This window comes from Cryptotermes secundus, unplaced genomic scaffold, assembly GCF_002891405.2.
Source record: "Cryptotermes secundus unplaced genomic scaffold, Csec_1.0 scaffold559, whole genome shotgun sequence".
NCBI classification, from domain to species: domain Eukaryota; kingdom Metazoa; phylum Arthropoda; class Insecta; order Blattodea; family Kalotermitidae; genus Cryptotermes; species Cryptotermes secundus.
The window spans coordinates 427,215-570,842 of record NW_019718620.1 but is presented as its reverse complement, the minus strand read 5'-3'; the positions used below and the strand labels follow the sequence as shown (position 1 = coordinate 570,842).

Genomic DNA, 143,628 nt, shown 5'->3' with positions numbered 1-143,628 from the left:
TAGATGAGTGTCTGCCGCGAATTCCCAGGCGGATTGTTCATTAGCAAGGATATGATTACATATAATATGATATAATCTATTATAAATTACTTTTTCAGAAATCTTTGAGAATGATGTTAACAAGGAAATAGGTCTATAATTAGATACATCACTCTTATCCCCTCTTTTAGATATACGTCTTACGAAATTTTTAATCTTGCTGGAAAAATACCAGTAGCCAACATTCTGTTGCATATATAAGTTAGAGGAGAAGAAATGTAAGAAATGCTGTATCTTAAAATTTTTGTTGATATTCCATATCATATTGTGACATGTCTAACCGTTGCTGGGCAACAGGAGGTGGAACGAGTTACCACGAAGACAGACCCTTGATAAACGGTCGGTTGCCAAGTTACACAATAGTGGAATCATTTGATTAATAATATATTGACAGCATTTGACTGTGTTAATTATATCTTGCTGTCAAAATGCAATTTTATGGTATCTCAGGAAGAACTTATAATTTAATTAAATCTTATTTACACCGAAGCTATCAAAGTGTATTGGCCGATTTTGATTCAAAAACATATTACTCTGAATGCGAATTGCTTACTGACGGTGTTCCTCAAGGATCCATACTTGGACCTTTGTTGTTTCCGTCATATGTTAACAACTTGCCTAATGCAATATCAGATATATACAATCCAGTTTTGTATGCTGATGATACTAGTTTGATAATTACAAATCCTGAAACACAAATGTTTGAAGAAAATATACACACTGCTATAATGCAAATAAATACATGGTGTTATAGTGATTATTATAGTTATTATTAATTTTGGAAAAAACTTATTTCTTTCAATTTGTAAGTAAAGACTCCAATGTAACAGATCTTCATATACCATATGAGAATAAACAAATTTCTAGTATACATAACATAAAATTTCTAGGATTAACGATTGATAATGATTTATCATGGAATTACAATGTTGAATAAATAATACCTAAATTAAATTATTTAATTAGATTCATGAAATCACTCTTGTCTCTCGAGTCATTAGAGATGGTTTATGTCTCATTAATTCACTCAATTATATTGTATGGTATTAGTCCAAGTCCGAGTCACATTGCGACTGACGGCAAGCAGAAGTCATACAAAACCACGATAATGAACATGTTCGCAGTATAGGACAAGGTGAAGCCAGACACAGAAAATATAGGAGGCTTAAACTTGGTGGTGGTCAAGCTTATGACCATTCAAATGACTAAGTTTTTGTTGTAGCATAAGATCTATAAGTTAGGAATAATCTGCTCTGTAAAGCCTGTACTGACAGAGAACTTGTGAATAAAGCAAAAGGAAGAGTTTTCAATAATATTATATGTACGAAATATACACTAGATGAAAGGTCAAGTGTATACATAAGAGACAGACCCATCGTCTCGTAAGAGAGGATGTTACATAAGGACTATTACTGCAAGAGTTCAGTTGAAAACAAAATCCCTGGTCGTGGTCCTCAAGGGGCTTGATGCCAAGTCGAACTGATTGGCGGTAAACTGCCAGTCGTAAAGTGACTCTGACTCTGACTTGGGACTTGGAAGTAAATACTGACAATGGACTTACTAATATGGACTATGATAAATGACAGACCTGAGCTCCCGTCAGCGAAGGCGCCCCAAATGGACAGGACAGTAATTTTCTTATGGGGGGGGGGGAAACTGGTCATGAGCCCCAGCTGGAGCTCGACACCAAGACAGACTAGTCAGAGTCAGAGTCACTTTACAACTGGCGGTTTACCACGAATCAGTTCATCTTGGCATCAGGCCCCTTGAGGCCCATGACCAGAGATTTTTTTCAACTGAACTCTTGCGGTAATAGCCCTTATGTAACATCCACTCTGACAAAAAGATGGGTCTGTCTCTTATGAATACATTCAACCTTTCATCAAGCGTATATTTCGCACATGTTATCGAAAACTCTTCCTTTTGCTTTACACACAAGTCCTCTGTCAGTAGAGGCTTTACAGAGCAGATCATGCCTAACCTACGGTCAGTCTTCCTCTTATATAACATTTTGTCGGACCATATAGTAAACATGCTGCTGACTTGTTACTCGCCGTTCCTAAGCAATGATACCTAAGCTGTCACTGTAATGTTTGCTTGAATGTGGGCAGTTCCCACACTTACTATTCAACAATATCAATAAAGTTTCATGTTGTAAATAGCACCAATTAAGATCAGTTTACCACCTTTGTTTACATTAAACCCAGAGCCTACCTTTATAATAATAATTGTTATGCAGGGGTTCCCTGAGACTTGAAAATTATTTCAAGGGTTCATCCAAGGTTAAAACTTTGAGAAAGGCCGGTCTAAAGGAAGTCACCAAAACAAGTATACCTGATTCTCATTATATTTTATATCCATCAACCACATTCCATACTCTTATATTAATCCCTTCTATTCAGAGTTATTTACTAGAGATTTCTTTTGTTTGCAAGTTTCCATAAGAACTTTATAACACCCACTACCTGAAAATGGGGGGGGGGACATATATATAAATTGATAAGGAAAAGAGATTCCTTTCAACTCCCATTTTCAAACACCTCAGGGGAGAACTCAACACTTTCAAAGCCATTTATATTATTTGTAACATGCAAACAGTTAAATCAACCAGCAAGCTCTTGTGTGTTTCTAATGAAATATTAAAATTACTTCTTCTCGTTTGCTACACTGTAATTAATAAATACAATTCCACCTAAAGATAATCAAGGCAAAGCTCTAGGCATTCTCAGATCTTGGCAGTAGTTACAGCTTTGTAATGTTCTGTCTTTTCTTTTAATTTACTTTAATTTAATGACATTCTTTCAGTATCGGGACTAAATAGTGCTCGATGGTATGATGACAGATGAAATGCAAAGGGCTTGGAAGGAAGCCGTCACGGCATAACTGCGACATTATCCTGAATTTGCCTTGAAGGGCTGAGGAAAACCACGAAAACCTTCAGTCAGAACAGCCGGTTACTCAGTTGAAATTTCATCTGAGCACCTCCTAAGCGTTAACTATCAACTAACCTGTTACACTGGTGGCAAGGTGCTAGTGGCACCCATTCTACTGCAGGTTTGAACATCAGGGCCATTTTATATAGGACAATGAAGAGAAAACCCTGGCAGTAAACTGTGTCTTAAACACATCAATGTCCCTTCAGTCTAGTGTTTCTCTAACAATCTTGCCTCATCCTTAAAAACATGAAAAATTGTTCTAGAAGGCAAAGCCAAAGAAGTGCTTCTCTAAGGTGTCATGATTTAGGTGAAGAAAATATGCCATGAGAATTGTGTTCAAAATTCAGACTAATTTGATATTTGGGGGGAGGGGCAGATTTTGTTTCATACAAATGGAACAATTACAAAATTTATTAGACATAATTCATGCACAGCAGTGTGACTATCAATCAACCATTATCTCACTGGCAATGTTGCCATATGATGTTACAGTATGCTCAGTAACCATGTCATGATGTTGTTTCATTCACATTATGAAGATTCTCCACTTAACATCACTCGATGAATCATTTAGAATTTTACTCAAAGCATAAATTTCTTTTGTACTGTTCAGTACTCATGTCTACTGTCAATAAGAGACATCTTAAAACGTAACAATTTTACTGATTTGCCAACACAAACTCCATTCTTTCACTTAGTCACAAGTATGTTTTTCTAGCAGAAGCCAGCCTTCTAGTAAAGTTTTTGGTGAGAACTACATATATACACAGAACTCCTTTTCTCTAAAAACACATTTCCTGGCACTCCCAAGCTTCATTCTGACCTCAAGGTTGAAACATACAATGCACCATCAGATGATATACATCAACCGTCTGCTGGTATGAGTGAGTCCCAGCTGAAAAAGCACTGCAGACAGGACTACTAATAAGTATTAAAAGCACTTAAGTATTGCACTTCTGGGTTCCAAAGGATTAGACTTTGGATGATCCAATTACAACACGACATATTTCTTAATATAAAAACAAGACTGACAGTCAAAATAAAAGCAGCATTCAATTGTTTGTAAAGAGAAAAATGATTAATACGAATACAATGGAATACCAAACAGCACTCAATAACATTAACTCAAGTAGTCACATCTCTTTCAACATGGAATATGTAAGCCACAAATAATGTATATAAAATAAATATTATATTATAATATATATAAATATATTATGAAATAAACCAATTTTAATTATAAGAAATAAATAAACTACTGGAATATCAAGAATTATTTTTGCTTACAGGGACATGTACAATTATTCTGGGGCTAATATTTCTAATAACTGTTACATTTCTTAATACAATGGCAAAAACAAAATAATTCCAAGTCTGAAGTTTCTTTGATATATAAATGCTATCCAATAAAACTTATGGCAGAACTTCAAGAACCTCCTCTGGCTGGATATAATACTGTTCCCACCTCTGAACATTGTTAAGACAGACAAGTTGATACTGTTGACAAGTTCAAAAATTCCAAGATGGGTTGTCCTCTAATTGCATGTGTTCACATCATGTTTCATAGAAGTCAGAAAAAATGGACTATATGAACATGCAGCTCACTGATGTGATACCAAAGAATGAACCATAAGAGTTTAAAAATGAGCAAAAGAATATGTTCAGGCAAAGTAAGTGACAAGAAGACGGAAATCATTCTACCAAGTTATTCATTTCAATGTACAGTAGAGGGAAGTGATAATGAAAAATATTTTACATCTCTAGACAATATACAAAATTCATGCTCGATTCAGATAGACATTAGAACAGGGTAGTAACTTGAGGAGGACACTAGAATATCAGTCTGCCCAGGTTCCCTGTAATGACGTGCACGCCTTATGTCATAAAATACATATACAAAAAAATGTATCATACTGACCTCCAATGAGATAAGAAATGCATTGTAACATCTGGTAACTATTGCAAGCAAAAATTATTCCTTCAAACAAATGACTGATTTCTAAGTCAATTTTCAGGGAAGTTAAAGCCACAAGTTTTACTGCTTACTGGTGAAACATGTTCTCAGTATTCAAGAGTGCTACCTCCACAAGACATTCTTTGCTATGCAATGTGGTTGACCTAATTCATCATATTTTTGGACAAGAATAAATTAAGAGCTTCAAGATATGTTCTCCAGCCTACCTGGAAATGTAACCTCCAAAACATGGAGTTGAATAACAATTCTTTTGAGAGAGATACACTTGTTCTGAACTTAGGATAAACATGAAGAACAGGTCAGCCACAAATTCTAAAGAATATTTTTACAACACCAGATGGGTCACTCTGACCTGACTTCTCAGGTTAAGCAACAATGAATTGGATGGTGCTCAGATGGGCTCATGCTTAACTTTACCAGTGCTGTTCTTGAGGTTGGGGATTCCATGATGATGAAAATGTGGGTATTTCTGAACAACTGTTTTAGTCCAGTACAAAATTCCCTGACTGTAATCAAATGCTTATATCCTACATAATCTGCAGTCACGTGCACTTCACTGAAATACATCCTGAAGTACGTCAAGTTTCCATAACTGTTTCAATTATTGTTGGCAATGGATACTTTTATTTTATATACTGACATCTCATAGTACTGAATCATGGGCAACAAGAAATTATGACAGAAAACTGTTATCAGGAGAAATTCACTTCTTAAAGAGAAGTGCAGGATATATCCATTAGGAATGTAAAAGGAACGAAGGAATTATGAACTACAGAATATAAAAACTAAGGGAATGAACAGAACTGAGGAAAAAATGGAAATAATACATTGACAGAACAAACTCTTGACATAATTCTAGAGAAGATCTTAAAGCATGAACAAAACTTAGAACTTTGGAAAGCCTTCTAAAATGAGGGTAGGATTCTGTTTTGTAATATCTAACAGATTTCAATACGCCTAATACTGGAAAGAATGATCTTCTAGGTATGATGAACTCTTAGTAACTCCAATAAATCCTGGCATGTATGAACAGAAGTATCATAATTCAACTAAAGCCTAGAAGCACATTCCAAGATGGTAGGATATGATAAGAATTGTTTGCATATGACACTATTAGTGAGGAATTAAGCAGAGAAAGTAATTCCAATCTGGACACAGCTGCTGGTCTATGCTGATGATGTGGATCTACTGGGTGAAGAAATAGATACCACAAAGAAAAACACAGGATTTAATTGATGCTAGTAAACAGGCTGATCTAGATATAACCACAGAGGAAACTAAGTATATACTGCTGTCTTGTCACCTCAATGCAGGGCAAAATCATGACATAAAGACAGCTAACAGATGAAGAAAGTCGTCTTCTGGGTTTAGGCACCGTGTATTCTTCGTTTTGGCCGACGTTTCGGAGGAACGTAGCGCCTCCATCCTCAGAGCAGTTGAGTGGCTTGGGATGCGGAGAGCAGTAGCTGTGGTGATAGGATGTGAAAGGTGCTGCTTATATACGAAGTAGGCAGGGGGGGTGGTTAGGGAGAACGGACCAATGGGAGCAGTGGGGAGCGATTGAGACCATATATGGTGTGTGTTGATTAAGGGAGGGGGGGAGAAACGGCCAGAGAATCCAGGAACCTTGAGGTCAATAGCACTAGGAAGTGCTGTAGACAAGAAGAACCGGTAGGTTGGGGACATGCTATTGACGTCAATGACATGACGAAGAACTGGTGTGGCTAGTTGGATTCTCTTGAGGGAAGAGATGCTACCATGTCTGTCGAGACTGTTGGGAGCGATAAAGGCCATATGATGTAGCGTGCTAAGTTAGGGGGGGGGGGAACGGCCAGTGAATCCAGGAAACTTGAGGTCAATAGCACTAGGAAGTGCGGTAGACAAGAAGAACCGGTTGGTTGGGGACAGGCTACTGACGTCAATGACATCATGAAGAACTGGGGTGGCTTGTAGGATTTCTCTTGATGGAAGAATACACGGTGCCTAAACCAAGAAGACGACTTTCTTCATTGTCATCGCCATGAAAACCTCAAAACTTACATAGCTAACAGATGTTTTGAAAATCTGCCAGTTCAAATATTTGGGAACAACAGTAACAAATCTAAACTTGTTTCAGGAGGAGATTAAGTGGAGAGTGAATTCCAGTAATGCTTCCTACTATTCACTCCAGAACCTTTTCTCTTCTTGTCTGCTGTGCTGAGGAGAACATTTGGACTGAAGACAGATGAAGTGATGGGAGGTTAGAGAAAACTGCATACTGAGGATCTTCGTAACTTGAACTCCTTGCCAAGCATAATTACAATGATCAAGTCAAGGAGGATGAGATGACAGAGCATGTAGCATGAATGGGGAATACAGGAATGCATATAAGACAGTGGTTCTCAAACTGTGGGGCGCGAAGGGCTTGAAAGGGAGGCGCAGCATACGTTCCTACAGATAAAAATTAAAACTGCACTAAATCAATTAGAAAAGTAACCAAAAATAAAAATACATATAGAAAAACTTCTGATGAGTACAGACTTTAATTATCATGAATTTCAAAATAACTAATAATTATTCTCTTCACCGGCAATTATAAAACGTGTATGTCAGAGACAGCGTTGGTAGTTCGGCAGCGGCCTCATCCTCTGAAGTCTAGACTTTTTAAAATGCTGTGTCAGGAAATGGGTGCCGAACACACTACTCTGTTGTTTTTTAGTGATGCTCGATGGCTTTCAAGAGGCAAGGTTTTAAAGAGAATGTTTAGGCTGAGGCATGAGGTGTTCTGTTTTTTAAATGGGGAAAATCACTCGCTGGCAGACAGTGTCAGCAACAAGGATTTTTTATTGAAAATGGCTTACCTCACAAATATATTTAAGAAACTAAATATCCTCAACACTTCACTTCAAGGGAATGAGGCAACTGTACTTTCTTGGAATGACAAAGTGAAGGCATTCATGAGAAAATTAGAGCTCTGGAGAAACAGTATGGAAAGTGACACGCTAGACATGTTTCCTACTCTAGTGTCAATGGTACAAGACACTGATAATCCAGCGCTTCCAATGGACATAAAAAGCTGCCTACCTGATCATCTCATAATGTTGAAAGTTCATTTCGAAAAATACTTTTGCAGTGGTTTTGATAAATTTAATTGGATTAAAAATCCATTCAAAAATGCTCCTGGGCCATCATCTCTGAATGTAAATGAGCAAGAACAACTCATCGCTCTCACTAGTGATACTTCATTAAAAAGTAAATTTAAGGAATTGTCTTCGTTGGAGTTCTGGATACATATTGGCATGGAATTCCAAACTTTGAGCCATAAGGCATTGAAGATACTGATTCCTTTCGCAACAACTTACTTGTATGAGACAGGCTTTTCTGCTTTGGCAGCTATAAAGTCAAAGTATCATTCAGGGCTAAATATTGCCAAAGAAGTTAGAGTTAGAGATATTACACATTTTGATAAACTTTGTTCTCAAAAGCAGGACCATCCATCACAGTGAACTTTGACATTTAAATGTTTGATTTCCTTTGCAGAAAAAATTAAATACTTGTTAGTTAAATATTGTTTCATTTCAATACATATTTTAGTTAATTGCAAGTGTTAAAACTAATTTCTATTGTAGGCCTAATATTGTGATACTTTAATTTTGAGTAAAAAAACTGCTAAATAGTATGTAGAAAAACACAAAATAAACTGAATAAAACGTCGAACATACCATGACTTCTGTTTTGATAAAAAAAAACAGGCTGGGGGCTGAGAGTATTTTCTCTTGTCAGGAGGGGCTCAGAGGTAAAAAGTTTGAGAACCACTGATATAGGATATTGGTGGGAAAGCCAGGAGATAGACCAGTAGGGAGACCAAGACATAGGAGGGTTTATAATATTAAGATGAACCTTGGAGAAAGAGGATGGGGTGGTCATGGGTTCAATCAATCTGGCTCACAATAGGGACCAGTGAAAGGCTCTTGTGAACACAGTAATGAACCTCTGGGTTCCATAAATTGTTCAGAAGTTCTTGAGTAGCCGCACAATTGGGAGCTTCTCAAGAAGGGCTCAGTTCCATGAAGTTAGTTAGTTAGTTAAATCCAATCTGGATGCAAACATCTGTAATGAGAACGGCAGTGAATATGTACTTAATGACAATATGTTAGTCATACAACTTAGTAATTAGCAAAAGACCATCTGCTTGACACTTTCTGGCCCAATATTAAGAACTGATAGATGATGCTTCACTAACAGTTATGACATGCTTTTGACAGTATAACTATAAACAGTCCCAAGTGTTCCAGACATTTCTATATTATTCCAGTATTCAAATAAGTCAGGCATGTGGAATTAGTATAGGCATTAACCATTTAAAAGACATGAAGCTGAAAGGAATGCTTGGGTGACCAATGGCATGAATTATGAGTCAAAGTTCAATGTTTCAAAGACTTTCTGTTCCCACTATCTGGGAGGGAAGTATCGGGTAAAATCTGTTGTTCATATTTTGATATATTTGCTGAAAGTCACAATAATGGGAGTGAGATGAGGTGTCTGTTGAAAGGCAAGGGCTCGAAAAACCACCAAGGCACAGCTACACAATGGTCGGTAAACAATTATTACAATGTACATCCCAACAGAAGACAAAATTGATGATATAAAGAGCAGTTTCTATGAAGAACTAGAACATGTATTTGATAAATTCCCAAGTACCATATGAAAATTTTGTTAGATTTCAATGTCAAAGTAGGTAGGGAAGATATTTTCAAACCGACTGGGAATGAGAGTTTGCACAAAAAATTATTAAGGATAATGGAGTTACAGTAGTAAACTCTGCCACATCAAAAAATCTTATGGTCAAAAGTACAATGTTCCCACATTGTAACATTCATAAAGGTACTTGGACAACTCCTGATGGGAAGACACAATGAAATTGACCATATTTTGATAGATACAAGACAGCATTCAAGTATACCTGATGTCCAATTATTCAGGACAGCGGAATGTGGTACTGACAACTACCTGGTGGTGGCAAAGGTTAGGGAAAGACTGGCAGTGAGTAAGCAAACAACACACAGTGTTTATATGGAGCGGTTCAATCTCAAAAAATTAAACGAGGTAGAGGGTAAGGAGCAGTATCATGGTGAAATCTAAAATAGGTTCGCAGCTTTGCAAAACTTAAAAGACACTGAGGTGGTTTTTAACAAAGCTTGGGAAACTATATGAGAGAGTGTCAAAATTTTGGCCAAGGAGAGTCTTGGTTATTATGAACTGAAGAAGCATAATCCATGGTTCTACAAACGATGTTCAAAATTACTATACCAAAGGAAACAAGCCAAATTGCAGTGGTTACATGATGAAAGTGAAATACATAGGGATAATTTGAACAATATAAGACGCGAAACCAGCAGGCATTTCAGGAATAAAAAGAGGGAATAACTGAAAGACAAAACTGATGAGCTTGCAATGAACAGTAAGAACAAGAACACTAGAGACCTGTATAGAGGAATAAATTACTTTAAGAGGGGTTACCAACCTAAAAGTAACTTAACAAAGGATGAGAATGGTTATCTGCTGGCAGATTCCCACATTTTGAATAGGTGGAAGAACTACTTATCTCAGTTATTGAACGTACATAAGGTCAGTGATGTTAGGCAGATAGATGTACATACAGCTGAGCTGTTAGTATCTGATCCTATCCCTTTTGAGGTTGAAAGTGCTATTGCAAAATTGAAAAGGTATAAGTCACCAGGTAGTGTTCAAATTCCAGCAGAACTTATTCAAGCAGGAGGTGAAATATTATGTTCTAAGATCCATAAGCTAATTACTTCTATTTAGCATAAGGAAAAATTGCCTGATCAGTGGAAGGAGTCTATTATTGTACCAGTCCGCAAGAAGGGTGATAAAACTGACTGTAATAATTATCGGGGGATATCACTGTTACCAACTTCATACAAAATGTTATCCAATATTCTTCTCTCAAGGTTAAGTCCATACATGAAAAAAAAAATTAAGTCCATACATAGATGAAATTATTGGGGATCATCAGTGTGGGTTTCGATGCAACAGATCAGATTTTTGCAGTTGTCAGATATTGGAGAAAAAATGGGAGTACAATGAGACAGTACATCAGCTATTCATAGACTTCAGGATAGCCCATGATTCAGTTATGAGGGAAGTATTGTACAATATTCTGATGGAGTTTAGGATACCCATGAAACTACTCAGGCTGATTAAAATGTGTTTAAATGAAACATATAGTAAAGTAACAGGGCATGAAGTTGTAGACTGGACAGAATTCAGTGGCTGCCTTTAGTGAACATGACAATGAACAGAGGTTCAATGAATAGTGACTACTCACTTCTCTAGATGCACTCTGCTCCATGGAGTTAGTCAGATGACAATTTATTATTATTGCTGTTTTACTGCTTTTCTGAATAGTGACTAAGAACAGAAAAGCAGATGGGAGGCAGAACTGTGTTTGGTAAGGGTGGAAAAGGGGGGAAATTTCTATCTTATAAAAATATACCTGAGTGTGTAAAGGTAAAAAAGGTAATGTTACAAATATCAGTACACAATTCAGAAATTCTTGGATTAATGCATGATATTCACACACTATATTACAAAATGACTATGCAAGCACTGAAGCATGGTTATGAAACACACAGAGCAATCAAACACATACAAGGTTTATAAGGCATGAAAATACATGAGATCACATGACTCACTGAGCTCAACAAACTATTCTCAAAAAGTTATGTTTTCAGCTACCACAATTTAATCTAACTCTGCTGACCAGTTCTATATGCACATGGTATATATAACTCTATTTTGTACAAGCACAACAAATGAACTATACCATACAAAAAGGAAATGTGGCAGGTGATACAGAATAACTGTTATATATCAAGCATTTTCCTCCTTTGTGGAATTGTAGCTCTGTCCTTTAGTCTTCCCTGATGCCTTCAATTCTGCAGTACTTCTATGTCCATCAGATCATTAATGCTACAGCACAAAGACATGTTTGGGGAAAAATAATATAACTGTGATTTCTCAAAGGGGTATGGAACTCCAGATTAAGGTCTTGTGCGTTGTGATACCATGTTGCCTTGATGTTTAGGAATATTCTGCTTCCATCTTCAGGGTTGAAGTGTGCAGGGTGAAGAATCAGTTTAGCTAACATGTTGCAAGGTGATCACTACCCAGACACCCTAATGTGATCAATCAACACTGTGACAACCTCAAAACTTATACAGGTATGAAAATATTTTCAACTAATAAGGAACTGAATTAACTGTACACAACATACGCATAAAAAGATACTGTCCCTTTGTTGATGGCACTAGGCCATGGAGACATGAGGGCACAGTACAGCTCCAAGCATTTTTCACTACAACACTAGATAGAGATCAGTGGTCAAGCTTCTCGCCCCAGCCACTTTAGCCCTGGGCAAGAAGTTTCAAGTATCTACAGAACAGGATGCTGGGTGTGTCCAGAGCCAATCTGGAATCTGCAGGGAAGAGAAGTGTCTCCTGGCCCTCAGAGCAATCCAACCCCATTCCTAGGCCATCCAGCCCACAGCATTGTTGAACATTCTACACTGAACCGAGCGTCTTACATATATACAAACTGCACTAACGTCTGCAAAGAAGAGAAGTGTTTCTTGGCCCTGACAGCAATCAAACCCCATTCCTCGGTCATCCAGCCCATAGCATGTAGTCCCTATATTGAACTGAGCGTCTTACATATACAGAGTGTTTCATGACTTTAGGGCATAACTGCAGGAGGTGATTTCCTAGGTCTTTGTGATCAAAAAAGTTCATATAAACATGTGTCCGATTTTGGATGGTTATGGAGTTATGACCGTTTTTTCATTCCCGTATTCGCCCTTGTATGAACCGCATATATCATCTGGCAGGTCACTATTTTTAGCCAGCTACAGACAGAGCGCTCTTGTTAACTCAACATTTTAGAGGTACCTAAGGCATGGTGGGTTGGTATGTAAGGCCACGGCTAGTGTGGTGGCTACTGGTGTTCAGAACAGCTCTCATCTCGGTGCGTCTGTTACGTTCATGATGCCATTTACATTTTCATTTGAGGAGTATGCAGATATGATTTATGTGTACAGGTTTTGTGATGGTAACTCAGTTCTTGCCATAGCTGAATATCAGCAACAGTTTCCGAATTGTAGAATACCGAACTGGAGAGTGTTTACTGGAGTTTATCAGGCATTGAGAGATACCGGTAGACTTCCCGGCGTTTGTATTGCAGCCGAGCGTGGTGTTAATGAAGGCGTCAATGAGGAAGGCACTGTTCGTAAGGTACATGGCAGTCCACATAAGAGTATGCGAAGAATTGCCATCCAGGTCTCCGGACTTAAGCCCACTGGATTATTGTGCGTGGGGATGGAAGAAAGAACTGGTTTACAATGTGAAGGTGGCAACGTGAGATGCTTTGCTCGGTCGCATTCTGGACGCCGCTGACCACATAAGAAACAGCCAGCTGAAGCTGCTACATGCTACCCGCGCGGTTCACAACCGAGTGGCACCGTGTTACGGCTGGCAGTGGAATTTTCGAAAATCAGCTTTAAGCACCAATCAATTCAAATTAAAGGTAATTTCACGAAGTTAACTCTACATTCATACTTTAAATGTATCATGTATTATGCTGGTTTATTATTTTGTTCCGTTTATTGTCAGTAATCGTTACCTTCTATTCCGAGTTTAAAACGGTCATAACTCCATAACCGTCCAAAATCGGACACGTGTTTATATGAACTTTTTTGATCACAAAGACCTAGGAAATCACCTTCTGCAGTTATGCCCTAAAGTCATGAAACACCCTGTATACAAACTGAACAAACATCTTGCAACCCATGTTATGTTATATGTAGGGACATGAGTAGGTATTTCTACATGACCTTCATATAGTACGTAATGCTCTGCTCTGGGAATGAATAGAGAATCTTAGAGAAGTCTACCTGAAGCAACTGACTCAAGAACAGATCAATATTCAAAAGATGATTTCTCAAAACGGATTTCGCATGTCTATAAAATTATGAAACAAAAAGTCACTGTCATATGAAGCATTTCTTTGCACCTTCATTCTTTTCGCAGTTGAGTGGTTACCCTTTAAAGCATGAATTTTTTGCAAATTAGTTCCTACCTAACAAGAAACATGCTGCACCTCCATTACAAGAGTTCATTTAGTATGGGGAAACAAATGCAGTTTATCCTGAGAATCATATGAAACACAGAAATGTGCTGCACAGTCAAAATGCAGAGTTTCTAATGTGGTAGATATAGTAACCACTCTGCTTTACATGGTTAATTTTACAACAAACACTTTCATCATTACTGTTACTCACACTCTGTTTCAGTGATTTAAGGAAAATGAGCAAGAATGATTTCAGGTAATTGTAACAAGTTAACATATATCTTCCCAGAGCAAATTAACATACACAGAAAGCAAAAGATAGCAGGGTATTTATATCTCATTTATGAAAGGAAAGCACATAATATTATATCATTCATTTATATGAACATAATTTTTCAGAACCAGGAAAAAAAGGGTAAGGTAATAAGAGAATTAACAAATTATTTACATAATGCCATTCTACAAACTCACCCTCTACTATTCCAGTACACCAATTACACTTAAAATATCAGAGATTATAAACACAGACAATAATGTTACTTATAGTTTTGGCTAATTAATTCGGACTCTACTGCAACAGCATAAATTATGACAACAAAACACAATGATTATTATACTGCACCAATGAGAAATGTCAGAAAAGTCTGGTAACACACTTTGTACATTACTGAAGTACAAATGTTTAGAATTCAATCACCAAAATACAATTTAAATTTTCTCAAAATTCACAGAATTTAAACAAATGACAGAAGATTAGAAAGAAAAACCAATATGGTTCCGCATACATCTGAAATCTAACATTGTTCTTTCCATATGCTTCGTTACAATGGCCTTGTGCTCCAACAAAGAGTGCATACATAAACAACATTTACTAAAGCAATGCAACTCCATTCCTTCACAAAAATGACATGTTTCAATAACTTCCAAATTCATAACTGAGACTTACACTGTCTGCTTGGTTTGGACACAGTTTCTTGTAGACATTTTCAATGAAGTTTCTCCTACAAAGAATCATAAATAAATAATTACTCAATAACATTTACTGATCAAAAGTAATTCATTCAGCATTATCAAATACAGATTGCTAATAAATGATAAAAAAAAATCAGCATTATACACACACAGACACAAAAGAACACAATAATGTACAATATAAGAAGGAACTTTGGGCAATTAAATCAATGATCTGGGAATGACATGCAACTTGGGTGTGTAAGGAAAGAAAGGTATACAGAAAGAATCTTTTACAGGGAAACCCCTTGAACAACAGTCACTTGGAAGACCAAGCATTAGCATAATTAGAAACAGAAGGGCCCATGGGTAATATTTACTTAGGGGATCCACTTTTTCTCCCTCATAGCACAACTTTTGTAGCTCATATTGAAGACCTATTATTAATCTCTTTAATTAAATATGTGGTATGTTCAAAAAGTTCTGGAACTTCTGAAATAGTGCACCAACTTAATGTCTTAGCAATGACCGATAAATTGTGCTGCATAATGGCGTGCATCCTATTTATCATCCTTTCTGCCGTGCCATCATGCTGCGATTAGTCACACTGAGGGCATTGTGCACCATGAATTTTTACATCAAGGGCAAAGCGTGAATTACTCGTATTATCTTGAAGTGCTGAGACATCTAAAAGAGAATGTCATGAGAAAAAGACGTCAATTGTGGAGAAACAACTCCTGGTTCCTCCATCATGACAATGTGTAAGCTCAGGCATCACTACTGAGTCGTGCGAAGTGAACATAACTGTTCTTCCTCATCCATCTTACTTACCTGACCTGGCTCCAGTAGATGCACACGCATTTTGTGTCATGGCTCATTTCTGACACCATATAGGTTGAATATGTTGACTCACTTTCTTGCCTTCCACCATTCCCTTGTACCCACCCTTACAAACATGCATCTATATTCAGTGCAGCTTAGTTCACCCTGTGTCCTGTTCCACTTCCTCCCCTTTCTTCAATCAACTGCATATGCATCTAGGTTCATTACAGTTAAATTCCTCTTCTGCATGATCCTGTTAAGTACCACATCATAAGGCATTCAGGGAATTAGCAGCAAAGCATAAGCTGGAAACAGTTCCTTGGGTTCATGTTCCTGCCAATTTACACCCAGGGAAAGAGCCAGCAGCCTCCAATGGAGAGGAGGGTGGATGAATCAGTGCCTGTCTTACCCTGTCAGAAACTGAATGTCATTCAGTCTATAGTCACTCCCTTAGCAACTGAGTATGTTGAAAAATAGGTGAATTTTAGGGATTCACCTTTAACATGTTCAAAGAAAGCTTATTTTAATCTTAAGGCTTATAACACCATCTCTGGGTAGTGAAAGAACATACATAAGGTAAAGGTAAAATTGTCCCTGCACTGAGGAAGACAAATGGGGGGGGGGTTACAGCTCCACCATTCTTGACCTCAACACTAGATGGAGGTGAATGGTCAGCTTCACATCCCAGGCACTTTAACCTGGAGAAACCACCCCCAGTGTTCACTGGATATGAGGATGGGTGGGCCCAAGAGCCGGTCTGGATGCTGTGGAGTAAAGAAAAATCTCTTGCCCCTGCCAGGAATTGAACCCCAGCTGTCCAGCCCATAGCCTGTTGCTATAACAACTGAGCTATCCTGACTCCTGAAAGCACATACGTTATGACTTTAAATCCACATACAAATCAAAGCCAGAATTATTTTTCTGCACAATACATACTTGGCACTAAGACCTCCACCAGGAGGCAAGCCAGGGATGTCTTCATCTGCCAGCGTTTGAAAGACATGAAGAAACTGCAATCCATCTCCATGTCGAACCAGTTCTGTAACAGTTGTTCATTTTACTAAATGAACTTTCAGATGTCCTTTATTAAATATAAATCACACAAAGTATATTTCATATAAAAATCTTAGAACCCGATAAGACAATCACAAGCAGCTCACCATAGAGGCTTCTCGTGTAGAGACTTCTTACTGTTCCTGTGATTTATAGAATATCAGCTGCTGCCTATGTTTTGAAGCAAGAACTGTCTTTTAGCACAATACTGAATGAGGGTCTGCTCACATTTTAAAATTGTGGCTTGAGAAACATTGTACATAATGCACTCATACGAGGTCGACAAATAAGTTTTGAGATTAATTTCTTAAAAACTTATTGAAGAGCTGCAGATATTAGCAACCTAACATTTTTCAAAGGAATCTCCATAAAATTCTTTACAATGTTCATGACACTCTGGACATGATTCAAAAGAGTTTCTAAAATACTGAACAGGAATGTATGTCGAACATTTTTAATGTCCTCAGTGTTCAAGAAATGCTTTCCTTTCAGCACATTCCTGTGTTTTGAAAGTAGCCAGAAGTCACCTTGAGCCAAGTCAGGACAGTATGGCAGATAATCCAAAGCAGAGATATCTTTTCCTGCTAAAAACTGCGAAACTCAAAAGTGAAGAATGTCCTGGGGCATTGTGTTGAAGAATCAATGAGCATTCTCTCCACAACTCTCCATGTTTGCGGCTTACAGCATCAATAAGCATTTTCAACACCTGAATGTAGAATGTCTGACTAAAAGTGGTCCCTTCTGGTATAAAGTCAAAGTGGATAATAACCCTCATGTCAAAGAAAGCAGATCAACATTGTTTTCATCTTGGACTTCAACATCCATGGCTTTTTTTTGGCCTGGGGGAGTTCTTCAGTCTCCGCTCCATGCAGTGGCATTTGACCTCAGGATCATACTGATGACACCATGTTTTATCACCAGTGATGACATAATCCAAAAAAATTATCATCCTGAAGTTGTACCATAAAGTCCATGCTCAAGGTGCGACAACTGCCCTTTGTTCCTCCATCAGGTTTCAAGGCACGCGCAGTCTTTTGCTCATACCAGGCTCATCAACTATCATCCTGCAAGTCAAATGGTGGTCAAATAGCACAAGTTCCCTGATTTTCACAACATTTTCATCCAAGCACTTCATTATGGGAGCACCTTGCTTTCATCGCTGTTCAAATCTTCTCTGAAACATTTGTGCCATTCAGAAACATTACTCTTGCTCATAGCAGATTCATCATAAACAGTTTGTAACATCTCTAATGCTTCACGTGGCGATTTCTGCAGTTTCAACACAAAATTTCACATGCTCCATTTTCACAGCTGAACAGAGCTGACAATACACAGTGATCTAACCAGCTACTGTTCAATGAATACTGAACGCAACTTATCCACACTTTCCATGTGAGCTCTGTCTTGTTGCATCACCTGACATTAAAAGTAACAGCATTGCCAGATCATCCAGCACAAAATTACAAATGAGGATCCAAATCTAATTTCCCAACCTTGTATAGCAACTACTGAAAAATGTCTTAACATACAGTAGTCAAACACATTTATAGATGATGTAGAATATTCTCTAACGGCAATTTAAGTTTATGTGTGATTTCTGTAACAGCATCCTGGATAATGGTTTCTGAGTCCTACAAATAACATGAAAAGTTCTGTCTTTTGAGATATAATGTGCAGTCCAGTAAAGCCAACTGATGTTCCAGAGGAACACCAGTTGACTTTCTTCAGACTACAAGGCATTATACCCCAGAACACAGAACTCTTCAAAGTCACTGCTGAAAGTACATAAAATTCAACATAAATAGCCTGGAAACTGGACCCGTTAGAGATGCCCAGAAAACGAAGCAGTGTGTGTATAGCACCCCTTGCGACTGCGGCAGATGTTACATTGGTGAAACTAGCAGACCCCTAGAAGTACGCATTAAGGAGCACAAATATAACATAACACAGGGTTTGCTGAAATATAAATTAGCCCAACATGCATACGAGGAAGACGACAAAATTTGTTGGAATGAAGTGAAGGTCTTGCAGATTGAATCCAACACATGTAGGAAATACAAGGAATCAGCCCACATGTTTCTGCTGGACCATCCAATCAGTCAACCCAGTGTGGATATCTCTCCCATCTGGACCCCTGTCATCACACCAGAAGTCAAGAGACTACAGCGCCGTCAACTGTAGCTGGAGAGGGTAACTATTTGTTTCGTGTGTTGGTACCACAAGGAGTATTACTTCTCTCCAGGTATGATTTCATTCAAGATACTGCTCTGGTGCAAGGCCTAATATGTGTGCAGTTTCATTATTTCTTAGCTCTCACAGATGGTTAGTGTCGTGCTTGGATTATGAACCCCTTCTGAAACTGGCAAAGTTGTCCGGAGATAGGGGCTAGCTCTGTCTATTGGACCCAACTCAGTAGGTTTTACCTGAGGATGGGGACAGAATCCAGTCCCGGAAACAGTTTTTAAAAAAAGAAACAGGATGGTTTTTTAAGAATAGATAAGATGCTGGATAATGTTCAACAATATATTAATTGTAACAATTTACCATCATCACAAACTTTTAGATCTTATAAACAGTCTGATTTATTTCTATAAATTTCTATTTCAGGTTTCTACATGAGCACTGCCCATAAGACTTGTTCACTTAACATGTTCCACAGAATATTCAATACATTTCTTGCAGAATGTACTGGCGCAATGTCCTGCTAGAAAAACAAACATCTGCTTTTTCACTTTAAAGAAAGGCCCCTTCTCATCCAAATAGTGTTGACAATGCTGCAAGATTTTTTCTTGTTAGCACATATTCAGATGACTACATTTTTCATCAGCAACACTTTTTATACCTATGCTGGTGTGCATTTTATCCTGTGCCATGGCATAGACTGCTGCTGGTATTTTGCAAGTGGCAGCATTGATAAGAATCGCTGCATCTGTGATAAGCCACTCTGTATTCCATCATATACATTTCTCCATAAAAATTATTCTGACTAAATTAGGTTTAAAGTTAAAAACAAGGCAAAAACTAATGCAAGCTACTGACTAAGAGTTCAATGATCAAAAAATGACTTTAACCCTTCCTAGTCCAACACAAAGGTGGAATGGACAACACAATTTGTTCTACAGGGCCTAATGTGAAGGCAGCCTTAACATTCTGTTCCATAATCACATTAATTATTATGTCAGTTTTTATGCAAGGACTCTTGCAATCTGCTGGCTACATTTTATTCATGAGCACTTCGCATTTGTCGGCAGAAGTCTTTGTATGCTGTCAAACGGAAATCACTCTTGAACAAAACAGTAGTCAGATGCAATTTTTGTACAGTGTCTTTGATAAACTACCAACATAACCAACTTCAACTTTTGTTACAGTAACATCTTGTAAAATCTGTGAGTGGGTTTTTAAATCTCTTTGAGACTCTGTGCAAAGGAGTAACACTGCTTAAATTGTTGCTGTATGAACAGAAGTACTTGGTAGATGGCGTAAAGTTCTGTTACCAAAGCTGTGGAAGTGGTATTTGGAAACTCGGTCTTATACACAAAGTAACATTCAACTGATCCTTCAACAAACAACCAGTCAGTATAAACCATGTATTCCAGATAAGCAAAGGCAAGCAAAGAGCCACTGATACAAGGGCAGATGTTTCACCTCTTCTGTGTCTAACCAGTCAAAAGTTTTTTTTTTTTTTCCATTGGATGTATGACAGACCTTGGTGAGATCTAAAAAATCTACAAGGAATAATATGCAGCAAGTTGATGCCAAGATGCTCAAGAACGTAGTGAGAGCAAACATCCACAGCCCAAGGAATGCTGATATTCACATCATACCTGTTGTTGTGGATGTGGTGAAAGACCTCACTGCATGGTGGGTGATGGGGCTGTGTTGACAGCTTTTCCATGTATCTGTAGAGAAGGAGATTCCTCCACAGGATGAGTGGGGGTTCTCCAGGTCACACATATAGACTCTCCAGAGGGCTAGCATGGAAGGCACCAGTAGTAAGATGAATCCCGATGCTGTGGGCAGGGTTTAGGATAGACAGCTTAGACTTCATTGAAGAGTCGTAAATGAAACTGCCACAGTCCATCTTAGAGAGGATTAAGGTACGTAAAGTCAAAGCATTACTGTCTGGTCTCTGCCCATGACCAACCATTTTTTAAATGTTAAGTGACCATCTGTACTTAATGCAGAGATGTTGCAAGTGTGATTCCATGATAGTCTGCTGTTAAGAAGACATAGTAACATGATAGATGGAGCAAATGGTCGAGAACTGTTGCTGAGGAACAGAGTGGAGGGAGGAAACAAACTCCTCAATCATGTGAAGTGTACACACTGGGTCTTTGCTGCAGAGAATGTAAATCTGCTCTGTAGATTCCAGTGTGACAGACAATTGATGGCAATCTGTAAACCATATTCTACCCTTATCATCCTCTGGGAAATGCTATAGACTGCAAGATCATCAATATAAAAGAGATACTGAGACTGACAAACCAGCAGTGCTGACTCAGAACATGCTGCCAGTGTCACACTTAAAACTGACATTTGTAGCACTCCATTTTCCTGTTAAAAGAGAGAAGGAAAGTCACAGAAGTGATGATCCTGGAGAAGGCCCGAGAGGAATAGTGTCCACCACATTACAGAAATGCAATGAAGTTTGGTGGACAACCATGGAATGTGATACAAGGTGGTACAAAGCAGAGTACTGCTGAAGTACTCCACCATGGAATCGACACATGAAAATTCTAAGACTGTAAAAGTCACAGACTAATGGAAAGCTTCCCAGTCAGCAGACCTGATAATCTAGTTCAGATACTAGGACAACAAGGGACGTTCCGGAAATGTGCAGATTCACAAGGTAGTTACTGCCATACAAATCCATAGGGATGCGACATTTCAAGGTGGACTGCCTACCCTGGTCTACAGAGGGCAAGGTCCTGACTTCAGGATGAGCTGTGTAGCATCACTTGAGTTTAAAAGGAGTTAATCAAAACCAGCATATGCATTGGAAAGTCTTCATCCCTTTCATCAGTAACAACTGATCCCTAAAGTATATGGCAAGAAGCTGCCAAGAAAAATAAATTGTGGAGCCAACAGGGATACAAGGTGCGTTAAAACAAAATATTGAGACTAATTTTGTAGTGAGAGAACTGGGAATACTGCAGCACCAAGACTGTTACGAGACGGTAGCTACAACCCTCCTTTACCTTCAATCCAAGTTTGAACTTACTAGCATGAATATGTCTGGTTATGTCATGGGTCTGTACATGTTCTCTTACAGCCACAAAAATGGAGAATAATAATCTTGAGGAACTTTGTGCAATCAAGTTTTGTGTCAAACTAGGAGAGGGTGCTGACCGCCTCTGTGGTCTAGTGGTCAGAGTTCCTGCCTACAGATCCAGAGGTCCCGGCTTCGATTCCCGGAGCTACCAGAATTCCTGAAAAGTACTGGGTCTGGAACGGGGTCCACTCAGCTTCGTGAGGATAACTGAGGAGGTATTTCAAGGAAATAGTGGCTCCGGTCTAGAAAACCAAGATTAACGGCTGTGGGAATCCACTGTGCTCGCAATGTGACATCCTCTATCCGCAAAGTTGGCACTAACTTCGCCAACAGGCAGTGGTTGCTCGGTCGGTATAGTTTGCTTGTGGACTACAGACCACGGAGTTTCTTGGTTTGGAGGAGGGCGCTACTGATACCTATAAAAAGATTCAGAAAGTGTTTGGTAATGATTCTTTATCACATGCTTAAGTCTTTCAGTGTCATGAAGGCTTCATAAAATGTTGAGAAATGAAGATGAACCACGAGCTGCCTGTGAGAACAAGCATAAATGTCAACCATGTGAGGGCTTTCATTCATCAAGATCAATGTCTGACAATCTGAATGATCACTGATGAACTTAACATTAATGAACATATGGCCCACCAAGTTGTTAAACAAGATTTGAACATGAGAAAACTGTGTGCAAAGATGGTTCCAAAAAATCTGAATGATAAAAAAGCATGTTGAAATGAAGCGCTGACAGAAATGCTTGAACGGCTTGAAACTGAACCAGATTTTCATAATCTGGTCATAACAGGTGGTGATAGCTGTTTTTTTTTTTTCGAATATGACCCTGAAACCAACAGGCACAACACAGAATGGTAAACACCACAGTCTCAAGACAGAAGAAAGCTCACATGAGTAACTAAAAAACCATGACAATGGTCATCAATTTCCTTTTAAATCTCATGGGGTAGGCCACAAAAAATCTGTACCACCTGGTGTCATGGTGAATAAAAAATATCTTGAATTCCTGCACTGCCTGAGAAAGATGGTGATCAAAACTGCAAGCAACAGGATCCTTTGATCTACATCATGACAACACACCCACACACAGCATTGTCAGTTCATGAATTTCTAGCAAAAGAGTTCATTCCTGTGCTTCTGCAGGCTCCTTATTATCCAGATTTGTCACCTTCTGATTTTTACTTGATCAAAAAATTGAAATCAAGAGTCAAGGGCTATCATTTTGAACACTTGACAATGTTCAGAAGGCTGTAACCAATGCCATCAAGACTCTTAACAGAAACTGACTCCAACCCTACTACAAGCCGTGGAAAAATCACTGGGTCAAGTGTGCTGCATCAAAGGGATGTTATTTTGAAGGGGACAATGATGATTTAGAGGAATACCATATTTACGCATGTATAGGCTGCGTGCGTGTATAGGCCGCAGCACAATTTTCAGACAGAAAATATAGAAAAAATAATTTTCTTGGAATATTATTTCAGGAGTATTACACCCTGTATTACTAATTATGAATATATATATATTTTTTTAAATGAAGTGTGATTTCGAATATTTCGAATATAAGCCGCACCCCAGTTTTCCTCTTGAATTTTTGGCAAAAAATGTGCGGCCTATACATGCGTAAATACGGTAATTGAAAAATGATTTTGTAAAAAATTAATCTCATTACTTTAACACACCTCATATTAGGTTAGTCAAGTCTGCTGGAACTATGGGTACTCACAGTGGCAAATATATTGTCACATGTATGAGTGACTATAGACAGGGTTTGGATTGGTGACTCGATTTATTGCACACTTCAACATACGGCTCATGACTACACTTTACAGTTCACTGATCCACCCAAAACACCAGTGTTCTCACTCTGTTACAGTCTCCACTAGTTGCTGCCCGGTAACAGCTTCCAATGGCGGATGTTCCCCTTACTCTGCGTTCCCAAACTATCTCCGTGCCTCAGCTACCAGCTTCTAATAGCAACAGCTCACAAGGAGTGAACTGCAGTTCTCTGAATAACTCACTAACTTACCAATGCATTCTTCAATTCACTCCACTGTACTGCACTTTCACTATATCTACTGTCAGTGTCAAGAGGTCATAATGGTGGGCCCAAATAGTCATAAGTGTTTAATGTATGGAAAATGTGGATGTGAGTTTCCTGGAGACAGATGCTGGCTGGGCCCTAGTGTTAGATTAGATCTGCAAGTCAGGGAAACCTGTACAGAATCTGTCGACATTTCACTTAAGTAGGTCCACAAGGAAGGAACAAAATGAATGCTTTGGGCACCTGAAAAACTATAATGCTTTTATGGGGTATCATTTGTGTATGCTTTCTTCTTGGGGTGCCAGACTACAAACTACAAACAGACTACAAACAGGTATGGACAGAGTCTGAGCACGTGAGCATGTTTCTCCCAATTATCTGATATAAACCAGAAATCAGAAACCTGTCTTGTTAAGAGGGGTTTCCACTGTACAGTCAGCTGGGGTCAACAATCTGCTGTTAGGACACCCATGTTATAAGTTGGTGTTTGATGAAGATCCATCCAAATACCAGAGGGCCAAGAGGATACTCCATTTGTATATATATCTCAGTCCTGGTGGCAACTATTCCATGGAACATGGTGGTGCTTTTTAATTAAGTGGTGTTATGGGGCTCACAGATGTTTTTGCTGCTGCAATGGGGATGTTTTCAATGGATACATATGACTGGCTCCCAGCTTTTGGTTTGCTTCCCTAAAACTTCATCTAAGCACTGACAATGGATTGTCCTTCACCCAAAGTACCTGAATAGCTCTCTCATCTAGGTAAATGGGACATTTCCTGTCACCAGACACACATGCTCCAGCACAGTTAACACAGTGTGGTGGGAATTGGAGTCTCACCATGTCCACTTTCAGCACAGTTGCCACATATTCAGCTGGAGGCAAATCACTGTTATTTGTCCAGACCAGTGAACCACAAACACTGCACAGGGTGCATAATGTATGCGAAGACTGACACCTATTCATACCCAAGTTCTACTGTGCTAGACAGGGCTGGACTTCAAAGAGGGAATGGTCTGCAAACCCTGTTCTTGAATGACTGGAATGTGTTTTAAACAAACTGCTTTGAGAACTGGCTCTCTTCCTCTGACATGCCATCAAGGGGGGTCAGTTGTCACAACTTCATGGGATAAGCTGAGAGGCCCGGGAGATTTGCCTTAAGGACGGTCTAAACCTTTTGTTGTTGAAGACTTCAACTAAAGTGTACTGTTCTTCAAACATGCTACATTCATAACCCATTCAGCAATGTTTTCAGGGGGTTCTTTTAGAAGTAAAACAGATTTATGTCTCGTATGCTTTTCTTTGGGTCCTTCAGTTTAAATGAAATGAATTGCAGCATCAGCATCTTGACCCTAACAGTTACAGCACAGGCTTCCATATTTACACCAGATTTCCCCTGTAACAAGTTTATTGGATGCTTAGAAGCTACAACCAAAAGGGCCCTCCCCCCTCTGGAACTGTCAATAAAAGTCTGCACTGGGTGGAAAGAGGATATAGACACCTAAATCTTCCGGTCTGTGCCAGAGTGGGGACCTCCACCATAACCCAATCTTAAAAAATATCTCAGAGGAGTCACTCCTCTAGGACATCTCTAAAAATTCCAAACCTAACAGCAAGTCCTACACCATCAGCACACTGTGACTTCATGCTGTTACCATGGAAATAATAGCCCATGGCTCCCAACTCCAAACCACATAGACTTTTATACATATATACATATGCACATACACAGGCTACAGGGGAACTGTGATTGATTACATCACAGCTCCCAGTCAGTGGTAACATATCAGAATGGCATGGTCAAACCAAAGGTTGCATAACTGTTAAAGAGTGTCTATGTAATCTGAGCCCCATATGTGTCACTATGTAAGTGCACATGACTCATGTTCTGGGCTCCATGCCTGGTCTTGCATAATGTGGCAGCAAGAAGAGTCCACTCAATCTTCACCTCAAGTTCCCAGCAGGTACAGCAAAGTTGGAAAACATTCCAAACCAGTGGGAAATACCAGACACAGAAAACATCCCTGCCAGTGGGACAAAAGTTTATAACTGCAGGGGTACAATAAGACCAAGAAATAAGTAACCTTAGAAGAGGAAAAAATTAAAACTCTTGTGACACACGAGTGTGCATGCACGTGCACACGCATGGCAAAACTGATAAGAAGCTGCGATGATAAATATGGAGATGCTGTGGTGGACATTCAGCACTGAAAGGGACCTTCATTGCATAAAGTGAAGCATTTGAAGGAAAGTAAGCATCATAATTTCTTTCCAGAGCTTAAATGTCTGACAACTCTAGAATTATTATTACCTGTTATTCTCCTCTCTATCGTGGCTTCGAGTTCAGCTTCTTGTTGAATGGCTTCTGAAGAAGGCTGTGGAACTCCTGGGAAGGTGACTAGCACAATACTCATATTATCTCTGCTGCCCTAAAAATAAAATGGGAATTATTACTTTCATAACGAAATTCCTTGAAAACTCACAACAAATCTGCAGGTATATCAACTAACCTTATAAAGACAGGTGTCTATAACTTGATTTGCAATGTTCTCAAGATCGTTTGTAAGGGCAAGTCGGGATCGCACGAAATCGCAAAGGTCCTCATTGGACATGACATCCCACACACCATCACATGCCAGCACCAGGAACTCGTCCCGGTCTTCATCTCTGTCCATGACGGACACTTCAGGCTCAGGTGAGACCAGCTGCTCACAGGGACCACATCCTACCACATTCTTATACTCGTAGTCACCGAGTGCACGAGATACAGCCAGTGATCCATTCACACGCTGGATCATCACATTCCCTCCTGCACGAATGATACGTTCCTTTTCGCTTGGGAGGACAGGCTTGTGGTCTCGTGTGGCAAAAACTGGCTGGCCAGAACGGCACAGCACAGCACGGGAATCTCCACAGTTAGCCACGTATACCTGGCGTGGGGACACCAGCGCACACACAGCCGTTGAGCCTGACTTATCCTCTCCACTGGCCAATTCTGGAAGTTCTCGCATGCGGTCATCCAGGTGAAGGAACCCTGACCGAATACCCTTGATGACATCATTGTGACGAAACTCCTCTGTTTGTACAATGCATTCCAGCAAGTGGTCTGCACAGTGAGCAGAAACTCTGGCTCCAGCATGACCATCAAACACAGCGAAGAATGACCACTGTTGCAGCTCTTCACCTAGCCCTGTGACAGCACAGTGTGCATCTTCCATCTCCACTCGCCATCCTTGCATGCTTGCAACTCCATAACGTAAACCATTGCCACAACCATGTTCATTGTGTTTATCTGTCTTTGGCTTGTCCAGAAACGCACCCATCCTGTTCTTTTATGTTAAAAGCATCTTCATCTGAAACACAATAGCCATACCAACTACAGACATGAAGCACTGCCAACTAAAAGCATATTTTCAGTATTACACGATAATTTACCATTTCAAGTTTGCTTTCCTTATTTCACAAGAAGTGGTCGCTTTCCATCACAATCATATTTGTGTCTCTCCTCCCCCAAAATGTTACGAGCCCGTGAACAAATTTTCATGAAGGCACACATAAATGTGCCATAAAGACAATCCCATCTTTGAAACTTTCAACTTCACTGATTATACATGTGAACTTCCAAAATTGAAGAAATATTAGTGACACACAATGCGGGCTACTGAAATGAGTGGAAACATATGCAAAGTAGATACACCTTGTGCTTTTCATTTTATGACACGTAAGAAAATATCTTGGAAATCAGAAGAAATCTGCATTTTGCCCCTGGTTTGATGGCATAACAGTACTGAAACACTGAAGATTATTGCCCTCTGGGATGTAATGCTAAGAAGTTGACAGGTACCAACTTTCTAGAAGAATACACTGCCTCCTGCCCTGAACATGTAGCAGCCAGTTCCTCTGAAATGTTGGTACTACCTATTCACACTACATGACATCACAGTCCAGAAGGCAGTAGTCTTCATAGTCACCACCACCTCAAATCTTGCACAAACACATAGTGAAGGTACAGACAAGGTATTTCATATGCAGATCATATACATTCTGCATGAACCAGGCTGTATGTTAATAAATATCCTGATGGTGTATAACTCTGAGGTTACATCTTTAAAATTTAATGATGCTGGAGCCTATTTCAATGGAATTATGTACAGAAATGAATCACTAACAGAATAATTAGTAATTTATAGTAGGGCTGGACAGACTTTTGCATGAAAAGTACTACATCTCAATTGTCCAGAACTCTGCAGTCTACTCAATTCAAAACGTTTTCTTAGTAGATAAGAAAAAACTAACCTCACAAACTTCTATAAAAATTATAATAAACAAATATGTCACTATTTTACCATGGTCCTACAGGAGACTGCAACCAACGTCTTTCTTGTCCTGACATAATTCTTGCTAGCTAGCTACTGAAGCACCTGAAATAAGTAGTGGCAATACTGAGAGATATGAAGCAATGTGCTGCTTTGGTCATGACAGAGCAAAACAGTGAATAAGTGTTGTTACAAAGTGTTCTAANAAAGACGGGTGGGGGGGGGGGGGGGCTTTAATAAGCTTCAGATAACATGGAATAAAATTGCATGCCAAGAGCATGGTGCATTTCATCAGACATGTCGGATTGATGTTCTGCCATATTGGGTACAATCCTTAAAAACTGGAAGAGACAATGGAAGAAGCAGCAGAAAACTGAGTGGCATGAATCAGCGGCAAATCAACACCACATTGCTCACATAAGGAACTGCTGCAGATGACAGTTGATATTCATACCAGGAACTTGCAATATATGCTGGCATTAGTGCCCAATAGTACTGCACATCCTCCATGATAAAATGGGGATAAGGAAAACTGCAGCATCATGGGTCCTATGCACTTTGCAGAGATCCAGATGTAGGAGCACATGGCAACAGCCCATGTTCATCTTGAACAGAATGCAAACAAAGCTGACACATTCTTGGACAGACTCGTTTCCTTGGATGAAACATGGGAACATTTATATGAAGTGAAGATGAAACATCAATCAACGAAAATGTTACACCCATCTTTCTCATGTCCCAAATTAAAACAGTGGCAGAGAGTAATCAAGGCAATGCTCATCATGGTTTATGATCATAAGGAATATTATTGTTTGTCACAACATACCACACAGACAGATTGTGAATGTGAAATATAACGCTTACTTCCTGGAACATTACACAAGGTTAACACTTCGTTGGATGCACACTGGGTTACTGGCCCTTGGGCTGATGTTCCTGCACAACTATGTCCAGTATCATATGGTGCAGATCACCGAAGACCTATCGCAGTGCTGGAACTTGAAGGTATTGGATCAGTCTCCACTCTCTAGAGAAATGCACCCATGAGATTACAACCTATTTCTAACAAAGAAGGAAACCCTACAAGGATAAAGATTATGGTTGCACGTAGACATTTCACATGCTATTGAGCAAACTGTAAGAGCGCTCAAGAGAATATATACTGCCAATAAAAACTGCATCTGCCATAGATGAACTGAACCCAGTCATTAATAAAAACAGGTTATTTTGTATCACTGTGTTGCCACTACTTAATTAATTACATTCATATAAGCATGCAATGGGAACACCCATCCTTTGCCTGGGCTGAGAAATCTGAGTCTCACCCATCTTGGGGAAGATCATGACACTTTAATCTTCACATCAATGGAGCATTTACATTGGAATTCAAGGATGCAGCCATCACCATCAATGCGCAGAACTACTGTGGAACCCTCCAAGATCTTCATACTGCCATTAAGAAAAATTGTCCCAGCACGCTCACAATATGTGTCACCATGTGGCTTGCACTGTCCAGTACTACATGCACCAGGTGTTTGATCATCTCACATACAGCCTGGATCTGCCATCATGTGACTTCCATGCATCTGGCTCTCTCGAAAAAGCATCAAAGGGCTGCACATTCACTTCAGACAAAGATGTCAAAACGGCAATGGTGGAGTGCTTCCAGAAGCAACTCAGGAAACTTTGGGGGGTGGGATCCACTGGCTGATGCAAGAATAGGATGCCTGTCTCAGTGTCCATGTACCAATTTTCAACGGTCACTATTCCTTCACCAAGAACAATCTGTGAATTGGTTTCATCCAAAAAAGCCTCAAACATTCACACTGGTCACCACTTAGAGGACAACTCTATACTCAATCTTCTGAATTGAGAAGTGTGATTACTGCATACTGTTTTACCAAGATTCTTTCTTTACAGGTGCAATAACCTTAAAACCTGCTTACTTCATAGAAATTCTGCTACTAAGACTAATAACATTACACCCACAGACAATTCCAAACACAGCGTAAGTAGATTTATTAAGCTAATACATATAATGTTTTATCTTAAAGCTAAAAGGATATTCTTAATTCCATTTGTATTCAACAATTAATTACACTGTTTCAGCAGCGGTTTGCTAAGATGTGAGAATAATGGTGAATGGGTGAACTGGATGAAAGTGGTCTCATCCTATTTCAAAGCACCATCATGGCATCTGTTTGGAGAAACTAAAGAAAACCATAAAATACAAAGTCTAGATAGACATGAACCAAAACAAGATTTTAACTAAGTGTACTGTAGGATATTGGTGGGAAAGCCAGAAAGGAGGAGACCACTGGGAAGACCAAGGTGTAGGTGGGTGGACAATATTAAAATGGATCTTAGAGAGGTAGGATGGGATAGATTGGATTGATCTTGCTCAGGATAGGGACCAGTGGAGGGCATTGGTATCTAGTAAGAAAAAAATATTGCACAGTACATACCCCACATATTTATAATCAAAATCACAGGCCAAAAATTCATGCTACATCAGCATACTACACACTTAATAGGGACACACGGCAGTGTAGTCAGTTGAGGCACTATACTACAAACTGGAAGACTGCGGTTTCAATTTCCGATGTCATTGGATTCTTCAACTGACCTAATCCTTCCATCTGCACTATGGCCCTGGGTTTCACTCAGCCTCTAACAGAAATGAGAGCCAGGAATTCATGGGGGTAAAGGGTGGCTGGTGTGTAAGGTTGACCACTTCACCAACATCTCTGAGCAGACTGTTTAGAAAATGTGGTAGTCTCAATGTCTCACAACCCTATTGGCCTCCATGGCCTGTTACAGAGATAACTTTACCTTTTACACGGTTAATAAAAAGTACATACCACATATTTTCAGTTTTATTTCTGGTAGTACATTAAACTATTCTGCATATACAAACTGGGTCTTAATTGTACACCTTATATGTAGGCATCATGATCTACACATAGGCAACCAGTAACGTTCATACATGTTTTGGCTGCAATTACTCAGTTAATGAAATATGGCAATAGGAAGCAAGCAAGAAGACTAGATGAATAACACAGTTGTGGTTGAAGAGTTTATTGGCTGTGAACAAAAAAAAACATCTGGCAAGTCAGTAATGGTTTATTAAATATGTTGAAATGGTCCACCATTACAGCCAATGCATATATGAGCCTCTTGCTCCAAGATTTCCTGGTTCACTGAAAGACTTCAAGCATGTTCCATACTGTCAACCCTGCTGTTTCAACAGCATTCCACACCTCATCCTGTCACATCACCGGGCATAAACTATGTTCTAGTTCTTCCGATAACCCTACACGCAGAAGCTGACAAGAGTCAGAATGGGTACTCATGGAAGTCACACAATTAGCACTTTTCATCCTATCCATCAACCTGTGTAGTGGCTGTCCATTACATCACAAGAAGAACAGGCAGAAGTCTCACAATGCACTTCCCAAGCTGTAAGCCGCACTGCCAATGATATGTTGTCCGGTAGTTGTGATAACTATTCAGAAAGTGAAACTGGAACCCCTGATTGTTGTGGCAGCAGCTCTTAAGCAGCTAATCGCCAATTATTCCTGCCCAAACATTTTCTGCCAACTGCTACTGGATTAGTGTTTCTTGAAAGGAATGTGAATTTTCATCATCCCATGCATGGTGGTTACAGTTATTCAAAATTCTATTCTGTGTGAATCATGTTTCATCCATGTGCAACACTCAGGTGACAAAGGTTGGAGATGTTGCATCCTGCTGCTGTAGCAGTTCACAGAACACTTCTCAATGCTCTTAACCCAGTGCTGGCTACAGACTCTGAACATGCTGTACAAGGAAGAGATAAAATTGCTGACCATGAAACATATCACCACTGTTTGCTAGGGTATTTGGTGACAGATCACCTGTCTGGTACTACTACTATGGGATACATAGCATCTTCTGTATCGGTGCTCCTGCAACTTCATGGTCTACCAGTACTTGTCATATTGGACTGTGTATGAAATGTTTCTCACAGAAAACATTCCAGAAAAATGAATATCCTGCAATTTGGATCCTGTTGTAGCAGATACTTCTCAGGGTGCAGATGTTCGGTAGCTACACTATTACACTTCTGTTCTGTGTACATTAACACTGTCATGTGTTAGTAACTAGACATGGGGTTTGGATTGGTAATTGGTGTTAGTCAACACTTATGACTTGTAAATACATGTAACTATAACTCACTAATCTGCACATTCTACAGAACACTATAGCACATATTAAGTCTTCTCAGTCTGTCATCTTCACCTGTCATTACTAGGTAATGGCTTCTAACATGAAGATTCCTGTGCTTCAGATTTCACAGCCAACAACCAACTGGGACTGCTGACTCACAAATAACTAACCACGAACTCTGACCTTAAACTACTGACTTGTCCTCTTAGTCCTCATTAGCCTTGGCACAGACTGCATAGAAAACACTGCTCCCAATATTTCTTCTATTGGTGCATGCATATATGTTGCTGTAGGACCATGTTTAATGGACCGCTGCCTAGCAATGGCCACCTCTTCTGGCTCTGCTATTCTGCCTTTCAGATGTCATTTCATAATATCATACGTCAATTTGAAGAATGAATGCTGCACATTCTAAGCCAATCTTTGACACTCAATGTGTCTACCACAGTGATCCCAAGAGTAGTGATGTCATATGAGTCCATTCACTAAATTTTGCCTGAAAATGTGCAAATCCATCAAAATCTTGATATGAATCTTTTCAACATCACAATACTTCCTCTGGGTTGTGATGCCATGTAGTCAGATAAATCTTCAGTGATGTCCCGGAGGAATGCACTGCTCCAGCTTCAGGGTAGAAGAGCAATTCTTCTACCCTGGAGATGCAGACAGCACAATCCTCCAAAGGACTGCTAAAAATCTACTCAGCATCACATCCCAGAAAAGAAATAATCTTCACAGTCCCTGATGTGAGAACCTCAAATCTCATGTAAAAATTGCTTTCTCTGCACCAATAAATACTAAAAGTTTGTATGCTCCAATTATACATCAATTCCTGCCATCCAGAAAATCAATGGCTAGAACATCTCTTTATCTAACGACTCATATATGGTGTATTTATTGTCAACTAAACACTGATATAGTTATATGAAGAATTCAAATTATATTTTATGTGCTAAGATGAATCTAATTTGTGGGATTCTAATGTCACCTAAAGGTTCAACACTACCTTCACACAGCTCAAGAGTTCTTCGTGTTTTCTTCCGGTTCTCCTGGCAAGAACCAGGACAATACCTCTAACAGGTCATAACAGCTTCCTTCTGAATTGTCTCCGATCCATCAATCAATGCATGCAGTCCAGATAAAGAAAGCATGATAAGAGGACCCACAAAATCAATTCTATCAAAGAATACTTTCTTTTGGGATGTTATGCAGTGAAGTTTTGTAGACTGTTACCAACATTCTGAAGAAACCTGTCGACTACATCTTGAGAATCTGTTACTATGAAGATGTTCCTCCAACACACTTACAAGCAATCTATCCGCTACACAGTGCTAACATATTCACAACCACTGCTTTGCGAACCTAAAATCTTACAAGAAATCTGATAAATTACTTGGCCCAATAATGCAGTTAGGCTACATGTTAGACAATAAAGGTGTGATATCAACACATTACTAGATCTACTGCTTATGTTAAGTTATTCAACTGCATCTTCTACAATGCTCCAGGGTTTACACACACACAAAAAAATGTAAAATAAAGTGCCAAATCAGTGTTAATGCTTCTTATAAACAACATCCTAAGGGATTTCATAACCTAAAATGATCATTTTCATAATTCACAAACATGGCACAAATGATCTGTTCATACAATAGCTTTGAAATACTACATGGCACATCTTTACTACTGAGTAGCACATAATAATCACTGCTGTCTGGATCCTGAGAACTTCCCTTGAACGTTAACATAACTACATCAAATTAACAATTGTTTCCAATTCTCATTGTGGAATCTAGAACATCAAACTGGAGGCGCAAGGTACCAGCAAATACAAGTTCCTGCCCATGAATCCTAGAAGAATCAAGAATCAATTACAAACTTAAATGTATTCTAACAGCACCATTAGTTCGAAGTACATATATAACCTTACTTCGTTCAGATGCCACGAATTGGTTATGCATACGAAATTTATTCGACTGAACGTTTTTCAGATCAACTTCATTCAGATTATTCCTAATAACTGTATGAAAATTTGTACGATGCACAAATATTCGTTACAAACTGGCACTGTCCCAACTCAGTATTCGCCTGTACGAAATCTATGTTCATGCCAAAGATTTCATACCCCATGTGCAAACAAAAAATATTCTATATGCAAACACTATTGTTTTAAAAAAATCAGTTGGCTGCAGTGCAAGCAGAAATTCGAGGGCACGAATGATAAAACTCTCACATGCGTCTGACCAGAATTTCATAACCTCTAATCTATTATCTCACAGGCACGTAACATACATCACACATTTTTCATTATATACCTTAAAATTACAGCGTTCCTAGCATCTTCACAGAAAATTATTCTCTTGTTTGAACATATAACCTAGTTACATCGCAAGTTTTGCATTTCAACAACAACAAAATCAACTGCTCTGTATGGCGGATATTTATTTCATATATATTGCGCATGCCCTCTTTCTAAAAATAGTATTCACTGATGATGTCATACCGTTCCAATCACAGCTGATAGCAGAATCATTTCCCGGCTGTTGACAATTATTTCGTTACCTATCTGGACCACAAAAAATACAAATAAAACATAAAATTGTAGACTATGTAAATTTATACTTAAATATGTGTTAACAGAAGTGGCTCGTCCATATGTACTTGGCCTTCGTTTTTCATGCACTTTGAAATTCTTCAGACCCCTTGCTCACTCCAGCAATCAACCTAGTTTCACGTCCCTCTTCCATATCACTAAATGTAAATTTCACAGATGTATAAAGGGGCTTTCAGATCGTTCAGGTTAATTCCATACAACCTATTCCTCTGTAATAGATAATAAACATTGTTTCATGTACCTAGAGCAGTGTTTCTCTCTCACCAAAATCATGACATAGCAGGAAACATGTTTTGAAAATGTGGCACAGTTCAGATACTTGGGAACGACGACGATAACAAATAAAAACCTGATTCAGGAGGAAATTAAGAGGAGATTGAGCTCTGGTAATGCTTGCTACCAGTCAGTCCAAAACCTTTTGTAGTCTCGTCTGCTGTTCAAAAACATAAAAATTAGAATATACAGAACTATAATTTTGCCTGTGGTTCTGTATGGGTGTGAAACTTGGTCTCTTAAATTAAGGGAGGAACATATACTGAGGGTATTTGAGAACAGGGTGTTGAGGAGAATATTTGGACTGGAGAGGGATGAAGTGACATCTTGGAGAAAACTGCATAACGTGTATTCTTCTCCAAGTAGAATTAGAATGATCAAGTCAAGGAAGATGAGGTGGGCAGGGCATGTAGCACGAATGGGGGAGATGAGGAATGTATATAGGATATTGGTGGGAAAGCCAGAAGGAAAGAGACCACTGGGAAGACCAAAGCGTAGGCCGGTGAACAATATTAAAATGGATCTTAAGAGATATAGGATGGGATTGATCTGGCTCAGAATAGGGACTAGTGGAGGGCTCTTGTGAACACGGTAATGAACCTTTGGGTTCCATAAAAAGCTGGGAAATTCTTGAGTAGCTGCAGATTTGGCTTCTCCTCAAGAAGGGCTCAGCTCCATAAGAGCAGTGTTTTCCAACCGCCAGGCTGCGGTCCAGTATCAGACCCTGGCATCAATTATACTGGGTTGTCTTATAGAAAAAATAATTTACCAGGCCACTGAACTAGAGAACCTAGAGTCGGTGCATCACATCTTTCACGCGTGTTGCTTTTGACTAGCAGTAACTTGGGGAGAATTGGTTGTGAAACTAAATGATAAAGGATACTGGGGTCTACCCATTTACATGCAACTCAATTTTTTGTAAGCATGCACGTCCCCAACTAGAACTTCTTTGGTGGTGTTTGTATGTCTGGATGAAAACTGAATGTCAACCTTGAAAAGTAGAGGATGGCCATTTGTATTTATAATTGTGATACGTTAATACCTTTCAGATTTCTTTATAAACTCCTAAACAATGTTCTATTCCCATATGCATATATTCTGTTGATAATATTGTTATCTGGAAATGTAACTCTTTAATCTTGCAGTGTTATGTTCACAAACTGAATGTTATTAAGAAAAATCAATTCTGCAGTAATATATTTGGCTATGAATTGTTCCTTACGAAGGATCAGCCAAACTTTTATACGTGAGGACCAGACAATGAAGAAGTTATATCTCATGTTGCGGACCAAAAGGTTCCAGTAGAATATCCAATGGTAGGATGCAAGTAGGTAGGACCTCCAGTAGGCAAAATAAAGCCACCATCACGAGAAGCAAGGATTTGTTATGGCAGAAGTAATTTCAAATAGATAAAAGTGCATTTTATTTGAACAACTAAGTAATCAGTCCTTTAATAAGAATGATGATATAAATAACATATTTAAGATATTAGGGGAATAAAAGGGAAAATAAATGAGTTAATGATATCTTTATAAAATGAGGAACCCAGTGTAATTTGTCTGACAGAACAATATATAACGGACTATGAAATGGATGCTTCACATATTCCTAAATATAAATTAGGTGCAAGATATTGTAGGAAGAAGTTAATAAATGGTGGTGTCTGCATATTCATTCAAGATGATCTAAATTTTACTACTATACTTCTATAAAAATATTGTAAGGAACGAGACATGGAAATTGCAGCCATTTAATTAAAACTTAATGAGAAAAGGCAATTATTCTCTGTATATACAGAGATCCAGCTTGCAAATGCTTTTAATAAACACTTTCTATCTATAGCTGATTATATTATATCGGATAATAATAAATATACAAGCTCCAATTCATCCAGTTACTTAGTAAATACGTTTAGTAGACCTTTACTAAAATGAATTTGCAGTATGGCTCCACTTATGAAATTGAAAAAAATTATTAAAACATAAAAGACTAAAAAATCAAGTGGATACGATGAAATTTCAAACAGAATAATAAAATTAAGTTCATCATTTATAATTTATCCACTTACTCATACTTCTAACTCAATACTTAATACTGGTATTTTTCCTGATAAATTAAAATTTGCCATAGTTAAACCACTATTTAAAAAAGGGAAAATTCATAATATATCCACCTATAGACCTATATCATTGTTGACTTCTTTTTCTAAGATCATTGGAAAACTCATATATGCGAGACTTATTATTCATATTGAAGCAAATAATCTCTTGGTACATGAACAATACGGTTTTAGGACACACTCCTTGACTGAGAAGGCAGCTTTCACATTCATAGATAATATTTTAACTGTGATGAATAAGTTAATGATGGGAGGCATTTTTTTTTTATTTACAAAAGGTGTCTGATTGTGTTAACCATAAAACATTATTGGCTAAATTGGAATTGAAGGAAAATTCAAAACACTTATTGGATCTTACTCAACAGGTAAATATCAAAGTCATATTGGGTAATAGAATTGACAGAAACATCTCATCCAAATGGGAAACAATTAAACACGGTGTTCCACAGGGCTCGATTCTTGGTCCCTTGTTGTTTTCTGCTTTATATTAATGATTTACCTAAAATAATAAATAGAAATAATAATATGGTATTATTGGCAGATGACACTAGTATTATAGTAACTGACACTAATGAGTTAAACTTTAAAATAAATCTTAATCAGACTTTCAAAGATATAAATACATGGTTTAATGCTAATTTGCTCCCTTGAATTTTAATAAGACTCAATATGTCGAGTTTCGACCTATGAATTATTGTTATATCACTACTAAAATTAACTATGATCAGATAAATTTATGTGACTGATACTCTTTCATGAAAACAACATACTGATTATGTTATTAATAAAATTTCCACTGCATGTTACACATTGAGAAATATAAAATATATTGTCCCTTTAGATGCATTAAAGCTAATTTATTTTGCTCACATAGATTCTATCATAAGTTATGGTATAATTTTTGGAGTGGCTCTTCTTGTGTTAACAAAATTTTTATATTGTAAAAGGAAGTTACTAGAATTATAACGAATTCTAGACCCAGAGATTCTTGTAGGGACATTTTTAAGAATTTGGAAATAATGACGTTCTACTCTCGGTACATATATTCGTTACTTTTATACACAATTAATAATAAAGATTTATTTAATTTTAACAATGAGATTCACAAATACAGAACTAGAGCCCTCAATAATTTATATTTACCTGCAGTTAACCTAACAAAATACAATAAAGGTGCATACATATCAGGTATTAAAGTTTTTAATAATTTTCCTCAAACAATAAAAATGTTGTCAACTGATGTGAGAAGTTTTAAATCTGCATTGAAGAGGTTTTTATATCATCATTCTTTTTATTCCATGAATGAATATTATCAACATAATTGGTCATAAGTGTGTAAATTTGTAATGTATTTAATTCAGTTAATATAGGTAATTTAAATAAAATTGCATTAATTCAAGTTTTATAGTAAGTTCTTTTTTAATTATCCCATTAAATTTATTGCTTTATATTATTATTTACATTAATTGATTAGTGTAAGTGATTTTGATTATGTGACTCATGTAATTTTGTTTATGTATCTTGATATATCTATTTTCAAAGGGACCATTTCCACATCCTAGGTTTGTCACCTGTATGGATATATGGAAAATAATGGAAATGAATGAATGAATGGACTATCATGAGAACTGTTTGACACACGGAAGGGCCACATGTTTTCCCTAGTTAAAATAAAAAATATATTTTTACTATAATTCAAGAAGTTTCTCAACTAATGGGTCATACACATACATACACAAAACAAAACAAGCTGTAGTACCTGAGACAAGAAAACAAGTTAAGCTTCTCTCTGATAAAGAGCTGATGGATTTCAGCTCCAATGGAAAATAAATGACATGACACAAGATAACCTGTTGGACAAGACCTTCAAAGGAAATCATTATTAGTGCTATTTTTGTAATGTACATTTAACCATTTAATAACCGAACAAGGGGTTGGTGACATTGGGCACCCTTGTTATAAACCCTGTGTTACAGCATTCATCTGATAAATTTTACCTCATTTTTATTCAGCATTTTCTGTTTCTATATATCACCATGACTCATGGAGCTGAACGCTTCTTGAGAAGCCGCCAATTGTACAGCGTCTCAAGAACTTCCTGGCATTTAATTTTAACCTGAAGATTCATTATCACATTCACAAGAGCCCTCCACTGGTCCTTATCCTGAGCCAAATTGATCCAGTCCATACCATCCCATTCTATCTCTCTAAGATCCATTTTAATATTGTCCACCCACCTATGTCTTGCTCTTCTTAGTGGCATCTTCCCTTCTGGCTTTCCCATGAATATCCTGTATGCATTCCTCTTCTCCCCCCTTTGTGCTACATGCCCTGCTCATCTCATCCACCTTGACTTGATAATTCTAATACTTGGCGAATAATACAAGTAATGAAGCTCCTCATTATGTAGTTTTCTCCAAACTCCTGTCACCTCATCCCTTTATGATCCAAATATTCTTATCAACACTCAGTTCTCAAACACTCTCAGTCCATGTTCCTCCGTTAATGTCAGAGACCAAGTTTCTGGCGATGACATAGCAACATATACTTATTTTACTCTGCATTTAGTTCTAGAACAACCTCATTACTGGCATCAGTTGAAGTCTCTGTATTTTTCTTTATGGTATCTATGTTATCACCAAGTATATTCACATCATCAGCATAGATCAGCAGATGATGTATCCCATTTAATTTCAGTGGGGGTGCTTAAGAATTAACAAAAAAGAACAGAAAAGGTGTTGTAAGATGTCCCATTGTGTTGAAACATCAACGAGTTAGGAGAAATTGTAGGTATAACCACTTCACAGTATATAAAAAATTAAATATTTTAAGATGCTTACAAAAACAGCTATTTGTACATCTTGTAAATGATATTTAAATAAATATTTTTGTGTCTGTTGTAAAACAGAAAAGGAGAGTTATATATAACATGAGCGTACACACAGATGAGCAGAACATACATGTACATATTGGAGTTCACGAGGTACCATGTATCAGATCTTACTGGTTTTGATGGATCAAAAATTATACTGGAGCGTGCAGACCTGTTACTAGGCAATGACCGCGAAACAAACGGGTTCCCATGGCAAAAATAGGGGAACTGTTGGAAACTGTGTTTTCTACACAGTCCGTGCTAAGGGGATATATAATGAAGTCGGCTGTCAGTCAGTCTGTGAAGAGAATGGTAGGAGGTGGGAGTGAGATGGCAGCCAGCCTGAGGGTTAGTCAACTGGAGCAATAGTTCAGTGTATGAGACGGTAGCCAGCCGCCAATGGCATGAGTGGGGAGGTTTAAGAATCTCCACTGTTAGAAACTGTTACAAGAGAATGACTAATAAAGACACTGCAGGCTGGAAAAGACTTAGCTGGCTCTAGTGATTTGTAAAGTGTGGGGATTAGCGATGGCATTATAATTACTTGTTTCAATTTCCAATACAAACGCCATCTACAGTCACTCATATATGTGACAATATCAAAACCAGAATGCTGACAGCATCTTATCTTAGTGAATTCAGTGAAGTCAGCATTTATCTTCTCAGCTATCATGCGCATCTGTTTTGAAACATGATGTAATTCATATGCATTTCAGTAATTTGTAACAGGGATGTTGGTTTCACTATTCATTATTAATACACACATCACACACAAAGTTTATACAACTCAAACCACATTACAAATGTAAAGAACATTATACTTTAAAACTTAGATTTATATTAATGAAATCAACTGCATTTCATACACACACGTGATATATTAACATTATCATGGAGAATCAGCAAAGTACTTCCCAGGATTTCTATGCTTTCGTATGGTGCCATCAAACACATCTTCTTTATCAAGCAATGCTCTGAAAAGACAACATCATATTAGATGACTTTGATACAGCTGTCTTAAACAAATAAAACAGAACATATCTCTGTAGCCTTCATGCATTCCTCGCAAAAAGTGCAAAAAATAAATGCACAATTATCCATCCATATAAGTAAATACCTGATTATCCATTATCCAAGCATCCAGAATTCACAACTGGCAAATGCTTCAAAGAAAATCCCTAACATTTTCATGAAGTTCATCAAAAATAAGTTTGTAATAAGCATATGTTCACCTGCTACATGGTAGTTCTCCCAGCTGACACTATCAGTGTGACCTGTTATCCTCCCTCATGCGGGCACCTTTACAGACAGTACAGGCTAGGTGAATTCATGATCATACACGTATTACAGAAATAAATGATATAAACTCCGTCTCAAGTGCAACCAATATATTTTGTGTCTTTGATCTTGCTCCCTACATTACATGTTTCCCACACAAACAGACATCATAATACCTAACAGTTCGTGCCATCCATTCGAGCACAAATTGTCGGGTATTAATTACCTAATAAATAGACTCAACACATACCCAATAACGGAAAAAGGAAAACAAATAGAGAAGAACATTATTAAAAACATACTACAGAACAACGGATACGACACAAACATAATCAAAAGATTAAATCAGACAACACGAAAACAAAAATCAAACACACATGACAACGAACAACATAAAACAAAGTGGGCCATATTTACATATAGTACAAAAGAAGTGAGAAAAATTACAAAACTTTTCAAAGACACACAAATAAAAGTAGCATTCCGCACACGAAACACAATAGAAAATATACTCAAACAAAAACCACAATTAGATAAATACAATAAAAGTGGCATATACCAAATGAAATGTGTAGATTGCCCATTGAAATACATTGGGCAAACGGGCAGAACATTTAACACTAGATATAAAGAACATATACATGATATTAGGAATAATGATAGCAATTCCGGGTACTCAAACCACATACTAAATACAGGACATGCATACGGAACAATAACAGAGGTAATGGAAGTTGTAACAACGGGAAAGAAGGGCAGACATTTGAATACATTAGAGAAATACCATATATATAAAATAAGTAAGAAAGGCCTACACATGAATGATACACACATAGAAACACACAATCCCATATTTCAAACGATACACGAAATCTATACAGACTAACGGTACCTTCCTCTCCCCACTACCCATTCCCCCCTACACTCACAAACATAAAACTCAGCACACAGTACATCAGACAGCACACGTAGTAAAGAATAGCAGCGGCACGCACACAGAAAGACTACACAGGGTAAGTACAAATAACAATATACACACATAAGAAAACACCACATACATAAGATGGTAATACAAATATATTTGTATATTACAGATAACACCTATACAGTGTGGAAACAAGAACTAGCCGCTGCAGCACTTCAAACACAGGGTGAATAACACTAACAATTTTAAAATTTTAAAATTTGGAGAAGAATTTAAGGGTTAAAATTAGAAATAAAGATTTTATTATGGTGCTATTACAATAAAGTCAAAATTAACGTGTGTGAAGTAATCTATGGGTGGACAGCTATCAACGAAGTAGAAGTTGATAATGACAGGTAGAGTGTTTTAGATGTTACATTTTGAACTGGGTGCAGTGTGACAGCGACGTGAGTGTTATACACCTGATGATGGCCGTCTGAGGCCGAAACATGTAGTGTAGGGAGCAAGATCAAAGACACAAAATATATTGGTTGCACTTGAGACGGAGTTTATATCATTTATCATATGGAGTGCAACAGGATGCTTAAATATAATATTGTATTACAGAAAGATGTGCCCAAAATCCTTCACCCATCAATCTGGTGTTTCATGCACAAAGACTCCCAGGCAAGAACTAAAGCAAAAATGCGAGCTTTCGACTTTGTATTTGGTTTCTACGAGAGTATTCCTCATGCAACTGGCAGTCCCCATTCCCCACACATGCCAGATAACAGGGAATGTACTGTGCCCCCCTCCCATACACACGCACACTCATATTTTCCTGATGTGTTTGCTGGTACTCTCATACTCAGTTCTGTCCTCAAGGTAAACGTACAATTCATCAGCAACTGTGTGTCTCTCAACAAGATTCCTGGTATGCATACCTGCATATACCACCTGCAAAAAGCGCTGTACAGTATTCCAAAAAGTAAGAAATGTAGTTTCACAAAAGTTGATATTTGGAGGTTCAATTTTTTAAACCTTATTGTATAAAAGAACGGTAAATGACATATTTCTAAACATTTTTCACATCTCTTCACTTCTTACTTTACTTCTCAACATGAATCCTAATATGGACCTCAGAAACTTCACATGGGCTGTAACCCATTTGGAAGATAAGGCTGAAAAACGTTTAAAAAACTCTAACCTAAAGATAGCTTTTAAAACAATTTCCACCATTGGTGAATTATTAAATGAGAAGCAAGAAATGAACTCATATGAACAAAGTGAGATATACAAAATAACCTGCCAAAGCTGTCACAGAGTATACATTGGTCAAACAGGTAGAAACCTAACAACAAGATATAAAGAACACATAAGAAACATAAGATTTAACAAAGATGATTCGGCCTTTGCCCAACACATACTAAATAAACGTCACCAGCACGGACGTATGACAGAAATTATGGAATATCATGAATATAAAAGAAAATTTTCACATTTATCACTTCAATAAATTTAATAGATAGAAGAGCAAAAACATACAAAGGAGAACGATAATCAGAACAGTATGTTCGACATCATAATAAAACATCAGTACACGCCCACATAAACATCATGAGTCGTAAGGGGTATACATACACGACACAACACACGTTAGTACAGTATAACAACACAGCGTAGCCTGTATAACTGGACCACCATATACATACATGACACGACACATGTTAGAACAGTATAACAACACAGTGTAGCCTGTATAACTGGACCACCATATACATAAACAACACAACACATGTTAGAACAATATAACAACACTGTGTAGCCTGTATAACTGGACCCCCATACATACACGACATAACACACATTAGAACAGTGTAACAACACAGCGTAGCCTGTATAACTGGACCACCATATACATACACGACATAACACATGTTAGAACAGTGTAACAACACAGCGTAGCCTGTATAAGTGGACCACCATATACATACACGACATAACACATGTTAGAACAGTGTAACAACACAGCGTAGCCTGTATAAGTGGACCACCATATACATACACGACATAACACATGTTAGAACAGTGTAACAACACAGCGCAGCCTGTATAACTGGACCACCATATACAGATACGACACAACACATGTTAGAAGAGTATAACAACACAGTGTAGCCTGTATAACTGGACCACCATACATACACGTTAGAACAGTGTAACAACACAGTGCAGCCTGTATAACTGGACCACCATATACATACACGACATAACACATGTTAGAACAGTATAACAACACAGCGTAGCCTGTAAAACTGGACCACCATACCAAAGGTAGGATTAAAAATAAAATGTCATTTTGAATAAAATCTGAATTACAGGAACACTACACTATACCCATAATACAACTGCAGAGCTTTGATCATCAGACAACAAAACCAGGCTATGGAACATACTCATCTTCCATTAAGGAGAAGAAGTGTAACAACACAAACCAAATTGGTTCTAAATTAGAACAAATATTGTACATTACTTTGTAAACAGACTATTGTAATAATTTTCAGATGTTTTGACAAAAAAATGTACAGCTTAGCATTAGTTGAAAGATATAATATTTATATCTATGACATGGTAATAGTAGTTCACATTAAATAAAACTCATTTAAATTGAAACTTGTCGTGTTAATAATATGTGATTAGACTGAAGTCACCATTGAGTGGGGCTGCTTGATATCTCACATTGAGACCAAGAGGTATGTCAACCAAAAAAAGTCTAAGAACCACTGCTCTAGATAATTTTCAGTTGGAAATAGCTGACATGCTAAGTGATGGAAGCGAAAGTTCAATACTGAAGCGTGTCAGTTTTCTTGGCTTCAATTTGAAATGTAGCATTTACAAAGACTCTGGAAAGAGAATGTTATAATGTTTTGCCTGACACTTGTAAGGGATGACCCCAAGTCAAAATACAAGCCTTAAATCACTAGTATCTACATTTTGGATGACTCAAATATGCAACTTCTACTCCAATATTGTTATTAAATCTTTAAATTCATTCAAAGTTTTTGGGCAAAAGACAAATTTCATGGCCATTTTCTAAATCAGCATTAAAAATTCTACAAGATTTATCCATTTCTGAACATTGTGCATTTTTTCTTTTACCAACCAGTAACATAAATACCACAAAATTTGCTTAGTGAAACTGAATTGCATTAGGTTATATTCTGATAAACTCACTTCTTTCTGCCATACCACGACTGATACTTCTTACATAATTTTCTCAGTCAAAGTGGTTCCACTTACCGTGGCTTTTTAGAGCTTTCTTCTTCTGGATCTCTATTTTCATCACCAACACTTTCACTACTGCTATCAGAAAATAATGCCTTTGAATTCTGAAAAGAATACAATATAAAACAGACTTAAGAAACTCTGTTTTATGGAACTAAAGCATGTTACAATAACGCATATTCAGTTCCATCACATACTATATTCTTATATCAATTTTAGTATTACATTCCCATCTACAGCTATGTACCCCAAGAGGTCTCTTCCCTTGAGGTTTCCCAACAAAATTGTGTGTGTACTCTCATCTCTCCCATGGAACAACAGAATATTTTATAGTAGGTAACACAGTTATTACAAACTTGCCTTACAAAAGTCATTAACAGACAGGTACAGCAGGTTAAGTTGGCCTTGAGATATGCAGTAGCTTCACTGCTGGAACAGACGTTCAGGGATAAGTGGAGCTGAGTCTCTTAAGTGCTGTGATTGAGTTAACGTGTGTTGAGTTCCTTTTCAATATCATTGGCCCATTTATAATTAGGCCTTTCATTTTCATTCTTGTTTTTACTGAACATGATCAGATTGCAAGGTGAGAACAGAGGTGTAAAGTGATGCAAAGGAAAAGTAAAGAAATTGTTATAAGTATTTACAGTTTCATGAAGAAAGAAGCTGAGAGTGACAAAGTGATTAATGTTAATCATGTATGAAGTCACTGATGTGTCCTTATGTACAATGAAAGGTATTTTAAAAGAGTATGAACATAGTACACAGGTGGGGAAAGAATTCAGCATATCTCACACAAAATGACCAAGAAAATGAAAACTTATGCAGATCATTCTGAAAAGAATGTAATTTGAAGACGGATTAATGAATTTCACACAACAGAAAGTGACTGTCTTACTTAAATACGGTTAGCAGTACTCAAAAGACAGATTAACTGCATTCTATTATTAATTTTGTGAAGTGTGTCCTTCATTGCTTGTGTAGTTTTTTGTGCTGTGTTTTGTTTGAATGTGGTGTGTAATTTTGTGTGATGTGTGTTATTTGTGTGTTGTCTTATTGTAATATCACTGCCACCGGGTAAAAACCTATTTGCAGTTTAAATAAAATAATATAATATAATTCCAAATGTTTTGTTAATGTTTAAATTGCAGACAAAATCTGGAGACCATCATCAAAAAATTCATTTTTATAACTGTGAAATAACTGTGAAAGATGGCTGAAGATGAAGTTAATCCCAAACCTTCCACCAGATTGATATTAATGATGGATCGGTTAAAGAATATGTCGCCAGAAAAAAGAAGCTCCAGAAGATTACAGGGAATTCAGTTGAAGCTTTGTAAAATGTTCACCAGCCAATGGAGGTAATTCAATCTGTACTTATATTTTCATATTTAGTATTTTCTGTTTGCACCAGTACCACTAGTGAACACTGTTGTTACCCTCTCTCTTGCGCATCTGAGCTCATGTCCTACAAACTTGTAATATAAATGAGCTATTTCTTGTTGTCCATGAATGTCATGCGATATAATGACCATAGACAAAATTTTGATTGTTAATCGGATTTACTGAAGTCTTACAACTTGTAACCACAAGGATTATGCCCTCACTGTTCAACACAATTCACAAATCACCACGGGACATACTAGGTCTTCTTAGTCTGTACCAGTCTTCACTAGTGGTTGCTTGGTGGCGGCAGCAGCGAAAGTTCCCTCTCCCCTGGGTTCCCGAACTGTTCCCAGGCCTCAGCTACCAGCTTCTCTCAACAAGCATCAGCTCATAACAACTGAACCCCAGCGGTTATCTAACTCACCACCTCAACTAACTCAACTCCTCCATAACTGTTCTGTTTCTAACATCTCAGCACGGACTGCACAGAAAACACAGTTCCTCTCATGCTGTTTATGGGCAATTGCCTAATAAAGGCCAGTCTAGGTATTTGTTTTGCGGTCATTGCCTAGCAACAGGTGCATGCCACACTGCTCCTAGCCTACAGGCATACTGCCATTACTTCTTTTCCGTGGGCCGTGCCTGTGATATGTGATTGGCCTCGCCTTCCTTTCCTGCGGCTCAGTTCTCACAGCAATTGCTTGCCATCTGCTCCCTCCTTAACCAGTTAAGTGGTATGTTTTGTTTTTATCTTTCCAGCGGTGGGACATTAAAATCTGTTACAGCAGCATTTAGTTTTATAATTCTTGGTCCTTTTTCAAAATTCAATATCTCAACCATATGTCATTACAGAATTATGAAACAAAAAGTCTCTGAAAGACCAATTATCATAGTTCATATATATATACACACACACACACACACACACACACACATTTTTATGGCCGTTAAATTTAACTTATATTTTTTAGTATAATTCCATACTTTTAGCTTTATTCTCAAAAAGCAGGCAAATGTTGCCACTGACATGCATTTGAGTTACCAATACATGATCACAAAGGCATGTCTGAATCATGCACATTCAGTATATGCAGTCCAGACTGGCATCTGGTGTTTAGAGATAAAACCCAATCATAAAAGCTGAATGACAAAACCACCTTCAGCCTAACACACATTCACGTTTGATTTCTGAGATATTTCACTGTGACTTGTTACAGCTCTGGCAGCCAGATTGATAACAGACATTTCTTATTGCCATGTGGGTTGAATTTGTACTTCTTTTGCAAGCTCAAGACTGCCGTGGATGAATGAACTGTGCAACAGAAGCTGTTGCAAAAGCGTTATCTTGCACAGACTATGAAATCATCAACAAAACAATTATACCACTGAAAACATTGCTGTAACTCCAGTGGCACATACTGTGAAGATTTTTATAATTATGTTCTGGTATTCAATAACAGCCCATATCACACTTTCTAGCCACTAAAACTTTACACTCAAACATTTCTTAGCCACTTGCTGAACCTTGATTCCTATTCACGCCTTCAGAAGTCGGCCGCCATATGGTAACATTAGAAACAGTGCAGCACACAGGGCCTCCCTGCAGTTTTCACAGTTGTACCTCGTTTCATGAAGAAACTTATGTGTGTTACAGTGAACTGTAAAATGTAACCACGTGCTGTATCAAAGAGTTCAATTAATCCGATCTTCAATCAAAAATCCATCTAGGGTCACACTCATACACGTGACAGCTGGTGTCCGAAGTGGGATTGACCAGAATAATTGCATTGGATAGGACTGATTCAATCGAACTGAGGCAAGACGGATGCCTGACTAGAAGAAATGTTTTCATAATATTATATTGTAGCATCCTGTGCACTTTTCACTTAGCGTTTATTTATTTGCATTCTTACAGGAAACACCATGTCCAGTAAGACTTATTAACTTTAAAGGTTAAAAGGTCACTACATGTATTGGACAATATGGTCTTCATCAGGTGTTATAATCTTTTAGATGAAGAAAGTGCTGTCTTCTGTTGTTAATATATATAGATATGAAGGCACCTTCAATGTGCTTATGTGTTGTGTTTCTCCTTACTGCATGTTTTGCTGCATGTCTTGTCCCTGAATCAAGCCATATATTAAAGATGTAAATTCAGTATTAGTTTTAAGGCTATTTTTTCAGCCTTCTGTCTCAAAACTATATCTTGAACAGGTACATAACATGAATTTCTGGCTAAACAACTCTAGGAGTATTGATACAATCTTCTCATATTTGGAAGTTTTTAAATTCTTCTATCTGTAGCAGTTACACATTGCTGAAATATCCTTCTCTCATTTGCCACAGTATTACTTACTTAGCACTGATATCAGTGTGCTAAGTTATTCCTCTCAATGATCACTTTCTCATAAAGTGACAACAACTTACACTTCACGTTTGTTTTTGTATCCATGCATGTAGCTGTATATAATAATCAAGCCAGTTATGTTTCATGTTTCAGACCTTACACTGTTCAGATTATCCTATTAATTTCACGTCCAAAATATTACAACTTAGTCTGTTCCCTTTCATCTAACAATTTTGAGCAATTCATCAAACTGTGGCTTGCGCAGCTTTAAACCATAATATAGACTCTCTGAGTGATATACTATCCTGATAGTTTTAGACTCCCTGTTGATGTATACAATGGTATTCAACTATTCCAAAACTGCAAACGTTTTGAGATCTCTACCTAATACTGGTAAGTTAGCGCGGCCTCCGTAGTCTAGAGGTAACGTTCCCACCTCATGACTCGTAGTACGCGGATTCAAATACCCGGCGGAGGTTGTCGAATTTTTAAGGGCGGAAAAAGTCAGGGAACAAGTCCTCCGGGAGGGACTTTAAGCCGTGGGTCCTGTGTCGTAGCTTTACAGCACGTAAAAGAACTTCATATTTTCAAAGGAGGTCACTGAGCCAAATTACGGACGTTTCCCGCCCAACAGCAGTCTCTAATACCTCTGGTAGATGGGGGAAGCATTATAGATACCTCTCAGCTAGTAGAGCCGGTCTCATGTTCCTTTGACACACTGGTGTCAACCTACAAGACTACAGTGTTACAACCCTGAAGGCCATGAGATGAACATTCACCTCAAAACTTGACTTCATGAACGCTGTGATATGAAAATATCATACTTCTGAAAATTACTTTTTGGATATGGCACAGTTTACAACTTTAACCTCCATCATTATTATCAGCTTCATATAAGTCTTGTTCCCAACTTTCTGATTCAAAATATCCTCTCTCCCTACTTCTGCATGGAAATTTCCAAACAACATTTTCATGTGGTACTTTAGGAACTGATCAAGTACACACCTTAGTTGGCAAAGATGTATTTTATATCATCACTTTTATCCCATTCAGTCATCTACTGGTTCACTTCCACTCTTGTCTTCCTGTACTCCCAATAACTGTACTTCTTACTCTGCTTATTCCCTTGCTACTGTTTCCAGTGACCTTACCCAATAACTCCTGACATTCCAATTTCCAAATCTCATACCCATTTTCCTTTGCTTAGGCTGTTCCAAGTCTCGGAACCCATTTAATGTTTCATATTTCTTTACAGTGAAGAATTAAGAGTCCTTCACGGTCTCAAACCTGAATAAACACTTATTCAATATACTTACAGCTACTGTCCATACCTGTAGGCACTCTCCTCCATACATAAGCTGATGATTTGACATGCCATGGAGATAGGGCACCCACTTACTATAGTAGTCACACATAAGAGAAAAATGAATTTGATCAACTTATAAAATCACCTGGTCTTGGTTGTGACAAGTGGAGTGGTCACATCTGCAGACTTTTGAGCACCTTAAGCCAATCTTCCTGCACCCACAGAGTTTGTTTTTACACACACCCTTACACATGCACCTGACCTGACCATCGCAGTTTCTCTTCACGGCGTGCTCCTGCTCAGGGTGCGCAGAAAATCTGTGACTCTGCAAAGGGGAAGCAAGCAATAGACATAGCCACAAAAATGTTATAACTACTCATCTACTTCCTGAACGAAACATAAGGGAAGGATGGATGCCCACAGTGGTCAATTTTATATTCCTTACTTTCAATATCCAGTTGAAGGTTTCTGACACAAGTTACTCATTTATTAGAAATAATGATTATATCTGTTCCTTTAACATACAGTAAAACTTGGTTATAGCAACTTCGGTTTCTACGACACCTTGTCTATTGCGTCAATATTCAACGGTACGAACTAATTCCTCATAAAGCAACTGTTTTTATACCTTGCTTAGTACGACATGCACAAATGCATCAACCTCGTATGTAACGTCATTTTCATCCCTGAATTTCTCTGATATGGACATTGAACGTAATTTAGAAAGTGTGTGTTGGGCAAGTAACAGGAAACAGATGAAGATAACTGATTACTGTACTCATATCTAGGTACAGTAAGGCACAACAATTGATGTAATCTACTGTAATTTGGTGAGTAGGCCTACCTTTAATATACAGTATTAGTGCGGTGTGTATTGTCAGTGAAAAGCGCTGTAATATGTCTTTGATATTATACATTTGGGCAATTCCACGTTAATGTTAGGTTAGTCTGTACTTAACTACGTATTTCACTAAAAAATGCAACATTTTAACTCGGTTTTTGGTAGATTTTTACGTGACTAACATAAGGCTACTGTGGAAGTGCCCATTTCGGTTACAACGACATTCGTTTATAACGACACTATTTTTAGGTCCCTTTGATGACGTTATAACCAAGTTCTACTGTATATGAAAATTACATTAAGTTCTATGACAGCATATTACTAAATAAACTGGACATCCCAAAAACAACAAAATACATTTTAATCTAGCTTTCTTTCATTCCGTTGGCCTACCCTCACAAACATTTCACAATAAACAAGGAAATTGATTAACACTAAGCATGTGCAAGTGTGACTTTTTCAGTTTGGGACAAGATTTAGGAACAAATTTGAACATCAAAATGAGAAGATCTTTTTATAATAGATCAATTTCTTCCCTGTAACACTTGCAATTTATATCAAGAGCACTTTTCCAATATGCTACTGCATTTACGCACATACAAGATGATTCTGAATATTCGACGATGCTGTACTAGGAAATGTGGCAGTATAAGAAAGACAACTTCATTAATTAACCATGCGAAAAAAATTAATAATTAAAAAAAGATACACAGGAGCCAGGGTAGCATAGTCAGTACAGTGACTGGCTAAGAGCTGGATGATTTAGGGGTCAAAGTTTGAGGCCTGGTAGAGTCAAGCATTTTCTCTGCTCCAAATCGTCCAGATCACCTCTGGGGTCCATCCAACCTCCTATCCAATGGGTACCCAGGGCTCTTTCCCTGGGCATAAAGCGGCCGGGGCGTCAAACTGATCACTCACCTCCAGATAGTACCAAGGTCAAGAAAATGTGGATCTATACATCCACTAGCCCATACGTCTTCATGACATAGCGCTTAATTCCTTCAGCACAGGGACAACTTTACCTTTTTTTTTTTTTTATACATGTCGGGTATTGGGTTTGTTTCCTTCTTGAAGTCAAAAGCCTTTATTCAGATTCATCAGCCTCACCGTATTCACCATTCACATCATATATCTCAATTTAAGTGTCTTCACAATTCCCATCTTGTCTCGCATTCACTGCTCACATTCCCAACTTCTTCAACCCCCTCCATTCCATCCATTTCGTCAGATAAACAGTACTATATAAATCCTTTGACCATCACTTCTGGAGAGACCTGTTTCGATGATCCTGAGCCACTCATAAAGCAGATTTTCACTGGAGCTCTTTATTTTCCTGCTAGTGTCAGAATATGATCTCCTATCATGAGCCATTTGGAATACAATTCTTTCTAATGCTCATTAAAAGGCATACTTCTTAGAAGGTGTACTTATGAAGTCATCCCTGTATCTTGATGGCATGGATCACAGATCTCGCATCCATTGCCTGATGACTGTCGAATTCATCCAGCACACGTATTTGTCATTTCTCAGTTTTACTCTTTGTTTCCTCCTCAGACAGCTTGCAGCAAGTCCCACATCAGTTTGTTTGTTTGTTTACAAAGCTACACCTTCGGCAGTTTTGGGCTCAGTATCACATGTGGTGGTAGTTTTATGCTGTCTGCCAAATTTGTCAACATTACAGTCATGCGAATCTTTTCATGACCTCACACATTTATGACATTGGATTTTCAACCTAGATCACCAATGGTGTAATTGTATTGCATATTGAAATACACTGGCATTGCCTCAGTGCGCAATGCAACTTCCTTATATTTTTGCAAAATGAAGAACTTCACTTAACTGGTGGGGATGGACTGTTCCTCCACATCAATTGCACTCACCACCTGAGTTGGATTTAAAATTTAAGGCTCTTGCTGGGTAACAAACTTGCATGAAATTGACATTTCATTCTGTCTTTGAATCCATAAAAATGACAATATTCATATAGATCTGGCATAAGTTTGAGTATTTGTTATTTCCACTTTTTGAAAAACTCCAAGGAGACATAGTATACTCATTCCATTTCAGTCGTTCGTTTGCTCTGCATGTTTAATCACCTTAATCTGAAAGTATAAATTATAACTGCCAGTGCATCATAGTTTTCGACAATTCACAACTAGCTTCTTGATATGGTCAGCCATTTTTATGTTAAATGGCCCTTGAATTAGCAGAGAATCAAATGCTATCATAAAGTATTAGTTATTGCTTTTGTTTTGTAACTTTGATCATTTTTATTGCTAGTGGGGTGGGACTAAGTCCCTTGTACTGCGGCCACTTCTGGCCTATTGTACCAGCCCCAGATGATAGGTGAGGGTGATTGTGGAGCAATTGGTGAAATGAAGATTGGCAGGGGAAACTGAAGTACTTGGAGAAAACCTGCCCCAGTGCCACTTTGCCCACCCCAAATCCCACTTGACCAGACACAGGATCGAACCCAGGCAGCCGCGGTGGGAAGCCAGTGACTAATCGCTTGAGCTATGGCACGGCCCTGACTTTGATCATACTTCAGGCAACTTCATGGCAGCTTTTGGGTTCTGATCTTGAAACAATTTCTCTCTCTTTCTATCAGTTCTTACTCTAAGAGCTGCTTGGAAGACACATAAGGGATGCTTCACAAAGAGAAAGTTAATAAAAACCACGTGAAGAGTTACAAATGAAAAATGGGGTTGGGGTAGGAGAAAAAGGAGAAGACAGAAAGTCACTCATTCAGATGTGGCCTAAACAGTTCTTTGGAGAAAACTGTCTCTTTTACAGACAAGTCAAGTAGACAGTGTAATTTCCAAAATGAAAACATTTTCATACTTCCTTTTATAAATCATGCAGCCACAAGTTTTTGATCACACAATTTTGCAGAAGACATGCATGATTTATGTGGTGAAATAAAGCAAATGTGAGAAAATGCCACAATAGGCACAATGTAATGAGGCTTCACTGTAGATTAAGATATTTTATGAAGATTTGTGTGGCAACATAAAAACTGGCATGCCTCAGTCAGCCATTTACTGTGCATGCGAAGGCATGTTTGGGGTACTCCTCAGTGTTGCTGCAGGCTATGTGTATGTAAGTGGCAAGCACCCAGCTCACTGAACACTTCCACATCTATATTACAACTGAGTCCTAGTGTTATTACATAAGAAACTAAAAAAATGAAGCATACATTCTGGATATAACCTTTACAGTTAGTTAAGCGCCACACTATGAAGACATAAAGGGGAAGGTAACTATAGCTTCACACATTTTAAACCACTTTGCTATTAGATGGAGGTGAGTGGTCAGTTTCACCCTCCACAGCTCCCAGTGCCCACTGGATAGGATTCAGGGAAGTCCTCAGAGCAAGTGTGGTAGAGGAACTCTCTTTTTCTGCCAGGTATCAAACCCTGGTTTGTTCAGTCTGCAGTCAGTTATTACAGTAATGAGCTATCCCAGCTCCCTTTTTGTTTTTCTTTATGATACAAGGACAAATAAAAATTTTTCTTCCATTAACTTACTTTAGACATGTCTTCATTTCAACCTGAACCATGAATGTGGCAACATAAAGTCCTGATCTGGCCCCATCGCCTGTTCGGGTCATGCGGAAAAAAAGTCTTGCTGGCTGCCGATTCATATCAGATTTTGAGGTAATGGAAGAAATTAGGGTATAACTCCAGGCAAAGTGGACACAGCTCTTCAAAAATGGCATCAATAATTGCATGCATTGTAGAAATGTCTTAAACGTCGGGACAATTATGTGGAAAAATGACTTTAATGTGGACCACAATCCTGATTGTGTACTATACAGAATTTATGTATGATGTGACAGAAATAAATTTATGAAAGTAATTCCCTGACTTGCCTTCATATACATATATGTCTTCATCATACCAATTAACAATAGTTCTGGCAATGAACTACGGACCCCTCAGGTGTTATCTGCCTGAAGCAGAGGCATGAATGAATCCACTCATGGAGAAGGCACACACAACTATCTTTAGCTGTAGAGCAATGGCTGCAAGGGATGAGCACATAATTACATCAAAAGAACCACATTCTAACTTGATTCACAACAGTCCACTGCGGAAAAGGCACAATATATGAAGAGCACAAATTTCTTTACTTACAACAAAACAACATGAAGAGAAAATAAACAAGTTACCTTCAACTTCTGAATTCGTTTGAAGATTGGTGTTTTCTGCCAGTCAGGGTCTAAATCAACATTATCATCTTCACCATCAAGTTCATCATCCAATATATCTTCTGTATCATGGTAAGACTGAAGATCCTTGTTTGAAAACTTTTTGACTGAAATGGTGACAGTCTGAAAGAAATTTGATAGACAGAAACCTAGGTAACAATACTTCTTTGAAAGTGCAGGTGGAACACAAACACAATTAAAACGAACACTGTTGTTATGTCATACTTTTTGCTGTGAAACATACAGAAGTCAAGGTGAACAAACAGGTCGGAAAATCAGATCTTGCAAGCCTTGCAAGTCAGTGAAAGATCATCATTTCATGGTTCAGTACTTAGTAGCATATTTCTTCCATCCTATTCATAGTATTAGATGTCGAGAGAGACCATTTCCCATGAGGTCTCACAAATAATGGCCAAAATTTTTACACAGCAACTATGAAATCTGGTAAGTAGGTACGAGGTCTATCAGAAGGTTCCCGGACTAGGTAAAAAAAGAAATGTTGGCTTAACTTACTCAATTTTGGCTGCTATCTCCTTCAAAATAGTTTCTTTGGGAACGTATACAGCAATCCCATCTTTTTTTTCATGCCTCAAATGCACTGTGAAAGTCATCTTCCTTAATGCTATCGAGTACAGTTTATGATTCCCTTTGGATGTGAGACACTGTTTCAAAACATAATCCCTTCCGTTTCATTTTCAATTTGGGAAAAAAAGCGAAATCACAGGGGCTAACTCCGGTGAGTAGGAAGGATGGGACACAACAAACATGTTGTTAGTGATAAACTCTGTGGTTTTCAGGGATGTGTGGGTGGGCAACACAAGTCATTTATCACTACGCACTTTTGACAACGGTAGGAAACAATGCTCTGCTGGCACAACCCGAAGCCATAGAATAATATATGTACACAGAGACAATAGATACAAAATTACATAAGTGTCCCCCCCCCTTGCAAGATTTCCGATTGAAGTTACTTAAAACAACAGCAAGAGGGAAATTTATACTCAATCTGAAAGAATAATTGAGGAACTGAGTAGAAAGCACTGATGTATATCTCAGGAACATTTAACATTGTTCTTACGGAATCAAGGATAGCGTATGTTCAGACTTTCACATACATCAAGGAACATAAAATCCAGGGTTCACTGTAATATAGGGAGATCGAGAAGTTGCGCACATCACACTAAGCAATTATATTTTGCTAGTTTAATGCACAAACTACAAGACATACAGCACTAACTATTAATGTTTATAACCTTACATCTTAGAAATGCACAATCAAATCATGTCTTTACAACATATGCTCGAAAAGGCTTCCCTGTTCAGCAATGCATGCGTCAGCTCTTTTTACCATGTTTGAGGTCACTTTGTGGAGCGCCTGTAAACTGATGCTGTTAATCACCATCATAATTTTCCTCTTGAGGTCATCCAGTGTATGCGGATTGTTTTTATAGACAATTCCTTTGAGGTACCCCAAAGGAAAAAATCTGCAGGTGACAAATCGGGCGAACGTGGGGGCCACAATCCTTTTGAAATGAGACGGTCACCGAAAAACTCGTGCAAGAACTGCATGGTTTCAGTAGATGTGTGACATGTGGCACCATCTTGCTACAACCAACATTCACGTTCATCAACATTAAGAAGCACAATAAACTGTGTGATGATGTCTTGGTACACTGGACTGTTCACTGTTGTTTCAAAGAAAATTGGGCCCACTACTCGATGACATGATACAGCACATCACACTACAGTTTTCTGACAGTGCAAGGGCTTTTCATGTAACCCATGTGGATTTTCAGATGACCAAATCCTATTGTTTCGACCGTTCACATAGCCACTAAGGTGAAACAACGCTTCGTCAGTGAAGAAAACCTGATCAAACTCTTCAATTCCATGGTTGCCAACAAATGTCCAAAATCATCTACAGTACACTAAGAGTTTTCCTTTATCCAGGTCCTTCAGTTCCTGCACACAGCGAACACAATATGCACGAAGGTGTAACTACTTCATCGCTTTCTGAGCACTTCCATATGAAATCCCTGATTGTGCTGATAGTCTCCTCAGGCTTTTTGCAGGGGAACACTGCAACATTTTCTCCACATCAGCCAGTTTAGCCTCAGTCAAAATGGCCGGCCTCCCAGATCTCTTCCTATCTGAAATTGATCCACATTCCCGAAATCGGTTGATTATTCTTGTTATTGACGAATTGTTAGGAACTGCAGAATCCAGATATTCCCGACGATACTTGTCTGCGACATGTGCAAAAGAACGACTGGCGAAATAATGTTCCACAATGAAAACTTGTTGTTCTTGGGAAAACGATATGTCTTGTTACGCAATAAACAAAGCTAAACTGCAGATGTAGTATGATCGACACACGGCGGATGGCGTTTCTAGTCATTGTTAGTACTCCTATAGTACAACTTTTAGGTCAATGTGCATGACTTTTCGATCTCCCTGTAGTTAACTGTAGTCTTGGCTTCTTATTAGTCTATTAAATTTATAAAATTCCTGACTAATTTTAAGCCTGTCATGGGAGAATTACTTCACTACAAGAAAAATAGCATTTTTCTTCACTAATTTTGGCATAAGCATACCTGATTCATTTTCTTTTCTTTGGCTGTTAACCGACACTTCAGTTTGTCTAATTCATCAGTCTTATCTGCTAGTTCTTTCCTCAAAATTTCCATCTTTTCTAGTTCCTGGTTTTGTATGTGAAGACGCTGAGCTAGGCCAGTCTCTCCAGTTTCACAGTTTACAGGTATTGGAAGCTGACGCAGCAAAAGAAGAACCTGAAAAGACAAACACAAATTAATCACACTTATCTGTAAGTGTCCCAGTCTAGAAAATCGAAATTAAAGGCCATGGGGATTCGTTGAGCTGACCACATGACACCCTCTATCCGCAAAAGCTGGCACTAATTTCGCCGACAAGCAGCAGTCACTCAGTCGGTATAGTTTGCTTGCAACACTGCCCGAACTGAACTAACATCAACTCTGTTTAATTAAGTTTAAATTACATTACAGTAACTAACGATGTGCATGTAAAGTTAAAACCTGTAGTATACTAAAGACTGTAGAGTTTAATGGTTCTCTTACTGGTCAGTAAGTAGTGGGAGTTCAGTGTGGTAGACGGCATTAATAAAGAGTACCTTGCAAGATGCACAATCTGATGCAAATCATTGTAAACAATCATTAATATTTTACTGAAATAGGTCTAATTGCAAGCAGGAAGTAAAGTGAATAACCAAAAATCTGCTCTAAACATAAAATGCTAAGTAGTTTCTGGACCACCATGAACTAAACTGTGGGTAGGCAGAAGTCTACAGACTTAGTTCAACATCATACTAGGAACTTCATTCAATCCCATCAAGAATCAGGAGGTAATAACAGATTGGAGTACCGATTCACTTTGTTTTACAGATGAGAGATCTGAATTTATTTATGGATGGGAAGGAAAAATCCATATGAGGATATGAAATTAAATATGGCACAATACCTTTTCCTGGTGCTCCCTTTCAATGCTGATGATCTCCTGTTGATGATTTTCAGATTCTTCTTTCAACTGCTGTTCATACTGTGCCAATTTACTAAGCACTTTATGGTGCGTAGACTGTAAAAAACACAAAATATCAGTATCATCCCCTCCAGTGATGGGCCTGTTTGAGACTGTCACAAAGCTAGTCAAGATGCTTAAAGGTAGTAATTCCACCACATGACTGTTACACTGGTTAAAAACAAACTGGCAGGACTTCATTGCCTTCATACAAAGTACAAAAATATACAAGGAAGACAAAGAAAGGACATGAATGTGAATGGAGGAGCTTTAACAAATGGCCACTTGTAAGAGCAAGGAAATGGGAAGATAATATGAAAACAAATTTTATGAGGATAGGAGGTGGATGGAAATGATTCATGACTGTGTCCAATAGTGCACTTAGATATCAGGGGTGCTGATTCAGATTCTACCACAATGTTTGTCATATTTCCTAAGATTATATCTTATAGTAACCAAAAAAGAAAAAAAAAAGTGTACCCTTATTTGAAGCTGCTTTAAGGAGTAGTGGATTTCAATTCCTACACTACAGAAATTTTTTGATTGGGAACTCACATGTGAATTCTATTGTATATTCATTGAGAAAAACAAAACACAGCTTATGTGTTCTGAATACATTTAAAAAATGGCTGATAAGGACAGGCCAAATGCAAGACAATAATTTAAACTAAGTTCAAGAACAATGGAAAATTATGAGAATTAATGTACTTCTGGCTTATTTTGGACTTCATCCATCGTCTGGTATGTAAAAGACAAAAGACCACGACGTTTCGGAGACTGGATCTGTCTCCGTCTTCAGGTGGGTAGGGAAGGATAAACCTACTCAGTTAGGCCAGTTAGAAAGAGCTAGTCTCAATCACTGGTCCAACTGAGTAGGTTTATCCTTCCCTACCCACCTGAAGACAGAGTCAGATCCAGTCTCCGAAACATCGTGGTCTTCTGTCTTTTACATACTAGACGATGGATGAAGTCCAAAATAAGCCAGAAGAAGTACAGTATACGCCATAGTCAGAATCCTTTCAAGTCTATATGAGAATTAATGTATACAAAATTGCTAGTAGATGAACTCCAATGGACAAAAAATTTTCAAAGTGAAGAGTGACTGGGTAAAGGCAGGTGAGGTTTGAAATAGGTAAAATGGTACAAGCAAGTTCAACTTCCCTTCCAATGCTAAAACATATGAAAACCTCATATACCTGTACATGTGGTGCACGCTTTCTTCTCATGGCACAGTAAACTCCCAGTTATCTGGTATCCAAGAAACCAAAATTCTAACGCAACCAGCAAATTTCCAAATAAAATTTACCATTTTATGAAGTTACTTCAAGAACCAAGACGTAATGCCATCACGTTCATCCGCCATGCAGTAATTCTCCCAGCTACCAATGGGAGCATATTCCATTCTTCTCTTTCACCCAGGTGATGTTACATTGAAAGTGATGCATGGTTACAATAGAAGTAGGATGAATCTGTGATCACATCATGTCCAAAAATCTCTCTCCTAAGTAGAACTCAAACATGAACTAAAGCAAAAATAAGTTGTTTTGACTTTGAAACAGAAATGGGAAAAAATATCACATGCATAGAAAGGGGCAAAAATTGCAAGAGAATTGGGTTCTGTAAGTTTTCCTTATACAATTGACAGATACATGTATCTGTCCCACCCTATTCCCCGCATATGGTGCTATGAAATTTCCAGTTAAGATCTCTCTGCTTGTCTGAACGCTTTAAATTGATGTATACCTTGAGCACAAGAAATTTGATACTGAGATAATGGGGCTTGGCCCATACAAATTAAATACTAAATATGGGAAACCACTTAACTGATAATAAATTTAATGGGGGTAGTGTACAGAGTACTATAACAAATGTTTCCCTTATATTACAAGATGTGCAGCCACAGCATTCACATTTAACCTCTAGCTTACCAGAAGTTCCTCATATTTGGATTCTTTGTTAGAAGCATCTCTCTTCATTCCAGAAGCCAACTCAAACAGATGTTTAAACGCACATTTTGCATCTGCCATAGACTGTATGGTATCCCATCGGGTCTTTGCTTTATTTTCTGTAACAGATGCCATTATCATGCTATATTATAAGTTATCTTGTTAATGATCCTGAATCAAATCCTGTCCCTAAGCTTTATCACATAACAGCCTCCTGAAAAAATACTGCCAGGTGAGTGAGGGATGGGGTGTATGTGCATGCCTCTCTCTTTTGAGAAACACCAAGGGCTTCCTCCCTATCTTTAGGATGGATGTAGAACCTGGAGCAGGCCAAGATTGGCTGTGAGAGCTTTCTAGAATGATTTTATGAGCTAATAAGTAGTATATAGTGGTCAGGTATAGAGAAGGAGACATGAAACAGTATGTACAGTGGGGTGAAGTGTAATCGTAGTGGACAAAAACAAGGTGACATCAAAATCTGAAGCAGTTGTTGGTAGTGAGATAATGCCTGTTCCAAAACATGACAAATATTACAGTACAGTTAAAATTAAATTAATGCCACACTAGTACCTTATTCAAGATGCATGCTTTTCCCAGACTGGCCTTCTTCTGCAATCTTGGTCTGGCATGTTTACCAGGGATGTCATACTTTGGAAATGATCCTGATAGGTTTCCAGTTACACCTATGATTATTGGTATCACCTTCACTTTCACATTCCACATGTGCTGTACTTCAATCACTTCTATTGTTTACATATATTAAAATGTACAAAATGTGCCAAACCTATCATGAGGTTCTACATAACCTTCCTTAGCTAGAGAGGGAGATTCTGCTATTAAGTGTTCTATCAACCTATCAAGAACACTACATTTACTATTATAACAGTTCTCATAAATTTGTAGCATAATATTTGATATTTGGTGCAACAATTATCTCAGTTTCAGGTTCTCCTTTTGTTTAAAGAGAGAGAGAGAGAGAGACCTTTTTTTTTGAAGGCCCAAGCATCCAGATTTTATGTGCCTCATCCATGAATCGTTTTATTATCTCATCTACTTTTTAGAGTAAAATGTACTTAAGACATTTCCACACAGAATGTTTTCCTATGAACATCAATACTGAGTTGTGTAATGCAGCCCATAAGGTCGCGATTCAGCAGGGCTTTAAGGCTGCAAGATTAAGCACTCACAAATTTTAATTACCAGGAAATGTCCATTATGCGACTGATAAATTCTCTGGACCAGTAGCTTGTTTTGTTGTATACTGAAAGCTGTTCTCCACATTAGAACTTCCAGCCTCACTAGCTTGTTCAGTAATTTTCTACCATCCTTCCTGTACGTCATCATCTCTACTACCTTCCATCTTTGACGTTCAGTCATGTCTTCTTCCCCACCAAACTGATCCTTACATCATTTGTGCAGCCAAGTATATCCCACTGTGTAAACCATGCCTTGTCCTCTTTTCCTTATGTCTCAACAACCAACACTCTTAAATTACTGTTTGGTATGTTTGTTTGTGATGGCATGTGATGCCATTCTGTATCGGAAATTAAGTTTCGTTCTGGGATCTCTTGGGAGTTGCTGCGATCAGACAGAGAGCTCCTGTTGTGTGGATACAATGGAAAACTGTGTAATTTTATCAAGCATACAACAAGAAAGTGCATTCATTTGGTTTGTGGTAAAGTAAGTCTTCTTAATTTCAAAACCAATGTGCTTCATTTCAGATAATGCAAGTTCTTACTGTGTTTGTTCTTTTATTCTAAATAAAAGGGTTTTTGTGTGAAATGGGCCCTTTAATAAGTTTATGGTCAGTAGGTTATTTACAAATTGATGCTCACTGAGCAAACAGTTGTACATGACGAAGTTATCTTCACCTGTTTCACTAAGTAATGTTTTCAGTTGTAAGCTTTTGTTTGCTCTAGAATATGTAGACTATGCACCGCATGATGCTGCTGACCTTGGGTAAGTTTTGTTCCTGAGCCTGGAGGCTGTGGAACTCAAGTTAGACATACTATGAGTCAGTTCTGCTGGGAACATGTTTAACCTCAGAAAGTTAGGCAACACGTGGCAAGCCTTGGTTAGCAGAGTTGTATAACAGACATGGCTCTATACAAATGTCTGTGACAAATGAATTTTCAGGCATCATCTATGTCCAGATGTGAATAAGTCATTCTCATTTGTTGATTTAGTCTGGCAGGTCTGATTAGTGTCAGTGATGTAAGAGCCCTAGCTGCACTGTTTGTAAAAATGGTAGATGGATCCCACTATAGTTGTGCTTAGGAAGAGCGAACCAATTTGAATTTAATTTCCATTGCTCCATATTACCAGGACACTCTTCAAGTGCTTATACAGGGTATACACAAAAGAATGGTGTGGTTTCAAAAGTTAATAAGAAATGTATTTCTCAACTTACACAGGCACAACATACACCATCAGCTGCGGCAATTGTCCAAGTTTCTCATGCGTTAATTACAAACCTTCAATGTGTGCACCCTGGGTCACACAGCACACATCCACATGGTAATCAAATTCATCCCAGACCCAGTTTAGCATGTCCTGCGTTATCCAATCAAGAAGTTCATGGCTGGATGTGGGCAATGGTGGTATATAAATACTGTCTTTAAAGAACACCCAAAGAAAGAAATCGCATGGTGTAAGAGCTGGAGAATGGGGTGGCCAAGGGAGAAGGCTGTTGTCTCCATTTGCAGCAGCACGTCTGATCCAGGGCTGCGGAAGAACATGATTGAGAAACACTCATACATTCCTGTGAAAATGGGGGGGGGNTGGGGGGGGGGGAGCGCCATACAGTTGTAGACTGTAATCATCATGATCAGTATTCAGTTGGAGTAACAACCAGCTTTCCAACATGTCCAAAAATGAATCGCGAGTCACAGTTGCTTCAGTGAAGAAAAATTGGTTGTGCACTTTCTCGTGGGACACTGCACAGAAAACGCTGACTTTTGGAGAGTCACGCTGGTGCTCTATCTGTGCATGTGGTTGCTTGGTTCCCCAGATATGGACATTGTGTTTGTCCACCTTGCCACTGATGTGGAATGTGGCTTTATCGGAGAAGATCAGTCTTTCTACGAACTCCATTTTCAACTGCATCTCCTCACAAAAGTCACACATTTTCACTTTGTCTGCTGGTTTAAGGGCCTGCACCAATCACATCTTGTATGGTTTAAAACATAGCTGCTTAAGCAACACCTTCCATACTGTCATTTTTGGCAAGCCTAATTCCCTGCTTTCTCTAGCCACTAACTTATGGGAACTTCGCTGAAATGCCTCACACACTCTTTCAATGTTGTCATCAGACACAAGAGGTCAACCAGGACTCTTGCCTTTACACAAGCATCCAGTTTCTACAAACTGTCGGTCGATACCATCTGTTTATGTTATTCTTGTGTGGTGCGTCTTTATGAAAACGTGCACAAAACTCATGTTGTAATCACAGAACTGAACACCTCAAAACGGAGCACACAGAAAGCCTTCTCCTGCTGCAACACCATCTTTGAAACTGGCCCTACAGCCAAGCAGTAAGCATGAGAAGCGAACTGCTGGTAGCACATGAGAAACTTGGACAGTTGTCACCACTGACAGTGTATGTTGTGCCCATGTAAGGTGAGAAATAAATTTTCTTTATTGACTTTTGAAGCCACACCCTTCTTTTATGCATACCTTGTACCTTGTACCTTGTACTGATACTGACTGTTAAATATACTGTCAGAATTTAGGGACTGGGCACAGGGTTTGGATTCATATAACCAAATTTATTGAACAATTATAAATTGTAACTAGACATAACTATAACAGTTTCATGGATCCACACACTTAGCAAATCACTATAGCAAAAGCTAAGTCTTCTCAGCTTGTCTTCACCAGCTATTGCTTGGTTACTATCTTCAAAATGCATCACTAGATCATGGCTGCTAATCATGGAGATTCTTCACAGCCAACCACACACTCACAGCTTGCATCTGGGACATTAATCTGGCGATCTGTGAGTAGGCAGATGTATACATTCATTCTCTCTACCTTCTATTAAGACACCATGGCCATCTCTGCAGTATTATACCACCAGTGGAATCAAATATGAGGGGTTGAAGGATGCTAAAAATTATTAGACCAAATGAAACAAGCTAAATTGCAGCATCACAGGACCCTAGAAAATAAATGGGAATAATCTGAACAACATAAGATGCAAAACCAGCAGGCATTTCAGGAATAAAAACAGGAAATATCTGAAAGATAAATATGATGAGCTTCCAACAAACAGTAAGAACAAGAACATTAGAAACCTGTGAAGAGGAATAAATTACTTTAAGAGGGGTTACCAACCTAGCAGTAACTTAGTGAAGGATGAGAATGGTGATCTGCTTGCAGATTCACAGATATTTTGACTAGGTGGAAGAACTACTTCTCTCAGTGATTGAATGTACTTAGGGTCAGTGATGTTATGCAGCTAAGCCATTAGTACCTGATCCTAATCTTTTTGAGGCTGAAACTACTATTGCAAAGTCAAAAAGGTATAGACCACCAGGTAGTGATCAAATTCTGGCAGAACTTGTTCAAGCAGGAGGTGAACTATTACGTTCTAAGGATCCATAAGCTAATTAATTCTATTTGGAATAAGAGAGGATTTCCTGATCAGTGGAAGGAGTCCATTACTGTACCAGTTCACAAGAAGGGTGATAAACGACAATAGCAATTACTGGAAGATATCACTGCTATCAACTTCATATAAAATTTTATCCAATATTCATCTCTCAAGGTTAAGTCCATATAAGATGAAATTATTGGGGATCATCAGTGTGGGTTTCAACATAACAGATCAACTATTGATCAGATCTTTTGCATTCATCAGATACTGGAGAAAAATGGGAGTACAATGTCACAACAATCAGCATTTCATAGACTTCAAAAAAAGCCTATGATTCAATTAGGAGGGAAGTATTGTACAATATTCTGATAGAGTTTGGAGTACCCATGAAACTAGTCAGGCTGATTGAAATATTGTAACGTGTTTGCGTTACAGAAGACGCCGTAGGGATGGTTAATTGATTTATTTAACAATCTTCAAATAACGGCTACACTTAATTATCACAATATTACGGGTTTCCACAGTTTACAAACCCTACAACAAAATCTCTTAACACTATCTTCAAGAGTCTTCACGTATTAATAACGCGGGAGCTATACAAGTCTCCCTGAATTACACACTCCGAGTATAACTGTACTACAGCACTCACTATGTCTGGAAAGCACACGAAAAGTCTTCCGCTCGCTGACTTCTTAAGTATCGCACACTCGCAGTCTGCTATGTTTCAACTCGGCGACTGTTACTTTATAACTGACTCGAAGCCACTGTGCAGCTCACTTATATAGCTGCAGTGCTTGCTTGTTGCGTAATGAGTGCCACGTCATCCTGTTACGTCACCGCTGTTGATTCGCCTTGCATAGTTACCCGGTTACGGGGCTCGGCTATCTTCGGCTCCGCTCGGCTCTCTTCGGCTCCGCTCGTGACGTCACCGCGCATAGCTGCCAGGATGCGGGGTGATTACTCGCCTATTACGCGAGCGTTACGTTACCGCTGAGGGGTGGGAGGGGAGCGCTGACTCACCCGCCGCGTCACTGCTAGTGTGGGGGGGGGGCTCGGCTTTGCGCAACATGTCACAATATGTTTAAAAGAAACATATAGTAAAGTCCATACAGGTATACATTTGTTTGATAATTTTCCTATCCAGAATGGTCTAAAACAAGGAGATGAATTGCCACCACTCCTTTCCAACTTTGCTTTAGAATATGCCATTAGGGAGGTCCAGGAAAACCAGCTGGGACTGAAATTAAATGGGGTACATAAGCTTTTGGTCTATGCTGATGACGTGAATCTACTGGGTGATAATATAGATACCATAAAGAAAAAAACACAAAACTTTATCTGATGCTGGTCTAGAAGTAAACACAGAGAAAACTACGTATTTGTTGCTGGCTCATCACCAAAATGCAGGGCAAAATCATGACATAAAGATAGTTAACAGATGTTTTGAAAATGTGACACAGTTCAAATATTTGGGAACTTTAAAAAATCAAAACCTGATTCAGGAGGAAATTAATATGACTTCAGGTAATGCCTGCTACCATTCAGTCCAGAACCTTCTATTTATTTTATTTATACTTTTGAGTTGCAGCAATATTTTTAAAAATACAACTTAGATAATGAATGTGCTTGAAAAATTGTAATTTATAAAACTGAAAATACAAAGAAGAAGCAATTACAAGAATAAGCTATTGAAGTTATATCCTTCTCTATATTTTACCTACATACTTCTGTACTCTGTACATTTTAAACCCATTTTCAACAGCAAAAAAAGCATTTTCTTACTTTTACAGTCTTCCCATGGATTATGAGTTTTTACCAACAGTGAATGGTAAAACTCTGAAATAAGATGCAAATAGTTGCTTTTCATGCCTTTACCAGCACAGCCTACATTCAATGCATAATTTCTAGGTTTTACCAAAATTTGGGCTTTTATGGTAATATATACAGCAAACATAAAATCAAGAGTCTGTGGTATTTTGTTGATAAAATTTTTCTTTTTAATTACAGAAATATGACAAGGAATTGGATACATTTTTTTTCTCAGTGTTTTGAAATGAAGATCTGTGTAAGTACCATATTATCAATTAGATGAGAAAAGTAAATGCAAGTTCTAACTTCCATTATCTGAATTACGTGCTATAAGAGGAAAAATGAATTTTGGTTTGATCATTTTACTACAACAAAACGAAACTTGCTTCACTATGCATGAAAAACATTTTAAGATACCATACATTAAGAGGAAGCCTGAAAATAACTCACCCTGATCAGAATCAATAATCTTCTGCTGCAAGTCTGCTATCTGAGCATTCCTCAGGTCTATGTCTTCATTCAGCTGTCTTATATCTTCCTCTATGCCAAACAGGTCTTCACCACTAACTTCACTCTGTTGCAATTGAGTCTAGATAATATACAGAAGAACATATGACAAGTAATTCTTTGTCAGAAAATAATCTCGTTCCACACAATTATACTAACAAACTAACATAAGAAAAGAATTACAAAAAGCCTTATTCATGGTTACAGATCTGACTTGCAGTATCCGTTTCTTCTAATTGAGGAAAAAGAGCACTGCATACACATCATAAATGTAAAGATAAATATGTTGGTACAAAGCTCTAAATATGCGTATACACTGTCACATGACCAAAGCTTGGGGAGGGAGCATAGAGTCGTATGCCTCTCTTTCTTGATACTTCTCAACTTCGCCGTTCCTCACTGGCTTCCAGATTCTTCACAAACTGCCTTGCCACATGTGACAGGTGGGTGACCCTGGGAAGTTTCCACAATGACTTTGCCTGCACAAAAGTGATGCAGAGTTCTTGATAGGGGTAGCTGAGCTCAGCCTAATTGTGAGCTTAGTAGCATTCAGTGGGTACGTGTAGAAAAACAAATGTAAAACTATGCATACACAATGGGAAGTTAGTTCAGTGCTAACAGTGCAAGTGAAATGTAGAAGGCAGTGTACTGCCATACAGTAAAGTGGTGGCAGACAAGACAGACTGATGTCAGGATTGTAAGTGGCTACTGTTTCAAAACAAGATTAATATAACTGATGCTGAAAGTTGTATTGCAGATGGATCCAGCACAGCACACACTTTTGGAGCTGTTAATAAAAAGCTAACAAGACATAAGCATGGCTAGGAAGAACTTAGAAAGGAGATAAGTGTTGGGCTTAACAAGGATTAAGTGCCAGCCAAGATAAATTTCCAGTCTGTCAACAACTTAAAAGGTCATGAGAGGCTACCAAGAACTATACAGCAAAATAGGTGACTGTCCACAGCAAATTCAAGGAAACAATAAGACAAAGTAGACATGCAGTTAAAGAGCATCATGGCAGTGGTTCAGCAGCAGGTCTAAGTCTTTGAGAGGGAAATGTGAACTAAAAACAACATGACTCGATGGTACCTCAAAGCAACATGTCAGGAATTCAAGACACAGCTGGTGACCATGGAAGCCTGGACTAGACATGGAGGCACCAGTGCTCCTGTGGTGAAGCAGCCAAAGTCTGATGGATTCATACTTTGGACAGCCCAGCAGAGGGCAACACAACTACTACTAGCCATTCAGCAGGAGCAGGCTGCAAAATCATAGTGTTCCAGCCGGAGCGACATATGAGGATACTGCTGAGTGCTGAAGGGCTGTAATGGAGACCATGAGGTTGTAGCAGCCTACTGGTCAAAACCAAAAGCTACGACCCAGCTAAGCCACAGGTCACTGCAAGGGTTCACAGTACTCATAGACATTGAGCAGTTTGACCACCAGACCCTTGCTGGGTTATCCAAGGCTTCATCCAGACGGAGGCAGCCAGTGCATTTATTAATGGAGTGAAGGGAAAGGACATGAAATGGCATCTCCTCATGGGTGATGAGAGATCCCTCAACTAACCCCTTAACCAGATCCCAAAAGTACAGGCTGTGAAGGCAGCAGCTGGACCACCAATGAAGCTGTAGAAAGTAAGGGCTGTGTCCCTGTGGGCACCTCACAAGAGGCTTTACATGAAAATATGACGAGAAGGATGACAAGGGCTCAGGAAACAAGAGCTGGTTGCCAGCATGATCACCCTAATCTCCTCATATCAAACTCAATATAAGAGTAGCCAAGAGGAGTGATGACAGTCTATTTGCCATACCATTTGACCATGCTTGGGCATCTGGGACCATTGCTAGGCCTGACATCACCACAGGACTGCCGAAGCGGAAGTCGAGTTGGCCATGTTCTGCAGATGGCATTCAAGGTGATTGTGCTATGAATCAGAAGTTCGTTCAGTGCAGGCAAATAGAAGATGAGAGAAGAGGTCAGTGCAGTGACTAAGCAGTGGTGTTACAGTGTAATAATGGCTGGGGAAAGAACTGACATCCAGGTTATAAGTGGCTACTGATGTTGGGACAATGACAGCACCAAATAAAGATAAACATGACAGTAAAATGCATGTATCTCGTGTAACTTATAATGCAGTGGCCTAAAATTATTAGAAGAGTCTACTTAATATTCATGATTTAATAGAAAAAGGAAGGAATTTAGATTACTTAAAAACATATTAATCAAAATTCTGAGAAAAGAAAATTCAAAACCAAAATAGCATACACAAAATCATTTACGCTTACATAAATCTGCCTGGTCTTCAATGCTCCTCATTGTTGTAGTTCAATTGTTTTGGTGGGAACATGTTTGTTTGTAAAGCTACTACTCAGAAACAGTGGCTGTATGTTTGCTTATCTTGCAATCATTGCACAACAGTGGGCATTTTTTATAGTCATTACTTAGGAATTGGTCTACATGTTACAATATTCTCCTCAGCACCCTGTTTTCAAACACGTTCAATCTATGTTCCTCCCTTAGTGTCACAAACCCATACAGTTTCACACCCATACAGAAGCACAGGCAAAATTATAGTTTTGTATATTCTAATTGTTGTGTTTTTTAGACAGCAGATGAGAAGACAAAGGTTCTAGACTGAATGGTAGCAAGCAGTACCCAAATACCCAAATTATAATCCTTTATCAGATAGGGTCTTACATTTAAGGGTGATTGTGTGAAGGAAGAGACATGTTATAAAGTAACATTACCTTCAACTGGTCTAGCTGTCCATGAAGAACAGCTCTGTCTTCCATTAACTGTTCCAGTGTCCTCTCAGCATCTATGGTGCTCACTAGTACTTCCAGCTCTTGATCAATCCACAGCTGAACCTTAGCTGCTGTCCCATGCTGCTGCAGTCGTCTTTCCTGAGCACTTTTCTGAACAGCTAAAGCATCCTGCAAACAGTGAAAACTTCACAGCTGCATGTGTATCTAATATCTTCTGTTGCCATGACCAAGTGTACTCAATTTAGTCAGTGGTTGTACTTTGCTGAAGTTGAGATGACTTGATTTCATTTTGTATACCTATTACATAAACTGCATTTCTGCAGTATTTTTCTGAACTTATAAATGAATTCAGATGCTTCTGCCATCTCTCAAGAGCAGTTGGTAATATATTTTGACCACACTGTACTATATAAATAAATATTTGCAACTAGGGTAAGTTTCAAACCTCTTTACATTTGGCAAGAACCGATAACGAGTTGCTGCGGTGTTGCCAACTTGACATTCTGCACATGCATTAGGAAACTAATATTGGAATAGACTACACATATATGGATCTGAACTATTTCATAAGTGAATAAAATATTAACTGAACATTTATACCCAATTTCTTCCCTAAAGTATTGTTTTTCAACAGTAGGGAATTTGCCTTTGCCACATTATTTGAAACAAGTTCTGCATATAACATAATTTTGGAAGTCATGTAGGTTTGTTGCTCTTTTTGGAAGGTTTATGTGTGCTCTAGGTGACAGAAATACCTTCTTGGCACAGTAGCTTTTCCCCTTCTTTTTCACCTGCATACATGCAAAACTGTCACCTTGCTTACAAAACACACTTCAGCTGTCAGCTCCTGGCATTTGAGAAATCCAGTCTGCTTCAGTTTTTCAGACACATATTTGTTAAAATATATTACACACACTAAAAGCTATTTTGGGAACATTGCTACTGCAACCATTGGAACAATTACCATCTCTTGTATTTGGTTTCCTGAGCAACATGTTCCATTCAGGACCTTGAATCAGAAACTACATACAAAATTGATGTTTATATTGTTACACATTTAAGCCTACATAAGCACTAAAAGTTATAACACAAAAACTAACAGTACTCGTACAGAGCTTAAACGAAAATGACACGGCTAGAACGTGCCATTTGTATCACAGGTGTAGGACAAACTAATCAATTATATCCTTCCTGACCAGCTGGTATGATGTGAAATAATACACAGTTCCAAGGAATGTGGAAGAGGTAAATGAGACAAAAAGAAAGAATGAGGCAATGCCCACATCATCTGAGATAGAATGCAGGCACATTTTAAGATGACTCAGATTTCATAGAAAGCTACAAACAAGCGGCTGAGCCAAAATCCTGAATATTCTGCCCAAGAAGTGGTATCAAAATCACAACTGTCTCGAAAAATATAAGCACTAATTACAGGAATATTTTAAAAGGCCCTAAAATGATAACCGATTGGGCTAGAAGTGAGAGTTACTGCTACATATATTCAGAAAAATTATGCCCTTCACCTAAGTATGTGCTTCTTCTGAGCTCACAGAAAGTTTGTCCAAGAGCAAGATATCTGATTTTAAACTCACAGCAGTGAACTTGAACTGGGCAACAGAGCACTTCTCATACTGGCCAGTAAGGTAACAGTGGCCACACCTCATACGTCATGAGATTTGAATCTTGCTATATCATCTGTTTCCATCAATAATTCAGCACTGTGGCAACCACCAATGCACTTATTAATTGTAGAAGTAAATTTGAGAACAAGGTGCCAAGAATATTTGGACCTAAGAACAAATAAAATAAAGCAGGATGATCAAATCAAGGATGAGGTTGAGAGGTATTTAGAATTCACAGCAGAGAAAAGAAGTGCATACAGAATGTTAGCTAAAATCTGAAGGTAAAGGACTACTTGAAAGAGCTAAACATAGATGAGAGGGAAACATTTACAGGGACCTTAAAAAACATGGCATGATAGTGTGGACAGGATAGGGTCCAGTGATAGGCTTTTGAACTCAGGTTCTCTACTAGCTGAGCTACTATCAGTTTCTCAAGAAAGACTCTATTCATTGAGTTTGTTTAGTTTTAATCCATTCTTAATAATCACATTATCCCATTATCTTTGACAAATCATGTTATGATTTGTCTAAAACATTTTGCAGTCTAGTAATATTCCTACAAACATATTTAGATTATAAAATAAAATGGCATTCTATCTTGTCCAAATTTCAAACGAAACTACATTTTATCAATAAATCTTGGTACAGATAAGACTTAGCACATTCAGTCACAGAGTGTTAGTCAGAGTGATGTCATCACAGATGCACATATGGGTGAACACCGCAGATATTATATCAAGTTCTAACACAATAAAAATGTAAAAAGTTATAATACCAAGTGTGAGAATATAGATTGTACATATTTTTATATACTCACTTTTAGACGTTTATTGACAGCAACTGCTTCCTCCACCTTTCGCTTCAGAACATTCTGCTGTTTTGTGTGAAGACGTTCCATACGTGCCATCTCATTTTGGCGCCGTCTGTCTTGAACACGCAATTTTATCAATTCTTTCTCTCTCTCCTGTTTCCATGAACGAAAACGCTCGTTTTCTGATCTCATCTGACGTATAAGTTTCACTTTTACCTGCTTCATGCCCTGAAAGTATAAATGTATCATACAGTTCTCTGCTCTAAATATTGTAACAGGATGCCTGAAGGGCATAATAGCAGAGCCAGAGGAGAGGGTTGTGGCTAGGTAATGGCACGGTAAACACATTCCTGTAGAAAAATACACCCACAGCAACAGAAGAACCACAGGAAGCTCGTTTTCTGTATGGTGTATGCTGAGACTATATAATGAGGTCCAGTGAGACAAGTGAGTTACTTGTGAGTCAGCAGTCACAGTTTGTGGTTGGCCATGAGCACAGAAGCAGGAGATTCTCCATTCTTCTAAGCCACTACCAAGCAATGAATGGTGAAGAACAACCTGAGAAGACTTAGTGTGTTACAGTGCTCTGCAAAGTGTGTCGATTAGCTAAAGTGTTATAATTATCTGTAGTTGTGAGTTGTGAGTGTTCAATAAATCAAATTATCAATGCAAACCCCATGTCTAATCACTAACACATGAAAATTGGTGTCAGGCCCTCCAGTCCAAAGTCACAAATGGACAGCCCTGCAGCCAGCAGAGTCTGGTGTCTTCAAGGATGCTAGCAGCGCAACAAACGAGCCTTGAGAAAAACTAAAAAGCCATTTGGGAGTAGGTAGAACAAGCCATGAACAAAAGATGAACAGAAATATATTTGGATATTGAACCTATTCCATACAATCAACTGGCAAATTACATGAACCTACTAGGAAGTGGGGTCTCTACAGTCTCAGCAGAGATGGATAGTCAGCAACGTATAGTGAATATGCACATGCCTCCAACTGGTGCATCCTACATGACGAGACCAAATGAAGAAACAAAACTGCAGCAAGGTGGCGCCTGGACCAGAATCTCCTTGATGATTTTGTCAGTTATGTTTAAAATCTCTGTATATCAGAACTGACTGAAACGCAGCAATGACGATTAAGAGGGCTGGTGTTTTTAAATTTCAAATTACGTGCAATGTGACAGCTACGTGAATGAAAATACACCTGATGATGGCCAGTTACAGCCAAAACATGTAGTGTAAAAGAAGAAAGACAAAGAACTACAAATAAATTGTTGAATTTACGATGGTATTTATATTATACATATAGTTCTATAGTGTTTGCCTGTCGACTTCTCCCTTCTTCCTTTCCACCCAGTCAATGCCCGGCAACCTGACAAAGGGCATCTGTAGGTATTTCATGTCTTAACATGTAAATTATTCTGCGACCCATTTCAGAAACCTTGACATATGCCTGTTGGAACTGGTAGTATGCAAACTAAGACCAGGCAGTATGAAAAAGTATACATCTTTGTGTACTGCCTGGTCTTTTTTAAGTGGTTTGTATCTTTGTATATATTACATTATTACTTACTGAAATTCAAATTTAAACAAAATTTTTTGCAAACATAAATTAATAAACTTCTCTGTTTCAACTTGTTTAACAGTAGGAGGTTTATAAATTATGTTATTAAATATGAAATTAATAAAAGTACCCCTCGTTGGTGTCTCCACCTTATCGTGGTGAGGGTGTTTGAGTATGCCAAGGACCCTGAGAGCTATACCAGCGGTAGCGTAGCTACTGGCAGGGCCTCCCTTGCTGGACAGGTCAAAGGGTAGGCATCAGACGAAGAGAGACACCGAAAACTGATGCCGGAAGCAGCGTCATCAGCGGCGACTTGAAGCACAGANGCGACTTGAAGCACAGAGAAAATGATGCTCGAGATGGTTCAAGTTCGTATAGCAACAGGCGTGACCAGAGTGGTTTGAACGGCTGTTGTACTGCGATGTGGAAAGCAAATGGAAAAACTACCACATTATCACTATTCCTGGATAGTCTCTTTCCAAAAACAGAAGATCGCATTAAGTGGAGAAACTGTTTTGGAAGAGGCTGTGGACCTGTCATCTGACAGATTACTGATGAATGAATGAATGAAAAGTATATGAATCATAATGGCTTCCTATCAGATAATCTTGTATATTCCTTTGTATTTACAATAAAATGTATAATTAACAAGTGCGTTATTTGTTCTGATAAGAGCTGTATATGTCTCTGATTTTGAATTTCTAACATTTTCTCAAAGTAGTGGGTTATTTCTAAACAAACCTGAATTTCACCATTAAGCTGAGTGATTCGCTCATCATTTTTCTCCTTCATTTTGATTATTTTCCCCTGCTCAGCTATTTTCTTGCTGAGTGCAGAAATCTTTTGCTCCAATTCCTGAAGTCGTTTCCTTCTCTGTTCAGATATCCTACCAAATAATTCAACACATGTCAAGTTAGTTAGGTGTTAGTTTTATACACTTCATGCAAAGAATTCATAAAAAGTATATTATTTTTAGAGATATCTTAAATATTAACATTTTATAAAGCAGAGCTGAATAATCAGTATTTCCAAAATTTAAACATTAGTAACAAAGTCTAACAGAAAACTCACTTGTTTGAACTGTTGTTCTGTACATTCTGAAGAACATGCATCAATTCATCCTTTTCTTTTTGTAAATCAGAAATCTGTTGCTGCAAGTCTTTCATGCTGTTCTCATAGTCAGTACGTATTGTAGACATGTGGTTCATACTGGCCATCAATTTTGATGCTAATTCTTCCTTTAATGCCAATTTCTTATTCAACTCCTGCAAACAAATGTATTACAGCCAGTATTAATCACCAATGAGAAAACTGGGTCTGTTAGAAACAAGAAAATGTGGGTTTCAAGGTTTGAAATTGCAAAAGATGATGGTAGATTCCATCCCACTTCAGGAGAATCCAAAACCATCACCCTTCATGCCAAAATTTTATTTTTAATTCTCAATTCTCCTTACTTACAAATGAAGATCTCACATAATGCAGACACCACATTAACAAGCTTCACACAATATTAATCTAAGTACCACTTGGTCCATGCTTTCATGTAATTTTAATACAAAGCTTTGACCACACGGTGCCATCATCAGATATATATGATGATCTGCATTTATACTTTATTGTGTTTATGTACAGTATGGGCCAAAAACCACAGTACTGAAACTCGTGCATCTTGAAAGCACATGCGTGTTTGTCGATGGGGCATAGCTCCAGCTGCATGTGTTCCCAGTAGTGGAAAGGAAGTTGTGTTGTGCAGCTGTTGTTGGAAATGGGTCTCTCAACGGAGCAAAAAGTATTCATACTTGAGCATTATTTCCGCTTATACGCAACTGGTTGCCAGACAACTCGCTTCCTTGGTTTTGAGCGGCCAGATGTTATTGTCCAGAAACCGCTACATAGTACAGTGTGACGATATGGTGTGCCGTCTCAGCACACGGTATATTAGGCCCCTATTTTCATCGAGGATGAGGAAGGCAATGTTCTTACTGTCACCCAAGAACGCTACAGGGACATGGTGATCAGACCATTTCTTCATGATTTGGGAAGGTTCTGTCATGCAAGGGGCCTTCACATGAATGGACAGTGGTATCAATAGGACGTCTTTTCATTTCAGTACTGTATTTTGGTGCATACTGTATATATCAAGTGATCAACTAATGCAATGGGACCCACTGTCCTGGTCAAATTCCCATAACATTAATGTTAAACAACAGATTTCAAGTTTTCCCCAAATTTTTCACTTCATATTTCTAGTCCTGACCATCAAAATTTACCCGATATTATGTTTTGTGGTTCAGTTCTCAAGAGTTTCGTATTCAAGGCAGCTGATTTCCTTTCCTGTTAACAAGCAGTCCCAAATGGTTCAATCTGAAAATATATACAGCCTGATGCACAGATGTGATTCGCATGCACCATGTGTCTTCACATCTCTTTTACATATATAATCAAAATTTCAGAGCACATCCATCTATGCTACAGTTTCTGCTTAGAATCTCTATTGTAACTGTAAAACAAACCTCTGCTTTACATAAATGGAAAGCAAGGCATTGATTCAGAAGTGTACAATATGCGAGTAGAATACAAAAGAAGGGTAGGGGAAGAAAATGCAAACAGGAACCTACTCAAATATACAATCTCTCCGAAAACCATAGTTTGTTTTCCACTACTCCATATACCTGCAGTTCTTTTGTACGCTCTGCCTGTTGCAGAGTGTGAGATTGGTGGCACTCATCAATCTCAAGATGTGTCTCAGGCAGGTTTTCATATAAATCACCATCTTCATTCTGCTCTGGCTCTGCTTGTTTATGTGAAAGACCACTCGAGAGTTCGTGATTCAAGATCTCGTCACTGCTACGCTTCTGCTCAGCCTGCATATTCAAGAAAAATGTACCAGAAACAGTCATTATTTGCAAACCGGCCTCCGTAGTCTAGGGGTAACGTTCCCACCTCATGACTCAAGGTACATGGGTTCAAACCCAGCGGAGGTCGTGGAATTTTTAAGGGTGGGAAAATTCAGGGAACAAGTCCTCTGGGAGGGACTTTAAGCCGTGGGTCCCGTATCGTAGATTTACGGCACATAAAAGATCCTCATGTCTCTAGGAGACCTCTGAGCAAAATTAGGCAACAATTTCCCGCCCAAGTAGTTTCCAATGCCTCTGGTAGATGGGGGAAATATCAGGTACCAACAGCCGACCTCGTTGGCTGAACGGGGCTGATAGCACGCATCAGTACCGGTAGGGTATGGCGATAGTAGAAATTAAAGGGGGACACACAATGGACCAATAACTGGTCTAAGTGCATGGGGAAACCCACCCCCTCAATAATAATAATAATAATAATAATAATAATATTATATGCAATACATAAAATTGCAATTTAAAATAAAACAAATGGGTATATATTAAATAATATAAGGCTTCCCTCAGAATATTACATGAACTTCAGAACAATGCATATTCTTCAGTTCATCAAAGTTTTCATGAACCAATGCATAGAGAATGAAGTCTGTTTCTCCTAACCAGCAAAATCCCTGATACTAGAACTAAAAGCAGCAGGACTGCCAAGAACAAATCACCCATTTATTTTAATTATGAGTGTTTAATCCATTCATATACCCACAAAGACTTTACTCCAAGACTCATTTTAATATCATCTTCTCTTCCTTTCACCATCCAAAATGTTGCATGTATTTCTTGTTTCTCCTACCCATTTAATTATTTTTGTTTTAAAATCCCAACAGCAATAGAAGGATTTAAATCACAACATTCCTCGTTATCTAATATCTTTAATTTCCCCACATAACTGAAGTTTCTCAGTTCAAAATATTTTCTTTGGCACTTCATTTTCACATACTTCCTTCATTACCTTTCTTCAGAGTGACAGACTGTGGCTCAAGAATGTATAAACAAAGGGGCAAAACAAATATGCAGTATTCCATATTTTTGCACTTTTAAATGCATATGTAAACTGGGTGGTCCATGACATTAGTGATGTCAGGCACTGATTAATGATGTGAATGCTCAAAGCAAAATGAACTGCTTGCTGATTACAAAATGGAGGGTGGTTACTCCATTCCATTTTTAATGGTGACAGATATAAATGTTGTGTTTTGATGAATGCTGTATTTTAGCCTTCAATTTATTCCTACAAAACTTAGGTTTCTGATAAAACAGCAGTGAAACAGCCTACAAAACAAAATATAAATTAAAAAGTTCAGAAAAGAATGTATAAGAGTCTATATGGACAAGCTAGCAAAAAACTATACATTAATAGCAATACGGTCTTTTGGGTTGTAAAACTGTAGTTCGGGGACAGCCCGATGTCTTGTAGGAACATACTGCATCCATCTTCAGGCTCAAAGGGCAGCCAACCAAGATACTTGAAGAAGCAGATGGCAAGTTCTCCAAACTACACAGAGTTACAACCCAGAAGACCACACTCTTCATAGCCACTGCCATCAGAATCTCAGCTCAATATACATTAATATTATACTACAGTGACTGCTGGCTCTCTCTCTCTCTCTCAAAAAAAAACACTGACAAAATGTTTTGTACTTTCACTTATGTCATATAATTCTATAGTTATACCAAGTTTCAACCAAATAAAAAATTCAGCTGCCACAGACATCTTGCAAGGTTTGTTGAAGGTTTGTTGATTTGGTATGGAATACCTGCTTTTTCAAATGTTATTAGAAAGAGGGGGCAAGATATCACAAGGCCATTTCTCCTTATAAAATTAAGTAGATTACAATTCAGGTTGTGTGTATAACTAGCAAAAATAAATGAATATTATGTACCTGTAATTCCTGTATTTTTAACTGCAGATCACGTAAACTCTTCAACTGTTCTAGAAATGTTGCTGGACAATTTTCTTGCTCCACTGTCTGACTTAAGCTATCCATGGCTTGACCATATTCTGCTTGCAATTCACAAAGCTTCAATTTCATTCGATCTCTTGCAACTTCTGCCAGAAGAGCACGTTCAAACAGATTGGTACTTGCACTTAAAGCATCATTTAGCTCTTCAGTAAGCATACGGTTCCTAGTAACAAGATTTGTTATATCTTCTTCAAGATGTTTGTGATGTGCTGGGCATCCTCCACTTCCAGTTTTGGCTAAAAGTTCTAAGCGGAGTTCCTGGTTATGCTGTTTCAATCTGGCAATTTCTGTGGATCGGGGATCCTGGTTCACAATTGGTTTGTTCTTAATTCTTTTGGCTCGGTCAGCATAACGCAATGTACTGAGAGTTTCTTCTAAATTATAATCCGCTGGACTAGCACATGCTATCATTAATGTAAATGAGTTACCACCAAGAGAATCTGAAAGAATACAACACTTGAATTATGCACCATGAAATACAATAACCCTCTTTATGAGACCCAGATATAATGAAAAAAATCTGGCTGTGTACAATTGTGAATTTTTAGGCACTAAGGTTTTATATTTAGAAAACCATTTAAAATAAAAAATAATATAAAAAAAACTTTACGTAATCAAACTGTGTTTCTATGTTTATTGCATACATTGGCTACGTATCCTGTGAATTCCTTCAGTTGGTTATAGTGGACAACAGTGATAACAGACACCTTGTTCCCATTATTAGTCCAATGATCAAGTGACAGTGAAGAAGCCTTGGGCCATAGTGTCTTTAAGAAGCACAAACATTTTGCACAGGGAAGAAACAGTTTGGAAGATGATATGCATACTGGTTGGCCAAGAATGGTCAGAATTAAACTATCCAAGATCCAAGAAGTTGCAATGTTGGTAGATGCCAACCACTCCCAAACAGTAGGTGAAATCGCTGCAGCAGCAGCAGGGATTAGCCATGGCACTTCCCATAAAATTCTGTCTGATGACCTGAACATGTCTCGTGTTACCCAGTGTTCCACATGTCCTGACACAAGACCAATGTGACGATCACGTGAGCATTTGCAGTGACCTGATCGATAGCGCTGACTATGATAGGACATTTCTCAACCGGGATCATAACAGGAGACAAACAATGACTGTTTTGTGGAAGGATGTGGATATGTATAAGCTTATGGAAGTATCTTGTAATATGGTGCAACAAAAAAAAAGTCCTCAAAATTATTGTCTGTAGTAGTATTATGCTGGCTAATTATGCCAAACACAAATATCAGGGGTAAGGTAAAAGGTAAAGATGTCCCTGTGCTTAACTAATTAAGCACTATGTCATGAAGGTGTACGGGGAAGTGGACGTATAGATCCACATTTTCTTGAACTCGGCACTAGATGGAGATGAGTAAAACATGATAGAAATGATTGGCAGGGGAAACTGAAGAGTGAACCCATGCCTCTATAGTTCACCTACCAGCATCTAATTATATCAGCCATCGCAGTCTTGTTAAACATGGTGTGTCTGTGTTTGTGTCTGCCTGGCTGTGTGTACTAATCTGTTTATGTTTGCCTGTCTGTCTATCTCTGTGTGTAATAACTGGTTTATATCTGCCTGCCTCTCTGTGCCTGTGTATACTAATCACATATAACAAGACTGGCTGATTTGGTAAATGCAGTGTATTATACAGTACAGTGGCAAAAGAGTTCTTAGCTCAAGTCCCATGGTATTTTCAGATACTGTGAAGAGGATGGAAGGTTCTGCATAAGCAAATTCAGCACTAGCCAATTACTGAATACATACACACAACACCTTCAGAATATCCTGGGAAAGGAACCATATCTCAGAAGTGGCAGCATCAGGAAACCTTTACTTGTACTTGTCTTAAAAATACAATATGTTAAATACCAATTTTTTGCATCAGCCAAGGTGGCCGAGGCAGTAGATTAAGAATCTGAAGTTTGAGGGCTCCAACCTTGGCACATCATTCAAGTCATAAATATCATTTTAAGTCATATTTTCTTAATGTTCTAGAAATTTTCAGGTATTTCAAGACCATTCCAGAGTCTTCAGGAAAGTTCTAGTCTCAGAAACTTCGAACTACACTTCCTGCCTATTTCGGTGTTAATTTCTACCCAACTCTCATATGAAAGGGGACTGTTTGCATAAGGTCCGAACTCACTTCAATGTAATCTCCCCTAATCAACAGCAGAATGACACCAAATGGCAGGAAGCGAGTCTTATTGTAAATAAATAAATTGTATTAATGTACAAACACTTGTAAATAGCTTTTAGCCTGCAAATGGGAAAAACTACAGCAAAATCAAAGACAATACTGGGAAAGATGATACGTGTGACTTCAAAATATGAACTATTAATCTAATGGAATCATTAACAAGGGTGACAGTTTATAAACATACAAGTGAATTAATAAATTAACACAGTGTGCTATAAACAGAAGGAAGCTGTGAATATATTGAATAAGCGGTCACGGACAGCCAACAAGGGGTGGTCCTCCAACTGGGGGGTTGGGCATGGGGCTAACAACTCCTCACTGTAAAAAGTAATCTTGTTACGAATACGTACACAAAGCCTCAGACCTGGGCGGATCCTCTGGATAAACGACCTAAGCTAAAGAAAATGGACATGAGATTTGGAACTTGGAATGTTTGAAATATGTAGAGGGCAGGTTCGCTCAGGGCAGTGGCAGAAAAATCTCCAAATATAAGCTAGATTTAGTGGGAGTACAGGAGGTCAGATGGGATGGAGGTGGCACCAAACCAGCTGGTGAATACACATTTTTCTATGTAAAGGGAAATGAAAATCATGAATTAGGTACAGGTTTTTTCATACATAAGAGAATCATATCAGCAGTTAACAGGGCAGAAATTGTTAGTACTAGGATATCACATATAATACTAAAAGGTCGCTGGTGTGATGTCATCATTAAGAATGTTCACACCCCACCAGTGGATAAAATTCACAATAAGAACAGGTTCTATGAAGAACTAGAACATGTATTTGTTAAATTCCCGAAGTACAATATGAAAATTTTGTTAGGATACTTTATGTCTGATCATTCAGGGTTGCAGATTGTGATACTGACTACTAGCTGAAAGTGGCAAAGTGTAGGGAAAAAATGGCAGTGAGCAAACAAACAACAAACAGAGTTCATATGGAAAGGTTCTATCTCAAGAAATTAAATGAGGTAGATGGTAAAGAGCAGTATCGTGTTGAAATCTCTAATAAGTTCATGGCTTTGAAAAGCTTGCACAATGAGGTGGATGTTAATAAAGCTTGGGAAACTATTAGAGAAAATACAAACATTTCTGCCAAGAAGAGTCTAGGTTATTATGAACTGAAGAAGCATAAGCCATGGTTTGATGGAGGATGCTCAAAATTATTAGACCAAACAAAACAAGCAAAATTGCAATGGTTACAGGATACAAGCAAAATAAATGGGGATAATAAGAACAATAATAGATGTGAAATCAGCAGCCATTTCAGGAATAAAGAGGGAATATCTGAAAGAAAAAATTGATGAACTTGCAATGAACAATAAGAACAAGAACATCAGAGACATGTATAGAGGAATAAATGACTTTAAGAAGGGTTACCAACCAAGAAGTAACTTAGTGAAGGATTAAAATGGTGATCTGCTTGCAGATTCTGACAATATTTTGACTAGGCGAAAGAACTACTTCTCTCAGTTATTGAATGTACATAGGGTTAGTGAAGTTAGGCAGAGAGAAATACATACAGCTGAGCCGTTAGTACCTCATCCTAGCCATTTTGATGTTGAAAGTGCTATTGCAAAATTGAAAAGGTATAAATCGCCAGGTAGTGATCAAATTCCCATAGAACTTATTCAAGCAGGAGGCAAAATATTACGTTCTAAGATCCATATGCTAATTACTTATTTTTGGCATAAGGAAAAATTGCGTGATCAGTGGAAGGAGCCTCTTACTGTACCAGTTCACAAGGGTGATAAAACTGACTGTATTAATTATCGGGCGATATCACTCTATCCACTTCATACAAAACTGTATCCAATATTCTTCTCTCAAGGTTAAGTCCATACATAGATGAAATTATTGGGGATCATGAGTGTGGGTTTCAACATAAAAGATCAAGTACTGACCAGATCTTTTGCATTCGTCAGATACGTCGGTTAACACAATANTTTTTGGTCTATCTTTATTGTGACTGGGGTTGGTTGTCTCGAAATTTTCATTACTTTTGTTTTCTCCACATTCATTTCCATGCCATAGCACCTTCCAATTTCAATTAGTCTATCAATCATGCCCTGTCTAGGTAAGTATAAACCATAACATGACAATTCAGCAGTAACATTTCTATACAGTGTATCACCTGATGATGATGATGACCTGTGAGGTCAAAACACATAGTGGTTTCCAATAAAAACACTAGTCATCACTGAAGTTGTAAAGAGTTATGAAAGTAAACTGATAGCAATAACTTAATAAATAATGTCTGCAATTACTAAACACAAGAGTATGCAGAATTTAACGTTTATTAATGGTCCTCCATCTGTGGAAAGGGGTAAATATCACATGGTGATGGAATAAGGAGTAGAGTGGGAAGGAAGCACCACTATATTAAGCTTTGTGACAGGCTGCTACAGATGTGCCAGGGCATTTGACATGAAAGACAACCAGGTCTCTGACTGCATACATTTTAGGATTGTCTAGAAGAACTGGCTCTTGCAGAAGGGTTCCTGGTACCTTTCCTTGTTGAATGTAGCACCTTTAGAAATAGACTCAATATATACAATGCCTTATCAATCAAAAGGTTTTGATAATTTCCATAACCATTACTGTTTACTTTATGACCTCATCCTTCACTCCAAAAATAAAATTTAAGAAACAGATTTTTATAATAACTGTTTAATGTATTGTATGTCATAGATTTTCTTTATATTAAATATATATGTTCCTAAATGAAATCTGGAATTGTAATATTCATGGAACATATTAATGCTGACACTGATTCGTAGCTTGTCAGTTAGCTTGGCTAATGCTATGCTACTGTTGAAATAATATTGGTTTACAAATGTCTTTTGTTTCTGCGTTTGTCAGCAGATGCGAATGGGGCATACAGTAGCATAGTTGGTTGAGGGACTACGCCACAAACCAGAAGGTCGCACGGTCAATTCCCGATGAAGTCACTGGATTTTTCTTATGTAATCCTTCCAGCCACTATGGCCCTGGGGTCAACTCAGCCTCTAACAGAAAAGAGTACCAGGAATCTTCCTGGGGTGTAAAGGGCGGCCAGCACGTAAGGCTGACAACCTCACCACCATCTGTGAGCCGACTGTCTAGAAAATGTTGGAGCCTCGACGTCTCACAACCACATTGGCCTCCACAGCCTGTTACAGGGATAGCTTTACCTTACCTTAGCTTTTACATGAAACACAAGGTTCTGTCACACATAACAATTTTCAGAGAATGTGAGGATCAGTACTTGCTTCACTGAAGAACTAGTCACTAATCCTTATGCAATCTTCACATTGCCCTTACATCAGTATTCTCGGTACAATGTGATTGCCAACATGAGTTTTCATATCCTAAATGAGAGTGGTGTAGCAGCTACCATCTGAAATTATAACTTTCCTCCAACTGTTTGCACTATCTGACAATGATCAGAGAGAACAATCTCCTACACCTGTCTCACACAGTCCCTGGTCTGCAGTGTTGCATGTCATCCATATTTCAGAAATTCATGACCATCCTTGAACACGTGACACCATGTAGAAACCTTGGAGGAGGGCATTATTTGTTTCTTGTAGACTACCCCACCATTCTAGAGCATACTTGTTGCTGCTGCAAATTTGCTTTCACAGTAACTGATGGCAATTTATATTAGTCTGCTTTTAATTTCCCATTTCTAAGTCTTCTGCGTTCTGCATTCTCTGGGACATATCATGTTCACCTGTGAACATGCAGGAGGGGCTTGAAGCTGACCACTCACTTCCATGTAGTGCCAAGGTTAAGAATGGTGGAGCTATATGGCCACTCCCCATGTGTCTTCATGATGTTGTGCTTAATAATTAAATCCAGGGATAACTGTACCTTTCTCCGTAGCATTTGCTATCCAGACATTTACTATTATACAATGGACAACCACACAAATGAAATTTTTAGCATTTCAATTAATTGTAGCCAAGGCCTCAAAGAACTTAACACTTCGCGCGCACATTAATACGTTTTTCGCTTTTAAACATGGCGGACCAGTTGTGTATTAATACGTTTTTAGAACACGATAAGTTGCAACACACTATACATCACTCTGACGCCACCTACATTGCACGCAACCGCCTGCAGATGTGTGATAAGACTCTGGAATGTTTAGTTAGCAGTCAGTAATTTGACCTCAATGTTTACTTAACCGACTATAAAGGAAAATGCTTTGCCTTCTTCAAGCTGTGTGTATCAGCCAGTAGCTATTGGGGAGAATGGATCAAGGACAAATTCTCCTCCGATGACCTAGCTGACCTGCCTTGTGAGATGCGTAGTAATGAATTGTCATTCAGACAGTGACAGTGATGGGGGACAACAAAGAATTGTGGCCAGAGACAGTAAAAGTGACAGTAGCTCCAACGATAATGTGGGTAATAACATTGCGCGTAGTAATATTGCAAGGACAGGAAAAAATCTAAAAAAAATCTAAACTCTGATTCAAAATTGAAATACAAACCATTTTTGATGAATGTGACAAAGGCCTGGGCTACAGTCCAGATGGTGGCGGCAGAACCAGGGTCACACAAATACTTAATACGACCGAGCCCATCAACTCCCACCCCACGAAGACCTCATGTGGACCACCCAGGGTGACTCTTGAGTGAAAATTGTGAAGAGTGAACATTCCAAGGGGAAGAATACTTCTAGGCAATGCTATGTTTGCAGAGTTCACAAAAAAAGGAGTATGTCTACATTTGCAAGTTCTGTGTAATGCCACTTCACAAAGGGGAATGTTTCCAGAAATATCACATGCTCAAACACTTCTAGGAGCACTGGTAAGTGTTCTCCAAAAATTTTAGTTCAAAAAATTAATTAGGGGCTTTTATATTAATTTTTAAAGTGAACAGTGCACAAGTTAGGGTAGTATGTTATGCCGGTCCCCAGGGTGATTTAAATATTTAAATTGCCGGTCTGTGATGTATTAAGTACAAATGTTCATAATGCTTTAGATAGCATCAGAGAACTTCAAGAATTTTCACATCACAACATTTCCAGACTTTTTAATACAATTTGAAGGGATAAAATTTTGATTGAAAATCAAGCCTGTTAGCCAGCAATGTGCATGCAGAAAACATCACTGTTGTACTGGAAACAATAAATAATATACAGGGTGTCCCAGGAGGAATGTGCCAAACTTCGGGAGGGTGTTCCTTATGTTAAAGTATGCCGATATAACCCAAAACACCTATGTCCAAAGTTGAACGGTTACGGAGATAATGGCCAGAGAAGTGTCAAACTTTGACCNAAAAAAAAAAAAAAAAATTAATTTCAAATACCTGTACAAAGTGAAACCTGGTTGCAATGGAACAGAAGAATCTGGTCCTGTGCACTTCTGTTTCATACAGGTTTTACCATACCAAGAACTGTAATGTGGTGTGAGCTAAACCAATCAGTCTGTCATCCTTCAGCCACAATATTATCTGTTTTCTTCTAGCAACTTCTACACTTACATATACATACCATAAATTAAGTGTATTCTGGCAGTTTTAAGGTTATAGTTATGTGTCAGTGTGTTTTAAAAAATGAAAGATCAATGACTCTTGCATCAGATTTTGCACAGATGACCAACAGAGCTACAGCCAATTTTTAACAGAAAATACTTTAAGAGGGCTGAAATAGTAGGCCTGTGGAAGGTGTTAAGTCAAAAGAACTGTTTACTTTTAGCATTAATATTACGTGTGAGTAAAATTCATGCAGAAGTTCTTATAACATTACAGTCTTAGCATGACAAACCATCATTTACCCACCAACATTTCTGAATCCTAGAATAGTGGTTTGCATATTAAGAGCACTATTCAGAGTTCCAGGTTCAAATCTTTGTTAAGATGCTTACCTTGCAACAATCGAGTAAGTTTGCTGTCTCGGTAAGAGATGTAACACTTTTGGTGACCCTCTTCACCTAATGCTGAAATCACATTTCCTAGAGCAAGGAGACCTCTATTTATATGTACCCCTTCTTTGAACCTCTCTCCCGTTGTTTTAGTCTTTTTTGATCTTTCAGATCCTGCTAGATCCACAAGATGGAACTTTGCAATCATAGACGAGTTCCTGCATATAAAATGATCATTATTCATTACTAATATTGACACTCTTTTTGCCAACATTGCCATTACTGACAGTACATACAGCAAAACATCAATTTTACACTTTCTAAGACAGACTAAAACAGATGTAATACTGAGGATAGTATAATATCAGGGAAATACACATGTTAAAACCTAAAGAACAATGTGGTCTTCTTTACATGACAACTTTGGAAAATGATTTCAAATATACATGTTCAAAAACTAAAAATCTAAATTTATCCTTGTGCTCAATGAAGGCATATGAGGGAGTGGATGTAAGGATCCACATTTTCTTGACCTTGGCACTAGATGGTGAGTGGTCAGCTTCACGCCCTGGGGTAAGAGCCCCTGGTGCCCACTGGATAGGAGGTTGGGTGGACCCCAGAGCCAGTCTGGATGATTTGGAGAAGAGTAAATTCTTGACCCTCCTGGGACTCGAACTCTGACCCCTGTCATCCAGCCCATAGCCAGTCACTATACTGACTGTGCTAACAATGTAAATATAAATGTAAATGAAAACATGGTTCTTGGTTTATCCTACAATGCTTTATCAACTGCTGTGTTTACATAACATCAGTAAGATGCAATTGTGATAACTGATGAATGGAAAGATGTTGAAGGAAGCGGTCATGACCTATTTCAAGGCACCATCCCAGCATTTTCCCAGAATGAATGTAAATATCTAATTAGAGAGAAGCCACTGAGCAGGAAACAAGAGAAATGCTACAGCTTGCATGGCAAGAAGTGGAATATAGATTGGCCATGAATCGTGAAGATGCAGAAACATACTAATTATGTTCAGGATTATTTTGGGTACATTTTAAAATAAAATATTCATTTCTCAAATGTTTCTCATTTTTTAATACTGGTTCTCAAAGCCACGCATTTATTTTTTGGACTCGTATAAAATAAGCGTTGAAATTGGACAATATGGCTAAAAATGAAAATCAACAACTAATGTTACGTAAGGAAATCACACACTAAATATTACCAAAATGTAATTTATGAAGCAGATTAAAAAGTCAGTTTCTGGTCTTCAGGCATCATGAACTTTGTCACAAGTCAATACAACTAAAATAAGATCTGTCTGTCAGCAATCTGTGAAATGTTTTGCAGGGTAAACGCAAAATCTGTGCGTGGCCACATGTACATTGCACTTTGTAACAGATCAATGTGGCTAAAAATCAATATGGTTGATTAACACAAAATAAATCTATCATACCAAATTTCACAAATATTTAATTAACATATGATATAGCACATGGTAAGTCCATTTATACTGTAACGTTAATGGCGCAACAGGAAGTAGGGGTCATGTGAACCCTGAGTTTCTGCACGTGACATCACATACCCCCACTCCTTTTATCACTACGCAACGCTCGGTAAACACCCCTCCCCGCTAAGCTGTGACGTCATGCATCAGTCTGTGCGGAGACCATTGCTAGGCAATCAGCAGCGTTGCCCAGCAACGCCTCTGTAAACACGGCGATTACAAAACAGTGAAGCGAGTTGTGTTTTTCTCTGTCCAACTGAGGGTTTATAAGAGTAACTGGAATGCCTAAGGAGTTCAGTTGCAGTCTAGCATTCGCCAAAGTTAGCTGAGCATTAGCTGTCGGTTTCCAGCCTTCAGAGAAAGAGAGTATTCAGTATGAGTTGGAGTCCAGCAGCTACGAGTTGAATTGTGTAGAGTGAATGGAAGTGACTAAAGCAGGCGAAGTAATTGAGATACTGCAAATGGCAGCAATTGTGAAATTGTGAATTGTGTGTCAGAGCGAGTGTTCAATAAATTCGCTAGATCCAAAATGGTATGAAGTTCTTTGCCACGTCAAATAGCACACACGTTACAATATCCTTATGTTATGCAGGATTTGGTACCACAATGTGCATGAAAAAAGAATTGCCTGACAACCTTTATTCAAAGTCTCCCATACTGAATTCTAAAGAAAACTGCCCAACAGTTCAGGTTCTGATACTAGGTCACAGATGGACAGACATCACATCCACACCAGACATTCTTTTTTACTCTGTAAAGAATGCCTAACAAGAAGCCCATTATTAGTACGTTGTTCACAGCATTGTCAGCTGGAGAATGTTGAATGTGGGGCAAATGTGTTGAAACAGTAAGAGCATTAACAATTGTTTAATGTCACAGCTTTTACTCACTCTCTCACACAGAAAGGCCAAGAAAAGTTTATAGTTGCTTAGCTGGTCAAGAAATCTCTTGCTTTTATGGAATGCACTGGCTCATTACTGCATTCACAAACATCTGCAACTTAACTGTGTTCTGAGTCATGTTTAACTTATGTTTTTAAGTTGCAAACATAAAAACACAATTTTCATACATAATCTACACTGGATAGAGTTGTTTTCTGACTTCTGCTGCAATAATGGGAGTCCATTAGATCAGATGATCTACCAGAGACATGTGGGCAGATTCCTTGTATTTCCTGTATGTGGTGTTTTGTTAAATCTGCATGACTTTCGATTTTTTCCAACATATTCTGTGGCCTTCTTTGAATGCATATTGGGTTAATTTATATTTTTTTTTCAAGCAGACCTTGGGTCAGGTTATATTTGTGCTCCATAATGTGTACTTCTACTCATTATTTCCTCTCTGCAAGCAAGTTTAGACATCTTGTAGGTTTCTGTAGTGGTCTTAAGCAGAATTTGATGCACATGTGCAGTTCTCTGAAATCTACCATTTTCTCATAAAGCATATATTGCAGAAGGCATAACATACCTCAGTTCACAAGGCATTACTTCTGAGTGCTACTGATTTCAAAAGAAATGCCAATGACTAGACTACCTCTACTAAGTAGAGTTTTCTGTAACTGCAGTAGCGTCATACTACAACCAGTCCAGAAATTAATTCATCAGACCAAGTACATATCACAGTCATTAAGAAAAACTAGTTCCATAAAGTAGTAACATTCTCATATTACTATAAACCATCTCCTATCTTATGAAGCTTGACTTCCAAGTACACATCAACCACAACAGCAGGCAGGAGGGCAGCACTCAGCTAAGGACCTGAATTGTTGCTCAGCAGTGGTAGAAGACCCCTCTGCCCTCAGCAATTCAGTTGTGCCGTGGTGTCATGTTTTATTGTTTAGCCAAAAAAAAAAAGGTTTGAAAAACACTAAACAGACAGTAGATAAACAAGATAGGAGAATCATATTTATTCCATTTCACCAATTATTTTAGAAATTAATATGATATTGTAAGATTTGAGGTTTTCATGGACTATATTCAACTGTATCAGCAGAGTGCTGTCCTGGCACAACATCAAATCAGTGGGCCTGCCGCCAAAGAAATTATCTAGTTTCCTCTGGCCGGTCAAAGATAACCTGGGACTAAGGACATTGGGTGTATACAGTATCCCATGCGAGTGCGGCAAGGTCTATATTGAGCAGATGGACCGTTCTGTGGACACAAGGTTGAACGAGCATCAGTGGCACATCCATCTCGAACATCTGGACAAGTCAGCTGTGGCTGAACACAGCATCGATTTTGGACACCACGTTCAGCTTCAGAATACCTCCATCCTCACCACCAAGACCCGTTATATGGATCGCATCATTAGGGAGGCCATTGAGATTGAACTCCATCACAACAATATGAATAGAGAGGTGGGGTTTTGTCTCAGCAAGTCATGGAAGTCTCTCATCTGTTCCCTCAAGAAACCTCCAGGAGTTGACGTCAGGTCCGCAAGGCCATGTAGGTCCATGCCTGACTCGCTTTGCACCCTCGAGCTTCAGGGTTAATGCCCTCCATTTAACCCCCCCCCCCGACCCATACTCTTTACCTGCTCTGGCCTGCTTCCTACTGGCCTACCTAACCAGACCCTTCCCCTCACCCCTCTCTACCAATTCCCCATGTAGCCCCTCTCACTTCCCTTCCTGCTCTTATACAGCTGGGTTTATTCGACTGGATTAAATCTGTTGCACCTGCTCACGCTGGTTCGCTTGAAGATTTCTTTGTCTTCTACACTGAAGATGGAGGCGATATGTTCCTCCAAAACATTGGTTAACACAATATCTACACGGCGCCACATCCCAGAAGACTGCTTTCTTAATATGATATTGTTGTTTGAACAGTTATATTAATTTATGCAGAAAGAGTTTCAACCACTTATATAAAAAAACTGAGAGTGTGGCATCATCAGATAATGATGCAGATCACCATGCCATCATTAAAGAGATGCTAGATCATATTTTCAACATCCAGTGGGAACAAAAATAACCATACTGGAAATGTTGAACATACAGAACTTTCCTTCTGTAAGGTTGCCTACTCAAGTTATAGCAAACCCTGAAAGATGTTTTGGACATAGTGTATTTTATCAAAATGTTTTAAAACAGTTCATTCACATAAGTTTGCATAACCCCACTGCATTAAAACCTGGATTTAGTGAAAGAAAACTCATTCTGCCCAAAGATTCATTACTTAGAAATTTCTCTGCATTTCTGTAAACCTCGCTAAAGTCATTAATTGCAGGGACTTGTAGGTTTAAAAGCTACACTATGATTTCCAGTATTTTAAAAATATCTGATTTCAGATTTGCCTCCTTCACTTCAACAGACAGTGAAATATAAAACACTCATACAGCCCAAATAAAATGACGTTCTACTTATATGCCTCCATGATATAGCTTCAGTGTCCTCATTAACTGTCATTTCCAGAGTTGTCAAATATGACACGAAGTATCATGCATTAAACCAAAATGAAGCCTTTTTTGTAATATGGGGTTGGCGTTAGAAAAGACTGGAGATGTTAAAAATTAATATAAATATAATACCATGAAGAGCTCTTGAATTACAGTTGAAAAGAAAAAGAAAGGATGGTTCAGACTGAGATGACTTCTGTCAACTACTGATAGTATTAAAAATACAGGAAATACATGGACTTGGGCAAAAGATGAAAAAATAAAGAATGACATTACATTCACTGACTCATCATGTAGTGGAAATAATGACAGAAGAAAATATCTAAGACATATGGTTTTACTCAGTTCAGCTCTTATACTCACTCAATGTCTGGATTCTGCTGTTGTATAGTAACTGTGAAAATGGCATGGCTGCGACTAGACTGTTCATTCATGGCAGTTGCCCCAGTTGCTCTGCAAGCTGAACCCTGAGGAAGTATTATAATTTAATTACTTCCCCTAGAATTTGTATCATAACTGCACACACATCTCTATGCGTCAATAACATATTACACATGTTATTCCATTCACACAAGGTCCTGTGGTGTGAGCTTGTGTGAATATGATAATGAACATTTAGGTTCATAAAAGATGGGGAATTTTTTTACCTGAATGCGACTGGTTTCGCAAGAAGAACTGTTACATGGAGTGATTGCTATGTAAAACTTTTATGCATGATTCTAGCCCACCAAGCACAAGTTGACATGTGTAAATAAGTTTTGGAAGCATTATGATTACAGTTCAGCTCTATAATCCAGCTGTGCTCTAGTCCAACATGTCCAGTAATCTGGCATCAGGCACAAGGCAGGCGTCTGTGACTTTGCGCAAGTTTCCACAGGCAGCAAAGGCTGATGTGTGTACAGTCAAGCTTCACAAACTGATTTCTTTAGATCCTCATTAGTACAGTGTTTCAGTTCTTCAATACTATACATTTCTGTACAGTAATGTGTGCTGAAGATATCCAGTTCTGACAAACATAAATATTAAATGTAAGATTTGAGGTTTTCACGGCGGTGACTATGAAGAAAGCAGTCCTCTGGGCTGTAGCATGGTGTAGATGTGGTGTTAACCGACGTTTCGGAGGAACGTATTGCCTCCATCTTCAGGGTAGAAGGAAAAATAAAAAAAATCCACAAGCGAAGAGACCATGAGAACCAGTACAAGCAGTCTGCTTTATAGTTTGTGAAGTCACATTATAAAAAGAGCCTCCTATGCAGTGTAATGAGACAAAATGATATCACTCAATGTCTGAAATGAACAGACCTCGAAGACTAGTTTTTAATTTCACATACGCATGGCAAAATGTACCTCTTAAAACCATAATTTCTTCATGCAAAAAGTTATGGCCTTCGTATCCATTATCCTCTGGTAGCAGTGAACTCACAGGGCCAGAAGAATCGGAAAATGATGGTACAATCCTAACTTCTGATCTTCAAGAAGCAATAGCCGAACTGTGTGAAAAAGGTTCATCAGGTCAAACAATTGCTGACATAAGTAACTAATGAGATGGAGATGATGAGGAAAATCTTAAAATCATGACAGGTGAAGAGAAAATCAACAATGTGCTAGAAGACAACAGCGAGAATGAGTAAGAGTCAAGTACTCAACCAATTATCTGCACAATACGACACGATAACATCATGAGACCTCAGCATATGTTATAAATAGGCCAAAGAAAACAATGACCAAGCTGAAGACATCCTCATACTGAAAATATTGCAAGAAAAATTTCTAAAAGATTTAGAAAGAAAAGACAGAATACTATTCACACTTTTTGTTTGTAAAATCACAGCGAAATGAAGCCCTAAATATTGAATTAACGGGCAAAAATTCACAGTACACACTTATGTATGTGAAATAAATAAATGATGACCAAATTCTGTTAAATGATAATCAATTCAAAAACTTCTATGTTGTGCAGTGCAACTTAACAAATTTTTTCTGACTTCATCCAGTAATCCATTGTTTTCGGTAATCCAGTGGTACCTTGGTCCCATACGTGTCGCATTACCAAGATTGTATAGTGCTCAATTTATTACTGTTTGATCTACATATTTCATTTATATCTCAACACTGATCTGTCTGTTCCAGTCGAACAGCTGCAGTAATCACTCAATATTTCTAAAATGGTGTATGACAGGCCTTCACAAATCCTAAGAATGTCAAGTTGCCATGGCACCTAAAATTTCCCTAATAACTCACTCAATCACCCATGGAGCTGAGACCTTCTTGAGAAGTTGCCATTTGTGCATCTATTCAAGAACTTCCCAGCATTTTATGGAAACAAAAGGTTCATTACTGTGTTCACAAGCCTTTCACTGGTCCCTATCCTGAGCCAGATCATTCCATTCCATCCTATCTCTTTAAGATCCGTTTTAATATCGTCCACCCACCTACATCTTGGTCTTCCCAGCAGTCTCCTCCCTTCCGGCTTTCCCATAAATATCCTATATGCATCCCTCCTCTCCTCCATTCATGCTACATGCCCTGTCCATCTCATCCTCCTTGACTTGATCATTCTAATTATACTTGGAGAAGAGTACAAGTTATGAAGTTCCTCATGCAGTTTTCTCAAACCTCCTGTCACTTCATCTCTCTTCAATCCATGTTCTCATATACCTTCAGTCTATGTTCCTACCTTACAGCGAGACCAGGTGTCACAACCTTACAGAACCAAAGGCAAGTTTATAGTGCTGTATCTTCTAATTTTATGTTTTTAGACAGCAAATGAGAAGACAAAAGGTTCTGGATTGAATGGTAGCAAGCATTACCAAGTTCAATCTCCTCTTAATTTCTTTTCCTCCTGAATTAGGTTTTGATTTGTTATCGTCATTTCCAAATATCTGAACTGTACCACATTTTCAAAACATCTGTTATACAGAGTGTTTCATGACTTTAGGGCATAACTGCAGGAGGTGATTTCCTAGGTCTTTGTGATCAAAAAAGTTCATATAAACATGTGACCGATTTAGGACGGTTGCGGAGTTATGGCCGTTTTTTCATTCCCGTACATGCCCTCGTGTGAACCATGTCTATCATCTGGCCGGTCACTATTTTTAGCCAGCTACAGACAGAGCATTCTCGTTATCTCCGAACTCGAGAGGTACCTAAGGCGTGGTGGATTGGTATGTCCGGCGCGCTTCACAACTGAGCGGCAGCCTGTGTTGCGGCTGGCAGTGGCATTTTCGAAAATCAGCTTTAAGCGCCAATAAATTCAAATTAATGGTAATTTCACGAAGTTAACTTTACATTCATACTTTAAATGTATCATGTATTGTGCTGGTTTATTATTTTATTCCATTTATTGTCAGTAATCATTACCTTCTATTCTGAGTTTAAAACAGTCATAACTCTGTAACCGTCCAAAATCGGACACATGTTTATATGAACTTTTTTGATCACAAAGACCTAGGAAATCACCTCCTGCAGTTATGCCCTGAAGCCGTGAAATACCCTGTATATCTCTATGTCATGATTTTGCCCTGCATTTTGGTGATGAGACAGCAACATATACACAGTTTTTTCTGTGTTTGCTTCTAGGCCAACCTCCTTAACTAGCGTCAATTAAAATTTGTGTTTTTCTTTATGGTATTTATATTATCATCCAGCAGATTCACATTATCAGCATAGCCCAACAGCTGATGTGTTCCATTTAATTTTAGTCCCACCTGGTTTTCCTAGACCTTCCTAATGGCATATTCTAAAGGAAAGCTGAAAAGGAGTGGCGATAAAGCATTTCCTTTTTTCAGACCACTGTGGATAGTGAAATTATCAGACAAATGTTTACCTATACAGACTTTACTATATGTTTCATATAAAACTGTCATCACACCAAATTATTTCCAACTTGTACCTTCCCAAAATCTCTCATATTTCTAATTCTGCATTAACAACCATGACATCACTGTCTTCCAATTGGTAACACCCACTTCAACCAATGACATTAATAACCGGGAATCACAAGAAAATGTTTAGCAATACAAAGAATGAACAAAGCAAAGTCAGGTGAAAATGGTGTGATTAACTTTGGTAGAATGGCAGAACAGCATCCATGGACCATTATAGTACTTCTATAGCATTTTAGGTTATTCAAAATAAGAAATGTTAGTTATCATAACAATAATACACTAAAGACTATCTTGCTAGCAAAACATACCTGTATTAGGCATCTGGTAGTGTCATCTACGCAAGAAACTGGAATTTCAGTCAGACCAGGAATCCGTATTCCTTTCCCGTCTTCCCTGATGTCAACCGCACATTTGTTTGTTCCCAAAAGGTCAAACAATTGCTCCTTATAAAGCTGCAAAGTCAGAGCATTTAGTAATATGGAATAGGTTGAACTGTGCTTCTGAATTACAATGCAATATTAAGGAAAAAGTAAACTAGGGTATATGTAAGGTTGGAGACTATGTACAATTAGCATTTCCATCTAAACTAAGGCATTACTCACCATGAAGAGGAGGATTTTCTGAAAAGTTGATTTATGAATTGAATTTGAATTGAATTTATTTACATTCTATAAATCCTAAGTAGGTTAGTACCTTTGGATACAGAACAAGTCAAAAGGTTACATACATAAGTACAGGCAAATTTAGCTTAAAATTAATATAACTTAATTTTACATCATTCTCTATTTACATTGAAGTATTCATCTAAAGAGTAGAAGGAATGAGCATGTAGATAATTATTTAACTCTGATTTAAACTTTTTAGTATCATTGCCCAAGTTTTTAATACTTTGTGGCAGATTGTTGAACACTTTTATGCCAGTAAAGTAGACTCCTTTTTGATATACTGATAAAGTTGATGAGGGTAGGTGGAAGTTATATTTTTGTCTAGTATTCATGTTATAGACATCAGAATTTAATTTGAATTTATCTTTGTTGTAAACAACAAATAAGAGAAGCGATAATATGTATTGCGATTGAAGAGGTAGAATTTTTAATTTCTTAAATAATTCTCTACATGAATCTCTACTTCTACATCCTGTAATGATTCTAATTATATTCTTTTGTATTTTAAAAATTATTATACTATGTGAAGAGTTCCCCCAAAATATTAATCCATAGTTCATAATAGAATGAAAGTAGGCATGGTAAACCATCTTCAATGTTTCCTGTGACATAAAAGGCTTAATTGATCTCATCGCATAGCAAGCTGCATTTAATTTAGGTATAATTTGTTCAATATGTATTTTCCAAGACAGTGTACTGTCTACATGTATTCCAAGGAATTTTGTATCAAGTACTTTACAGATTAATTTGTTGGCATAACTGATGTCCAGATCAATTTGGTGGTTGTTTTTAGTTGTGAATGATATGTAATGGGTTTTATCCAAATTTACTACAAATTAAATGTATACAAGCTGAAGAAAAGGAACACGTAATGGTTCTCTTGCTGGTCACGGTAGCCGAGCGGTCTAAGGCGTGCACTGTCTTTGCTTGCTCAGAAGCCGGGATTGTGGGTTCGAATCCCACTCAAGGCATGGATGTTTATGTGCGTTTTTCTGTGTTTGTGTACAGGTAGAGGCCTTGTGACGAGCTGATCACCCGTCCAAAGAGTCCTACCGTATGTCTAAGATCTAGAAAAACCGAAGTGAATGGAGAAGTTCATGGCGGTAGGCCTAGGCCCACTGGGGCTGTAGTGCCCAGAAAAAAAAATGGTTCTCTTAATGAAGTTAATGTTTCCAAGTATATCCTCTTGGATATACATGAAAGGCGAAACAATAAAAATGAGATAACCAACAATCTTAATGAACACATTAGGAATCTAATGTCACATGGGGAGTGACAAACCATTAATAACAAGTTAAGCTTTAAAATAGAGTGATGAGGTTCAACTGGACATATGAAGTCTGCAAACTAAATGACTGGACCAATGTTTCTCTGGATCTCAGGGAACTACAATTTGAGGAAATGTTTCACTACCTCAGGACTTCATCCTGTGAAGATGGTAATCAACTTTCAACGTCCATCACAGTAGGAAATTTCTTGACCAACTGAAGAACTATCAAGTTTTCAAGGTAGATCTGCATCATGGAGTTAGCTTCTTCAAATCCATTCAAACATAATCGAACAAGCAGCTTCAAAGAATCCTTCAGAAGAGTCACAGTGATATTCCCATTTCATATCTTTTGTGAGAAAACACTTTTGAATATTAAGCTGAGGAAAATCCTTGCCCACGACATTCTTTTGAAAACACCTTAACTTCTTGACACTGACTGTAATCACAGCTGCTTGAAATCATGCCACAAGATCTTACATAGTCCAAATGCTGACAATGAAGAAGACTTGATACCCATGTTCACGGATAGAATGGGGGTTATCCTGTGCCCAGATGTGACAAGGATAACACACTTCATCTGTCCACAGAATATTATGTAAAGCAGCTCATTCACAGCATGTTCATGTCATAGCCATTCGCAAAATTTCATCTGTAGAAGCAGACGTGTGCTTGGTATGAATGCAACTGTTTATCATAGAGTATTTCAGGTGCCCTCATTTGGGATAGTCCCAATTCTCGTGCAAAATCATGAGCTTCTCCATGGCAGCATCTTCATTGACTAGTATCCATGTAGTCTTTGGGCAACCTGCATTCAAATGTGCCATAGGTGTTACGCTTCCTGCCTCATAGGGATGGTGCCTCAATCACTGAAAAGCATTAGGTCCTCGATAATGCCAACCAGGATAATATAGCAGATATTCCCATGCAGCAGTACCAGCTCATCTGTTACATGTGCTGAGGACTAAGAGCATGATATAGTATTCATCATATGTGTATTCGAACATCATTCAATCAGAACTGCCCTCTGCTGTGCACTGTGTCTTACATACACCTAACAATTCACTATGTATCCTCATAACAAACAATACTGCTGAGAATTATTCTACCCCATTTGACAGTGATGTCTATTTTGTAAACTAGGCATCTCTGGTTATGTTGTATAACATATATTGTTTTTTAACAAGGAATCACACTACAGGCAGCGAATTTCCTTTCACCCATATATTCCTTCATTAGTGCAAATTTTGAAAATTAAGCTATGTATATAAATTCATGTCCATGCACATACCTCCATGAATGATACTGTGATTCTGAAGTCCCAATTCTTCATTTCTTTGATTTTATCAAATATGTCATTTATGGCCCGTGGTATGACACCCATATTGCCATCTCCAGTGTAAGTAGTACCCATTGAATATGTTTTACCCGAACCAGTTTGTCCATATGCAAGAACTGTTACATTGTATCCTGAAAATTAGAACATTTTCACAAACCAGAACTCTTCAGAGTGTCATGTAGAGAATTAATAAAACTGACTAGAAAGTGATTCAAAGTAATTACAATAATTTGTTTCATTTATGAAAAATTCAGAATAAAATCGGCACTTCTGACACCAAGAGCAACAATTATATCATCGAGATTATGATTATTTTTTAGTCGTGAAAATTATTTTCAGAGTGATATTTGGTGCTATGGTTGGTGTAAAGCCAAGAACTGCCTACACTCTTATCAGAATAATGTAGATTGCCTGGGAATAGCATAGGCCATGCACTAAATGCACAGGGAGTATAAACCCATATTTTTACAAAAGTTTCTTTAATCTTACTATCAGTCTGAGGTGCTAGAAAGAGATATGAAAATATGTAATTTACCAGCATAATTTATTCCAGAGATAATCTCCAGCATAACTTATTCCAGAGACAATCTCTTTAAAGAAAACAAAGCTCTCAATATGCCTGTAATTTCAGCAGTAACATTCAAAATAAACTTATGCTTTTCTCACAATTTTCGCTTAATATTCACAAGTGAAACAATAACTCGCCTCTTATTCTAAGAACGTGGTAAAGGTGAAGGCCCATAGGGTTGTGAGACGTCGAGGCTCCCACATTTTCTCTAGACAGTTGGCTCACAGATGGCTGTAAATTTCTCAACCTTACGCATTAGCCGTCCTTTACCCCACAGGAAGATTCCTGGTAGAGGCTGAGTCAACCCCAGGGCCATAATGCAGCTGGAAGGATCAGGTAAATTGAAAAAATCGACCTCATCAGGATTAGAACCCACAACCTTCGAGCTTGGAGCACTGCCTCAAACAACTACGCAACCGTGTGTCCCCTTCTAAGAACTTACAAAATTAAATTACCTATTCTCTAAAAAGTAAGGAAAAGCTATCCCTGTAAAAGGCCATGAAGGCCCATAGGGTTGTGACATCAAGACCCCCACATTTTCTGCAGACAATCACCTCACAGTTGGCAGTAAGGTTGTCAGCCTTACACGTCAGCTGACCTTTACACCCCAGAAAGATTCCTGGTACTCATTTCTGTTAGAGGCTGAGCCAACCTCAGGGTCATAGTGCCTCTGGAAGGATTAGATAAATTGTAAAAATCCACCTATACTCTTGCAAAATACAATTTATATCACAATGATTTCACAGAGAAATTAAAACTATACAATCATTTGGAATGTGATGCACTGAACATGTGAAAAAAATTGGTTGTGTAGTCAGCTTCAGACCTAGGGAAAGAATGGCCAGTACCAAACAAATAAGAGACTGAGTGTGCCCCAGTGAAAATGTGGCCATAGTGGCAAAGATAACAAAATCTCTCTCTTGTGGAAATTGAACCTTGTCATCTATCCTACAGACCAAGGGTTCTTAAAGTGCAGGTTCAAAAAAGGGTTAATTTTAGGTGTAAAATAAGGGGGGGGGGAAATTATAAGCCTGTAATATATACTTTGAAATACTGTGATATCATTAATTTTGCTGAATATTTTCTTTCAATGTGACAGTTTTATTTGAATATCCATCAATTTCAGCTGTATAAGCTACTTCTGTACCTATAGAAACCTTACTCTAGTAATAGTCATGCTTTCATAGCATTCCATACCCTTTTCCTTATATTGTGACATGATGCCCGAAGGCCAGAATATTGGAGCCAGAGGAGACGTCTAATGCTACACAACGGCTCGATAAACAAGTTTCTGTGGCAATAGATATGCAAGCAACAACAGAGGAATTGTTGGAAACGATATTTTCTATTCGGTCCGTGCAAAGTGGTTATAAAGAAGAGTTCAGTTGAGAATCAGAAGTCAATTTCCAGAATTTCAAAAGAGTAGTTAGGAACATTCCTCCAACAACTTCCACAAGACTACATGGCAAAACATCCCAGACAATAGCAATCTTCCAGCCACTGCCATGAAATGCCCCATCTTATTCCTATAGAATCTGAAAGTGTGGACTGTATTTCCTAGTATTATACTTAAGCATCCTGTTGCACTCTATACGATAAATGATACAAACTCCATCCCAAGTGCAAACAATATATATTATATGTCTTTGATCTTGTTCTCTTCCACACTACATGTTTCGGCCTCTATCGGCCATCATCAGGTGTATACTCTTAACGTTGCTGCTACACTGAACCCAGTCTAAAATTGAACATTTAAAAACACATTGTTATTTTCTTCGTATTATCAACATCTACCTCGTTGATATGTGTCTGGTATGTAGATTATATTGCACACGTCAAATTTTGATTTTCCTGTAGAGCACTATAAAATCTTTAGTTATGATTTTAAAATCCTTTAAAATTTCTCTAAATTTTAAATTTTAAATTTATACAACTTTATATACTTTATACAACACTGAATCCTATATTAGATAAAAGTAATATATCCCAAAAGGGGTCAAGGAGCAATGAATGACCAAACCAAATTTATAGCCACACTGAGACTTACCCTTGAATAATCTTGCAACTAAATCTTTTACGGCACAATTATAGATGCATGCCTGGCTGTCTTCAGGTCCAAAAACAAAATTATATGTAAAAGAATGGTCTGTTCCTTGTACTTGTACCTGAGGTTCATTAGGTACTTTATGCAAACACAGTTGACAGCCTCTAGAAATTTCGCTGTCAACTAATGGTCGGATCCGAAGAGCGACCTGCACTGACATACCATTTTCTGTCATCTGAAATAAATAAATATTTAGGAATCATCTTCAGACTTAGAAACTGGAGGATACAGAATCCATTTTAAGCATTCTTTCATTAACAGACTCCTTTGTACTGAGTTGTTCTTGAGAAGCTGTTACTCAGGTACAAAAATTTTATGGAATCCAAAGTCAATTAAAATATTTATAACCGCCTGCCACTGGCCACTACCCTGAGCCAGATTCATTCAGTCAGCACTCTTCCACCCCGTTTCTTTATGATTCATTTTAATAGTATCCTCACAATTACTTTCTTCATATGGGTATCTTTCCTTGAGGTTCTCCTAACAAACATTTGAAAGCATATCTCCTCTCCTACGCATGCTATATCTTCTGCTTGCCTCATTATCCTTGATTTGATCATACTAACCCAGAGGCCCAGATATAAACAAAGCTAGGCAACACAGACCCAGCACCTGTGTGCCTGCCTAATTCAAACTATTTCCTGCAGCCTGGGCCTGCCTAGTTCAAACTATTTCCTTCAGCCCGTGATTCCACATGTTGTCATCCAGAGCAATGTATTGTGATATGATGAGCTGTCAAGAAGGCCAGACAATAAGACATCCATCACTGGTCAACAGCTAGCAATTTCTATGCAGCAATGCCTAGGAAATCGTTGTCCCGGAGATGAAAGTCTAACAGTGGGGTTCCCACTTTGACACACTTTGAAGTACTCCTTCACAATCAGAAGCGTGATCTGTGGTGTGTCATTACTGCTGCATGAATAGTACAAGCAGTATTTTTGATGAGACTATCAATTCAGTGATATGTCAATGACATTCTTTGGCACCTTTAGGAGAGCATTACAGAAAAAGTAAGCATAACTTGGTTATTTTTTCAAAATGGTACCACAGAACACACCCATAACTATTCCATTTATGTTTTAAATGAGGTGTTTGAAGACAGAATAATAAGTCAGAGAATGCATCCTGCAAGTCTCTAGACTTCTATCTCGGCGAATTTTATCTGTCAGGAAACCTGTAATACATAGGGCATTCAAATAATTCCCACATTGGATGAACTGAAACAAAATGTCTGTGAAATTACATCCACTGGGGTCAATGAATTCAAACTAGTATGAAACAATCTTTTCCTGACACTTGAAGTTTGTTTAAGATGTGAAGGAAGACATTTTAAATATCTATCTTGATGATGGGATCTTTTAACCCTATTGTCATGATATTCAACTGAAGTCAAACAAGCACACACTGCCATACAGTGCGACATTCAATTTCAGCCCACACCAAAATATAATTTTCTCCCCTTGCTGTGTCATTCAGCTTCATTCACTGAGCTTTGAAAATGCAATTCTGTTCCTCCTGGCTGACAGTAGGTCAGGCAATACGGTACTTCAAGGAAGATTCTGTTCATTGTAGATTTTTAAATTGAAACACAGTAAAATTTACTTACTGTCAGAGTGTTCAAAATATTTATATACAGTTAAACTCCTTCTAATTACTGCAAAAGAGAAACAGAAAACAATTAGATAACAGGTTTCATTGTTGAGTTAGTAAATATAATCACAATCCCAAGTTGCCTGACTCCACGCATTTACATTAATTTCCAATTTTAAGAAATCAGATCTATAAACAACTGATTTATACAAAAAGTTATTGTGCTAAATCCCATTACTATTCATGTTCAGGGATAGTTATATCATGTTTCCATTATTATGGTTGCCACTTCAGAAGCTTTCAACATCTTGACTGTCTTCAAGGCTTCCAGAATGCAAAGAAACACACCATACCATAATTTACCAGATTCTTAATAAACACCAAATCATAAGACTACTACCGATAGGTTGACAACATATTGATTGTATACAATGAACTACATATGAATATCAAAAACACACCTTACAAGAGTTTAATAATGTACATATAAAATTTACTATGGAAAAGGAAATACAAAATAGAATCAATTACCTTGGTATAAAAATTATCAAGGAACACAATAAATTAAAATTCAACATATATCGTAAGCCCACCACCAAGGATTCCATTATACATGATTCTTGCCACCCCAATGAACACAAAAATCAGCAATAAACTACGAAATAAACTGTAAGAACACACATCCCATCACCCAAGAAAATAAAGATCGAGAACTGACAATTATAAATGAGATACTAATGATTAATGGGTACCAACAACTACCCACAAATATCCAACGTCAAAATAAAGTTGCCACAAATTCTACATAAACACCGCTAAATACACAAAGGGAAAAAACAAAATGGGCCACCTTCACATATTTTGGACCAGAAACTAGAACCATCACTAACCTGTTTCGAAATACAAACCTTAAAATTGCCTACAAGACAACTAACATAAGGGGCAGTCAAATGAAAACGAGTCACCACGCATGACTCACATGGAGCGCAAGTTGGTAACCCTGGAATTTGCTTATGGTACAAACATCTGGTAGGAACTTGGGAAAGCAGTGACAATGTGCCCTTGCACACTAGTCGTTTCTTTATTGTGCTGGAAGTAAGGTTAGCGCTACATGTGGTTGTCCAACATCAGTAATGAAGGTGGGTAAAGAAGAACAGTGTGCTTTTTGACTGCTGATGAGTAGGGGGACAAGAAATTCATCGTTGCATGTCTGTTGTTTACAGCAAACACAGCATGACACATTGGCATGTGCTGGGGTGACATAAAGAGATTACAAGAGGGATGTGTGTCACTCCAAGATGATGCTCACACAGGACAGGCTCATCATGTCATCACTCCTGATGTTACTGCTGCATTGGATGATCAAATCTGGGCAAACTGACAGATCAATGTGGAAGAAATTAGTCTTTTGATGGGAATAAGTCACGGTTCCGTACACACCATTGTGACAAAACGCCTGCTGTACCGCAAAATCTGTGCGCAGTGGGTTCCACATCAATTCATGGAGGAACAGAAGACTCAGAGAATGGCTGCATCACTGGGTCACTTGCAACAATACCATGAGGAAGAGTATGCTTTTCTGTCCTGTATTGCCACTGGGGACGAAACTTGGTGCCACCATTTTGAACCTGAGAGCAAACAGCAGAGCTAACAGTGGAAACACGTGAATTCTCCCACACCGAAAAAATCCAAAGCTGTACACACAAGTGCCGGTAAAGTGATGATGATGTTCTTCTTAGACTGCAAGGGTCCTCTGCTTGTCGAATTTCTGGAGCATGGGGCCACAATCAGTGCACAGCGCTATGAAGACACTTTGCAGAAACTGAGACGTGACATAAAGTCAAAACGCCCTGGAATGCTATCGAACGGCATTACCCTTCTTCATGATAATGTGCGCCCCCACACTGCCAACTGTGAGGGATGCGCTACAGAGATTTGGTTGGGAAGTGCTTCAACATCTCCCCTAGAGCACAGATCTCTCCCCATGTGACTTTCACATTCTTGGAGACCTGAAGAGAGACATCTGTGGACATCGGTCTGCATCGGACGAAGACGTGTGTGGCTGGGTAAAGATGTGTTTCCATAGACAAACCACAAGCTTTTTCAAAGATGGAATTGACTGTCTTATCTCCCAGTGGGATAAATGTATTAACACTTTTGGAGATTACTTTTGAGGTAAGAAATGTTCCTTGATATGTTTTGGCTTCTGACCCGTTTTCATTTGACTGCCCCTCATACAATCAAACACCATTTGAAACTTAAGGTAATACAGGAGATATATACAACCTGAGTGGTATATACCAGCTACAGCGCGGTGAATGCCCACTCAAATATATTTGACAAACAGGACACACATTCAAATATCACTACAGAGAGCACATTGATGCCATCAGGACTAATGAACAACATTCAAAATTCGCACTACATATTTTGGAAACTGGACATACATTTAACATGATGGACCAGACCATGAAAGTATTACATATAGAAAGGAAGGGACCCAAACTCAACGCTTTGGAAAGATATTATATATACAATATAACGAAGAAGGGTCTGCAGATGAACAGTACGTTCACCAACCCCACATTTGATATTCTAGTAAAAACACACACACCAAATCACCCCATCCCTTCCCCATCTCTCCAACCATCCACAGTATCCTTCTCCCTACCTCATACCACTCAACCCTTCATAAACATGCCCACATATACAGATACGCCCCAAACAAGTAGTCTAGACCGAACCGCTACAACATAGCGACAGCATCAACGCAGGGAGCAGCCTGTACATATACCATTCATAAGAATAACCTAACATATGTAAGTACATATACCAAATAACCTAATGAGTTTAATAACATCACACTCACAAGCTTCACCTTATAATAAAATAATTAAACTGTTACGGATCACATACAGAATAATTAGCATAAGCTCTATAAGACATTACTAAGGTCATGACTACATGACCTATCCCGTGTTAGAAGATTCTGATATGTGGGTGCCCCACGCTATAATCGCTTCTACCATCATAAAACCAGGTCAACACGTAGCGGTTGCAGAGTTTTACCACAAAACACAATTTTAACTTTCATGTTTTAATCTTTGGTTTCTAATTTTAATCTTTATACCTTTAATTTTAAATTTTATTATCCAAGGATTTTCAGTTTTAAATTTTGACCATGACTCAATATATGAATTCATGCATTTAAATAATTTCAAGATACAAAAATGATCCTCATTTGAAGAATTAGATGAAAATTAATTGCAATTCAGCAGCTGAAACTGGAGCATTGTATGCCTGATGATGACCCAGTATAAGGGTCAAAACATTTTGTGTCTGTAAAAACAGAATAAAAGCAAATTTTGATACAGTAGTCTTCTTTGTTTTTTAAATACAGAATATTGTTGTGTAGGCTGCATATCTTATATACTTTTATATATCTTAAACAAGAAGTTCTGGGAAGAACTAATCACCTACATTCCTTTCACTATAAATTTGTATCTAATACAATAAGTGGTGCAATAATATACTCGTCTGTTTTTACAGAACATGAATTGGACATATAAAGCAATTTAAATGTTAAACTTGTTGAGATGGCTTCAGGTAGCATAAAAAACATAAGACATTCTATGACGATCAGTTCAGGCATTCAAATAAGTGATGGTTTTGTGGCTGTTGATACAATGAAATAGATTGGTTATGATCTTAATAAAATCAATTACAATACATATGACATATCAATCAATTTTATCTGTCGTTACCACTGTGTTTCAGTCCATGGACCATCATCAGGTGCAGACATTTACTTATTTGTCATCTGCTTACTCAAAATTCCTGCATTACTAAGGAGGGATCTAATGCAATTTCATTCAACTCAGTCAAGATTTGGATAATTAAACTCTTGATTACAACATGTTATCATTCCTTGCTGATATAAATTCATCACCAAAGTAGAGTGAGTCAAGAGCAGTATCATTAAAGCTACTTTAAACTGTTTTCTATTCATGGATAATCATTTAATTCTAAGTAGGCGCTAAATGCCCACTTTTGTCACTGCAGAAAAGACTCCTCTTTGTTAAGAGCATAAGGACAGCACAATAGATCACTGAAGGTCGCAATGCAAGGGCGAGATTATTATGGGCCCACCCCTTATGCAAAAACCATAAGGACAGAAACTTCTCTGTGAGAAAAATTTGTCCCCTATTAACTTCACGAGCCTCAAGCTGGCTTAAAAACGTATATAATATGTAAAAATGTGAATTACCTTCAAAAGAACTTGAAAGCAAATATCCCACTTCAGTATTACCATATTAAACATTTGGATTTCTGATTAGCTATATGTAAATGTACATAAATTCCCGAATATTGAAGTAAAGTCTGGTTCAAAGCCAGGGAGGTGGCAGCCTTTAGGTTTCCTTATTATTTTCCTCCAGCCATCTAGACAAATGTTCACATGGCCAACAGTAAAATATTCACATTCCCTCCTCTTTACTGAGCAATCTATGCTAGTATTTCAATACAGGTAAGGGCAAGAGGCTACTTACATATATGTACAATTATACAAAATATTCAGAAAACCCAAGGTTGTCTTATAGCACTGTTTCAATACTTGAATCTCACAAATATTTGCAGAAAAGGACAGTATACGGACAAAAGTCTATAACAAAGATAGAAATTTCACAATATTATCTTTAAGCATCCTGTTACACTCTACACAATATATGACACAAACTCCGTTCTAAGTGCAACAGTTTATTGTAGTTCTTTCTTCTACACTACATGTTTCGGCCGTAAATGGCCATCATCAAGTGTACACTCTCACGTAGCTGCTACACTGCACGTAGTTTAAAATTTAAAAAAACACTAGTCTTCCCAGTTGTTCATTTCTCCGTTGCTAACAGGTTTCGATATATCAGAATCCTCCCCGCTGATATCTGTCGGATATGAACAAAATCTTTGTTAACCTACACACGTCAATTTGATTTTCAAAAACTGGCACTTTTAAAACTTTCAATACCAATTTAAAAATTTATTTAATTTTTTTTCAAATTTTAAAATTTAAAATTCTCAGGGTTACTCGCCCAATGTCTGTAGTGCTGCAGCGGCTACTTCTTGTTTTCAGCACTGTTCAGGTATTATTCTGTGTAGGCTCCCTGCGTGCGTGCCGCATGCAGTGTAGCTGCTAGGTGAGAGTATACACCTGATGATGGCCATTTACGGCCGAAACATGTAGTGTAGAAGAACGGAAGACGAAAGCCATCTATCTTATTAAATCCTTACGAGATTTGGTCAGTCTTCCAATTTTGAGAAGTGTATATTTTGCAAAATTTGAATCTTTATTGAGATATGGTATTATTTTTTGGGGTTGTGGTCAAAAGGACATTCAAACTGTATTTATAATCCAAAAAAAATGCTTAAGACTGATCAGAAGAGTCAATAACAGGGTATCGTGTAGAGAATTTTTTGGTGAATTTAAAATTTTAACCTTAACTTCATTGTATATCTTTGAGACGTTGTGTTTTTTAAGGAAAAATAGGATATATAACATCTCGTATTCAGATGTGCACGGTTATAACACAGTACATAAGCAGAATTTGTATGTCCAACCATGTAACACCTCACGTTGTAAAAGGAGTGTGATTAACATGGGAATAAGATTGTATAATAACTTGCCCTCTCAAATAAGAAGTATTCAAGAGTTCAAGGTTTTTAAGCGTCAATTAAAGGATTACTTGTTGTGCAAAGCTTTTTATTCCCTTCAAGAATATTTTTACAAGAATTAGCGCAATAATAGAATAAAGATACTTGGGTAATTTATTTTAGCTATTGCATGTAATTTATAGTTTAGCTTTTGTTGCCTAATTATACTCATCCACTGTTTTATCATATTTAAAGGACTTATTATGTTATTTTTCTATGGTTTTTTATACTATTAGTCATTTGATGTGATGTTTTTAATCTTATATATATTTTTTTTTATAAAAAACTGACTTGTCCAATTGTACATAATGTAACAGTTATGGATGTTAAATCAATCAATCAATCAAAGAACTACAATAAATTGTTGCACTTAGGACGGGGTTTATGTCATATATAGAAATTTAAAATACACGAACACATCACAAATTTCCTACCTACCTTCCTATAGACGTCCGGATTTGAAAACACCACTCAGCAATATTCAGACAGTTTACAGTCCAGTGACACGAATTACAGAGCGATTACTCGAACCTCTTCAGGTTTTCATAAGCATGCTCGTTCAGTTATTTTATTTTTCTCTCAAACATAAATACTATATTCACGAAAAGTAACACCGACCGTTACGAACTTCACCGCCAGAACACTAACGCCAAAGTTTGAAACGAAAACCAAGGGACACCATATCAGAGAAATTATGTCACAATATGGGAAACTAAACTCTTTGAGCACGGACATTACCACTAGACCACACTAGACCACAAAGGCAATAGGTGACATAATCCATCACAACCTAAAATGACATACTTAGTGATCCGTGAGGTCCGTGAGTATGTAGTTATTGCATATATACTTTACGTAGGTATTGACCGGTATGACCGGTATTGATGCGTGTTATATAGGGATCCATGGTCATTACAGATTGTTACAATTGTTATATTGGTTGTTGCCAATTGTGTTACGCAGATATTTGTGTTTTTTTGTTTGTTTTTTTTTTTGTCATTTGTAAACAGGTTTTTTTTTAATCATCCAAAGTATTATATTTATCTAGTAGTAAGTGTCGTATGTGTCTCAAATTCTTCAAAGATGAGAAAAACATCGAAAGACAAACGTGATATATATTACAGACTTGCTAAGGAAGAGGGCTGGAGGGCACGGAGTGCCTTCAAACTTCTGCACCTGGATCAGCAGTTCGGTATCTTTAAAGGTATGCGTGAAGCGTACCATTAAATCTCGGCGAAATGTTGACGAAAATCTTCTGCTTCTACCGGTTCTCACGGTCTCTTTGCTTGCAGATTTCTTATATATTTTTTCTTCTACCCTGAAGATGGAGGCGATACGTTACTCCGAAACGTCGGTTAACACCACATATGCACGGTGCAAAATCCCAGAAGACTGCTTTCTTCATAGTTCATTCATGTTAGATTGTAAGCTTCGAACTATTGTGGTCAAGGATTGGGAAATTTTTATTTTTTTCTTTAATTGAGTGACAATTTGGAGAAATGATTTTGGGCCTTCAGATCATGGGGTTTAATTCTGATGAACTGGAACTGGGAGATCCGCATGGGTAGCATGCAATAGCAACTGGGAATGCGAGAATCTTCATACCATTTAACAGCCTGTCAGCTCCATCTTCAGGGTCAAATAATAAGCCCAGCAAGAAACCAGTTTGAAGCAAAAAAGCACTGCATGTAACACCATTATGAGAACCTAAAGTCCTACATCTTAATATTTGCTTTAGGACAGAGGAAAACCAAGAGAACCTTTGTTAGAATGACTAAATCACGAGTTTCTTCTTAATAATATTTGAAAACATACATTCTATCTCAGTGGAAAACACTGCATATCCACTGTAAAGACCAGTTGGTTAATACATTTTAATGAATTTGATTTGTTTCATTTTGGTCTTTTATAATTGTACATTTTAATGAAATTGCAATTGTTCATTTTCACAATCATATGAAACACATATATACTTTCCATGGGTAAAATGCAATTTCTTAGTGTTAAAATAGTACTAACTACTGTGCTTAATGTGTTAAAACAATAATGTTAATCTCATAAACTGAGTAAAATTTGAAATACTTTTGTGGTGTGAACCACTTTGCAGTCATACTCTGCTCCTTTGTGGTTAGGTTTGGATTGATTTTATTTTGCTAGTTCACATATAATTTATTTATTTGTGTTTTTATTTAATGTTGCTGTATATCATTGAAGGGTACAATAATAATGAATTGGAAAGGATATGGAAGGAAGCATTTGTGGCCTAATTTTAAGTACTGTCCCAGGATTTTCCTGGAAAAACAGGGGAACCATGAGAAACCTCAACCAGGGAAGCTGATGTCTGGTTGAGATTCATATTCACCTCCCAGATGCAGGTCAGAATGTTATTGCTTGAGCCACCCTGCTTCGTAGTTCACATTTAGGGGACCCAAACTGTATTCTCATATTCATTTCGGTTCCACGAGTCATGGGGATTTAAAAGGTCACCACTCACAGCACCCCCATATGGGTGGAAGGCATGAATACAGCAGGGTGCTGCCAGGTGCCCTGAGGTGATCTTTCACGACACCGGCTAATGACCACCCCAGTGCCCCTCAGCACGATGCCTCACACCTTGGCTTAATTGGTTCGGTCCTGTTACAGTTACTCCTGCCAAGTCCAACGAGTAGGGAGGATGTTGTTGTTAGTCACAAACTCTTGTGGTCTTCAGGGGCATGTGGGAGGGTGAATTGTGATGAAGAAGCAGTGCAGCGCATGTTCACATTTTCTGTTAAGATCACCTGGCAAAGTCCCTAACCGATCCCAACAGTGTCTGCGAGTTCATGGATTGTTCAGCTGCGGTCTTCATGGATGAATTCTCAAAATTTTTCAACACTTTCTGCCTTTTTTGCTGGTGCTTGGTCGCCCTGAACGTTTGTCATCTTCAACTGACACTCGATTGGCCTTGAAATGTCAATGCCACTCAAAAACCACTGTCTGGCTTAAAGAATGTTCTCCAAAAGCCTTACAAAGAATTTCAAGGGTTTTGGTAGTGGATTTACCAAGCTTGTCCGAGGGGTCTCAGGGGCTTCTTCTCCAGGTGTACTACAGCAGGGACATAAAGCTAACCACTCATCTTCATCTAGTGTGGAGGTCAAGAATGGCAAAGCTCCACTCCCCATACATCTTCATGGTGTAGTATTTAATTAAGCACAGGATAACTTAATCTTTACTTTTATTTTATGTAGTTAAGATTCTTCAATATAATGGTGCATCACACTGTCACAAGGATGTGAGAATGCTTTAGATGTGACAGAGGCTTTGTGGTGTTTTAACCTCAACATGGATACATTAATGCACATAAAAGCTTCAGATACCTGTGTTAATTTAATAGTTTGCTTGCAGTATGATCTGTGCCCCTGAGGATGTAGTTTGAGACATGTAAGTCAAAGTATAATATAACAAAGGTTATTATAATAATACATTTTATTGAGCTGTATTTGATAGTTGTAGATTATCTTGATTAGGTTAGGCTAATTTAATTTAATCTTACTGCTTAATGTGATTTTTTTATTTCATCTGGTAAGCATAATTAAAATACAGATTTTTTAAGAAGTTTGGCAGTAAGTTTAGGTGTTGTTTTGCAAGTGTGTTACAGTAAAGTGTCTGCTTAAATGTTGCATGTAATTGAAATTGATAGCTAATGTATGGACACTGTATTATACTTGTGGTTTAATATTATTGTCCTATCTGTGTAGGAGTGACCAGAGCAGTTGATCTGTGTGCTGCACCAGGAAGCTGGAGTCAGGTTCTTGTAAAGAAGTTGAGGTATATATTAACAGTGTTGCAGAAGCAAATTACAAAATGAATAGTATGGTCTTTTGGGTTCTGTAGCCATGTTAGTTTAGAGAAAGCCTGGTGTTTTGGAGGAAAATATTTCCGTCATATTCAGGGTGGAAGAGTAAGCAAAGCATGAAACAAGGATAAGTAGGCAGCAAGCTACTTGTCACCTGATTCTGCTAGTTTAATGCTTGGCTTAATTTTTGACCCTGAAGATGCTGGCAGTATGTCCCCCCAAAACACTGGGCTTTCTCTATACTGTATGGTATTACAGTACCGAAAACAATACTCTTCATTGTCATGCCATGAGAACCTCAAATCCAACAAATTACAAAATGTAGGTAATTCTGTATGTAGACCCCAGAACTTGTATAAAGAGCACTTGAAGCAAGATATGTTTGGGGAAACAGGTGTAACTCCTCATGCAGGCTACCAGTGTTGTAACTGAATGTGTAATACAAAGGTTTCTGGTCTTCATGATATTGTTTTATTAGATAAGTGGTTCCCAAACTATTTTCAAAATCCCTTCCTTGAGCAATCAGAATATGGATATTCCTTCAAAAATTATGATTCATTTCAGGAATTTCTTCCTCTCCTTCTGGACACCCACTTGACTAGAAATATGTCTTTACTGCTGAACTTTTACAGTATGTTACAAATGATATTCCTGCTGGTAGAAATGAGAGCTACTGTAATTGTACTTCTGAAATGTGCAATGAAGAGACTAAGGATTTCTAAACATTTTCAAACACAAATAAAGAAACACTGCATGACTTATTGATTTGTATGTGCATGCCTTACATCAGTATGGCCTTTAAAAGAACAGGCGTTACACGTTTGTTCTGGTGAATCTTCAGAGAAGCATCACATCTCCAAGGGGTTTTTAAACCAAATTTGAAAATCACCGATTACTTGCATATGTACTTTAGGCACAATTATACTGCTCCTGCATCATGTGAAATATGGTCTATCATCTGAAGGATATTTGGTGTAAACAACATATTGTCACGTGAGGGAGCTACTTGTGATGAAATGATGGGCTCTAGTTCAGATGATTGGATTTGTTAGCAGCTTGGTTACACACTCTGTCTTAATGATACTTAAATACAGCACTGTCGCTGATTTACACACACACACACTCTAGTCCTTGCCTGGTAATGTGATTAAAACACAGGAAGTAGCACTTCAGATCACTCCAGATATCTCTGCACCGCAGCGCACGCAAAGCATTCTGAATCATTGGAGGCCAACCTCCTGTATTCTTCTGTATTCCATTCATCTGCTTCTCTCGTAACACTCTGAGAACCTATTCTTGGGAATTCCAGTTTCTCCTATAAACTCTCCATCGGACTAGCGGAAAACGTGCCTCGCTTCAGAGGCATTGCTAGGCAACGCTGCCGAGTTGTTTGCTGCAATGCTGCATAGCAACCAGCACGGTGCAGCTCGGCACAGCACAGAGAAACACCGCTTTCCTTATTGTTGCATAATAGCCATGTTTACAGTTTTCTGTGGCTCAGTGATTCCTGCATGGCATAAATATGCTGCAATATTTATCAATCTGACTTTTTACATTTATATTTTAATAATTACTAGAGGTATGGTATGTGATAGGTTGAAACTACAGTCTTTTGCAAATATGCACCACTAAATCCACTGTAAACTGATTATCAAAGAATGCTCACCTATATGTTAAAAGGAATAAAAATAAAAGATTGAGCATTATAACATTTGTCCCTATTTGAAGCAGTTATTGTCTCACTATTAGTATCCATGTATGCATTGATGTTATTCTTTGTTCACTTGTTTATTTCACCTTAATGCCAGTGCACTGTCCTCTTCTTGCATCTTCTGTCTGCCTCCACTGAACTACTTGATACACAGCATTCTCTGTGTTATGTCTGCATTATGCTGCCTCTCGGCCCAGACTATGCTTCTCTAGGCTCTGCAGCTGTCTTTTTAAAAATTTCACAACTTTGAGAATTCCCTGCTGCTTGTGGAGACATAGTGGTCCTCTGTGTTTCCAGAACAGTAGACTGGGAGCCCAGAGTTGCAATGTTTCTGTTACACAAGAGGCATGCACAGGATGGTGCTCTCCCCCACCATTCTCCCCTCTCACTTCTGTAACAGTATTTTTCAGGGGACAGAATGTTGCAAGAAATAGATCAGATTCCATGGACTAGGGGGCCTTGTTAATTTTATCTTGAACTCTCGACTTTTTTTCTGCATCGAATATAATGAGAACAAAACTTTACCTAAAAGACTATACATATATACAGGCCTTTCAAACCTGTTGCCCTCTCTTGATGTGAATTTTGTGAACTGGGCAGAAAATTACAGGTCCTCTTTATTAATGGATTTTGTTTCAATTTTTCTCGATTTTAGGCACATTTGCAACTCTGTGGAGCACTTTTTAAATGATCAGGTTTACAGGAAGTCCACACGGTGCCTATCATCTGTGATTCCATTGTTTGCATGATACTCCCAAGATGTTCAGGGAGGCTAATACAATCTAGAGATTGAGATGTCATTTGCTGACTTACTGACCTAAGTACTACACTCCAGTGAATAGAACAATAGGCTAGAAGGATTACTACTCTGCCAAGGAAAGAGAGAAGGAGAATTTAACAACAAACAGCAAATGTATTTTCACATGTACGACAGGGTTCTGATTGGTAATTGGATTTATCGCACACTTATACATACATAGTGTATAAGGCTGACAACCTTACCACCATCTGTGAGCCGACTGTCTAGACAAAATGTGGGAGCCTCAACATCTCACAACCCAGTGGGCCTTCAACACCTGTTACATACCTTTTGTATGTATTAAAATATAATTGATCATGCTCCCAAGAGTGTTATTCTTGGTCATAATAGATAAATCTCCAAGAAGACAAATGTCTCAATTGACTTAGCAAATTTGATGGTGGTTGTGGTGGTGGCAGTGACAGTCACCACCACCAGACATAAAGGGAAAAACACAAAGTATGATAGTGACAGCTCAGGGTCAGGCCATCAGTACAAGTATTTTAAGAGAAAATTTAAAAAAATGAGTACATAATAAGACATTACTAAGTCTGTATACATCCACATTTTTCAGTATGCAAGGAATTAGGCAGTAAAACAACAAAACTGATGCTCACATATGCCTGAGTCTGTATGTGAACATGAAGATGTAACAGTATCATGGAATCAAGGGGCACAGATAGAGAGGTCCTGGCAAGTAGGCCAGTCATAATAAGTAAAAGCAAGAAAGGTAAGATTTGCATGTTGATAGAAGTAGCAACGCCCTTGGGCTGGCATGCAATACAAAGGAGACTGAAACAAAATTAAAATATAAAAACTCCTGCAAAGAAACTCAGAAACTGTGGAATATAAAATGCTGTGTCATACCAGTAGTTGTTGGGGCCACATGAATTGTAACTAAGGTGCTAAAAATACCTGGAAGCAATACCAGGAAAGCATTCAGTACTCNAAAAAAAAAAAAAAAAAACAGGGACATTTAATGTAACACAGAAATTTGCTACAATCTTGAAGGCTGAGTGGTGGTGTTCACAGCTGGCTCAGAAGGAAAGTACCAGGGAAATCCCCTGTGATAGGAGGAGGAGAAGAAGAAGATCATATTTTACAGATGTCCCAAAAAGGCAAAAATGTTTTGGGATGGTAAATTAATTTTTAGTTTGATGACTAGGAACTGGTATTCTGAAAGTTATTATATGTTTCCATCAATTAATAATATAAGGCATAACAGGGACTTCGTCTTAGATTTGATGGAAACTGTTTACCATCTCAGGTAAAGAAGGAAGTCTGCTTCATTTTGACATGAATTCACACCTTGATTTAATAAGAGTGCTTTGTTTTTGCCAACAGATCACGTCCCACTTCAGATCTGTCAGAGGTGAAGATTGTTGCAGTGGATCTACAGGCAATGGCTCCTTTACCTGGGTTAATACAGATAGTGGGAGATATCACTAAGGAGGAAACTGCACAAGCTCTTATTAAAGAGTTCAAAGACAGTGCAGCCCAGTTGGTAGTTTGTGATGGAGCACCTGATGGTATGAGAAATTTGACCCAGAGATGACTAAGAACTTTTCATGAATTTTCAGAGCAAAGCACAAGGAAGAAATATATATTTATTTATTTGTTTTATTTTTGTTGCTTAACACTTGGCCTTTGGGTCACTCAGAAAGTCGTACCGTGTGTTCTTGAGGGTCACTAGTTCGATGTTTTCTAACACTGTTCTTCAGATGCATGTCAGCTGGTCTGGCTACTGTATCACTTTCAGGATATTAACAGCTTGATGCAGAATGTTATGTGTGAAAAAAATCCACCTCATTGGGACTCGAACCCATGACCTTCTGGCTTGTAGAATAGTGCCTCAAGAAACTATTCTGCTGCGTACCCGCAGGGTGGATGTATAGATCCAAAATTTCTTGACCTCAGCACTAGTTCGAGGTGAGTGGTCAGCTTCATGCCCCTGCAGCTTTACCCTCGGGGAAAGACCCCCACCCCCAGTACCCATTGGATAGGAGGCTGGGTGGATCACAGAGCTGGTCTAGAAGACTTGGAGAAGAGAAAATTCTTGACACTACCTGGACTTGAACCCTGACCCCTTGGTTGCCAAGCCTGTAGCCAGTCGTTATCCCGGCTCATATGTGAAGATATTTCAGGATTTATTTGTAACATGAGAAATGTTTCCTGGAGAACACAGTGCTTTCAGTTTTACACAAACATGTAGGTCAAAATCATCATGTATATTGTAACATGTTGCGCGACTGAGAACCCCCCTCCTCTCCACGGTAACGTAGCGCTCCCCGCCACTCCCCTCCGCGGTGACGTCACGCGGTGACGTAACGCGCAACGCTAACATAACCGTAATCAACGTCCTACTGTGACGTGGCACTCATTACGCCACAGGCAAGCACTGCAGCTATATAAGTGGATGCACAGTGCGTATCGATCAGTTCGAGTTCGAGTTCCAGTGTGGCTACCGCCGAAGACATTCCGAGTTATAAAGTAACAGCCAGCCGACTACAAGTTGGAGTATAGCAGCCGTCGCGGAAAGAAGATCCGGACGTGTGTGTAATTGTGTAATTGGGAGCGCGTGATACAGTGATACATAGCTCCCCTACTGCCAACGTGTAGACTACTGAAGACAGAGTGAACTGATTTGCGCATAGGGTTATAGATCGTGAAACCCCGCAACAGTGTTAACAGGTTAATGCGATTAGGGTTATAAAGTGTGAAACCCCGCAACTGTGAGATAAGTAATTGTAGCCGTTATTTGTAGATTGTTAAATAAACCAATTAACCATCTCTACGGCGTCTTCAGTAACGCGAAACACGTTACAATATCAAGACTATTTGTATAATAATGTGAAATTATCAAAAATTTTATAAACAAAAGTACAACAGCCTGTGGCACTGTGAGGGCTAAATCATGCTTTCTACAACCTACTAAAGGAGCCAGAGACTTGAAAAAAGTGAGCTATTGTCCCAGAGGAAATGTGATATGATGATTCAGGTATGGAAATAAAAAATTGTGTGAATGATAAGGACGAAATAGTTGACTTGCTTACACAATATGCTTTGGCTCTGAGATCCTGGCATTTAGTGAAGTTCAGTCTGCTTCATTCAGACATATTTTTCAAACAAATTATGCACATCAAAAATTGTTTTGTGTTTGTTGCTACTGTAATTTCAGGAATGATCACTGCTGCTTGTGCTTGGCTTGTAAGTGAAAAATTGTCTTCAGACACGTTGAATCAGAAAAATATACAAAATAATTTACATATATAATGTTGTTACACATTCAGTCCACTAGGACGCTGAGAGTAGTCAGAATAGTGACAGGTTACAGGCTGGATGATCGCTCACTCCTGTAAAGTGTCATGGATAAGAGTACATGGAGCTAGATGGTGCTTAATTAAGAACAGGGACAACTTTACTATACCTTTGCCTTTTTGAAACCAGGGTATGGCTTAACAAGACATTTGATTGCCTGCATTATTTGTGATACTCAGCACATTTGTATTTTAATCCTTCGGATGACACTTGCTTTTTGTGTAGCTCAAGAACACATGGTTTAAGCTTTGTGTTTATTATAAATGTTTATATACTACTCTGTCCAAAAAGTATCAGACCTTGGACCGGGAAAACAAAGTTCTGTATCTGGGTGGTTACAATACCTAATCCCCTTCAAAGTAGGCCCCTTGTGACTCCACACACTTAGCCCAGTGGTCCTTCCATCGCTGGAAGCAATTCTGGAAGGCTTCTTTTGGAATGGCATGCAGTTGCACCATCGTGTTCTGTGTGATGTCCTCATGGCTGTCAAAACAGGAGCCTTTTAGCAGTGTCTTCAATCTCGGGAACAGCCAGAAATCTCAAAGAGCCACGTCAGGAGAGTAGGGAGCCTGGCAAACCTGCAGAATGCCATGCTTGGCCAGGAAACCCTGGATCAGGTGTGATGAATGAGCTGAGGTGTTGTCATGATGCAGCTGCCAGTTGTGTGTGTCTCACAGCTCCAGTCTTTTGCACCAAACTGCATCATGAAGATGGTGGTGGACTTCTTGGTAGTACTCCTTATTGACAGTTTGGGCTAGTGGTGCATACTCATGCTGCACAACACCCCGGTAATCAAGGAAAACAGTATCACCTTCACATTGGTCCAAACCTGTCGTGCTTTTTTGGGCCTTGGGGATGTTGGATGCTTCCATTGTGACACCTGGACCTTGGTTTCCAGGTTATATCCATACACCCACAACTTGTCGCCAGTGATCACAATCTTCAGGAGCTCATGATCCCTGTTGGTGCACTCCAGCATGTCCTGCGCGACCTCAAGGCAGAGTTGTTGCTACTCCGGTGAAAGCAGCTTGGGCACAAATTTTGCCACCACTCTGCACATGCCCAAAATCCTCAGTTAAAATTGTGTTTGTGGAACCTCTGCTGATCCCAACCTCATCAGCAACTTCCTGGATGGTCAAATGACTGTCCTCCATGATCAGTGTCTGCACTTTTTCAACGACATCAACATTTCGGCTTGTTGACGGTCTCCAGAATGTTGGTCACTGTCTGCTGACATACGGCCATCTTTAAAGCAGTTGAACCACTCCTTAATTTGAGTGACCCCTGTTGCATCATCGCCAAAAGCCTGGTGAATTTTGTGGATTGTTTCCGCTTGGATATCCCCAAGTTTCTGACAAAACTTGATGGAGTATCACTGCTCCAAACATTCTGTCATCTTGAGCAAAACAAGAATGTGACGAACACGCGTTGCACCATTTCACTATCTGGCAGTGTTGCGAGTCAGCAAAAAATCACGCATGCACATGAACGTCCCTTCTACCACTACGCTCAGTTTCCCCACCCTTTGGCCATTACTTACAGCGGCAAAAAATAAAGTTAGATACTTTTTGGACAGTGGTACATATATATCACTGATGAAAACTCTCTTTGATCAAGGTTGTGAACATGCAGTTTTCCTTCTGTTTTCAAATTATTTCAATATTTTGAAAAAAAAAAGTATTATGAGATCACCTTTGTTGTCTGTGTCTCTGTATATGTATCCCCCCCAACAACTCTTGAATGCTTACACAAACCTGTATGAAACCTGGTAAAAATATCATGGTACCTGAACCCATCTCCAGGGCATACTCCATAAATCCCACCAATTAGTAATACCAACATTATAGCCTCTCATATTGCTGAGGCTAAACCTTAATATTGGTTAACACCTGTACCATTCGTCATGAAACATGGCATGTTATTGTGCCACATGAATTCATTGCAATTGCATACTAAATGCATTCCTGCCATTACCACAAGAACCTTTCTAAGGAGATGCCAGTGCATCATATCACTTTATTATAACATTGTGTGTGGACATGAATGATCATGCTGAAATGATGGAACTTTGTTGTATGTATATCCACGTTATGTTGGAGCAAGGGGCTGCGCCATAGCTCAAGTGGTTAGTCGCTGGCTTCCCACTGCGGCAGCCCAGGTCTGGTCAAGTAGGATTTTGGTGGACAAAGTGGCACTGGGGCAGGTTTTCTCCGAGTACTTCGGTTTCCCCTGCCAATCTTCATTCCACTAATTGCTCCACAGTCACCCTCACCTATCATCTGGGGCTGGTACAATGGGCCAGAAGTGGCCGCAGTACAAGAGACTTAGTCCCACCCCACTAGGATTAAAAAAAATTATGTTGGAGCAATGAAATGTAGAAGGTTATGATGGGGTGGACATGTAGCTTGAATAAAGCTGAAAATGCATACCAAATTTTGATGATGAAACTGCTCAGAAGACCATGGAAGAGACTGAGATAACACTTACATGAATTTTTGGGAAGTAAGCGGCTGTGTATCTGGGAATCCAGTACCAACCCTTGGATTCTATTACAACAGACTCAGTTATGCAGCCTATCACTGTCTTTACTGTTGCATGCTCTTTGGTATCTGACCAATAACACAACACATGAGATATGTGTGTTTCAGTGACTGGACTTCATGATATCGATGAGTTCATTCAAGCACAGTTGCTGCTTGCTGCTTTTAACATTACTACACACGTGCTGGCACCTGCAGGAACTTTTGTCGCAAAAGTATTCCGTGGCAAAGATGTATCTCTGTTACTATCCCAGCTTCAGCTTTTCTTCGGCTGTGTTAATATTGCTAAACCCCGTAGCTCCCGCAGTACCAGTATTGGTAAGTAGTCTGATATTAAAATGTTTATACTATGAAAGTCCAACAGAAGACAGGATAGAAGCATATTTTCCTGAAAGGTTCGCACAGTGGCATAATACACATAGGATTACTGTTTCTAGCCTACTCTCCTAATTTTGAAAAAAATACTTGCTTTCTGTGTGTTTAACTCAAACACTCAAAGTCAGAAGAGATGGCCATTGCTAATCAGTGGCTTCGTAAACACATTCCCTTAGTGACAAATACACATATGACAATAGAAGAATGGTTGGACATAGTCTTTTCTATGCAATCTGTGTCATATCAGATATTCAAAATGTAGTCAAAGGAAAGTAGGCAATTAGTTATTCCCAGAATTTCTTTTTTGGACTTTGTCCACTGTCTCAGTGTTCTAAAAAAAGAAAATATGAACATGGTGTTTCAGAAGTTGGATCTGCCACTGTCTTCAGGTGAGGAAGTTTGTTCCAATTCAAAGAGCTAGTATCAGTCACTGGTGTCCAGTAATTTAAGATTTTCTTTTTTCATTGGATCCAACTGAATAGGTACCCCTCATCTGAGGACAGGAGCAGATCCAGCTGAGAAATTGTCAGTAAATAATCCAAGATACACATGAGATTTGAGGTTCTTACAGCAGTGACTTTGAATAATACCATTTTCTGGGATGTGGCATCATATAGTTTGGTAAACATTTACTGACATCCCTAAAAAATTATGAACTTCTGCAGTTTAATTTAACTTCAAACTTCACAGCATCACATCCAAGAAGATAGTATTCTTCAATTTAAGGACCAACTAAAACTATTTATTTCTGACAGTAAGATAAAATATTTCTGGGAAGCAACCTCTCATTTACTACTGCCTTTATCTGATTACTTCAGAGCAGGCAGTTATTCATTGCTCTTTGGTGCCCAGTTTATGGGGAAAAGTTCTGGTTGCAGAAACCTGAAACACAGTACACAGATTTAGAACTACCTCTTTCAGATAGTTTAAATAACTTAATTTTTTGTTACTGTATTTTGATTTCAGAGGCCTTTGTTGTGTGTCAGAACTACAAACCTCTCCCAGATTACAAGCCAACAATGCACAACCCTCTTCTGAATTTATCATATGATGATAAGTGGATATCTGAGGGAGCCAATAAATTTGTATCACCATTTCTTGCCTCTGGAGACTTGCAACCCTTTGATTCTCTCAGATCTTGTACAACAGAACAACATTCACCTGTTGTAAGTAGTGTTACTGTTGTTTATGAAGTTATTATAACACTGTCAGCTGTCATGTAGTATGAAATGAGATATGGAAGAACAGTAACATTCACATGGAAGACCATTAATAAACCTAAGTTAGGAGATCCAGTGGCCTGGTAGGATATGAACCATGTACCTCTGAAATGTGAGTCAGATGTGTCACTATACTAACCTGCTCATTATGTAGCATTATAATATTGTTGATTATTTAATTGTTTATATAATGCAAACAACAGTAATTTAAAATTAGAATAATAGATTAGCCTTCATGCCACACATCATGTGAAATAGCTGTATTCTTGTTCAGAATCCATTATAATTGTACCCTTCTCACAAGAAGCACCAGGTTAAACACTGAGCAGGATTACCTAACTTCGTGGTATGAGATTTTCCTTGAGCAACTGATAAGTCATTAACCTGATCAAAAAATTCCGTACATTTATGGACCTTGCAAGTTTTTCATTCCCATATTCATAAAAGCATACTATTGGATCCTAGCCTGAGCAAGTTGAATCTAGTCCACACCTTCACACCACATTTCTCCAAGATCAGTTTTAATATAATTCTCACCAAGCAGGATGGTGTAGCAGTAGTGCTGTAGACTTGTATTTGGGAGGTTCTTAGTTTGGATCTTGGCCACAATATCAGCTCTCCTGGCTGTATTTAGTCTCTCCAGGCAAATGCTTGGATAGTACCTCACTTAGGCCATGGCGACTTCCTTCCAAATCCATTCCATTTCATCATTAATCAGCTGTCCTTCCTTTCAGTGCTATGTAATCTACTGACAAAGAGTTGTGAGATAATCTCTCATATGTGCCCAAGTCATTCAAGTTGTGAAGCAGTTGGCTCAGGCAGTAATACTTCTACCTTGCATTTGGGAGGTTCCCAGTTCAAATCTTGGCCAGGACAGTGAATATCACGATTGAGGTTTCTTCAGTACCTCCAGGCAGATACCAGGATAATACCTTGAAATAGATAACAGCTGCTTCCTTTCAATTCCTTGCCAATTAGTCTTCCATTAATGGTCCCCCATTCAGTGACATATAGTCCAAGTTAATAACAGAATCTTTGAGTAAACTCTAAAGAAAGTGTGTGTCCCCATGAAATTTTCCAATGAATATTTTGTATTACTTTCTCCAGTGTATGCTGTATCTTCCACTATATTCATTTATCCTGGTGTAATCATCCAAACAATGTTAGGTGAAGAGTACAAATTGTGAAGTTCATCATTAAGTAACTTTTCTTATTCTTCTGAAATACCTTAAAGAGGGAATGCCCAAGTTTCACACCACATAAAAGAAGAGGAAAAAATCTAGTTTCATATGTTTTAATCATTAAGGTTTTAGAAAGGAGATGGGAAGATGCGAGATTCTGAACTGAATTTGATTATCTTTTGATTTCTTCATGAATATCATTTCATTTGTTCCAAGACATTTCAAATCTGCCATATTTTCACATAATTTATTATAAATTCTTTATTGTATTGTATTGAAAATATGTGTTTAATTTTATTTTGGACTAAGTGGGGTATACTGCTCATAATACATATCTCGGATGAAAACTCGTTTAGGAGATGGAACTCTGACATGAAACCTGCTTTGAAGGCCGTTCCATAGCTCAAGTGGTTATTCGCTGGCTTCCCACCACAGCAGCCCAGGTTCAATCCCGGGTCTCGTCAAGTGGAATTTGTGGTGGACAAAGTGGCGCTGGGGCAGGATTTCTCTGAGTACTTTGGTTTCCCCTGCCAATATTCATTCCACCAATTGCTCCACAATCACCCTCACCTATCATCTCGGGCTGGTACAATAGGCCAGAAGTGGCCACAGTACAAGGGACTTAGTCCCACCCCACTAGCGTTAAAAAAAACCTATTTGTGAAATGGCAATTCTGAGAACTGAAATATAGAATATAAAATTGAATAAATTTTCAGTCTGGACTAGAAAAATGAAGTGAAAATTGAGGGAAAACATGAAGTCGCAAAAACATAATATCCATTGAAGTTTAACATTAATCTTAATGGCACTTGGCCAGAGCCATGCAAAAAGTATGTAACTCTGCAAGAAACTTAAAATTAAGGCTCACAAAATATTCACTGTAGTATGAATATACTAAATCACATGGTTTTGTATGTTCTAGCTGGATGCGTGTACAGAGGAAAGAAGTCGGCCTCTTCCAAAGTCATCAGCATGTCCTGCTCCATCTTTAACAGTACCAACATAAAACTTCTAAACTTCATCCTTTGTTTATTTGAAGATTATTGTCTCCTGGGATGTGACACCAGACCCATATTCTTGGTAGATTAATACAAACTTTTGAAGGAATCTGCTGCTTCCATGTTCCGGATAGGAGATGGAGACAGCAGATCCTCCAAAATGTTGCTGTCCTTCTATCAGATTACACAGTATCACATCCCTAAAGTCAGGGTAATCTAGATGCTTGCTGCCAAGAGAGACTCAGATCTCTTGTACTGTCTACTTTATGTAGGTTAATATAACTTGGTACACATTTCATTTTTATACAGCAATGTGATCACAAGGCACAATTTAAAAAGCTTAAATTCCTCATTGGGCCAAAAGATAACTGTGTATTGAATAAATGTAGATGTTATATTTCAAACCAGAAATTAATACTGTCACGTGTTGCCTCTGTAACACATCAAATAAATAGGGTTATTGGACACTTGCTTTTACACACGCAAGTACAATTATGATCACTTATAATGTCTGTGGACTTTTCTTAATCACTGTTATAATTACTTGCACCCCTATCCTCAGTAAAGTGTCTTGGTCCCTTGTTGAAGAACTCTTCCTGCTAGAGTTGAATACAAACTGGCCAACATTGGACTGTCATATCGTGCACTCGGATGCAATAGAGAGCACCTTCTCTCAGGGTTTGATTTCACATATTCTGTGCTTGTTACCGCAGTAATACATTATTCCCGCTATTTCAAGCAATTCATTGGCACGGATATTCCTATGCAACAGTCTATTGGTATTCAATCCATCGCTGTGGGAACTCAAAAATGTCCATGTATTCATTGTTGCTGAAGTATGCATTCCCATTTCAGCCATTGCACAGTGATGGATGTCATATAGCACGTCACGCTCAGGACAACCAAGCACCAGCAAGACAGCTGTCGAACAATCCATGAGCTTACACACACTGTCGGTATCGATTATGGAGTTTGCCAGGAAATTTTAACAGAAAATTTGAACATGTGCTGCATTGCTGCGCAGTTTGTTCCCCAACTCTTGACAACTGATCAAAAGCAGCAGCACATAAACACGGTAAATGCGGTAGCGTAGTTGGTTGAGGGGCTATACTACAAGCCAGAAGGTCACGGGTTCAAGTCCCGATGAGGTCATTGGATTTTTTTCAGTTGACCTAATCCTTCCAGCCGCACTAGGCCCTGGGGTTTACTCAGCCTCTAACAGGAATGAGTACCAGGAATTAATTAAATAATTTTCCTTTGGAGTAAAGCGTGGCTGGCGCATAAGGCTGACAGCCATCGCCATCTTTGAGCCGATTGTCTAGATAGTGTGGGACCCTCAACGTCTCACAACCATATGGGCCTTCACGGCCTGTTACAGGGATACCTTTACTTTACTTTTTAACAAAATGACTACACAATGGGTAAATTGTGTTTGTAAGTATCATATCCAAAACTCCTGATTGAATCTTTATGAAATTTGATATTAGGTGTCTGCACTAAATTTCAGTAGCAAATCGGTCAATTGAATAATGCCACTTCAATTCATCATGCCAGTTTATGGAAATTCATATGGTGGGGGTGAACTGAATGTTCTGTATCCATGGTGCCCATGTTACTTGCTCTCAGATATTGTGACCTGGAAGGCATATGTTGACAATACTCTCTCCTGATCAACAGACAAGCCTTGAACCTGTGTCTGTTGCTTGGTGCATCTGAAGGGCTACATATTCCACAACATGCAGAATAGGTACAATATTATGGCATGATACCTAAGAGCCAGATTGGTGGAGTCAGTGAAGTACCATGGAGGCATCCATTGCTAGGCAGTGGCTTCATAAATACATTCCTTTGACAACAAATATGCACGCAACAATAGAGGAACTGTTAGAAGTGGTGCTTTCTATTTGGTGCAGCTGCATGACTCCCAGAGTCATGAGACAGAAGAAAAGGCCACGAGTTCTATAGGACACAAAACGAAAAATGAGCCTACACAGTATACTTCTGTTAGGACAGGTGATCTCAACATTGTGGCCCAGGAGAATGTCATTCCTGTCAGAGGTCATTATCACTGACATCCTGGATTCAAATCACCTACTAATATGTAGCATTCTGGATAATGTTAGAGCTATGGAAGCTTTAGATCTAGTTGAAAAATTTACAGACTGGGAATGGTTTCAAAGTCTCGCCTCTGAACTGATATCTCCAAGTATTCAAATTCTTTCTTCTTTGCAACCTATGTAGTTTTGACATATAGGCTGTCGACTAGAAAACCTATAGTGCAATTCAGAAATGCAATGACCCAGCCTAAATTATGTACTGAAAGGCAAAGAGAGGCCTTGAAAATTATAGCAAGAGACCGGGGATCCAGCATGAAGACGGCAGTGAACTGGGTCACTAAAACTGTTAGGAGAATGACCTGGAAAAGAACACTTGAATGGGAAACAAAGATAAACTGTGCAGTCACACCTCAAGTAATATGGCCTATTGCAAAATCCCTCACAAGGAGTGGACCAAAGGCACCATCTCTTGGTCAGTTTGGCCCCATATTTTATAGAATCAATGAAGCCAACATAACTGTAGATTGCTTAGAAAGTCAGTTCACATCGCATGATTGTGAGACTGTGACCATGAAAGGCAGGTTCAGGCTACAGTCCAAACTCTACTGGCTAGCACTGATGAAGACAACCCTGTGACATCTCAAAAGGAAGACAGGGTGAACATTACATTTCTCATACTTGAGTTACAACGAATGTTGAAAATGGCCTCCACATCCTTGTAGATACACTTCTACATGTCTTATCTTGTTTGCAGGGACACACAACAGTGTAGTTGGGGGGAATTTTCCTGATGAAACTTGTAGAGGCTTACTTCAGTCGAAGGGGAGTGTGAGGACGTTTAGTAAACTGCATCTTTCATTGCTCAGCACCACCCATAATAATCACAGGGTGTAAGATCAGGTGACCATGGTAGCCAAATGTGCTTTGAAATTACTCTGACCCCAAAAATATGTTTCTTAAACTTTCTCTTCCTATTGCACAATATTCCTACAGGTAGGCCACCATTAGACCCTTGGGTGCCTAAGGTAGCCTGAATGTTCAGTTCTCTATTTTGCTTTGCGGCTTCCAAACCCTAAAACACATTCACAATTTATGTATAGACCTTTATTGTCACTTGTTTAGAGATCATTTGAACACATTTTTAGAATTCTACATATGATACAAACATTATAAAAACTGTCAAATCCTTCAGTCAGTAGGCCACACTTGGTGTAAGTACCTTTCCACTTAAAAAATACTAGCACAGTTTTAGAATTCCCCTTATCTCTACCAGGACCAAATGCAGCTTTAGAAAGATTTTCCACTGGCGAATGCCTTACAGATGAATGACAGAAATCAGCTCGAGGGAAGCATCACTTTCGCAAGTGCACAGAATTTCAAGAGTTTATCTTATGAAATTGCAGGTCACACCATAGTGTAGTTGGTTGAGGCACTATGCTACAAGCTGGAAGGTCACAGGTTCGATTCCCAATGTGGTCATTGGATTGTTTTCAGTTTACCTACTTCTTCCATCAAACTATGGCCTTGGGGTCGACTCAGCCTCTAACAGAAATGAGTACCAGGAATCTTCCTGGGGGTAAAGGGTGGCTGGAGCATAAACCTGACCTTACCGCCATCTCTGAGCTGATTGTCTAGAAAATGTGGGAGCCTTGATGTCTCACAACCCTATTACCCTTCACAGCCTGTTAGAGGGATAGCTTTTTCCTTTACCTTTTATCTTACAAAATTGTAAGATTTTTGAACAGACACACAGTGCCACTAAATATATTTCTGGCTCTGCAAAGCTAATACAGTGGAGGAAGTGCCCTTGACACATGCCATAGCTTCAACAAGTTCTACTTTCTTTTAAAAGTAAACATCAGTCTGCGTGCCCCCATAAAATGGCCCCCATTTTTTTTTTTTTGATAACTCAGGTGTGTTGCCTACAAAATGACTCCTCCCCCCAGGTTCTTTGTGATATGACTTAAGTGAGCACAAGAATTCTGCCCCGCGTTGTGTCACGAAAATCTTGAATTTCTAGTATAGTCGGCACAGAATTTCCTCAAAATGTTATTTATTATCACAGTGCAGTAAAAGATGAAGAATGACCTAAGTTAGTTTCTTTTGTATCACTAAGTATGTACTTCTGAGGATGACATGAAAAATAATCACCATTAATTTCTTTTCCATATCTAAGTACGGTCATGAAAGATAACTTTACTTTCTTTTGCATTACTGTGTACCAATGAGTATGACAATATAAGTGTCAAAACATGTTGGGACAGTGATGAGTTTAATCTGATTTGAAGAACTTTTGTTGTAATTGAAAGTACAACAGTGCATAACTGAACTCAAAGTATTCCTCGAAATGTTTCAGTGCAGTGTCCAACTTCATATCACTTTTGCCATACTTTACTGATAGGTACACTTTCACCTAAATATCGCACCACACTACTAACAAAAGTAGGAAAACATACGAAAAAATTTTCTTCTAGACTTGAAACGCATTCACTACAAAATGCTGAATCACTGCTCATTTCTGACAGTTAAGCAGTATCTTTTGACTGGTATCAGACAGCCTTTACCCTCTCCACGGTTTCAGCCAAAGGCTTGACAGTAAATTCTGCTCTTTAACACATTCCACCTACTGAATGAACCAAAAAATAACGTATATAGTCTTTACAAAACACCAGAAAAATAATCCTTCGTGTAAGACAATGCTGCATCATCAATCACTAAATTCCAACTGTGACATCCGCAGGACATAAAGAAGGCCAGAAGTTTAATAGCGTATTTTGTATTCTCCTTTTTACATAACTTTCTGGTTCCTCCCCGCATGATAGCTGCATTACCATGTCCAAGTCTGCAACAATTTCCGATCCCCGGTTGTTGATTTCCGAAAGTATGCAAGTTGTTATTTTTTCAGCTGTAGCTTTTCTTCTACAAGTATAAATCATGAAGAATATTCCCCATTATCTCCCAACTCATCATCATCATTCGTTCAGTGTGACATCTCTGGTACAGTCCAGAATTACTGAATACTTACAAGTCATAAATACAAGTAATTATAACACTCTGAAGATTACTATGACTATAACATAAATAAAGCCTTCAACGTCTGCTTACACTAGTCTTTGCTGGGTAATAGAGCTAAACAATTGTTACATCTTTTACAATGTTTTCACTATTCATTTCCTGGAAACTGATTTTAACACAGGAACGGTCACTTCAAATCATTATGAAGTCGTCTTCGACCCAATTCTCCAAAGCTAATTGTCTTTCTCTCAAATTTGCTGTAAAGTAAGGTAAAAGTAAAGCTATCCCTGTAACAGGCCATGGAGGCCCATAGGGTTGTGAGATGTTGAGGTTCCCACATTTTCTAGACAATCGGCTCATAGATGGCGGTAAGGTTGTCAGCCTTACGCGCCGGCCACCCTTTACCCCTGAGAATATTCCAAGAATATTCCTGGTACTTGTTTCTGTTAGAGGCTGAGTCAACCCCAGGTCCACAGTGTGGCTGGAATGATTAAGTAAATTGAAAAAATCCACCTCATTGGGATTCAATTCTGCGACCTTTTGGCTTGTAGTATAGTGCCTGAACCAACTACACTACCACATGCCCCCCCTCAAATTTGCTGTACAACTTGAATCTCCTGGTCCAGATTCTCAACTTTGTGTGCAGTTGTGTTCCCATTCTCTTGACATCACTGTTTCTTCAAACTAGTTTCCTTATATAGACACGGACATGCATCACAGAAAACATGTCACATAATCGCTACACAGCCAGTCCATTAGCGCACTGGCTGCTGCCTATCCACGGCTGTGGTCTGACATGTGAACCTTGTGGCTGGCACGTTAGACACTGAAGTTCCTTCTAATTCACATTTTATTTGCTTGAAAGTTCTGGGTCATTCCACTGCTGCAAGGTTTGTGAATGATGGACTTAAAGTGTTGTGGCCTACAGGAGCTCACAAGGAGAAAGCGCTAATTCTGTATTAAGAGGTGACAGCATATATGCTGAAAGCTGCAACTGCACTGAAAGTGTTTTACTGTAAGTTGATTCATTTTACTTGCCTGGCTCATGGATTGCAACATGTTGCCAAGGAGGTTAGAGCCAAGTTCCCCAAAGTGAATAAATTAATTTTGATGATTAAAAAATGTTTCTGAAAGCCCCACATCGAGTGCAATCCTATCAGCATTACTTGCAAGATGCACCCCCCCCCTCCCCCTGAACCAGTGCCAACAAAATAGGGAACCTGGATAGAAGCAGTTAACTTCTACAGTTGACACTCTCTGAAACTGTGAAATTAATTGTAACCAAGCTCCCATCTCAGCCTGCTCTTTTAGTGTGTGAATCCCACAATGCATTCAGCGATCCAAAAGTTTAGAAATCCAGGGACTTCCTCTGCAAGAATCTGTGGTCATAATGAAAAATGCAAGTAAAAAGCTTAGTGCTGCGAAAGGGAAGACTGGTGCAAGTGTGTCCACCAAGTTAGAAGCAGTGCTAAAAAAAAACTCTGGCCATGCCATAGCTTAAGCAGTTAATCGCTGGCTTCCCACCCGTGGTGGCCCGGGTTCGATCCCAGGTCTGGTCAAGTAGGATTTGTGGTGAACAAAGTGGCGCTTGGGCAGGTTTTCTCTGCATACTTTGGTTTCCCGTGCCAATCTTCATTCCATCAATTGCTCCACAATCACCCTCACCTATCATCTGGGGCTGGTACAATAGGCCAGAAGTGGCCGCAGTACAAGGGAATTAATCCCACCCCACTAGCAATTAAAAAAAACCCTGGATTTTTTTACATCTACCTGTGTCTGTCAGGTACTTAATGGAGACAACGTAGATCCCCCTGAAGATATTGCTCCTGAGAAAATTACTTTGTTAAAATATGCACCAGTGACATTTTGTGATGCAGAATTATCCTTTTCAGCCTACATATTGTCAGATAAAAGATAACGAAGGTCCCCCCCCCCCAAAAAGGAAAAGATTGCAAATAAAGGTTGCTTCCAGAACTAAGTATTACTTTTATGTGATGTTACATATTTCAGATGTTTTTGTTACATAATTATGTATATATTTTGCATGATGATGCTATATAAAAATCCTAGCTCTAGTTTAAGTGTTCAATAAATCCAATTATCAATCCAAACCCCACATCTAGTCATTAACACGTGACAATGTCATTATTAAGTGACTACTTCTACACTACAGAGACACGACTGATTCCAAATAAATGTTGTTATGGAGTCATGTTACTTTTAACTTCTATGTTTCATCCTTACCTTTTCAATTTTTACCTTTCCAATTTATCTAATCCTTCCAGCAGCATTATGGCCCTGAGAACAACTCAGCCTCTAACAGAAATGAGTATCAGGAATCTTTCTGGGGGTAAAGGGTTGCTGGCGCGTAAGGCTGGCAACCTAACCACCATCTGTGAGCTGAATGTTTAGAAAATGTGGGAGCCTCAACATCTCACAACCCTACAAACCTCCATGGCCTGTTAACGGGATAGCTTTACATTCTTTTTGCCTTTCACCTTTCTACCTCACACTGGTTATTCCCAAATAATATTGAACCACTGTGCAGCATACCACATGTCAAGAATTTAGCAAATGAACACAGTGTAAGCTTATGGAAAAAACTGGATCCATGTTTCAAGAAGGTAAAATTGTGAGAATTCAATCAGTAGAGTTTCTGATGTACTGCCTGAAGATAACTGATAATTCAAAACATGTGGCATTTGTTATTAGTTACATACACATTAAGGTTCTGCTGATGGTCATTAAAAAAATCTTACTACTAACTATGAGAGACAAGAGACTGAAGAATTTAAAAGATATGACTTAAGTTGAATCCCAGGACTATCATTAGGACAATAACAATACTGACTACAACAAATATTTGCAAGAGAAACTCATCCCAACAACCCATCAAGTTTCAGTGTTGTTCTTGACAATATTTCCTATCATACAGTGCAGGAAAACAAAGGCACCCACCAGCACTTCTTGTACAGCCGAAAATTAGAGAGGGCTGAAGTACAATAATATTCAACTTGACTCAGATGATGATAAAGAATTATATTAGTGACATATAACACAAGCAGACTGGGCTAATACTTGTAGCCATATGAAAAACTTCAAGAATATTAGTGCAGAGATGAACCTATGGAGGAAGAACTTGAGAGATTAGTAATTAATATAGGTTTTTCAAGCAGTTATGAACACTGATGCAGGTTATAATGCTGCCAGAAAACAAAAATAGCAAAGGGTGTTAAAAACAAGTGACAGTTCTGCTAATATTGCAGAAGGGACATGACATATGTTTAGCATTTCTAGGATTCAGCAGCTTCATTTATGGTACCACTGGTGATGACCTCAGTACCTGAGGCCAGAATAGAACAGAATAGAATAGAAGCACTGTGTCAGCACCCGGTGCTATGCAGAGGTCTCAAATGAAGCTACACAAGGAGAGCCAAATAAGATCCGGCCTATAACCGTGTCGAGAATGGAAATATTAGAGAGAATCCCTGGAAGGCCTGTCAGGCTCTGAAGCTGGAAGGTAGTAAGGCAGCAGCTGAAATACCTGCAAGGCTGTGAGACATGAAGGCCAAGACAACCAGGAGAGGACAGCCCACCCAAACTGGGTACTGTGGGGCTGAAAACCTGTATACTGGAGGTGTGAAGACGCCAGTCATTTCTGAAGGAACTGCTCCCAGGAATCCAATGAAGAGTGTGACTGAGACTCGAGAAACAGATTGGAATTGGAAAAAAGAGGAGATCGGTGGCATCCTGCATGTGTCACATCACTTCACACTCAATGTGTTAGCCGAGAAGATTGACAACAGCCTGAAAACTGAAGGCTGGATAGAAGCCAGACCATGTCTTGTCACCACTGACACTAGAGCATCTGTAACTACTGCCAGGCCTGACATCACAGCAGGACTAATTGAAAGGAGTTGGCTGTACATTCTGCAAACAGTACCAGGGGAGACACTCCTTATTTTGACAGAGCCACTAGTGGAGCTGATCCTAGGGCAGATTCCCTTATGTACTTGGGCATCTGTTGCAGAAGTCACAGATGAGTTCATCCTGGGGATTATGTCATATATGCCTACAATGCATCTGTGGATCTGGGACACCATGTGGAGAGGAAGTGTCATTATGGAGCCCCCAAGCAGGACAATGATCATCCTGCCTTATGGTGGCCTGGTGGTCAGTGAGCAGATGATACCAGCACAATGCAACGAAGTGTTGAGAGCATGGCTGGAGAGCCCCCTGGGAGTACCAAGTGGATTGGTGGAACCTAGCTTACAGACCTGCCACCCCAAAGGACTTTACATATCCGGAACCCTGGTCCAGGCTTTGAAGGAGGTACCCATCAGAATGTTATCCTTTGAGACCAGGTATTAGCAAGAGGATTCCCCATGGGACACTGTGGACCATTCTCGCTGTGAGAAGCGTACATGCCTACTGCCATTTCTTCTACGATGGGGCATCCTTCCAGTGTCTATGACCACCTTCACATATGGTGCCACAACTCAATATTCATCCGCATACTTGTCCTTCTGCTTTCAACATTGTCCATTCTCCATTCGTTGTAGAACTTGCCTGCTGCTGTTGTCCAGCTGCTCCCTCCTTAGTGCAGTCCATTTCACTTGTCTTAATCCTGCAGGGAGCATTCCTCCATTAGTGCACTTCTGCAGCTGGTGGTCTCCAGCCATCCTAACAGGCACCTCATTTTGGGGTTGAAATGACAGTCTTGCCTTACTTATGCCAACTCAACAGGAGTCTGGAACCTGAAATCACAAGGCCATCTGCCCTATTCAAGGGATCTTCCAGTCACACCATCATGATTCTCTCAAACCAATTCTGTACCAGCTGCTCAGGTAAATTGCTGCTGGCCCTTGCCAGTACAGACATTCTTAGTTCCAAGTCTCACAGGACTCTTGACCATATTTTACTATCTCACAATTCTGGGAGTCATGCAACTCTGTGGAGAGTGTGCTGCTGCCACTTATACAGGGAGACAAACATGGTTGTGCCCTGAGCTGCCACAGTGACAACCTCCATGATCCACTGTGGCTTCAAACTTCCACCCTGTCCTTGTATCTGATCACCAAATAACTTGTGATGGTCCTGAGCAGACAGAATGGCACATACTACTCCTTCTACCTCTTCCTGATCAGCCCTTAACATAGCCATTATCTGTTTCTGGCTGACCTTCATATACTTCATGTTAGCTCATGTCTCCATTACTAGATGTTCCAAACTGCCCATGGGCAGGTCTAGAATCAACTGTGGTGCAGGATCCATTTCTAGTCTGGAATCTATAATCTGCAATAACCCAGTCCCACTTCTGACACTAGCTGTTATGCGTTCATTACTAGATACAAGGCTTGGATTGATAACTGAATTTACTGGACATGTATTACTCTTAACTCTTTGCAATCTACAAATAACCGCAGTTCAGTCCAGGTCCTTCCAGTCTGCTATATCTTCAAGTACTGATTGCTTGCCACCAATAACGAGCATTCTCTCATGTTTCCATGCTTGACGGCTCTGGTCTCATTGGTTGTGTCAGGCTAACTTCTGCTGACCTCCACCACTAGAAGCATTCTTAGTTCTGGGCCCTGCGAGACTCATGACCATATTTTTCTGAGTTGTGACACTTTGACATTTGGCTCTCCTTATGAAGCTTTGTCATGCACACCAACTGCTGTGTGCATATCCACTGTCACATAATCATGTTTTAACAAGCTGTTGCATAGCAACTGAAGCTTTCGTGATGGATCCACCTTTTTTCTATGTCAGACTCCAGGACAATTCCTATTCATGTGTTTCCCCAGATGAAACCACCAAGTGGATGTGCTCAAAAGCAAAGTTATGTATTTTCATTTCTCCATTAGATTTGCCTGTTTCAGCACTTCATTCTATAGTAGCCACATGGTTACCCTGGTCTCTGTAATTTACCTGGCAATCTACATTTCTCCCATGTACACTGTACTGACATTGCAACAAGAATAATAGTAATTTATAAGTCAGAAAGGAAACAGTAATGTGAAAATTGGTACTGGGACAGATAATGATCAGCATTTTACATACTCTATATTTTTGTGTTAACTTCACATTTGTGTTTCAAAAAGATCACAATGTTCTTAATTACACACAACACCATGAAGACACTGGAGGGAGCAGAGGTACAGAACTATGCATTTCTAAAGCCAGTACAGGACAGAGGTAAGTGGTTGGCTTCAAACTCCAGCTATGTTAACCCCATGGAAGAGCTCCCTATTACTCACTGGATAGGAGGGTATGGGGGGGCCCAAATGCTGGACTGGATGCTGTGGAGAACAGAAATCTTTGCCCCTACATGTGATCAAACCCCGATTCTCTGGTCATCCAATCTGTAATCTAGTCACTATAGTGACTGAGCTGTTCTGGCTCCACCTCTGTTATTACTATTTTAAATCTAACATTTAAAAACCATTTTTTGTTGCAATGTTCAGATCATAGTCAACAGTTTTGAAATGTTTGCAAAAATCTGCACATTTACCAGTGACATGACCTGGCAATATATAAAGCAAATCCTACGCAGTCTTAGGATTAAAACCTAAAAAGTAGGTAGTACTTATCACCCAAATACACTTCAATAAGTTACTGTATATATAAAACAAATATACAAATTCAGTGGTAGAAATGCAAAAGTGTTCCTATTTTCACAAGTAAATGAAACAAATAATCCATGTGAAGAGAATATAAAAATATACTCCAGCCTTTAAAATGATAGGACATTCAGGTAAAACACTCAATACAAACAAATGACATCACATTCTAATCTGTCTGATTGTGCAATTTAATTTGGCCAAGGCACAAATTAAAACAACAAACATGATAGGGTATACAATTATAACCAAATGTTAGTCAATGCTGGAGTGTTCTCTTGTAATTTATAGATTATTTACCATACTGAGGAAAGTATAAAGGCTCTTCCAACATTGCAACAGATTGGTTCTTCTTCAGCATCCCATTTGGAAAACCTACCAACAAAACCAATTTGTGCATCACACTTAAATCATGTACAGAGAACAAAATCAAATGAAAGGTAAAGGCAGAGTTATCCTGAGTCTAATTACATTCTTGCCCATAAGCCACTTAACTTCTGTTTCTACTTGATGCCCATGTTCCTTTTGGTTCTTCCATGCACAAGAAACTGACAGCAGTAATTTACAAAAAGCCATAACTGCATACTGTGCCATATACAAATACTTGACTTTATTAATATTCATGATACTCAACAAGAAACAAATAAAGTGTGATTCAGAAACATCCAGAATCAAAGCCAGGACCTCTGGATTATGAATCTGCAAAGTTATACCCTCTGGTACCAGTCCTCAGTAACTAGAAAGGCAACCTTCAGAATGGTGATACTAAAGGGAAAGCTTTCAAAGACAATATTTTAAAAACTAAGACCCATGGACAAAACGGTGAGCTGTATCTCCCTTATTTTCCATCTGTTTTCTATTGATCAATTTTCATTGAAATCCCAGACCAAAGTCAGATGATCTCTCCTTGGTAAGATTTATCTTGATGTTATCCTTCCACCTCTTGTAGCAGTCTTCCAAGTGCCTCTTTTGTAAGATACTTTCTCACCAAAATATACATTTTGTTTCTCTGTGCAAGCACTATATCCAGTCTGTCATAATCCTGATCATACACTGCAAAGTTCCACATTACATAAGTGCCTAAATTGCTAGCCCCAAACATTTTCCTGAGTACCTTCTTTTCAAAAGTTTTTCATTTAAGTTGTATACTTGAATTAAGATAAGAATTTCAGAACCATACAAATCAACTGGAAAAGCACGCACACATCCACACACACTCATATAAGAGTAAATCCTTGTCCAATGTGGATTTGCTTATAAAGTGAAAACAAAATGCAAAAACAGTAATTTGCCAAATGCAGAAAATTTTAATACATGCAGTCTGCCAAACAATCTAGTCCTGCACACACCAATTTCTTCGCAATTATTCGAACAATGAAGTTTGAATAACTCAGCTGATACAGCTGCTAGGCTACAGGCTGGATGACTGAGGAGTCAGGCCATGAGTGTCCTGTGAATGAGTCCAACCACTACACTCAACAAGGATTTATTGCATCCATTTTCATCTTTAGTATTTTGGGAAAAGGGCCACGCCATAGCTCAAGCAGTTAGTCACTGGCTTCCCACCACGGCGGTCCGGGTTCGATCCCAGATCTGGTCAAGTGGGATTTGTGGTGGACAAAGTGGCGCTGGGGCAGGTTTTCTCAGAGTACTTCGGTTTCCCCTGCCAATCTTCATTCCACCAACTGCTTCATAATNCACCCTCATCTATCATCTGGGGCTGGTACAATAGGCCAGAAGTGGACACAGTACAAGGGACTTAGTCCCACTCCACTAGCAATAATAATAATAATAAAAATTTTGGGAAAGTAAACAGGATAATGGAATTTGGAAGAGTACAATAAGAAGCATTTCTAAAATTTATTCTTTGCACAACTTCATCACTGACAAAATCTTTACTTCATAAAAGTTGTGTAACTGGCATTCTGCACAACATACTAATGGAATAAATTATGCTTACATTACTTTGTCCCAGTCCAACCCCTCCATAATGAAGCAATGCTGGCTGCAGCACTGGTGACTAATCCCCCTGCCATACTTGTTGCCTGCTGTGTGCTTGTGAAGTTCTGCTGGGACATTTGGCTTGGTCCAGGAACACTCTCTGGGCACAACATATGAGGAACCTAGTACACAATAAATAGCTGTATTAACCAAAGCTATTAATTAGCATTTTTTTTTATTGCCAATGTCAGTATCAAAATGGCCCAGTTTGTCTTTTGGTTTCATGAAAAGAATCACCACGTACAGCTCAGTGAAACTTCAGGAGTGACTATGGACAAATCTGCCAGATATTAAAAGCATCACAGGTTGGTATGCAAATTTAAAGAGACTGGCAGTCTTGGTGACCATAAAAGAACTGGCAGTCCTAGTGTGAGTGAGGAAACTGCTGACACTGTGCATGATGCTTTCCGATGCAGTCCGCAGAAATCAACTCATCATGCCTCACATGAACTTTGCATACCTCAAAGCATGGTGGTAGAAAATTTTGCACAAATGAATTTGCTTATACACATACGAAATGCAACTTGTTCAAGCCTTGGAGTCAGATGATCATCCCTGACGTGCTGCTTTTGCAACAGAGATGTCACAACAAATTGATGAAGGCAATGATTATCTTATGCATGTTTGTTTTTCTGATGAGGCTACCTTTCACACTTCAGGGAAGGTAAACAGACACAATGTCCACATTTGGGGGTTAGAGACTCCACCATGCAATTCCTTGGTGAACACTGGGATGAAAACATCTCTGGTTAAAATTTGATAACATGATTAAAGTTGAACATCATGTTGCAATGTGGTATGGACATGCAACTCCTTAATGCAGATTGAGATGTAAATGTCTCTTGAGAGAGTATCGACTGATGTATAAGTTTTTGTGAAAAATATGTCTAATATTTAATACAGTGTGGCAAAATTGTACGGATGTCCATGATCATGGACTCCACCATGTTATTTGTTGACTGACACTGAAATGAAAATTACTCTTGACAATATTTTGAGCAGCACATAACTGTCATGCAAAACACAGTTGAAGTTCCACATACTGGGCTTCCATAAAGGAATTAATTCTAATTGCCTGTCATGCAAAACACAGTTGAAGTTCCACATACTGGGCTTCCATAAAGCAATTAATTCTAATAGCCTGTCTTGCAAAAATTATGCATTGGTCAAATTTTATCAAGAGTGAAGATACTGTACATATTTTTTTTCTGAAATTTCTTGTCCAAAAGTAGAGGATACAAATTATGGAATGTATGCAAGTAATGTCAAAATAACAGCTACTGTTGAAATTTAAGAGTGTCTGTTAGTGTTTACTTTGTATCTGAGGGATGAAATCACTCAATCATCAGCTGTTATGGATGATGAACTTGTGACTGAAAGAAATGTATCTCTGTTGTTTAGTAGTAAATGAGACTGACCCTTATGATGCTCTCCTGACAATATAAAAGTGGTTAGGTAATTCTGATGAAGTTTATTTTTATGGACAAACTTTGCCTAAAACAATTTTTATAGATAGGAACCATTGCTGGGCAACGGGAGGTTGAATGAGTTACCATAAAGACAGACCCTTGATAAAGGGTTGGTTGCCAAGTTATGCAACAGTGGAAACGAGGTTACGCAACAGTAAGGAAAGCAGTGTTTCTCCGTGCCATGCCAAGTACAGCCGAAGTGAGCCTAGCCGAGCCGAAGAGCGCTGGTTGCTATGCAGCAATAAACAACTCTCGGCAGTGCTGCCCAGCAACGCCTGGGCGTTTACATAACAGTGAAGCGATGTGGGCTTTCCGCTGTCCAACTGAGGGTTTATAAGGGAGATCAAAATGTATAAGGAGAGAGTTAAAAATGTAGCAGTCACCAAAGGCAGTTGAAATATAGCAGCAGTCGCGGAAAGAAGAATGGAACATGTGTTGTACTGAAGATAGTGTGAAGAGATTTGTGAGTAAAAGTAAAGTAAAGTAAAGTAAAGTAAAGCTATCCCTGTACCAGGCCGTGAAGGCCCACAGGGTTGTGAGACATTGAGGGTCCCACACTACCTAGACAATGAGCTCAAAGATGGCGGTAAGGTTGTCAGCCTTACGTGCCGGCCGCGCTTTACTCCCCAGGAAAATTATTTAATTAATTCCTGGTACTCATTTCCATTAGAGGCTGAGTAAACCCCAGGGCCTAGTGTGGCTGGAAGGATTAGGTCAACTGAAAAAAATCCAATGACCTCATCGGGACTTGAACCCACTGTAAAGTGTGTAAACCCGTAACAGTGTCATAAGTGTAAGATTTGAGGCTTTCACGGCGGTGACTATGAAGAAAGCAGTCTTCTGGGATTTGGCACCGTGTATATGTGGTGTTAACCGACGTTTCGGAGGAACGTATCGCCTCCATCTTCAGGGTAGAAGAAAAAGTATAAGAAATCTGCAAGCGACAAGACTGTCAGAACGGTAAACGTCGGTTAACACCACATATACACGGTGCCAAATCCCAGAAGACTGCTTTCTTCAGTGTCATAAGTATTTGTAGTTACGACTTGTAGGTTGTTAAATAAACCAATTAACAATCTGAACTGCGTCTTCAGAGACAAAACACGTTACATTAGTGTCAGAAGTGTCTATCTTTTCTAGTGTCTTGGTATAAATCTGACTGTCCTTACAGAATTTCAAGTTATTGAGGTTAGATATTTTTGATGTGTTTTTAACAATTTCATGTTGATATTTCAACAAGATTTATACCAGCTAATTCATAAATCCCATTATCCTCTAAGTACAGAGAGAAGCATCAAAGTAGGCATCATACATTCTGCACAGAACTTCAGTATGTTCTAACTGAGATTAAAAATTTCACTCACAGCTTCCCATTCCCAGGGCAAAGTGTCACTTTCATCTTCTGAGCCAGAATTTTCTCCCAGGTCCAAGTCATGTGCTAACTGATCCTCTAAACATTTTGCCAAAACTGGATCCACTTCCATTGGACCTAATCTGCAAAAGGATTATAAAGCACTCACTCTGTCCATTACAAATAAATACATTAAATTCCTGTGTAATGACCCACACTGCCTGTTTTATTAATTTTTATCATCTGGGAATAGGGGATTTAAGTCTTCCACTCCTATGGTACTGGTGACTAGATTTTAACTTAGCAGTAATGGAATTCATACTGCTAAGAATGTGATCCTATGCTGCGAGACCTGCACATGCATTGCAGTAGCAGTGCAGTGCTTGGACAGTACAGGTTAAGGATTGCATAAGCATTACTGCAGCAGAAACTGAAATTCAAAACCACTGATACCAAAGCTCACTTTGGATAGCAGCCTTCAATGAATCTCATAAACCACATTCCAATATCTAAATTAAATCTAGGCTTCATGACCTAAGAGTAAGCCTGGACATAGAACAGCCTTATATAATTTAACCTGTGCTGAAAGTTACAACCTTATGCAGGTTGCTGTGATGTAAAAGTAAAGTAAAGTAAAGCTATCCCTGTACCAGGCCATGGAGGCACAAGAGGGTTGTGAGATATTGAGGGTCCCACATTATCTAGACAGTCGGCTCAAAGATAGTGGTAAGGCTGTCAGTCTTATGCGCCTGCCACGCTTTACTTTCCAGGAAAATTATTTAATTAATTCTTGGTACTCATTTCTGTTAGA

The 143,628-nt window shown here is 38.6% G+C and overlaps 4 protein-coding genes across 12 annotated transcripts in view; 1 reads left to right on the top strand and 3 right to left on the bottom strand.

The window, feature by feature from the left end:
- Window positions 1-35,202, bottom strand: part of LOC111862022 (protein phosphatase 1A) — a 51,320-nt gene extending 16,118 nt beyond the window's left edge. Inside the window, exons 1-6 of one of the 6 annotated variants that reach the window (XM_023847103.1) lie at window positions 35,063-35,202; window positions 26,733-27,575; window positions 26,534-26,651; window positions 20,724-20,909; window positions 16,783-16,885; window positions 15,020-15,074 (exon numbers count right to left, since the gene is read on the bottom strand). In XM_023847103.1, the coding sequence (XP_023702871.1) occupies window positions 15,020-15,074; window positions 16,783-16,885; window positions 20,724-20,909; window positions 26,534-26,651; window positions 26,733-27,545 (1,275 nt within the window). In that variant the 5' untranslated portion in view covers window positions 27,546-27,575; window positions 35,063-35,202. Of the gene's footprint in view, window positions 1-14,435; window positions 15,075-16,782; window positions 16,886-20,723; window positions 20,910-26,533; window positions 26,652-26,732; window positions 27,599-28,568; window positions 28,622-34,677; window positions 34,919-35,062 lie in introns of those variants that run through there. The other 5 variants (XM_023847086.1, XM_023847068.1, XM_023847077.2 and 2 more) reach the window with 5 other exon arrangements.
- Window positions 35,203-41,359: 6,157 nt separating this feature from the next.
- LOC111862011 (chromosome-associated kinesin KIF4) lies at window positions 41,360-110,967 on the bottom strand. 4 transcript variants are annotated; one of them, XM_023847046.2, is made up of 21 exons: window positions 110,763-110,967; window positions 104,638-104,685; window positions 102,975-103,206; window positions 100,312-100,490; window positions 97,397-97,540; window positions 93,565-93,668; window positions 88,304-88,518; window positions 80,152-80,672; window positions 78,032-78,223; window positions 76,431-76,624; window positions 76,101-76,245; window positions 73,798-74,019; window positions 71,341-71,526; window positions 68,534-68,672; window positions 61,660-61,796; window positions 59,675-59,788; window positions 58,774-58,968; window positions 56,141-56,302; window positions 51,274-51,453; window positions 46,108-46,196; window positions 41,360-41,599 (listed from the first exon to the last, which is right to left on the bottom strand). In XM_023847046.2, the coding sequence occupies exons 3-21, from the start codon at window positions 103,204-103,206 to the stop codon at window positions 41,515-41,517; spliced, it is 3,435 nt and encodes a 1,144-aa protein (XP_023702814.1). In that variant the 5' UTR covers window positions 104,638-104,685; window positions 110,763-110,967; the 3' UTR covers window positions 41,360-41,514. The 4 variants fall into 4 exon arrangements, with proteins under 4 accessions (XP_023702814.1, XP_033606492.1, XP_033606489.1 ...); XM_033750601.1 differs by lacking the exon at window positions 110,763-110,967 and adding an exon at window positions 109,169-109,212; XM_033750598.1 differs by lacking the exon at window positions 110,763-110,967 and adding an exon at window positions 108,889-108,942.
- Window positions 110,968-111,159: 192 nt separating this feature from the next.
- Window positions 111,160-126,813, top strand: LOC111862292 (putative tRNA (cytidine(32)/guanosine(34)-2'-O)-methyltransferase). The gene is made up of 6 exons (XM_023847562.2): window positions 111,160-111,528; window positions 114,062-114,131; window positions 118,014-118,198; window positions 122,636-122,845; window positions 123,869-124,068; window positions 126,226-126,813. The coding sequence occupies exons 1-6, from the start codon at window positions 111,408-111,410 to the stop codon at window positions 126,307-126,309; spliced, it is 870 nt and encodes a 289-aa protein (XP_023703330.1). The 5' UTR covers window positions 111,160-111,407; the 3' UTR covers window positions 126,310-126,813.
- An 11,353-nt stretch (window positions 126,814-138,166) lies between these two features.
- LOC111862299 (beclin 1-associated autophagy-related key regulator) overlaps window positions 138,167-143,628 on the bottom strand; it is a 34,428-nt gene continuing 28,966 nt past the window's right edge. Inside the window, exons 8-10 of the mRNA XM_023847572.2 lie at window positions 142,831-142,960; window positions 139,957-140,119; window positions 138,167-138,371 (exon numbers count right to left, since the gene is read on the bottom strand). Of these exons, the coding sequence (XP_023703340.1) occupies window positions 139,958-140,119; window positions 142,831-142,960 (292 nt within the window). The 3' untranslated portion in view covers window positions 138,167-138,371; window position 139,957. The remainder of the gene's footprint in view (window positions 138,372-139,956; window positions 140,120-142,830; window positions 142,961-143,628) is intronic.

Bases quoted from the DNA above. Each gene is read 5' to 3' on its own strand.
- LOC111862011 (XM_023847046.2), bottom strand. From the start codon at position 103,206: ATGACAGAAAATGGTATGTCAGTGCAGGTCGCTCTTCGGATCCGACCA. The intron at 93,669-97,396 runs GTATGTTTTGCT...ATACTTCCTCAG, and splicing joins CTACCAGATGCCTAATACAG to GGTTCAGCTTGCAGAGCAAC. The intron at 74,020-76,100 runs GTTTGTTTAGAA...TTATACTTTCAG, and splicing joins AGCTTAATGGTGAAATTCAG to GGCATGAAGCAGGTAAAAGT.
- LOC111862292 (XM_023847562.2), top strand. From the start codon at position 111,408: ATGAGAAAAACATCGAAAGACAAACGTGATATATATTACAGACTTGCT. The intron at 114,132-118,013 runs GTATATATTAAC...TTTTGCCAACAG, and splicing joins GTTCTTGTAAAGAAGTTGAG to ATCACGTCCCACTTCAGATC. The intron at 124,069-126,225 runs GTAAGTAGTGTT...TGTATGTTCTAG, and splicing joins CAGAACAACATTCACCTGTT to CTGGATGCGTGTACAGAGGA.